Source organism: Passer montanus, unplaced genomic scaffold (assembly GCF_014805655.1).
Source record: "Passer montanus isolate IOZ18808 unplaced genomic scaffold, ASM1480565v1 scaffold278, whole genome shotgun sequence".
Taxonomy (NCBI): Eukaryota; Metazoa; Chordata; class Aves; order Passeriformes; family Passeridae; genus Passer; species Passer montanus.
Genome location: NW_024367461.1, coordinates 1 through 116,692, shown reverse-complemented (window position 1 = coordinate 116,692; position 116,692 = coordinate 1). Strand labels below are relative to the sequence as shown.

At 48.5% G+C, this 116,692-nt stretch overlaps 4 protein-coding genes and 1 long non-coding RNA gene across 8 annotated transcripts; 2 read left to right on the top strand and 3 right to left on the bottom strand.

The window, feature by feature from the left end:
- The first annotated feature begins 1,097 nt into the window (after window positions 1–1,097).
- DONSON (DNA replication fork stabilization factor DONSON) lies at window positions 1,098–7,292 on the top strand. The gene is made up of 10 exons (XM_039713088.1): window positions 1,098–1,516; window positions 1,836–1,916; window positions 2,863–3,066; window positions 3,159–3,337; window positions 4,069–4,247; window positions 4,328–4,451; window positions 5,129–5,233; window positions 5,551–5,749; window positions 6,541–6,741; window positions 6,870–7,292. Exons 1-10 carry the CDS (start codon window positions 1,247–1,249, stop codon window positions 7,005–7,007), a joined length of 1,680 nt encoding a protein of 559 aa, XP_039569022.1. The 5' UTR covers window positions 1,098–1,246; the 3' UTR covers window positions 7,008–7,292.
- Window positions 7,293–8,565: 1,273 nt separating this feature from the next.
- Window positions 8,566–46,275, bottom strand: LOC120504002 (protein SON-like). Of its 2 annotated transcripts, XR_005627898.1 has the most exons (13): window positions 46,126–46,275; window positions 45,328–45,491; window positions 30,702–39,989; window positions 29,288–29,448; window positions 27,642–27,782; window positions 25,853–26,044; window positions 21,967–22,077; window positions 21,365–21,481; window positions 15,060–15,139; window positions 14,170–14,317; window positions 11,072–11,140; window positions 10,882–10,997; window positions 8,566–10,170 (listed from the first exon to the last, which is right to left on the bottom strand). XR_005627898.1 is itself a non-coding variant. In XM_039713087.1 (12 exons), the coding sequence occupies exons 1-12, from the start codon at window positions 46,212–46,214 to the stop codon at window positions 10,012–10,014; spliced, it is 10,755 nt and encodes a 3,584-aa protein (XP_039569021.1). In that variant the 5' UTR covers window positions 46,215–46,275; the 3' UTR covers window positions 8,566–10,011. The 2 variants fall into 2 exon arrangements, 1 of the variants encoding a protein (XP_039569021.1); XM_039713087.1 differs by lacking the exon at window positions 15,060–15,139.
- Window positions 46,276–53,262: 6,987 nt separating this feature from the next.
- GART (phosphoribosylglycinamide formyltransferase, phosphoribosylglycinamide synthetase, phosphoribosylaminoimidazole synthetase) lies at window positions 53,263–85,685 on the top strand. 3 transcript variants are annotated; one of them, XM_039713091.1, is made up of 24 exons: window positions 53,263–53,319; window positions 53,590–53,660; window positions 54,413–54,513; window positions 57,270–57,418; window positions 61,650–61,745; window positions 62,345–62,519; window positions 63,127–63,238; window positions 64,400–64,468; window positions 65,194–65,319; window positions 65,861–65,948; window positions 66,325–66,410; window positions 66,984–67,152; window positions 67,675–67,906; window positions 71,041–71,135; window positions 72,045–72,154; window positions 73,276–73,474; window positions 74,722–74,970; window positions 75,261–75,413; window positions 76,657–76,860; window positions 77,105–77,236; window positions 77,773–77,903; window positions 79,658–79,799; window positions 82,476–82,591; window positions 84,375–85,685. In XM_039713091.1, exons 4-24 carry the CDS (start codon window positions 57,274–57,276, stop codon window positions 84,555–84,557), a joined length of 3,012 nt encoding a protein of 1,003 aa, XP_039569025.1. In that variant the 5' UTR covers window positions 53,263–53,319; window positions 53,590–53,660; window positions 54,413–54,513; window positions 57,270–57,273; the 3' UTR covers window positions 84,558–85,685. The 3 variants fall into 3 exon arrangements, with proteins under 3 accessions (XP_039569025.1, XP_039569026.1, XP_039569024.1); XM_039713092.1 differs by lacking the exon at window positions 54,413–54,513; XM_039713090.1 differs by lacking the exons at window positions 53,263–53,319; window positions 53,590–53,660; window positions 54,413–54,513 and adding an exon at window positions 54,659–54,804.
- On the bottom strand, window positions 58,369–61,595 carry LOC120504007. Its single transcript, XR_005627900.1, has 3 exons — window positions 61,405–61,595; window positions 59,169–59,882; window positions 58,369–59,002 (listed from the first exon to the last, which is right to left on the bottom strand). It is a non-coding gene; the product is annotated as an uncharacterized LOC120504007 (long non-coding RNA).
- Window positions 85,686–87,009: 1,324 nt separating the features above from the next.
- Window positions 87,010–112,039, bottom strand: LOC120504004 (trifunctional purine biosynthetic protein adenosine-3-like). The gene is made up of 20 exons (XM_039713089.1): window positions 111,895–112,039; window positions 110,659–110,754; window positions 109,154–109,328; window positions 107,656–107,767; window positions 107,179–107,238; window positions 106,215–106,340; window positions 105,645–105,732; window positions 104,762–104,847; window positions 104,169–104,337; window positions 100,027–100,258; window positions 99,818–99,912; window positions 99,000–99,109; window positions 95,844–96,042; window positions 94,012–94,161; window positions 92,803–93,009; window positions 91,888–92,028; window positions 89,933–90,063; window positions 88,445–88,586; window positions 87,601–87,716; window positions 87,010–87,288 (listed from the first exon to the last, which is right to left on the bottom strand). Exons 1-20 carry the CDS (start codon window positions 112,037–112,039, stop codon window positions 87,010–87,012), a joined length of 2,859 nt encoding a protein of 952 aa, XP_039569023.1.
- Between the last annotated feature and the right edge of the window lie 4,653 nt (window positions 112,040–116,692).

Genomic DNA, 116,692 nt, shown 5'->3' with positions numbered 1-116,692 from the left:
ATTGTATTTGAGGGAATCAGACAGAGAGAGGAGTTTAGAAGTAGGACAGAGAGCAGGGGGGAACAGGAAATGTAAACACAGTCAACAAAGCCCAGAACACAGAGATTCTTTTAAAAGAAGTGATACTGAAAGCAATATACTCATTGTCCCTTAATGGGGGGCAACCAATTAACATCTTTGCTTTACAAAGCCACTTAAGAATCACTGAAAGAAGTCAAATCCCACATGAGCATTTGGGACTGGGTGTTCACTCATTTCTTCTGTCCACAGGGACAGACAAGTGTCCCCTTGCTCCCTTGCCCAAAATCCAACAGCACAGAGTCCCTAGGCCAGCAGGAAAGAGATGATCCAGAGCCACACTGCATCTGTCTCCTCCCACTCACCGCTCCCAGAGGAGGTTCTGGATAAAGGATGCAGGGCAAGCCAAGGAAATCAGGAGGAACTCTGATTTGACTCCGTGTGTGCTGCCATGCAGCCTGGGAAAGGAGAGGTGCTTTTGTGCGCGGCTGAAGCGTGTGAGTCCTCCGGGAGCTCCACAGCCATTGGGAAGCCTTGGAGCCAGCTGCTGGTTTTTATCCTGATGGTGCTCAGGTTTGCTTCCATATTTCCACAATAAAGCAGATTAAGTAAGTTATTAAAAGTTTAAAAAACCAAGCACAAACAGAGAGAAAACTGCAGATGGAAGATCTTTTAATAGTATCGGTTTTCTTTTATTAAATCTCTTCTCAGTAAAATTTTTGCTCCTGACTACCTCTTTATGCCTTTTCAACCACATATATTTCTAATACTTTTCTAGTATTTGTCATGCCTTTTGAACTCCATGTAGAACAGACGAGTGCTATCGAAAGTGATTTTCTCTCCCTAATAGCATAAAACACTCGTTTATTTCTCCCGAGAGGCTGAACCCCGTGTGTTTCGTGTCCCATCGCGCACCCCCGGCCCCGGTATCAGCACAAGGGATTTAACCCTGGAGCAGCCGTGTGGCGATGCAGCCGAGCCCACCCCTTGGGGCCGCTGTCCGGGTGCATTTGGCAGGGCACGGACACAATTTCAGCGCCGTCTGTCTTTGTGCTCCGTGTTGGTGTGGCCCGTGCGGGCGGAGCGGGGCTGGCGGGAGCCGCGCTCCCCTCAGAGCCCCTGAGGGCGGCAGCAATGGCGGCGCCGCTCCCTCAGTGCCGCCCCGGGGCGGAGCGGGCGCTCTTTGGCGCCAAGACGGGAGCGCGGCTCCTCCGGGCCCCGCTCGGCCATGGCCGCCCCTGCCGAGCCCGGGCACTCGCCCGGCTTCAAGAAGCCGCCGGCGCTGCTGCGGCTGAAGCGCAAACGTCCCGGGCGGAGGAGCGACCCCGCCGCCGCCGCGGAAGCCGCCGCCGCCCCGGCCCCGCGGGGCTCCGCGGCCGCCCGGCGCCGCAACCCCTTCTCCAGCCTGGATAATGCTCCGCGGCGGGCGGCGGCCGCCCCTCAGCCTCCGGCAGCGGCCCCGGCGGGCGGGGATCCATCGGCAGCGCCCTTCTGGCAGGTGAGACCGAGCCCCAGCAGCGCGGTCCTCCGCTCTCAGCCCTCAGCCATTGCCCTGAGCTCTCAGCCCTCAGCCATCGCCGTCACCCTCAGCCCTCGCCCTCAGCCCCTTTCCGATGCAGCCCCCGGCTCCTCCAAGGCCCTGCCATGCTCGGGTGTTGCTCTGTGCTGGGTGCGGGTCTTGTGCTCGCCCCGAGCGGGGTTTGTGTGCAGCCCGGGGTGCTGAGGGTGACTCGGGAAATGGCACTGCAAAGGCGGTTTTTAAAATGATCAGCCCGGTGTTTCCTTTGTGCTGTGCCTTATGCTGCTTCTTCATTCAGTTTTTAGAGCCGGCCTCTGAGGAGAAGGCTCCCGGGAGAGCGGAGCCTGCTGAAAGTTCTGACATCCTCGCCCTCAGCCAGGTATGAACAGCACACGCTGCTGAAAACATTCCAGCTGTTCTCAGGGCACAGGGAAAGCTGAAACTGTTTCACTTGGTATTTGGTGGCCCATCTCTGCATGAAAGATTGTACTGAAATGTCAGTATTCAAGGGAATTTCTTGATGTTTCCTGTTCTGGTGACAGTCTCTTAAACCCAGCCCTCTGCCTGACCTCACTGCTGTTGTAGTTCCATGGACAGAAGTTGTTGTCTTTCAGTTTTCCTAACTATAATTTTACTGTTTCTTAGTTTTAAATGTAGTTGAGATGAGGATGTTCTTCACCAGACAGACCTCCTGCAGTCTGGTTTTCAGCTACAGAAATGGAGCACTTCATCAGGCACGTAGGAAAGCAAGAATTCCTGAAACCCAGCCCTTGAAATTGAAACAGAGTTTCCATAGATATTCTCTAATGTTGTTCTAGGTACAGAAACTGAAGTTCAAACTAAATTAGAAGGATAGAAAAAAGAGAACAAACTTGGAGGTGCCCAGGGCTTTTTTCGGCATGTGACCTTATAGTCACCAGGAGAGGATGAAATAAAATAACCATTTTGGCATGGAAATCCTTGTCTTCATAAACACCAGCCTCAGTGCTTTTTTGCTTTAATGTTTATCTTTTTATTTGTTCCTAGCTTATACTGTTGGAAGGACTGATGAGTGCAAGCACTCTCTTGTGGTTTTATAGGCAGTGGAATGGAGTGTTTCTGTTAGGATCTGGTACTGAGTGAAAGGAGCAAAATAATAATGTATAAAATAAGATAGAAATAGTAATATAATAAATAATAGAATATAATAGATAATATAATTATAAAATAATTATATAATTATAAAATAGTGCTAAAATAAATAATAATATATAAAATAATAGCTGTCAGCCTGTGAACAGGTTTAATTTTCTGCGTGTTAACGGATGCTGTTTCTGCTTGCTCAGGACCTTCACTCGCCTCCTGCTGTACCCAAAGCTCCCTCCTCGCCAAGACAGGAATTCCCCGCGGACTGGAGCATCAAAACTCGGGTTCTCTTCATGTCCTCCCAGCCCTTCAGCTGGGCGGAGCACCTGAAGGGCCAGGAGGAGGCGCAGGGGGTGGCCCAGCACTGCAGAGCGGCCGGAGCCGCGCTGCCCCCGAGCGTGCAGGTGAGCTCCGGGCGGGGGCCGCAGCCCTGCCCTGCCCCTGCCCTGCCCTGCCCGGCCTCTGCCGCGCCCCTCCAACCCTGTGCGCCCCGCAGGAGCCGCGGCTGTGCTCGGAGCTGCGCTGCGCCTTCCAGCAGAGCCTGGTCTACTGGCTGCACCCCTCGCTGCCCTGGCTGCCGCTGTTCCCCCGCCTCGGGGCCGACAGGAGGATGGCTGGCAAGGCCTGTCCCTGGGCGCAGGACGAGGCCCTGCAGCAGGTGCTCATGAGTGACTGGTAAGCGCAGCCAGGTTGCTGGCGGGCTGGGTCAGGGTGGGGCAAGGAGGTTTTAATGAATCACAGGGTCGTGGCGTGGTTTGGGTTGGGAGGGAGCTTAAGGATCATTGCATTTCAGGGGGGCACCTTCCCCTGTGCCAGGCTGCTCCAGCCCCAGTGTCCAGCCTGGCCCTGGGCACTGCCAGGGATCCAGGGGCAGCCCCAGCTGCTCTGGGAATTCCATCCCAGCCCCTGCCCACCCTGCCAGGGAACAATTCCTCATTGCTAAGATCCCATCCATCCCAGCCCTCTGGCACTGGGAGCCATTCCCTGTGTCCCTGCCCCTCCATGCCTTATCCACATTCCCTCTCCAGCACATCAGGGAGCACTGCCAGCTGTGCTCCTTCCTTTTCTCTCCAGATGTGTGACACCAGAAAACCCTGCAGCTGTTATGGCGCTGCAGATGGGTGTAATGCAGGAAAATAGAGACAGTACTGAAGGCAACCTCACCCCTGAGAAGTTACAGCTGATTATCAAGAATTAGGAACAGCCCTGCCCTTATTAGGCCACAGCTAGATCCATTTAGGGTGGGTATTGTAACAGAGTAGGTTGGCTGGTCGGGAAGGTTGATGGAGTTTGTTGGGTGTGCGGAGGAGGAGTCGGTGCTGCGAGGAGCTGCCCAAAATCACCAAGAAGGTACAAAACCTTTGCAGTAAGATGACAACGCCATGCTGTGTGTGTCTCCCCGGCAGGTCGGTGAGCTTCACCTCCCTGTACAACCTGCTGCGGGCGCGGCTGTGCCCGTTCTTCTACGTGTGCGCGGCGCAGTTCTCGGTGCTGTTCCGCGCCGCGGGGCTGGCGGGCAGCGCCGTGCCCACGGCCGCCCTGGCGCCCACCACGCGCGGCCTGCGCCAGGCCATGCGCAGCGAGGGTAAGGGCACGGGCAGGGCACGGGGCAGGGCAGGGCTGGCACGCTGCCCGCCCTTCACTGCTGCCTCTCCCCCGCGCCAGGCATAGAGTTCTCCCTGCCTCTGCTGGAGGAGAGCAGAGCCAGGAGGCAGAAGGGCTCCGAGGAGAGTTCGGAAGCAGAGAGCGCGGAGGGGCGCGGAGGGGGCAGCGGTGAGGAGGATGCGGGGTGAGTAATGATGTTGTGTGTCACTGTCACAAAGGGATGGGACCGGTGCCAATTCAATAACACCACCTCAGAAGCCATGAGATTTTAGAGGAGCAAGCATTTGGCCTTAGCTCAAACTAGTCACAAGTTTCTTCTTTAGAAGGCAATATAGAACTTTCCAGCCCAACAGACAGTTGCCACAGGGTTTATTTTGCATTTCCACCCTATCACCTTTACTTACTTCTGCTGCCCTGTGGATACTTTAATCCAGTGTGTTTCTAACTCACACACACACACAGACGTGCTTCTGTTATAACTTCTAAACTCTTAGTTACTCTGTGCAACCTCACCCTTACATTATAAACCCTTTGCCATTTTATCAATACAGTTTCTCACTCACTTAAGGCATATTCTTACTTACAACTATGGAAAATAAGTTTATGGTTTTTCTACTTAATGTCTGTTCTTTGTTCTTAATGTCTGTTATTCTCCTTAATAATGTACTTTATTTTTACATCAATCCAACTCCTTCCAAGGCTGCAGATCAAACCCTCCCAAATCTGTGGAAGTTTCTATCTTTTCATTTCCCACATTTCTGCAGTGCTGGAATTCAGGGGCATCTCCAGGCTCCTGGCCAGTCTATTTGGAAAACCTTCCTCAGAGGCACTGCCCTCCTAACACTGATCCTCTGTCTCCAGGGAACGAGCTCCCAGCGATGATGATGATGATGGAAGCTTCTCTTGGCTTGAGGAGATGGGAGTCCAAGACAAGGTGAAGAAACCAGACACTGTTTCTATCCAACTGTATCCTTCCTTTGATCTTCCAGATGTGTGACACTGGGAAACCCTGCAGCTCTTACAGTTCTGTAGAAGTTTTTGAGAACTGTTTTCCAAATACGAATCCTCACGTTCCTGCATGTTATGAGACGCTGCATTTTCTTTTTAGTCACTTTGCAAGTATTTCTAGGATTTGAAGATGCTGCTTAATACCTGAAGAGCAGATCTGGGTGGGTGCAAAGCTGGGTGGGGTTTGTTTTTGGGGATTTTGGTCAGATGGAGTGTGGGGGTGCTCATATCTCCAGCTTTTTGCCACGTGGTTTTCCCTTGACTGGGCTCCCCAGGCGCAAGGAGAAGCACGAGGTGCAGGTGGACCACAGGCCCGAGTCGCTGGTGCTGGTGAGAGGCAGCCACACCTTCAGGCTGCTCAATTTCCTGATCAGCTGCCGCAGCCTGGTGGCGGTGGCGGGGCCGCAGGCGGGGCTGCCCCCCACGCTGCTGTCCCCGGTGGCTTTCCGGGGCGGGACCATGCAGACGCTCAAGGTGAGGGACACAGCCGGCTCCGGGAGGGGGAGGAAGCTGTTCCTTACCCAGGGAATCAGATCCTGGCTCGGTGTCATTTCCCTCAGGCACCCAGCGGGATTTTTGTGGCTAAAGCCTTTTGTCTGCAGGCACAGCCTGTTCCTAAATCCCTGCGACACATCCCTGCACTGAACTGGCATCCCAGCGTTGCCTTCCCTCACCTCCCGAGGGACAGGAGGCTGTGCAGAGCTGCCCAGAGGGAAGATGGTTGTTAAGATTCTTCTCAGATCTTACAGGATCTCAGACCATCCCAGCCCCTTGCACGAGGAGCCCCTGAGCCACAGGTCACCTTCTGTTCCTGCAAGGAATGGTTTGGATTGGGAGGGACCTTCAGGATCATCCCAGCCCTGCCATGGCCAGGGACACCTTCCACTATCCCAGGTTGTCCCAAGCCTTGTCCAGCCTGGCCTTGGAAACTTCCAGGGATCCAGGGGCAGCCAGGCTTTCCTCACCCTACAGCAAAGAATTTTTTCCCAATAGCTAACCCAATTTTCTTCCTAGTAAGAACAGGATCCACGTGTTCCACCAGAGAAGCTCATCCTGGTCTTGTGCACTTTCTTTCCCAACCCCTACAGCATTCCTGCAGTCCAGGGGGTACATTTTAGGATTGTAGGGACAGTAACACCTCCTGCACTGCACAGGGAGTGGACAATACTGGGAAGCTGTTTGTTCTCAGTGGTGTCGGAGCCGGTGAGAGCTCCTCCCGGCTGCCTGCGGTGTGTGCAGCACTGACCGCGCTGCTCCGCCCTCAGGCTCGCACTGCCAGCGGCCGCGCCCGGGTGCCGGGGGGCTTTGAGGACGCCTTCAGCCTGGAGCTGCTGGGGCCGGTGCTGCCGCACGCCCTGCACGCCCTGACGCTGCTGCTGGGCCCGGCGCAGCGCGGCTCCTTCCGCGCCCTGCTCAGCCTCCACGAGCCCAGCGCCGCCTTCAACACCCGCCCGGCCCCGCCCCAGGTGAGCGCACAGCCTGCCCGGAACCTTCCCTGCTTCCCTGGCCCCGGAGCACCGCCCGCAGCCCCCGGGGCTCCCAGGGCTTGCTGGAGCTGCGGGCAGGGCCCTCACTGCGTGTGTGCCCTCCGCAGGAGGATGTGCAGCAGGACCTGCCTGCCTGCGGGCTGCATCCCAAGACTCTGGAGCAGCTGAGCCAGTGTCCGACTCTGGGAAAATCCTCCCTCCGCCTGCTGGAGATGAAGGATTACGCCTACACGTGGAAGGTCTAGGAATGCTGCTGCTCCTGGAGCAGGACACTCCCTCGCAGGACTGCAGGTGCTGGGCTTGGGGCAGGGCAGGAGGGACAGCCCACAGAGCTGCTGCACAGGAACACTTCCAAGGCCTTTGAAGGAAAGGAGGGGAAAGGCCTTGGACATCTCCTTTTTTATTGTAGAAAGTGTTTTTTAAATAAAACGTGGTTTTATTGGTCTGGTTTGCCCCTGGCAGGTCACTGTTCCCCACACACACGCACCTTCTGTTCCAAGCATGGAATTTCTGCTCCTGCTGAGGCTGGAGCAAAGGAGGCTCAGGGGCCCTTGTGGCTCTGCACAAGTCCCTGCCAGGAGGGCACAGCCGGGGGGGTCGGGCTCTGCTGCCAGGGAACAGGGACAGGAGCAGAGGGAACGGCCTCAGGCTGGGCCAGGGCAGGCTCAGCTGGGCCAGCAGCAGGAATTTGCCCATGGAAAGGGTGCTCAGGCCTCGGCAGGGGCTGCCCAGGGAGCTTGGCAGTGCCCATCCCTGCAGGTGTCCCCTGCAGGTGGCACTGAGTGCTCTGGGCTGGGGACAAGGTGGCCATGGGGCACAGCTGGCACTGCCTGGGCTGGCACAGCTGTGCCAGCCCCAGAGAATCCATGGATCACAGAGACAGAGGAAGAGGAGCAGGGTCTGACCAGGTGCTCTGAGCATTTCCCTGCAGGTAGAGGGGTCCCACGCTTTTGGGAAGTGTGTCACTTTTCCACAACTCTTGGCTGAGCCCATTCCTGCAGCAGGGAATGCCACAGCTCAATGGGAAGTGGAACCAACTCGTGTTTGTGCTCTCCAGCCATATTTATGGTGTTTCTTACACACATAATCTGATGTTTCTTACTGGAAATGAAGCTGTGGGCAGCAAAGCTCAGTTTTCCCTGCTGGTGCCCCCAGGGTCTGGGATCACTAAGCAAAGCCCTGCACATGGAACATGGAGCAGCCCCAGAGCCAGCAAAAGCTTCCTCTGCCTCCAGACTGTGTCCTGCCCCAGGGATCCAGCAGGGCTGCAGCTCTGCTGGAATTCCTGGTGATTAATCACAGCTTTACAGAACTGCTGTGACCTGAGAGCCCCAGGAGCAAAGGCCAGCTGCTCCCAGCTCTGGGATGCAGGGCTGTTCCAGGAGGATATGGGATTCCAAGGAACACACAGCCCCCCACCTTTAAGCCATGAAACCCAGACCTTTCTGAGTATTTTATAAATGGAGTTTTTAGTGGGACTGGATTTCTCTGCTGAGGGGAGAGAACTCAGGTCTTTACCTTAGGCATGGGAAACAGGGATATAGAAAAAAGTAAACAAGTTATGGGGGTTGTACATTCCCAAATTTGATCGTGTCCAGCTGTGAAGCTTGAGCTGCAGAGAGCATGGACTGGAGAGAATCCTCTGCGAGTCTGAGCTCTGCCAAGCCACTGCTCCCAGCCCCGGGGTGGAGCCAGGCACCCCCAGCCCCCCGGGTGCCTCCTCCCAGGTTTCCTGGGATTTCACACCTCCCCAGCAGTTCCCAGGACAAGCTCCACACATTTAGTCAGAGACCGAAGGCGAGATGCCAAAGGGAAAAAAGTTTAATTCAAGACAACAACGTCCATGAAATGAAGATCAACTGAAGCATTTTCGGAGCGCTTGGACAGAATTTTTCTTTTTTGGGGCTCTTCTGTCCCCAAACCAACCCCAAGTCCCTGCTGCACAGGAAATACCAACCCTTGTCCCTGCAGAGCAAGGAGACTCCACGTTCTGTGACACTGACAGATCCACACGGCTCCAGGTACCAGGAATTCCTCAGCTCCATGCACCCATGGCCAAAGGGTCCCTCACAGGAGGGCTGAGCAGCCTGGCTGGGTTTGTCCTGTCCCCAAACCCAGCTCAGGTTCACACCTCACAAAGACATGTCTGGGACAAGCACCTGAACGACCCCAGTGCAGAAATCCTGGCAGCCTGCTCCTAACTCAGATCCCTCAGGGAGGGTGCACTGCCCCTTCCAATCCCCTGTGCACACAGATCAAAGATTAATGCTTCTTAAATAAAAAATAAAATAAAAGCAGGAAAAGCTTTCTACATCCTCTCTGCTGTCCAACTGCCCAAACTCTGGATCAGGCTCCTTGAGGGCAGAGGATCCTTATGGGAACATTTCATCCCAAGGAATTATTTTGTAGAAGTTCAAAGCAAACACAACCAACCAGACCTGCTCCTGCCATCCCAATGGCTGTTGGGAATCCTCACAAAGCCACTTCTGTATCGTGTGTGTTTCTTGCAGAAGGCATTTTGGCGTGTTTGAATTCCTGTTTCCTGCCTTGGCATCCGCTGGAATTACTGTTTACTGACCAGGGGTGAAGATTATGAACTTGTGCTGCTTTATTGACCAAGTTGGGTACAACAATTGAAGCGTCATTCTACCCCCTCCCTCCCCCCAAATCCAGTTGTAGATCTGTTAAAGAGTTTAAAATTCACATGAACCACAAATCCGTACGATCAGCATCAGGCAGTGGATTCACTGGTTGGGAAGAGCAGCCCCAGGCTCCCCCCTGGGGCCAGCCTGGCCCGGGTGCTGTCCGAGCTCCGCGTCCCTCCGGCGCTCCTGGGCACAGGTGGCACCGAGGGGCAGAGCCCGGGCACGGCCCCCGGGTGTCCCCAGCACCCCCCCGAGCCCAGGGAACTCTGCAGCCACTAGAAAACTGTATCAAAGGGTCAACGCTCTGACAGGAGAGGAACTGCAGGAGCTTCTGCCAAGGGTCTGGATTTCTGATGCCTCCAGAGTCTGTCGTCTGATTTAGTCGTTTAAGAAATAATTACATCACTAATGTAAACAATATAAACATACCAAAAACTAAGTATGATTTAAATACATTTGGATGGTACAAAAGAAAAAAACCTGTGGGTGTCTGTACAGTTTTTACAAGGTGGGAATCGCCGATGTATTTACAACATGAGAGGGGCAAATACCATTTCTTGTGCAGAGTAAAATGCTCAGAACCAGTGTCCCAGTAAAGCCAAGCTTAGCGGTGTGAGGCACTCCTGAACATGGTGGTATTGACCATGCTTTCCTTTGGTACGAGTCCCATGGCCTGCAGCGCCGCCGTGGCCGCCGTGGCTTTCGCGTGCTTCTTGTTAAGGCTGGCAAAGGTGGGCCTGTACTCGTTGCCATTGACTCTCACCTGGCACGGGGGAACCAGGGGTTAGCGAGGGGGCCGTGGCTGCCCCAGGCACACTCTGGGCAGCTCCTTTTTGGGGACACAGATCCCCTGGCTGCCTGTCAGCACCGACATTCCACGGGGTCCCACCGTGCTTGGCGTTGGGAGGGACCTCACAGCCCATCCAGTGCCAGCCCTGCCGTGGCAGGGACACCTTCCACTGGCCCAGGGTGCTCCAAGCCCCAGTGGCCTTGGGCACTGCCAGGGATTCAGGGGCAGCAACAGCTGCCCTGGGTTCCCTCTGCCAGGGCCTGCCCACCCTGCCAGGGAACAATTCCTCATTGCCAAGATCCCTTCCAGCCCTGTCCTCTGGCAGTGGGAAGCCACTCCCTGCATCCTGCCCCTCCAGCCCTTGTCCCCAGTCCCTCTCAAGCTCTGCTGGAGCCCCTTTAGGGCCTGCAGGGAGCTCTGAGGTCTCCCTGGAGCCTTCTGTCCTCCAGGTGAGCACCCCCAGCTCTCCCAGCCTGGCTCCAGAGGGGCTCCAGCCCTGGGATCCCAGAATAAAGTGCTCCAGGGACTCGGTTTGGCCTTTCCAGGAACAGGACTTGCACGTTCCAGCACCGAGACGGCTCCACCATCCTCAGCCAGCCCCGTGAGGTGTTTCTATCAAACAGAAACATGGATTTCACCCCTGGCACAGGGAAAGCAGCACAGGGGCAGGCAGCCCAGACCCACCTTGAAGATGAAATGCTTGCGGTGATCAGGCCCACTGTCGTCCACCAGCACGAACTCGGGGGGCGTCCACCTCCTCTTGTTGCAGATCTCCATCAGCGCAGACACCGGGTGCTTCCCTGGCACACAGACACCCCAGGGTCAGAGCCCACCCAGCCTCTGGCAACTGCAGCATTCCAGACAAGAAGCTCACCTGAAAGATCCTTCATCACCACGTAATGGCCGGACCTCTTCTGGGCCTTCTCTCCCACAGCAACAAGCCCTGCAAGGAACACAGGCACGCTGACATCCCCCATTCCCCTGAGCCATCAGCACAGCACCAACAGGGATCACAGGGGACACCTGGAGCTCCACCCAGCTCTCAACCCTCCACCTTGTTCCATCATTCCACCTGGCACATTCTTCCCAAGGGCTCCAGAAGACTCTGGAGCACCCAGGAGGAGAAAACTCGGAGCAGTCTCACACAAGGCAGAGAACACCTGGTTTTCCATGGAAACCTGGTTTTCCATGCCCTCTTTGGAGGAACAACCAACAAGGGAGACAGTGAAGAACATTCTCCTACTGTTCTGTGCAGCCCAGAGTCACCCCTGCCTCCAGTTTGCCTCACAGTGATCCATTCCCATTCTCCAGAGATGTCCCTGTGTCCCCTCCTGCCAGGAGTGACACCCCGGATTCCCTGTGCTCTCTGAATTCACAGGGTTCCAGCAGCCCAGCTGGGGCCTCCATCCCACCTGGGAACAAAGCAGCAGAGTGTGGAACAGCCCCAAAGGGCTGCAGGGAGCACAGGCTCTCCTGGAGTCACTGGCAAACACTAAAGCTCAACATTGTTCTCCTGAAAATCTCACAAGACCAAGAAATGAACTGAAGAATTGCCAGAAATGTCTGAAATTCCAGTGACAATCCACCAGAGAAACTCAAGTTTCTCCCCAAGGATTTTGCCACTCTCAGACTTCAACCTTTCAATATTCCTTTGTTTCTTACCTCAGGTTTTCCTGCTGTGGCTTTGGTGAATAAAGACAGGGAGATACTGCAATTGCTTCCAGTGTCTTCCTGTTCCTGCAGCTTTTTTTGGGTGGCATTTGGGTTTCTTTTGCTTTACAGGAAAATCCTTTCCTCCTCAGATATTCATCCCAATATTCCTGCAACCCCTAAGCAGGGCCTTTCCAAGGGGCATGAAGCCATCAGAGACAATCCCTGAAGGAAAGGCTCAGGGTTTCCCCCTTCACAGAATTTTAAACCCAAACCTAACAAGGGATTCTCATCCTCCTCATTAAACTCTCTCCCTGCTCCTGAGTCACTGACACTCCACCTCCAGGCTCTGGGACCTCAACTGGGAATTTCAAACAAGCTGCAGCCTCCTGAGTCACTTCCTGGGACCAGGAATTGTATTTTATTTGGGGCTGGTTTATATTTATATCTATTAAAATAGATACTTTAATAATTATTAACATGAAAATTTTAATATTCAGAAAATAAAATACTTTTTTCTACGTTAAAAAATGTCTAATAAATTCCTTTCAAACCAAACCTGGGTGGTGGGTTAATAACACCCTTCCTGATAAAAAGTGTGGACTTTAAAACTCTGCACAGATGTTTAAAAAAAAGGAGTGTTTTACCCATTTAATCACCCAAAATATGGATGTCTGAAAAACCACTTGTCCCCAGTATGTAATCCCTAAATAAATAATCCCTTGTCCTAAATATGTATTATATATATAATTTATAATCATGTTTCCTGTTTGCCTGTGTGCAGGACACCCCCTGCCCCTCATCTCCCTGCCCCACAGGCCTGGGTGCCCAAGAGCAGAGGGAATTCTGCATCCAGGCATGACTTTTATGGGATCAGCTGAGGCTGCACATGAGCAGAAGTATTTGACAACCAGGAAATCCACAGCCCAGCCCAGTGTCTGAAGGAGTTTCAGGTGACTCCCACAGGCCAGGAGGAGCCCTTGGCAATCACTGCCACCAGCCACCTTTGGGGTTTCATTTCTTTCTTTACACAGAAAGGTTGTAAAGAAAAACATGTGAGGGATTTGGCCATTCCAAGCTCAATTCAGAGCAGTGACAAAAGCCAACAGTTATATATATAATTTATAATCATGTTTCCTGTTTGCCTGTGTGCAGGACACCCCCTGCCCCTCATCTCCCTGCCCCACAGGCCTGGGTGCCCAAGAGCAGAGGGAATTCTGCATCCAGGCATGACTTTTATGGGATCAGCTGAGGCTGCACATGAGCAGAAGTATTTGACAACCAGGAAATCCACAGCCCAGCCCAGTGTCTGAAGGAGTTTCAGGTGACTCCCACAGGCCAGGAGGAGCCCTTGGCAATCACTGCCACCAGCCACCTTTGGGGTTTCATTTCTTTCTTTACACAGAAAGGTTGTAAAGAAAAACATGTGAGGGGTTTGGTCATTCCAGGCTCATTCTGAGCAGTGACAAAAGCCAACACAAGTCCTGAAATCCCAGGATGGTTTGGGTGGGAAGGGACCTTAAAGCCACCCAGTGCCCATGGCAGGAACACCTTCCACTGTCCCAGGCTGCTCCAAGCCCCATCCAAGGCCTTGAAATGAAAATTCTAAGTATTTCTACCCCTTGCTTTGAGCTGGGATTGAAGGTTCCTGCTGCAGAAGAAATCTTTAGAACAGCAGGAATCTGTCCCACAGTCAGTGTGGAGTTGTTTTGTTCCATGCACAGCAGAATAATTAAATTAGAAATCCTGACTGCTGAATTTGGATTTAAAGCAGTCAGAACCTGGAGAGGTGTTTCAGATGGAGAATCTCCCTCAGCACTCAGCACACAAACCTCAGTGGCCAAGGACAGGAAACCACGGAAAACAGGGGAGGTTTCCAGGCCAAGTGGAGGCTGAAGCTGCCTCTGGAACCAGCCCTGAGGATGGGCAGAGATGCCTTCAGCAGGATCAGGCTGGAGATGAACAGCAGGGAAATGAGGGGCAAAAAAAGGACCAGAATCCCCAAGGAAGCCCCAAAGCCCTGAGTGTGAGTCACTCACAAAGCTCAGCTTTGGGGCTCTCAGCTCTGTCCTCACCCCTCTGTAAAACTGACCCCACTATTCCATTTCCATCCCTGCTCCTGCTCCAGCCACTTTCTCCAGAGCCACCACTGCAGCTTTTCCACAGGGACAAAGCTTTGGAGTGAGCCCAGGCCTGGGCAAACCTGAGGCAAAATCCCAGAATTGTTCATGTGCCAGTGAAGCCACCCAGGCAACACCTCCTGCTGCCATCCCCAGGCAGCTGAGGTGAGAAGCCACAAGACTTTTCTGAGGCAGGACTCACCTTTTCGATCTGTCTTGAAGTCCACCATGATGGGCTCGACGCTGCCTTCCTTGTTCTTTCCAAGCCCTTCTCCTTCTCTCCAGCCCATTTTCCTCATCAGCTGAGCTCCCATTCCTCCAGTGACAGGGGCTGCTCTTAAGAACTGATCCTATCCAGAAAAAGAGAAGTAAAACAAGGCCTAAAGTTAGCGCTGCGATTTTAAGTAAGAAGTGGGAACTTCCAAAAAACGTTTCTAACAACTTTTCACAGACTCAATTAAAAAAAAAATAAAATAAAAAATCCACCTGAGCTCTGTGGATTTTTAGCCCAAACCAGTGCGTGGAACCCGGAATTCACGCGGACACACGAGACACAAATCAATGTTTGGCAAAAAAGAACAACTTAGGAGAAATCTAAGGTGATCCCAAAGTGGCAGTGACCCTTGGCAGACAGATGTGTTTAACCAAGCGACAACCATCCGGCTCTAAAGACTCTGCTCTGATCCCAGAGATCTCCTCAGCTCGGGAAGTGGGAACTGATCCCGGCACAGCTGTGCCAGGGGCACCTCCTCGTCCAACAGAACACAAGCACATTTAGTCATGACATTCACAGGCTGTTTAGGCGGATTTAAATCTTAAAAAAAAAAACCTCTCCCCACCTGATTCATTACACAGCAGTTGCACATTCAAGTTCTACTCTGAAATTCCACATGGAACAAACAGGTTTTGCTTTCCCCTCTCTTTATTTTAACGGAAAAAGGCGCTTGGCCCCCCAAGTTTAGCAGCAGCAGTCGTCACATTCTTTCAAATGAGCATTAACAAAAGTTGTTAAACGGTGAAAGCTTATCAACAGAAAGTTTAAACATCTGCTTTGATGTAAAGAACTGTAAAAACTCCTTAAATGTTACGTACCTAGGCCTCGCTGGCCGCAGTGTTGTGAATAGTAGGGCTGGCACTGACCGTGGCAAGAAGGCGGCTACAAGGATTTGACCCTGAAACAAGTTTCCATACAGAGGGGTGAAAGTTCACAGGTTATTCTGTGAACCATCATCTCTCGTGCCCCCCCGCTGACCCCAGAAGCAAGGCAAGCATTTCCACCAGAGCAGGAGCTGCCTCGCCTGCCCGCGCTCGCTGGAGCCCGGCGTGCCCATGGAGCTGGGCAGGGCTGGCTCGCTGCCCGGGCACACCCACACAGCTCTGGGGCTCTGCTTCCTCTGGAGCTGTGCTTGCACGAGCGGGACTTCCCCAGAGTTCACAGAGTCACACGTGTCCTGAGCTGGAGGGGACCCATCAGCTGGCCCTGCACGGACAGCGCGGCAATCCCAGCCTGGGCGTCCCTGGGAGCTCCTGGAGCTCAGCTCAGGCTGCCACACTGCAGCACTGACGTGTCCCTGGATTCCCAGGGCTCCCAGGGGCCTGCTGTCCACCGGCGGGGAGCGAAGCCACAGGGGTTCCTTTGGCACACCGGGTGTTTTTCAGGGATTCCCAACACACGTCTGTGTCCGGCCCCCACACTGGAGGCTGGCAGAAGTGTGACAGGAAAACCTTGCTGGAGGCTGTGCCAGGAATGGTCCCAATCTCTGCCTAGGCCAGGAAATCCCTGTCTGGATCCACAGGGATCCACTGGAGGAGGAGCAGAGCTGGGGCTGGTGCAGAGCCAGCCCCTCAGACACAGCATCCACAGCCCTTCCCTCAGTTCCCGCTCCCTCCTCCCGTCTTCTCCAGGAACATCCTGGAAGAGGAGCTCCCTCCAGGCTCTGGAGCTGGGCTGGCTCCTGCTGGAGGGCAGGATTTGGCTCCCTGGCTGTTCCAGCACCACGGGGTGTGTTCAGTTCACAAAGGACACAGCGCAAGCTCCTGCTGAGGTCACTGCGGGCTCACTCGGCTTTCCCAAACACCTGGACACGTCCTGGCTCAGGGCTGCAGCAAGGACAGAGCAGAACCAAAGCATCCTGTTCCTGGCCAAAGCCCTGAGCTCCTACAGAGGAATTGCCAGAGCCTGAACAAACTCCAGAAACTGGAACTAGGAAGTTGTAGGTTCCAAAGGGCTGTTTGTTAAAGCACCCCTTCCGTGGGAGAACTCAGGATCCTGGAGGGGAACTGCAGCAGGAACTTTGTGCTCACTCTTCAACGTGACCAACAGAACCAGCACAACAATGACTTACACGTTTATTATTATTAATAATAACTATTATTAATAATAATTTAGTTCCAGAACACACAAATACTCGTGCTTCCTTCCTAGAGGAAGGAATTCTGGTACCAGTGGGAAAGGAGCCAGGAGAAGCCCCCTTGGACTCAGGTCACTGAGGAGGCAAAGGTCTGCAGCAAGGAAAAAGTTCCTGCATTTTGATTCTGGTGGGTTTTTTTTCCTTTAGGTTCCAAAGGGCTGTTTGTTAAAGCACCCCTTCCGTGGGAGAACTCAGGATCCTGGAGGGGAACTGCAGCAGGAACTTTGTGCTCACTCTTCAATGTGACCAACAGAACCAGCACAACAATGACTTACACGTTTATTATTATTAATAATAACTATTATTAATAATAATTTAGTTCCAGAACACACAAATACTTGTGCTTCCCACTAAAAGGCTAGAGGAAGGAATTCTGGTACCAGTGGGAAAGGAGCCAGGAGAAGCCCCCTTGGACTCAGGTCACTGAGGAGGCAAAGGTCTGCAGCAAGGAAAAAGTTCCTGCATTTTGATTCTGGTAGGTTTTTTTCCTTTTAATAATTAATAATAAAGTGAATGCAAACCTCTAATGCCACCTGTACATTGTATTTTTTTGTAGTTTAGTAACAGACAGCTTCCCTCAGCCCATGATTTAATGAGTGGGGGTAAAACTGGTGCTGGGTTTGGAACTCACTGAAAACCATAGAGGCAACAGAAACGTTCACAGAAGTGGGGAAGCAAGAGGCACAATTCTTCTCATTTTAAAAACCATCCCAGGGTGATTCTCCCAAAAACTCCTGAGCAGCTCTGGACCTTTGCAGATACAAATTAAAAGGGCTGGAACACAAGAAGCCCCAGGTTTCTGAGCATTTGGTTACTGCTGTCAGAACTAACTCATTATTTACAAAAGCATTCTCTTTCATTCACTGGTCTTAATTTGAGGGAGCCTGCCGGACAATTTGATACTTTTTTCCTTATATTTTGAGATCTAAATTCCATGAAATCCCACTTCCATTCTGCCAAAACACAGAGACACTCAAGAGCCACATTCTTGTGTCAGCACTTGCTTTAAAGAGAAGGTAAAACCTGACTCCTTCAGAGGGCTTAGAGCAGCTTTAATGAACTTTCTTGCTGATTATTCAGGCTGACTCCTTGGAGCAACAATTTAGGAAGCAAAGACAACAAAGCCTTGAAGGCAGGGGGGGGCAGTTCAGGGCAGGACTAAAGGCTGAACTCCAAGGAAGTTCCAAGTTCCAGGAGGAAGCATCACTTGGGAAAAACTTGTGCCAGGCAGCAGAATTTCCCATTAAATCCCAGCATCTCTGAGTGGGAAGGGACCCACAAGGACCATCCAAGTCCAGCTCCTGGCCCTGCACAGCCCAACAATCCCAGCCTGGCATCCCTGCGAGCTCCAAACACTCCTGGAGCTCTGGGCACCATCTGCTCCCTGTGGCACCTTGCAGGGATCCTGAGGAAGAGAATTTGGGCTGGATGCTGAACTGGAAGATGCTCTGGCTCTTTCAGCAGCAGTCCCAATCCTTCCCACAGACAGGAGCAGAAATCCCTTGCTGAAGAAGCCCAGCAGATGCCTCACAAGCACCTGCAGGTGCTGCTCCCAGCTTCTGCACAACAGCAGGGGAAAAGGGATGGCTGGGAGAGAGCAGCCAGTCCAACAGAACTCACCTCCTATGGAATCATGGAATCCCAGACTGGTCTGGGTCAGGAGGGCCCTTAAAGATCATCCAGTGCCACCCTGCCATGGCAGAGACACCTCCCACTGTCCCAGTGTCCAGCCTGGCCTTGGGCACTGCCAGGGATCCAGGGGCAGCCCCACCTGCTCGCGGCACCCTGTGCCAGCCCTGCCCACCCTGCCAGGGAGGAATTCCTTCCCAAGATCCAGTCCCTAGTGAGCACAGAGCTGCTCTACCCTGCAGCTGAGCCTGGCTCCCAAGGAGAGCTCCGTGTTCCCAGCAGGAACACCAGCTCTGGCTGAGGGCAGCCACAGGGCTCAGCTTCCCTTCCACCCTGAGAGCTCTGCTCTGCTGTGCCTGCAAGAATGGAAGGGAGGTTTGCACTTTCCAGAACATTCTGCACCCCAGGGATCAGCACATTGAGTGACCCAGCAGCTCCCCAGGGCCACCCCTGAGCACAGCCCTGGGTCTGGGAGCAAGTTCAGGCTCCAGAATTGAGCTGATAAATCCAGAACCAAGGGGTGAGTCTGGGAAAGGGGGAGTAAACAGACCTCAACAGAATTTGCTTGAAAAAACAAAAAATGTTTGACCACTTGCTCTGACATTTCTTCAGCAGCACAGTGTGTTTGGAAGGAAAAAGGGAATAAAAATAGAAGCAACCTTCAGAAAAAATGAGTCACATTTGTGAACTGATTACACTGATGGTGACAAACTGAAACAGAAGCCACTTTTTCAAAGAGAAAGGTAAGATTGTTCATAAATTTTTTAAACCTAACACCACATCACTCTTTTATGGACCCTGCTCAGGCCCCTGCACATAAACACCAGGAATTAGTCCAGGAATTAGAACATAATTGCTACTTAGTGCCCCCACCCCAGTGCTGCACATGAAACCCTGCAGTACCTAATTCCCAAACTGAGATTCTGAGTCTGGTTTGAGTGCACATTACCCCTCCAGAGTCACTGGGAAAGGACAAGCAAAGGTGAAATCCACCAAATGCAAAGTGAAGACAGAGCTCAGCAAACAAACTCCCCAAGTCCCTTGCTGCCCTCCTGAGTCACCCTCCTGTTCCAGCTCCCGGGTGCTGTGGTGACCTCTGTCACACCCAGTGCCTGTGCTTGCTCTAATTCCTTCTTTCCTGAGACTCAAATGGAGTGGCTGCCACAGGCTCAGCCTGTGCTGATGGTCACAGCTCCTGCCATGGCAAATTCCCAAGGGAAATGCCTTCAGCAAACAGCCTCAGCCAGAAATGTGCACTCATTCACAGACACAACATCCCCCAAGGACCTCCACAGCCCTGCTTGCAGACAAAAACCACAGAAACACAGAGCACCCTGAGTTGGAAGTGACCCGTAAGGATCAAAGTCCAACTCCTGGCCTGAGTGAAAAATACCAGATTTTTTTAATGCTAAGATACAGATTTTAGCCCAAAAAGGGAGCACAAAAGGGAGCACAAGCCTGACTTAGTAACTGATAATTGCCACACAATTTCAGGTGTCCAAGTAACACACAAGCAGTACTTTGCATTTCATGGGTGGTTTGTACTCCTGTCCCTGAGAAAGAGACCATGGATTCACAACCACGTGCCTACTCCTTCCTGTGAAACCCTCCTGCAGCCACAGCAGGACTCCACAAGAAGCTGTGTGAGGCTTTCCCAGCCCCACCATTCCTGGCATGGGCACTTCTGAGCAGCTCTGGGCCCTCCTGGCAGAGCAGGAGAGCAGCTGAGGAATGCCAGGGCAGGGAGAGGACTTTGCCCTCGCCTCCCTCACCCTCCAACTCCTCCTGCTGCCAGCAGGAGCCTCCTCTGTGCCCAGCCCCAGAGCCTGCAGTGTGAGCACAGCACATTCCCAGCTGTGGGCAGGGCAGGAGAGCTGCTGCTGCCTCACTGATGCCCAGATCCAACAAAATGTTCCAACATTTCTCTGTTCCTTGCAGCAGTCGTGTCCACAAGCACAGACCACACTCTTCTCCCGTTCTCTTCCCTTGAAGCATTTTGCTGGGCTTGTGTCTGGTTTTTTGGCTGTTATTTTGGTTTGTTTAGTTGGGCTGCTTTAAAGCAGATCCCAGAGTGAAGCTGGAGGACAGGTAAATCACACCTGGCCCTTTCCACTTCACCCTTGTGAGCAGCCCCTCCTGTCACTGCCATCACAGGAGACCCCAGGGAGGAGGTTTGGGAACAAGCTGCCCAGAGCTCCTCTCTTTCCAGGGCCTTGGGAACCCATTCCAGGTGCTGCAGACAGGGAGAACCCTCCCCTCACAGCCCTGCTGATCTCCTTCCCAAGCTCCCCTGTGGAAAAGCTCCTTCCTCACCAACACATCCCTGTGCTTCACAGTTCCTTCTGCCAGGAACAAGGATTGTCTTCATCAAAGGCAGCATTTTGCTACAATCTCAGATGTTCATAGTTGTTAAAATCAGACTTTATAATGCACATTCTGCATTAACACTGGCAAGATTCCAGAAGATTCCCATCTGGCCAGTGACTCAAATCTGTGTTCCCTGGCTCTCTGCACTGCTTGGCTACATGAAGTGGAATAAAAGTTAGTGAATCCTGGCAAAAAATGCTTCTATTTTCAGGATATTGTAATTCCAGACTTTTGTGTTCAGCTGACACCAACTTTTATGGAAAATTCCACCTAAGCCTCAAATGTGACCTCTCAGTTGGAGGGTGTCCCAACCCAAGCTGATACAGACTGAGCAGCTTAACTCCTTATTCCTTGTGCCTGGAAGGTGGATGCTGCTTCAACTCCTCAGATCTCCTTCCTGCCAGAGCACCAGCTCAGTGTTCACAGGCAAAGGTGCAGCCTGAGGAACTGAATGTACAAACACACGGATGGAGGACGCACCACACCCCAAAACCAGCCACAGCCAGAGGGAACTGTGTCTAAACTCTATCAGCGAAAGGAACTTATTAACTGCAACTCCTGCTTTAATCCTGCACATCTCTGGCTCCCAGAAAAACCTGGTGATGCAGAGAGAGGCAAAGGAGCAACCAGAAAGAACCAAGGCAAACTCAAGGGCAGTTTGGAACTTGGTTTGCTGAAGTCGATGCCAAAAGCCGCTGGATTTTGGCAATGCCAAAAGCTGCTGCCAAACAGCAGCAGGATGAACCCTGCCTGACATGTGCCAGTGCCAGGCAGGCAGTGAGGGATGTGCCACTGCCAGCACAGCAGCAGCAGCAGCGTCCTGTCAGTGGCAGGCTGCGTCTCGGCGGTCACACCTCGCCGGTGACCCCGAGGGACAGGGACTGAGCCCAGCCTGCTGCACTGGGCACAAGCTCTGCCACAGGGTAAAGGCACTTGTGGTGCTGTCAAATGTGGTCACTGCTGGGACAGCAGTGGCTGTGTCACTTCTACCTTTCGGATCCACGCCTGGGGCCCGCTGTTGGTGAGCTCATCCGAGGACAGGATCTGCGCGCCGGTGCTGCCCGTGAACTGCCCGGGGATGGAGTTGGACTGAGCCCAGGCGTCGATCTGCAACGGCAAAACCCACACTGAGACCAGCAGCAACACCCCCAGCCTTCCCTCTGCACCTCAGGAATCTTCACAGCGTGGTGTTGGTATTTGGTGCGTTCAGTGATACTCAGATGAAAGTGCTCCTAAAATCTGAGCATCCTAATGGTCACCCTGAAACCTGAGCTCCAACTCCAGTGAGTTCAGGGTCTCCTTATCCCCAGAACTGCTGAATCCACTGTTCTGGAAAGAATTACCTACGTCTGTAACTGCTTAACTACTACAAAATTTAAAGAAAATTACATTTGAAACTATTTTTCAGAGTGACCTGGGTGCAAACATGGAATACACAAAGGAGCTCATCAAAGCTCAGTGTTAGAGCTTTGAAACACTGGCCCACAACTGGGTTTCCAAAGTTAAACAGGAGAGAAAAACCAGTTGCCATGAAAGGAAACCACAGATTTCCCTCAAGCCCCCCAAAATGCTGCTGAAAGGCCTCAGCTCACCTGCTCCTGTGCCCGGTTCAGCATGCACATGGCCTCCAGGTCAAAGGAGTTCTCATTGAGCCTTTTCTGGGCCACTGCTCTGTCATTCATGGCTGTGGTTATGTCCACACACTAGGAGGAAAAAGAGCATTTGTGAAAACACAGCAGAGCACAACAGTGTCCACCTGAGCTGGAAAAAGCTGCTGGAGAATCAATGCTACCAAGGGGGGTTACACAGTGAATTGTTGGTTTGACAAAGAAAAAGGTAACGTGATGGAAATCCTGGGACTACTTAAATCCACACAAGATGGGCTTTACTGAACAAAGACAAACCTGCATTTAAACACTGGTAATTTAAAATCACCTGCATACACAAAATATCCAATGACTTATTTTCTATAAACTGTTTGTCACAAAAAAATTCTGGTGTGTAATAAACAGAGAAGCATTTTACTGTTCAATGAGATCTTAACCAACAGAATTAAATGCAACATAACTAAAAATTCATACAGAGCTGTTCACATGAGCCCTCTGCTAAAAAGTCACACTAAAGCTTGTGTGTGTAAAGTAATTCCAGCATGAATCAGATGCATTCCACAATCTTGACTTTAGTGTTCCAAATTTTCATCTTCAGCCTAAACCAGAAGGGAATGAAGATGGGGAAAGGGCTGGAGCTCAAGGAGGAGCTGAGGGAGCTGGGAAGGGGCTGGAGCCCCAGGAGGGGCTGAGGGAGCTGGGAAGGGGCTGAGGCTGGAGCAAAGGAGGCTCAGGGGTCCTTGTGGCTCTGCACAAGTCCCTGGCAGGAGGGGACAGGCAGGGGGACAGCAGCTCTGCTGCCAGGGAACAGGGACAGGAGCAGAGGGAACGGCCTCAGGCTGGGCCAGGGCAGGCTCAGCTGGGCCAGCAGCAGGAATTTGCCCATGGAAAGGGTGCTCAGGCCTTGGCAGGGGCTGCCCAGGGAGCTTGGCAGTGCCCATCCCTGCAGGTGTCCCTGGAGGTGGCACTGAGTGCTCTGGGCTGGGGACAAGGTGGCCATGGGGCACAGCTGGCACTGCCTGGGCTGGCAGGGCTGTGCCAGCCCCAGGGATTTGGGGATTCTGAACACCAGTTCAGTTTCAGAAACTGAAACTCCTTTAAAATTGACTCATCTGAACAAAACAAACACTGTTAAACCACAAACCCTGCCCCAGGAACCTGGTCAAGAATTCAGTAAATATTGAAAGGAAGAGACAGATATGAACATCTACAATGGCATCAAACACAGGAATTGCTTTTGTGCTCCATTAAATCTGATTTTAAGATGGAGGTTTTTTTGCTGGTGTTTAGGACAAAGGTGTTTCTATTGGGAAGATCATTGCTGGACTATCTGGCACTGACCAAAACAGAACTAAAATGCTACAAGTCCCAGGTGTCTATGGACTGAGTTCACTGCTTATTTCTTGTCACTCAGAATCCAAAAAAGACACAAGAAGAATTAAAATATTATGTAACAACCCCCTCACACAACAGCATGGTTGTAAAAATGCCTGTTTCAAATGCACACTGGCTGAGTTTTCAAGTTTCTCTCACATACCTAAAATAATTATTTAATGTTCTGTTTACGAAACTGGTCCAGGAGATAAATAAAAGTTCTTCTACTCACCAAAAGTTTCAATCCAGCAATACACAAAGGCATGGAAGCAGTCCATGAAAGCACAGGGGACCACTGCCATGCTAAAGAGGTGTGTTAGTGCTTTACCGGACTGGGGCCTAGCAACACTCCCTGCTGGGTTAATTCCCAAACACTTCTCCATTCTGGAGACCATCAGGGCTCTCTGTTATGTCAATACACTCGATGGCAGCTTTGGATCTTGGGAAAAAAACCATCTCTGCTTGAGGTGTAAGAAGTTGTTGTTATTCCTGAGTCAAGGAAAACAGGTGGAAATGGGGTGCTGCTCTCTCCAGAGCTCTCCTGGCTGATCCCCTTTCTCTGACTTGCCCCCACAAATCACAAATACTGAAGCAAACACAAAGCAGGTGTTTTACACACTCTGGAGGTCCCTGAATGCTTTTATTGCATCCTTAGGTCTCAGCACGAGTCACCCTGGCTGATCCCCTTTCTCTGACTTGCCCCCACAAATCACAAATACTGAAGCAAACACAAAGCAGGTGTTTTACACACTCTGGAGGTCCCTGAATGCTTTTATTGCTTTTATCCTTAGGTCTCAGCACGAGTCACATGGGCTAACCCAGCCCTGGCACTCTACACTTCCACTCCTTCCTCAAAGCTCTCTGCCTGCTACAGACATGACGAGCCCTCAGATCACTCCAGACCTTCCCCTCCATCTCCTACTGCCACACACAACCACTGTAAGGCATCAGGTTTTATTAAAACAAGCTGCAATGTATTAGCAGGGTCATTTCAGACTAAACCCATAACTAATATGTGAATTAAAACACAGCAACAAAAGCAATTGTGTGGGGTTTCATGTCAAGACTTGCACCAGAACTGTCACTTTATTGCAAAATCAGCAACAACAAATGGAGGTCAATTCTAGGGGAAACTTCTTAAGTTCTAAGCACTCCCAGCTCTCTGCTCCCCCAGCAAGGGAGCTGACCTGCCTCATGTTGCTCCAAGGGAGCCATTTCCACCACAGAGTCCTCCTGAGCATTAAAGAATTAAGCAGAGAAGCACTGTGTTACCTGTCAGGCTCCCTGGAGGAACCCACAGCAATTCTGCACCTGCACTTCCCAAACCCCAGGGGATGGATGGAACAGCCTGCTGGGAGCTAACGCCCCTGAAATCACCCTTAACACAAACCAAGTTAAGGTAAAGGCAAATAAAAATATTTATTTACAAAATATAAAAACAGACAACATAGTTACAGGCATTTATAAAGGTACACACAACAGAAAGGAAAGGAAGTGATGTTAAATATATTTACTGCAATGAAACTGGGAATGACATTCTGCACAAACATTCAGGGTTTTACTGGAGCAGGAGAGCCCAAAGTGCAGCTCCCACCTGTGCTGAGGAACTGGGTGCCCAGCCATCAAATTCTGAGGGATTCCATGAAAATGCTGGCTAAGTTATATCCTCTGTGCTTTTGGTGCTGTAGAAGAGCCAGAAGAAAATTCCTTCTGTGCCTCAGGGAGTGAACTGACCAGTATCAGAAAGGTCTTGAGAAACAAAATGCACCAAGTGCTGAGATGGCTTTGTCAGAAATTGATGGGGAGGCTTTGGGGTTTGGCTTTGGAAGATGTGAGAACAAGGTTGCAGGGGCACTGAGGCAACACACACTTAAAAATATTAACATCTCTCTTAAATATTTAATTTACTTAATTACAACAGCCCCCAAAAATGTTCTTTAGAAGAAGTTTCAAGGGGAAAAACACTTGCTTTGGTTTTCTTAGTTTATTACCCATACAATTAGATTCTCCCTTGGAAGGCCACGTGCAAAACAGCTACTGTAGAAATGTGACTGGAAAGCCAAAAAAATGAATACATCCAGAGGAAGTGACTTACAATCTTTAATGGATTACATTCCAGTGTGATGTTCTTGTTCTAAGACTGGGATAATTTTAATTAGCGCTACATACATTATTGTGCAAATCTCAAGGTATTATTAATTAACCTCTGCAGGAAACTGAATGAAGAAGTTTTTTCATCTTCCAGCTACATTTTAACTTTAAATTCTGTTGAGACCAAGAAGCCACCAGCTGGCAGAAGCAGGATGGGTGCAGGCTGCTTCCACCACTGCCCAGGTGAGCATGCCCATGTGCAGAGCTCAGCTCCTCAGCTTAGTGCAGTGTTAGACACCACCTTTTTAAGTGCCTTTTTTTTTTTCCCAGACTGCAATTTGGTACCAGACTGCCCAGGTGATGGTTTTGGTTTTCTTATATGATATGCTCTCCTTGCCTTCCTTACCTCAATGGCTGGCTTGGGGAAAACATCGTCCTTGCCGTCGTCTTTGCCGTTTTTGTCCACGGGAACCCACTCTCCATACACACTGTCTGCCTCCTTCTTCCTATGCTGAGACCCAGAGGAAACAGGGAATTCCTTGGACAGGCTGACCTGGTTTTTTGGTTGGGGTGGTGGTGCTGGTTTTATGCTGGGAGTCTGGAAGAAACAAAATGAGAAAAAGTTCAGGCTTGGAAACATGCAATAGTCGTGACATGATTTTGCTGCAAACACCTGGGATTTGGTTTATACTTACTCTGAGAGTAATAAGCCTTTATAATTAATCATTTTGGCACAGCCCTAAAAACACACAAGTGACCCACAAATTGTGCTATCACAGAAGATGAAAAACCCCTAAAAACAACTTCAGCAACCCAAAATCCCCAACCCTTCTCTCCCAGCTGACCCCATTCACACAGACAACAACCTCCACCTGCAACACAGGTATTTTATATGGAAAGCTCCAAGGTGAAAATCCTGGGCAGCAAAACATTGCCTGTGATCAAAAGCTGCCCATGAGTGGAGAGAAAACAGCTCTGTGCATTTGGGTTTCTATTCTGGCCTATTTTCAGCAGCAGCCTGAGCAGATGATGCCTATGGCCTTGTTTTGCTTGGTGTTGTTAATGTATTAAAAACCTGCAGAAATCCCTGCCAGGTTCCCTTCCAAGAGGCAAACACAGCTGGCAGCACTGGGTAATACTGGATAAACTCCTAAAATATGGATGGGAATGGTTTTAGGAGGGACAAAGAACAAAACTGAAAGGGTCAAAATCAAGAACAAGGGGCAGAGCATCCCATAACCACTGCAGAGCATTCATTTCTCCTGGGAGCCTGGAAGAATTCCAAGGTTTCCTGAGCTTCCTTGTAGCCTTTTCCAACAATCTCATATAAAATCTAAATCTATTTATACCCTACACCTTACCTAAATGTGCACTACTGCTTATTTTGTGTACAAGCTCTACCTATTTATACACAAAACCAGGAATGTTATTTCTGTTTTTGCTGAGCATATTAAAGCTTTTTTAGTGCTTTATATCCTGCAAAATCAGAACAGACTTTCAACCCCCCACCCCAAATAAAACTGAAAAAAAGCCCACCCACCACCCCAAGAAACCCCAAACCCCAACAAAATTTAAACAAATTCTAATCCATGCTTCAAAGCATCTGATTTCCAGATGCATTTGAAGAAATGCTCACAATTTTACCAATTACCAATTGGTAAAACTGAATTACCAAATTAATCTTGATGGAATTGGGAGTTTTCCTTTAAACTGATTAAAAAATACTCCCAGTTTCACCAAGATTATCAACCCATGGTAAATTTCTATGGAATTACTTGCATTATTTAAAAAGAACCAGGATTTAAAGCTTTGAAAATATAAGTAGCACTCACACTTAAATTGAAGAAAATAGGTTTGGGTTCACTCAGCTTAAAAGGATGGTTATAGAAAGGACGTTCTTCCTCCTCTTCATCAGAAACATGAGGCTTGTTCACTATCACATCATCAGTGCTCTGAGCAATCTTCTTGCATTTCTGAAAAACAAACCAGAGGGAAATGTCAGCTGTGAGTAAAAGGAACTTTCAACCCAAACTCACAAAGCACATTTCTATCAAAAAAGTTTGATAAGTTTTCTTTACTAAACCAGGAAAGGAAAATCTTTTTAGCAACAGCACCAATAGATGTACTTTGGATGTTCTGCACAAATTATCCAGCACCCCAGGATTTAAAGCTTTGAAAATATAAGTAGCACTCACACTTAAATTGAAGAAAATAGGTTTGGGTTCACTCAGCTTAAAAGGATGGTTATAGAAAGGACGTTCTTCCTCCTCTTCATCAGAAACATGAGGCTTGTTCACTATCACATCATCAGTGCTCTGAGCAATCTTCTTGCATTTCTGAAAAACAAACAAGAGGGAAATGTCAGCTCTGAGTAAACTGAACTTTCAACCCAAACTCACAAAGCACATTTCTATCAAAAAAGTGTTTTTCTTTACTAAACCAGGAAAGGAAAATCTTTTTAGCAACAGCACCAATAGATGTACTCTGGATATTCTACACAAATTATCCAACACAACCATGGCTTTGCCAGGCACTCCTTGGTTACTGACTCAGCTCTCTGGCAGAGCAGGGACCCTGCCAGAAGTGATGGCTCCAAGAGAGCTCTGATTTTCTGAGCTTTCTTTTATCCTATACATATATTTATAAAAGATTTCTTTTATTCTTCTGGAATGCTGTGGTGTTGGCCAGCTATGCAAGACACCCCCCTGATGTGCAACAGAACTAAAACACAGAGGTGTTATGGGGATACCACAAACTGGGAGGAGCCTCCAAGGGGGGAAAAGAAAAAGAGGGGAAGAAAAGGACCAAAGACAAAAAGACTTTCTCAAGGGGCCAGAATTTTATGGTTAAAATGTCTTTACTGATTTCCTACCACCTGCACTGCTCTGTGGACAGTTCTGAGTCAAAAGAACAGAAACATCACTGAACAGATCTCCAAAGTTGGAAAGGGAAGGGAGGTGCAGATTTGGGGCCAGATCAGCACAAGCTATGCTGGATCTTGGTCAGGGGATGTGAAAAACCACCCAGGATGTCAGCACAGGGCACCTGCACCAACTCAGCTCTTGCTCATTATTTCTGCTCCCCCAGCCCAGGCACAACTGCAGATTATCTCTCAGCACCTGGACATTGCTTCCTCTCAGACTGCTTCTATGAACACAAGTTCAGAACTGTCACGCTCATGATGCAATTAAAAAAAAAAAAAAAATTAAGGCACTTTTCTACTCCAGATTTTCTCCATGCTGAGGGAAGTCCAAGGCTAGGCTGGATGGGGCCTGGAGTAACCCTGGGATAGAGGAGGGTGCTCCTCCCCATGGCAGGGGGTGGGACAGGCTGAGCTTTGAAGTTCCTTCCAACTCAAGCCATACCAAAACAAAAAATCAGCAGTGAAAGCTTTGGATCTCACTGACAGGACTGCAGGGACAACCACCAATTTGTACAAAATTAGAACAGAATCAAAACCAAAAATAAGAAAAAAGCAAAATAATTTGATTTCATGCATTTCCACAGAATTTTAAAATACCAGTTTTGATGACTTAAAAGAACCTGTGGGGAGAGTAAGGGCTCAAAAGGGTGCTCGGGCCTTGGCAGGGGCTGCCCAGGGAGCTCAGGAGGTGTCCAAGGAAGGCTTGGAGGTGGCACTGAGTGCTCTGGGCTGGGGACAAGGTGGCCATGGGGCACAGCTGGCACTGCATGGGCTGGCAGGGCTTTACCAGCCCCAGGGATTTGGGGATTCTGAACACCAGGCAGCTCCAAGGTGACAGCAGCACACAGTGACAACCTCCCACAGGCCACCAACCCCAGAGTGGCCTTTTCCAGGCTGGATGCTGCTGTTCCCCCTCACCTCAGTGAGCTCCTTCAGGGTGTCCCTCGAGGACTTCTGGTTGGCTTTGTCATCCTTCTTCTGGGACAGCAGAGGCATCAGGCTCGGGGGCAGGGGCACGCCGGACTTCGCACACATGGCGGCTGCGTTGGCCTTGGCGATCTCAAGCAGCTGGGCCTTGTCTAAAAAGATTTGGTTTTTTTCACAGAGAAGTCATTATTTTTGTAGGTTCTTATTTCAAAAATAAAGAAATGTTTCTGGCAAACTAAATAAGATTTTACCTGCACTGTGCATTTTTTATGTTCTGTGAAAATACCTGCAATTGGACTGAGCTGCTCTAGACTTTAAGCCAGGCCTGTGCAGAAGGCAAGTGAAACTGCAAATGTAACCCAGCAGCCCAACTACAACATCCTCCAACCTCCCAAGTTCTGATGTCTCTTACTTCACTGATTCCTTCCTGTTTTAGCAATACTGAGTCCTTCCCTACACAGCATAAACTCCAGTTTCCTCATTATCTACCTCTGGAAAGCTCTCAAACCTCTGGAGGAAGCCTCATCTCCCCAGATGTAGCCCAAAAGCTACTTACAACCACCAAACAGAAAAACAAGCTCTGAGTAAGTAAAACATGCTCTTGCTTAAAATACAGTTAGATGCCAACTGTTAACAGAACAGCATTTTGCTTTAATAAGGAGAAAAAGGACAGCCCTAAGACAGAAATAGCAAAAGAAATTAAATTAAGCCTTCTGCCAGTTTGCAAATAACTCCCTAGCTGGAAGGCTTCCATGGCAACTCTGAGGCAGGACTGGGAAGTTCAGAACCTCAAGTCCACCACAGGTGTCCTCACACACTACAAGAGCTGATCTCCCAGGTCAATCCTTCTTTCCCCTTATTAACTCATCACCCGAGAAACAACACAGCCTCTCTTCCTCCAAGCCCCAAAAAAAAGATGCAGCTCTTAAAATTTTATTTTATTTTCTGACCTGCTGGGTCTGGAATATTTTCAGAAACAAGTCTCTCTTTCCTTTAAGTTCTTACCATGGGAAAGAGGCAAGACAGTTCTGGGAACAGCTGACAACAGAGCTTGGGACTCTCCAACTGGCACCTGAATGACCTCTGTTCTCAGGAGTCAAATTCAAAATTTTCTTACACACAAGTACTTTAAGCACTTGGCCTTTACTGTTATTCAGAATGCTCCTTGAGACTGCAACACACTACTTTTATACAAAAGCTCTAGAGCCAAGGTAAAACTGACTCTAAAGAGGCTTCCATTCAAATGCTCAGCATTGATTCCCCTCCAACATAAAACTTCCTCCTGGAAGTTACAGAATGACTTCTAAGAAATCCCCTATGAATGCTCCAGAGCTAAAACCAGACTGCGCAAATCCACCCACCACCACCTCCCTGTGGGACCAGAGAAAGCAAAGCAGTGACTTACCCAGGTCTGTGAGACGTTTGGGTGACCTGCTGGAGAACTCCGAGGACCTGGAGCGGCGCCGGTCGGGGGACCTGCTGTAGCGCCTTCTCCCCGAGGAGCGCGAGCGCCGCAGCCGGATCGGGGACCTGCTGGAGCTCCGTCTCCTGCCCCTGGACCGCGAGCGCCTCTGCCGAAGAGGGGTCCGGCTCCTGCTCCGCAATCGGAGCGATATCCTGCGGTCTCTGGAGTCGGATCTCCTCCTTCTCCTGTCGGTAGACCTCGACCTGTTCCGCTGCGACCTCTTGCGCCTGTCTCTGGACAAGGAGCGCCGCCTTCGTGACGCCGACCTCGACCTGCTTCTCCTCCTGTGTCTGGAGCGTGACAAGGAGCTGGACCGAGATCTGGATGCTCTTCTCCGTGTGGCTGACCTGGAGCGATTCCGTCTGGAGCGCGAGTCCGTGTCGTATCTCTTGGACCTGCGCTGGGAGGACCTGGAGCGCCGGCTCCTGGACCTGCGCGATGACTCTTTGTCTGCTGCTTTCTCCACAGACTTGGACTGGCTCCTCTGGCGAGCGGTGGACCTGGAGCGTCTCCGCCGGGACCTGCGTGAGGACTCCTTGTCTGCTGTTTTCTCTACAGATGTTGACTGGCTCCTCTGGCGAGCCGTGGACCTGGAGCGTCTCCGTCTGTATCTTCGCACGGACTCCTTGTCTGCTGTTTTTTCCACAGATGTGGATCGACTCTTTTGTTGAGCAGGAGACTTTGAGTGTCTGCTTAGAGATCTCTGTGGAGACTCTTTGTCAGATGCTTTATCAACAGATTTGGATCTGGATTTTTCACGCTCAGAAGACTCAGAACGTCTGCTTTCAGGGACAAAGGAAGAGTCCTGTTCCTCTGACTGCTCAAGAGGCATGGAATCCTGCTTCTCCTCATCTGCCAAAGAAGGCTCTGCATCCTCTCCCTCCTCTTCACCACTGGAAGACTCTGACTCATGCTCATCTGATGATGTGGACTCTCTTTGTTCAGCTGTCAAGGAGGGCTCTGCATCCTCTCCTTCTTCTTCAGCAGTGGTAGACCTCGATTCAGCCCCATCGGGGGATGCGGAACGTCTGTGTTCAGCTGTCAGAGGTTCCACATCCTCAGCTTCTTCACCAGCAGTAGACCTTGACTCTTGCTCATCTGATGAGGTGGAATCCCTTTGTTCAGCTGCCGAGGAGGGTTCCACATCCTCTGCATCTTCACCAGCAGTAGATCTTGACTCCTGTTCATCTGAAGACGTGGAGTGTCTACGCTCAGCTGTCAAGGAGAGCTCCTGGTCCTCTGCTTCCTCACCAACGGTTGACCTTGACTCACGTCCATCAGGAGACACAGAGCGATGTTCAGCTGCCACATCCTCTGCTTCTTCATCAGCTGAAGACCTCGACTCATGGTCATCAGAAGATGTGGAGTGTCTACGTTCAGCTGTCAAGGAGGGCTCCCCATCTTCCACATCTTCCCCAGCAGCAGACCTCGACTCACGGTCATCAGAGGATATGGAGTCTCTTCTTTCAGCTGCCAAGGAGGTCTCTGCATCCTCTGCCTCTTCTCCAGTGGTTGACCTTGACTCGTGCTCATCAGAGGACTCAGAGCACCTACGTTCTGTTGTCAAAGGCTGCTCCAGATCCTCTGCTTCTTCACCAATGCTAGATCTTGACTCGTGCTCATCAGGGGAAGTGGAACGCCTCTCCAGATCATCCATTTCTTCATCTGCAACAGACTTCTGGTCATGGCCCTCAGGGGACAGGGATTGTCTATGTTCAGAAGTCACAGAGGACTCCAGACCCTCTTCTTCCACAGGAGACCTTGGCTCGTGACCTTCCTGATAGGAGGATGTGGAGTATCTACGCTCAGATCTCAAAGAGGGCTCCAGATCCCCCGTTTCTTCACCAGGGCCCACACTGCAGTTATCAGGAGACACTGAGCGCCCTTCAGGCATTAAAGAAGGCATTGCATGATCCACCTTTTCAACAGGGGTGGAATTCAAGTCACTGCCATCAGGGGACATGGAGGCTCTATCGTTCGGTTCCAGACTATCTACTTTTTCAACGGTGGCGAATCTCAACTCCTGCTCATCAGGAGATGCTCCATGTTCATTTTCAGGTGTTGGAGAGTGGTCCCGCACATCTGTTTTCTGAAGAGAGGTGAAACTCACCTCCTGGCTCTTGAAAAAGAGATGGTCACGTTCAGCTGTCAAAGTAGAATCCACACCCTCTGTTTCCTCAGCACGCACCGATCTTGACTCGTACTCTTCATGTGACAGAGCATGTTCAGATGTCAGAGAAGGTTCCTTGGCTATTACTCTTTCAGCAGGGCTGGACTGCAGCTCCTGAACTTCAGGAGTCATGGGACATTCACCTTCAGACAATGACAACTCCTGCCCCTCTGTTTTTCCAGCAACAGCAGGCTGCAACTCCTGGCTATCAGTGGATATTGAACTTTCACTTTCAGATGCCTGAGAATGTTCCTCCAATTCTTCTTTTTCAGCAGGACTGGATCTCAAATGATGTCTTTTGGGGGATGACTCATACTCGTTTTCAGACTGCAAAGAACACTCCTGCACCTCTGCTTTTTCAGTGTAAGCACAGAGCAGCTCCTGCCCCTTGGGAGATGCAGCGTATTGGTTGTCTGGGACCAGCACTGGCTCCTGCACTGCTGTGCTTTCACTGGGGCCAGACTGCAGTACTTGGCCTTGATGGAAGATGGAACATTCACTGCCAGGTGTCAGAGAAGGTTCTTGCACCTCTTTCTCAGCAGGGCTGGCCGTCACCTCCTGGCCCTCAGGAGACTCATCATATTCACTTTCAGGCAGCAGAGAACGCTCCTGCACTTCTGGTTTTCCAGCCAAGAAAGAGGGCAATCTGTGATCTTCAGAAGATACAGCACTGTCTGGAACCACAGCCTCCTCCTGCATCTCTGCCTTCTCAGGAGAGCTGGACCTCAACTCCTGGCCCACCCAGGACACGGCATGTTCATTTTCAGACACCAGAGCAGGCCGTTGTACCTGTGTCTCTTCAGCAGAGGGTGACTGCAGGTCCTGGCTGTCAATGGACTCCAGACATCTTTCTTCCGGCATCTGATAAAGCTTCCGCAGCTCTGTTTTTTCAGCAGGGGTTGATGTCAACTCCGGGCCATCAAGCCCTATTGTATACTCATTTTCAGACACTTGAGAAGGCTCCTCAGCTCTTTCAAAAGTGGTAGATGCCAACTCATGATCATCGGAGGCAACAGAACACCTGCTTTGCTCCTGCACCTGTATTTCTTCACTGTAGGCAGATCTCAGCTTGTAGCCATCAGGGGACGCCAGGTGTTTCAGTTCGGATGAATTCAGCATTTCTGCTTTTTCTGCAGGGACGGGTTTCAGCTCATGACTGTCGGGCAACAGCAGAACCTCACCTTCCGATGTCACAGCAGTCACTGGGGGCTGTAGTTTTTCAGGTGTGCCCACTGATTCACACCCGTCAGCGGACACAGAGAAGCCACTTTCCACTGAGAGAGAAGGCTTCTGGATCTCCACTTTTTCAACTGCAGCAGATGTCAATTTATAGCCTTCAGGCAAGATGGAACACCGGAGCTCAGATGCCACTGACACTTCTGCACTCTCTGTTGGCTCAAAGGAGTTGTACTTTGCTTTGTGGCCATCGTGGCATATGGGAATCCCACTTTTAGACATCACCAAAGATCCTGCACCGTCTATTTTTCCAGTTAGGTATCTCGATTCGTGCATTTCCGAAGATCTGGAGCAGTCAACCTCAAGCACCTGTGGAAGCACTGGACCGTCTAAAGTCTTGTCAACAGATGATCTGGACTCATGAACTTCAAAAGAAGACACTGAAATGATGTCGGCAGACACCTCAACAGAACCACACACAGATGTCAGGGAAATATCTGGAGTCTTGACTTTTTCAACAGACAAAAATCTTTGTTCATTTCCGTGTGGTGACTTTAAGGACTCGCCTGCAGACAATGGATGCTCCTCTACTGGTGCAGCAAAGCCGGATCCTGATCCATGTCCATCAGGAGACACAAAGTGTCCACCGTCAGAAGGCAGAGAAGGCTCCTGCATCTGGCCTGACTCACAGCCATCAGGGATCACAGGACGGATCATTTCAGGTGGCAGGAAAGGCCTCTGAGCTTCCACTGCTCCAGGGCTATCAGCCAGCTGGGAAGACTCACGTTCAGGTACTTGCAGAACCTGTGAAAGCTCTGTGTGCTCACCAGGGATATGCCGTGATTCGTGACCATCAGACAAGTTGGAGAGCCCACCTTCAGACAGCAGAGAAGATGACTGAATTTGCATGCCTCTTTTAAGAGCTGGAGGAAGCTCTGGGCCTTCTACTTCTTTGAGAGGTGCAGTTCTGGACTCATCTTCACGGGATGCAGAGACATGAAATTCTGCTACTGAAGAAGTTTCTAGTTCTCCCCGTTTTTCAACAGATGAGGATCTTGACTTGGATGTGGAGTATGGAAGTTCAGGTAGCAATGAAGACTCCAAAGCTGCTGCTTTTTCAGTTGATCCATTTTCAGATGTCATAGACAGCTCTGAATCCTGTGTTTTTTCCACAGATGTGGATCTCAGTTCCTGGTCATCTGGGGCTTTGGAGGTATCAAATTCAGATGTGGCAGAATGCTGCAAATCTGCTGTTTTTTCAACAGATGAGGACCTTTCCTCAAGGCTCTCTGATGTTTTGGATAATCCACCTCCAAATGATGGTGGCAGGACTGGGCCATTTACTCCTTCATCATACAAAGCTACTGATGTGGGACCATTAGAGGATTTACCTTCACTTTCAGAAGATTGAGGAACATCTTTATCAAGATCTTTGGCTGACTCCTGGAGTTCAGAAGACTCCACATCCTTGCTACTAGACTGTGCTGAGGATAACTTATCTTTTTTTTCTACAGATTTGGACCTTGACTTAACACTGTCAGAGGACTTGGAACGTTTCCGTTTGGATTTTTTTGAGGACTCCTTGCGCTTTTTTTCAACAGACCTAGACCTGGACTTGTAACGTTCAGAAGATTTTGAGCGTCGACGCTTGGATTTTCGTGAGGATTCCTTCTTTTTTTCCACTGATTTGGATCGAGACTTGTAACGGTCAGAGGACTTGGAGCGCTGACGTTTAGACTTCCGCGATGATTGCTTTCGATCCCTTTTTTCTACTGACCTGGATCGAGACTTGTAGCGATCCGAGGACTTTGAGCGCTTGGACCTCCGTACAGATGCCTTCCGACCTCTTTTCTCAACAGATCTTGACCTGGATTTTGAACGATCAGAGGAACCAGACCGATGTCTAAACCTCCAGGAGTATTCTTTGCCTCCTCCCTTTTCTGAAGACCTGGATCTAGATTTTGAACGGTCAGAGGACCTGGAATGTCTGCGGCGGGATCGCCAGGAGGACAACCTCTTTTCTGCTGACCGTGACTTAGACCTGTAGCGGTCGGACGACCTGGAACGTCTCCGCCCGGACCTTCGAGAGGACAGCCGCTTCTCCACTGACCTGGACTTGGATCTGTAGCGGTCAGAAGACCTGGAACGTCTGCGCCCAGATCTTCGGGAGGACAGTCGCTTCTCTGCTGACCTGGACTTGGATCTGTAGCGGTCAGAAGACCTGGAACGTCTGCGCCCGGACCTTCGAGAGGACAGCCGCTTCTCCACTGACCGCGACTTAGACCTGTAGCGGTCGGAAGACCTGGAACGTCTGCGCCCAGATCTTCGGGAGGACAGTCGCTTCTCTGCTGACCTGGACTTGGATCTGTAGCGGTCAGATGATCTGGAGCGTCTGCGTCTGGACCTTCGGGAGGACAGTCGCTTCTCCACTGACCTGGATTTAGACCTGTAGTGGTCAGATGACCTGGAACGTCTCCGTCTGGACAGTCTCTTTTCCGCTGATCTGGATTTAGACCTGTAACGGTCAGATGACCTAGAATGTCTGCGCCTGGACCGCCGGGAAGACATTCTTCTCTCCCTCTTCTCCACAGATCGGGACCTAGATTTGGAATGCTTTTTTCTGGAAACTGAATAGTTTCTGCTCCTAGAACGTGCTCTTTTAGAGGTCAAGCGCCTGGAAGTGGAACGTGATCTTGACTTCTTCTTTCGCTTCCTAGACCTGGACTGAGACTTGGAACGGCTCCTTTTCTGTTTCTTTGAATCATGTTTTTTCTCACTGGTTCTATGACTGCTTTTTTCAATAACATTCTCAAGCCTCATGAGAGTCTCCTTCATTCGTGCCGCCACATCGGGTTGCACATCAGATGTTTCGGAGTCTCTTTTCTCTGAGTCCTCTTCAGGAGTTGCTTCTTTGACATCCTCAGCCTCTGGAGTGTCTTCCAACTGGCCTTCCTCTATAAGGTCTGGACCTGCATCAGTCTCGGGTACCGGAGCTGCTTCCAAATCTTTTGTCTCTGCCTCCAACGCTACAGCTGCTTCTGCATCTTTCAGCTCTGCATCAGTCTGAGGAGCTGTTTCTAAATCTTGTGTCTCTGCTACAGGAGCCTCTGCTGAAACTTTTTCCTCTGCTGCATGTGAAGAACTAAAAACTGTTTCTGCTACTAAAGGCTCAGATGTTTGAGTCTGCTCCGCATCTTCCTTCTCAATCACCATATCCTCCACCTGTTGACTCTGTACTCCTTCTACATATTGTACCTCGGCTGCCACTTCATGTTCCAGTGTGGTTTCCAGGCCTTTCACATCCCCTGGTTTTGGAACTGCTTCAGAAGATTTTATTTCAGAAGCACCCAAGATTTCTGGAGCCTCTTCTGAACTCTTCCATTCTGCAGCAGGTTTTGCATCTACTTGAAGATCTTGTTGCTTTTCAGCATGCAAGTATTCTGGAAGAGCTGCTGAAGCATCACCCATGGGTACCTCAAGCTGTTCACCTGTTTCAGAACCTTTCACCTCTACCGTTGCAGACTCTTTCATGCTCTGCAACCACGGCACTCCTCCAGCTTCTGATGCTTTCTCCATTTCTGAGAGCTCAATTCGTTGTGTGCTGGTCGTCCTTGCTGCAATTTCATGCTCTACAGCAGATCCCTGAGTTTGCATATCTGCCAATTCTGTCTGTACTCCTGATGCCATACTGTTTCCTTCCACTCTGGGCAAAGACTCCAATACTGCTGCTGAATGACCTACTATTTGCTCCTGAATAGATTTTGAACTGGCATCTGAAGTTTGCACAGTTTCCAGGATTGCTTCTCTGCTCCTTGCCTCTGCTTCTGGAACATGTTCCGAATCCTTTCTCTTCCTCAGCACGTCACTTTGTGAGGGTCCTGTGTGTGTCATGATCTGAGACTGCACAACAATGGAACTCTCTGTCTGGCTTGCATGGAGAGGTTCTCTTTCTGCTGTGGCTTGCCATGGCATCACCCCTGCTGATGCCTCAGCCTCTCTAACTGGTTCCATGCTTTCACATGCAACCACAGGTTGAGGAGTCCTTTCTAAGGCAGGAAGTCCTGGACTTGCAACAGTCCCACAATGCATAGCTTCTTCTGAAGCTTTCACACCTTCTACATGTAAGGACATTGAAGCTGTTGTAAAAGTTTTTGCTTCCAAAACAGCTGCTGGTCTCAGGACTCCTCCTGGACCTTGTGTGTTTTCCTTCTGCAAAGACAGGGAAGGTGCCAAACCTCTCTGTGATTCACTCACAGGTCTTGATTCTTTCAGCAATGAAGTACCTTCTGAATCCTTTGCTTGTGGACTTCTAAAACCCTCTGCCATCTGGACTTCTGAAGCTGTTCGGGGAATGAAGGTCTGTACAACCGCTGCAGGTTCTGAAGTTGCTCCTAATCCTTTTGCCTCTGCAACTATGTTCATACCTGTCAATCCTGCTGGAATTGCAGATCCCTGGGTTCTGTCCACACTCTTTGTATCTGCCAAGACTGCATGTTGTAGGAACATTCCTGATGTACCCAGAGCTGTTGCAGAACCAGTGGTACCTTCCACACTTTTGCCTTGCAGACTTTCATGAGCTGCTCTGACATCTTTTGCTACAACACCCACAGGTTCCATGGTTGTTTCTAAAGCTTTCACACTTCCCATAGCTGGTTCTGTATCCTTCATTTTTGAAACAGTTCCTGGTCCTGGAGGTGTTTTGGCACTTATTTCCATGTGGGTCACAGGGGTGGCTGCAGATATTGTCACAGGATGTTGCAAAGGTACACCTGCTTTCAGAACACTGGAAGCATCCAGAGGGCTGCCCTGTGTCATGCCCAAACCCCCAGATATAACTGAGGGTTGCAAGGAGGACTCCAGAGCTCTGCTCACACCCCCCACTTCTGAAGGTTTCTCCACACTTCCCACATTTCCCATGTGCAGAGATTTTTCAGTTGTTTCTGGAATTTTCACTTCTTGGCCAGCCACAGACACGTGAGCTACAGTCACAGCACTTGGATGTGCCCAATTTGCAGGTGTAGGGGTTGTTGTCACACCACTTGCCAAGGACACGGATTCTGAAGCTGTTTCCAGCCCCTGTGCTGCACTCTGCGACACAGACTGATGAGACGCTTCCGAGTAAGTCAGCACCTCCATGGTCTCCGGCTCCAGAGCTGCGTCTGAAGCTTTTACTTCCCCAATGCCTTGAGATTTCAGAGTGACTTCTGCACCTCCTAGTGCTTCTACTGAACCTTTCTGAATCTCGGACTTACTGACAATTCCAGATGGGATGCTGGACCAAGTATTATTTCCAGTATCAACAACACTGGCATTAATAGCTACAGGATAAATATTTTCATGGGACTGTTGAATTTGTTCTTCGCTAGTGCAAATTCTAGTTTGAGCTATACTAGTATTTTCTGGGATATTAGACTGGATGCTTTCTAAATTAAATGGAGGATTTGCTCCACACAAAGTCCCCTCCCCACTTCCAAGATTTTCTGCAGATTGCTGAGAATCAGTCACTGAATGAGAAACAAGTCCTAAAGCTTGATTATCAAGCCCCTCAGCTGGTTTGGAGCACAGTTCTGGCTGCACGTGGCCAGCCAAGTTTGGATCTGCAAACACTCCATGCTGTACATTCAGTTGGGAGCTGGGCTGCTCTGGCACCAAGTGAGGGGCCGGCTGCACGCCTGCAGGTTCTCCGGGACGTGCACTCAACTTGGATTCCTTTGGTTGCTTTTTATGCTTTTTCTCTTTCTTCCTTTTCTTCTTCTTTTTCTTCTTCTTCTTGCTTTTGTGCTTCTTGTTTTTCTTTGCTTTTTTCCTAGGAATTTCATCTTCACCAGTAGAGCTCCTTTTTGTAGACTGAGTACTATTTTTCACAGTATTTTTGTCTACATCTAGAAAAAATGACATTTACCCTGTAAACATTTGTAAGACTGCATATATAAAATTCTTTCAGAGTACTTGTGAAGTACATGGACAGAGGTACAAAACAATTAAACTTGCAAACCATGCTCAGTTACTAAACTAACATGCACAAACAGCACACACTCCCTCCCTTTCCAGCTCTCTTTCCTTCCTCCCAGAGTTACTTTAAGTAATAAAACACTTATTTCAAAAAATTACCCAACTCTTTGTTAGTCAGGACAGAGGCCCAGAGGGAACACAGCTCTTTCCAAGTAGTATCATAGTCATGGAATGGTTTGGGTTGGGAAGGACCTCAAAGCTCATCTTGTTCCACTCCCTGCCATGGCAGGGACACCTTCCCCTGTGCCAGGCTGCTCCAGCCCCAGTGTCCAACCAGGCACTGGGCACTGCCAGGGATCCAGGGGCAGCCCCAGCTGCTCTGGGCACCCTGTGCCAGGGCCTCACCACTCTCATAGGGAAGAATCTTCTCCTAATGCATGAACTAACCTTGCCCTCTGGCAGTGAAAAGCCAATCCCTTGAAGAAGGGAAGAGAATGATACTGGGAGCTACCACCCTGTCACAGCCTCACCTGTCATGGAATGGTTTGGGTTGGGAAGGACCTCAAAGCTCATCTTGTTCCACTCCCTGCCATGGCAGGGACACCTTCCCCTGTGCCAGGCTGCTCCAGCCCCAGTGTCCAACCTGGCACTGGGCACTGCCAGGGATCCAGGGGCAGCCCCAGCTGCTCTGGGCACCCTGTGCCAGGGTCTCACCACTCTCATAGGGAAGAATCTTCTCCTAATGCATGAACTAACCTTGCCCTCTGGCAGTGAAAAGCCAATCCCTTGAAGAAGGGAAGAGAGAATGATTCTGGGAGCTACCACCCTGTCACAGCGTCACCACTGTGCTGGGAAGATCATGGAACAGATCATCCTAGAAGCTCTGCTAAGGCACATGGAGGACAGGGATGTGAACTGAAACAACCAACATGGCTTCACAAAGGGAAAAACCTGTCTGACCTTCTGTGGTAGACTGGCTACACCAGTGGGCAGGGGAAGAGCTACAGATGGTATTTATGTGGACTTCTCTAAAGTATTTGACCCAGTGCCCCCACAGCATTCTTGTCTCCAAACTGGAATGAAGAATTTGACATTGGTGCATTAACAGTTGTTTGGATGGTCACATCCAGAGGACACTGGTCAAAAGCTCAGAGTCCCGATGGACATCAGTGACCAGTGGTGTCCCTCAGGAGACCATACTAAGACCAGTGCTACTTAATAGCTTCATTAATGAATCAGTGTTACTTAATATTGTCATTAATGACAGGAGGATCAAGTGCACACTCAGCAGGTTTGCAGGTGACACGAAGCTGCGGGCGCAGGCGACACCTCTAAAGGATGGGGCCACCCAGAAGGATCTGGACAAACTCAAGAAGTGTCCCATGGGAATCTGCTGAGGTTTAACAAGGCCAGGGGCTGCACTTGAGTTGGGACAATCCCTGGCATCAACTCAGGCTGGGATGAGCAGATGGAGCAGCCCTAGGAGAGCTGGACCTGCCCCAGCCCAGAGCCCCCAGCTGGGATCAGGAGAGGGATTGGGATTGTGTCCCTGTGTCCCCTCAGGTGAGAGCCCACCTGAGAGCTGCCCCAGCCCTGTCCCAGCACAGGAGGAGCTGGAGCTGCTGCAGAGAGCCCAGAGGAGGCTCCAGGATGAGCAGAGGGATGGAGCAGCTCTGCTGGCAGGAAAGGCTGGCACAGCTGGCATTGTTCACTTAGATAGACTTCAGGTGACCTAGCCGTGACCCTCCAGCATCTGGAAGAATAGTAAAGGTGGTGGAAGACTATTGACAAGAGCCTGGAGTGACAGGACAAGGGACAGTGCGTGCAAAATGAGGGAGAGTAGGGTTAGATAAGATCTCAGGAAAAAAATCTCATCTGTGAGGGAGGTGAGGCCCTGGCACAGGCTGCTCAGGGAAGCTGTCCCATCCCTGGAAGTGTTCAAGGCCAGGCTTGACAGGGTTTGGAATAACCCTGATTGTGGAAGGTGTCCCTGCTCATATCAGGGGGTTTGGAATGAGACAATCTACAAGGTCCTCCTCCAACCAAACCATTTCATGACTTGCCTGCATCCCCTGGAAATTGTCTCTCTCCAGCTTTCCTGGGGCTCCTGCAGGCCCTGCAAGGCCACCCTGAGCTCAGCCCAAAGCTTCTCCTGTGCAGGTGAGCAATGCCAGCTGTGCCAGCCTTTGCTGCCAGCAGAGCTGCTCCATCCCTCTGCTCATCCTGGAGCCTCCTCTGGGCTCTCTGCAGCAGCTCCAGCTCCTCCTGGGCTGGGACAGGGCTGGGGCAGCTCTCAGGTGGGCTCTCACCTGAGGGGGCACAGGGGCTGGATGTCCCTCCACCCACACTCTGGGGCAGCACGTTCTAACAGCAGGCTGGAGATGTGCCTTCAAACCCCCAATGCTGTACATGGAAGATTAATAAGAATTCCCATTTTAAAAACAAATTACCAAAGTGAGGATTTATGCTAGAAGACCTGAGCAGCCACTCTCCTCTGCTGTGCTTTAACCCCTGAGTGCAGTGTTGCTACTGCGTTAGAAATTCCTTGTGTATTTACTGACCAAGTTACTCACTAGGGTCTAACAAGTTTGGGAAAAGATCATCTACATCCCCAGTCCCAAACGCACTTTAAGACACTGCAGGCTGGAACAGCTACTGGGACAGGCATGACTGCAGCTGCAAAGCTGCATGCTCCTCTGAGAATGTTGCTTCCAACAGGAAAGTAACAAATACAGATGCCTGTGGGGACAAGCAAATCACTGATGGGGAAGGGAAAGAGAGAGTCTGGGGTTTCCATCACCAGGAAGGGAAAGAGGGAGTCTGGGGTTTCCATCACCACCTCTTAGCTCTGTACCTCACTTCCCTCTGGATTTAACCTTGGTTAGGTTCTTGCCCTTCTGGAGCCCTAGTGCCATGTTTTCAGGAGAAAGGCACTTCATTAAAGGCAACTTGCTGGGATTTCCATGAAAAATGAGCTGTACATTGGAGTCTGATTGCATGTTCCCCTTTCAATGATTCTATTTATACAAGCCAGGGCTGCAACACAGACCCTCCAATTAGAATCTGTGATCCCAAAGTTTACTATTTTCCAGTATCCAAAATCTTTCAAAAGCATTTGGTGATTGCAATACTGTAAAATGAACGCGACTGGGAATTCCACAACAAGTATAGCAGGTACATATTTATGGGATAAACAACTTAGAAATAGTTTTTGCACCAACATTGCTTTGAATGCATTGAGAGAACAGAAAAGGAGAGTCAAATTTATGGACAAAATGTCCAGCCCACAGCTGTTATTCAGTGGGTGAGCAACTGGCCCAAGGGTTGGGCACCAACGGTGACAGTGACAGGGGTGACATGGGGCTGACACCAGTCACCAGTGGGGCTCTGCAGAGCTCCATTCTCAGCCCAGTTCTCTTCAACATCTTCACTAACAGCCTGGACACAGGACTCAAGGGGATAATTAGTCTGCTGAGGACACTAAACAGGATGGGGCTGTTGACTCTCCTGAGGGCGGAGAAGCCCTGCAGAAAGATCTCAACAAATCAGAGATTGGCAATCCCCAACCGTGTGGAGTGTAACTGAGGAAATGCTGGACTGGGCAAGCCTGGCTGTGTGGATGGAGAGCAGCTCTGGGAAGGGCCCTGGGGGTCCTGGTCTGTGGCCAGCTGGAACTGAGTCAGCAGAGCCCTGGCAACCAGGAGGGACATGAAAATGGTGGAGAAGAGTCTGGAGGGGCCCCCGAGGTGCCTTGGCCAGCCCAGCCTGGAGCAGCCTGAGGGCAGAGCCCCCCGGGGCTGCAGCTCCTCCCGAGGGCAGCGCAGGGACAGCTCCAGCTCTGCTCTGGGACAGGGACAGCACCAGGGAGCGCCTGGGGCTGGGCCAGGCCAGGCTGCAGGGCAGGGAAAGGCTCTTCCCCAGAGGTGCTGGCACTGCCCAGGGAATGGGCACGGCCCCGAGGCTGCCAGAGCTCCAGGAGCCTTTGGCCAGCGCTGCCAGGGGTGCCCAGGCTGGGCTTGGGGGCTCTGGGCAGGGCAGGGCTGGCACTGGGGGGTCCCTGGGGGTCCCTTCAGCTCAGGATATTCCATGCTTCTATAAAATGAACTGTTCTGCAAAGATAATTAATTAGATTCAGATAATCAGATAATGCCCGTTTCCAACTCCTTTTCAGAGATGGACAGTGGGAACGTTTGCCACAGGTGAGTTTATTAACTTCCAAATTAACACCTCTCATTTCTTTATTACCACGTCACCTTCCCTCAGTCCTCCACACAAGAACAGAACAAAAAATAAACAAAAATAAAAATCACATCACCAAACAAAACCAACAAAAACCACTAACCAACCAAGAACCACCCAAACCTCCCCATGTCAGCCCCAAGTGCTGCTCCTGCAGCATAAATTAAAAACTTGAAAATTAAAAACTTGAAAGTGCTCAAGGTACACAAACCACTGAGCAAAAAGCCCCAGAGCAATCCCAAACCCCTGACAGCAGCATCTTTGAAATTCACACTTTCCTGTGCTGCCTCTGGAACTGTACTCACCCAGCACACTGCAGTCACCTGTGTTTGAACTCCCAAAAATGAGAAATGCAGTAATTACAGCTTTCATCACCTCACCAACCCTCCACAGTCAGAATTCTACAGCAAGGACCAGTCCCACAAGAGGGGACACTCAGATGTGACTTTTTAGCCTTAAAATCTAGTAATTTATTCAAGATCTGAGAGTGACACATCAAAATCCCTTTGCAAGACTGCAATGTAAGTACCTATATTTTAAAACAGCAAATCATCTTTTGACTGAACAGTTCATCACAGATCTGTTTTGTAATAAATCTTCTTTCAAAATAATCCTGAAAACCAACCCAAAGCAGAAACTGCTGCTATCAGCATCAGCTGTGGTACTAAGAACAGTTCAGAGACCCTGGAGTAAAGACATATATATAAAAAATTCACAATTTATGGACATATAAATGCATGCATAAATATGGAAAATATTCATCTGTTTTAGTGCTGGAAAGAAAAAACTCCAACTTTTCCCCATAGCAATGCTTACATATAACCAGTTCAGTTTTTAAATTATGTGTTCCTCTGGTCAGCTCTGGATGTAAAATCACAGTAAAGAAAATATTTAACCACATTTAACACACAATGCTGCCAGAGGAGCAGCTCCAGGAAGCACATTTTCACCTCTACAAATCTGATTCCATTTCAGGCACACTCACAACCCTCTTACCAAGAAGAGATTTGCCAGAGGGAGTTTTATTACCTGGGTTGCACTGCAGCTCTGTCCCGAGGGCTCCGGAGAGCACTTCCTCTATTTTCTGCACTATCTGTTCACCCTGGCAACTCCCAGCAGCTCCAGAGGCTTCGGAAGGCCCGGCCTGCTCAGCTGGGATCGTGTCACCATTGGGCTGGCCTTCCACCGTTGCACTAACCAAAAAAAAATAAAAAAAACCCGTAATCAATTTAATACAAGCAATTTTGAGCTTTTTTTTGGACACATTTTGTCGTTCACATACACTTGTTATACCCAGCTCTTCAGAGCAGTATTTCAGGCTCCTGAAAAAGGCGTGCTCTTAGGGAAAACTCTGCCTTTGGATTAATTCTCACTTTTTCAGCCCGGACACTCTGTGAGTGCTGAGGCTGAGACGCAAGGGGAAAAAAATAAACACGTTCTGGAATGTGCCACATCCCCCGTGCTCCTACGACCTTGTAGGGGTTTCCTCTACAAAATAAATACACGTTGTGCGCTCTTTTCCAGTTTTTCCTCGCTCTTACCAAGGTTTTCCTTCTTTTACGAGATAAACTCGGCAAATTTAGCCGTAAATCAGACAAGCCATACAGGCGTCTGCCCGACGGGGGGACAGCACCGAAACCGGGCAGGGAGCAGGTGGGCGCGTCCCCCGAGCGTCTTTTCTCGGTCCCCGGGCCGTGTTTCCCTCAGGGCGCCCGCACGGCCGCGACCCCACCGGCCCCGCCATGTTGCCGCCGGCACGACCCTCAGGCCGCGGCCCGTCTCTGTCCGCCCCGCGGCCTTCCCCGCCGCTCCCCACCGCCGCGTTACCCGCCGTGCTGCTGCTGCTGCTCCTCCTGGATCTCCCGGAATTTGCTGACCACAAAGGACCGAAGGATCTGCTCGATATTCGTCGCCATGACACCCCCCCTTCCTTCCTGCCCCGACGCGAGGCCTCCAGCATCCCACAGTGCACCGCGGCCCCGGGCGCGCGCTGACGTCCCCCCTGTAAGCCCCCTCGCGATTGGCCGGGTTCTCTGTAAGCCCTCTCGCCATTGGCTGAGGCGGCGTGCGGCGGCGAACGGCCGCTCTAGCGCGGCGCACGGGCCATAGAGCAGCGGCGGGTTCCGGCGGGGGGGGGAGGAAGGTCTCGTGTCCCCTCAGCCGCCGCCGCCATGTTGTGGCGCTCCCGCCGCCCCCCCGCGCTCCGCGCCTGCTGCCGCCGCCACCGGCAAAGCCGCCCCCGGCGCGTCCCCGTCCCCCAGTGAAAGCACTAAAGCAGTCCCCGGCGCCCCGCGCCCGCACCGCCGCCTGGCGCAGACCCCTTCCCCACACAGACACGCCGCCCCGCCGCCGCCGCTCGCGGCCCCTCTCGCGCCCCGTACGCCGCCTCCGAGCCCCCGCGGCCCCGCGGAGGGCAGGAAAAGGCACCGCGGCGCCACGACCGCCGGTCCCGTCCCCCCGCGCTCCCGCACACCCTTCCCTGGCGCCCCTGGAGTCCCCGCGGCTGCTGCTTACCCGGCCGAGGCCATGGCGGGCTGAGGCGCGGCGCCGGCGGGTGCGAGCGGGAGCGATTCCATCGGTGCCCATGGAGCGGGGCCGAGCCCCGCGTGTGCTCCGGGCGGGCGGCGGCTCTCAGGGGGCTCCGGCCGCAGGCGGGCGGTGCTGCGGATGCTGCTGCATCACCGCGAGGCCCTCAGCCCCGGCTCCATGCGAGAGGCGGCCGCCCGCGCTCCCTCCCTCCCCCTCCGCCCGGCAGTGACACGCACATGTGCTCCGGGGGCTGGCAAGCGGGGCCGCGAAAATTAAAGGAACAAAGGGGGGAAACCCAAGGGAAGTGGATAAGTAAAGTGCGCCTTTTGCCCGCCTGGGATAGTCGGAGCTTCTCTGGCGGTGATGGAGTGCACCGAAATGAGTTTGTCCAGAGTCCAGCCACCCTGGGGACCCCTTCAGTGCTGCCCATGATGCCTTGATCAAATCAAATTTTAATTATATGGGTTCAAACAGGCTGTAAAAACGAATAACCCCACACAGTTTCTGTAGTAGTAAGTTTGGGGAGTTAGTTGACCTGAAATAAATTTAAAATACCTCCAAACCTGATCTGGTGAGTGTGTGAAAAATGTGTATTTTATGGTTGGTTTTTCGCAAGTATTAAAATGAATAATGTACGTGTTATGTTAGAAAGTTATGCTGTATTAATTTTCTTAAGTAGTGTGTTAAATATAGATTTAGGTTATAACATAATATTTAAATAGAAACTATGCTATAAAAGATTTTTTTTTTTAAGAAAGGACTTGCACCAGATAGCAGCTACAGGACACTTAAATCTTTCAGAGAAATGGAATTTGTTGTTCCCTTATTAGGGGAAAACTAAATTCTTCCCACCTTACTCAGACAGGAAGACGGCATGAGGATTAAGAAGGTGACAGTGACCAGACAGAATCCTGTGTTTGAATCGAATTTATGCATCATGGATGAGATGCATGAATATGCAACAGGCATATTTTAAGGATTAATCCTCTGTTTATGGGTGTCCTTTTTCAGGCTTGTGTTGCCCAGAAAAAGGTACCTGGACATCCATAACTCTGTTTTTATTGTCTCATATTGTCCCAATCTCAATTGTTCAAATTTTCTTACTCTAATTATATTACTATTTTTATAACCATTTTATTACTATAAAACTTTTAAAATTTTAAAACCAAGTGATTGGCGTTTTTCACAAGTGGCATCCTTGCTCGTGGCAATTACTAAATGGTCTTTAAGGTCCCTTCAAATCCAAACTGTTAAGAATGGAACACTGAAAAACCCAAGTAAAACTTTAATTACTGCTGGGGTCTAAAAATTTTCACTGTCAATATTGTTTAGTTATCACTTACAAGACCCCTTAAAAGCAGCATCATTCTTCACTATGTCCTGCTGATCTGCCTTAATATTGACTTTGGAGAAAAAAATGAATCAGAGACTTGGATCAATTTGCTTACTTTTTGTCACACTTGATTTATTCCATTTAAAATATAAAGTAGTTACACTTAAGAAGTCCTTTTACCTGTTCACGCCATGGTCACATTAATATATGTTAGATTTACTGGTAGAACACTATGTAATTTTTGATAACAAAGTAAAGGCTGAAAATGTTTCAGTTGAACAATTTGAGATATATTTAGACTCAGCTGATGCAAATGGCCTTTTCTCAACCAGGCATGTCGAAAAACATGAAGAAAGGTGCCCCAAAAATCCAGAGAAGGACTTTGTTGTGTGCTGCATGTTTCCCTCTGACTCCTTACAAACAAAACAAATGTGATAATTACAAAAAGTCCCTTCTCGTACACATGAGGGTCCACAGCCCTATGCGAAAATAACTGTTCTCTCCATCTCTGCTTGCTGAATAAACTCTCTTTACTTAAAATATTTTATTCTGTTTCAATGTCAAATGCTTTTCAGATTAATTAAATATTTTACTTTCATCTTGTCAAGACCAGTGATTGTTGCTGGTAATGTTCAGTTAGTAACATTAGTAAAACATTACTATTACATTAGTAATAGTAGTTCTGCTACAATCATCAATACGACTCAGAGCATTTATTCAAGTGACTTTCCCTCTCAAAGCAGGAGTCTGTTCTAGGGTGTGCTTAAATATGCAAAAAAACCCATTAAACCTTATTTCCTAAGGTAGTTTACAAAGAACAGCGATGTTTTCACATTACAGCTCTCGAAGGGAGCAAAACTGTGGATTAAATCTTGTTTTATTAACAGTATTAATGAAGGATGCTGGAATTCTCCCCCCTCATCATAGTACAAAACACTGAGCACTTCCAGCATCCTAGCACAACTGTAAGGCTAAATGAGACTGAACGTTGCCCAATACTCTTTGGTTTCAGAAAGCAAAAAGTCCCAATGTGGGACAAACTAAGGATGTGGTATTTCAAGGGATGTAGAGACAAAACCTTTGCACAGCCCTCAGCCCTAGAGGTGATGGGTAAAGAAAAAGCAATCTACGCATCCCTAAGGTCTTTGGGCCGCGAGATTTCTGCGCTAAGGGAAACTCCACCACTCGGAGGCTTCCAGCCCACACACTAATTATAGATCCCTCCTCCCCGCTGCGGGGCTGTCTCGGTGTTGTAGTTCCGGAGTTTCTTTTCGCCCTCGAATGCCCTCTGGAGCACAGTAAGTCGCCGAGCCGCGCTGGAAGCGCGCAGGGATCACGGCTCGCTCGGTGCCCCCGCGCGGCCCGCGCCGGGCTGGGGCACGGGGGGCGGCCCGGGGCCCTGTGCGCCCGTGCCGTAAAATGGCGGGACACTGCTCACGGGGCAGCCCCGCTCCTCAGGGCAGATTATTCTCTCTTGGCCTTCACGGCACCGCTCTTATGCAATCCCGGTCACGGCTTGGCCCTCATGGCCGTCTCCGCAGAACTTGGTGCTCACAGCATAGCCCCCACAGCAGTACCCTCAGGGCATTTGCCATCTCCTTCATGGCAAATCCCCTCCTGGCATGGCCCTCACGGCACCCCCCTCACGGCACCCCAAAAGTGGCAGTCCCCTCATGGCTTGGTGCCCACAGCATGGCCCCCACAGCAGTGCCCTCAGGGCAGGCCCTCACGGCATCTCCTTCATGGCAAATCCCCTCACGGCATGGGCCTCTTGGAATCCCCATCACAGCTTGGCCCGGTGAGAAATGATACTCACTTTCAAAAATTTGAAAGGTTTATCAAAACTTTATCAAAATACAGCAGAAGACTGAATAGAGGAAATATTACAGGGCCGGGAGCAAAGGAATTCTTCCCGCCATGTGCTTTGAACCCTTTGGTCCCTCCCAAAGCTCTGCCCATTGACTCCTCCTCTGTCCAATGGTGGAGATTATTTCCTTACATTGATTGGAGGCCAGCTGTTGCCATAGCAACAATCCCACCCTCCCAAATGTCCCAGGCCACCCCCTGATAACAACGCAAGGGGGGTAAAACAACTATAAATCTATAAAACTTCTCCTAACATATATATATGGTATTTGCATTTTAATGGTAAGAGTTAACCATGGCATTACTCATTTATTGCAGCCCTCGTAGCAATCCCGTCACGGCCTGGCCTTCACAGCCAAAGTGGTGAAATATTTACTTCAAGTAAATATTAAACTTCGAATGTCTCTAGTTTTGGACTTTGATTCACTTAAATTCTTTCCCTGCTGTTTGCAAAGTTGGGGGCTTACCAACTCTTTAAGTATTTTCTAAAATGTATCCAGTAGATATTGGATGTAATGAGCAGAGTTAATACTTACGCCACTATTTTGGGTATGCAGCTGAAAGGATGACATAGAAAGTGCATTTTCAAGGGTTCTTCTTCCCCCTCGTCATGGTACAAAACACTGAGTATTTCCAGCATCCTACGTTGGTTGAGGTGCAAGTTTATGGCACTATGGGGGTTGTTGTAAAAGTTTATGATCGTGTTTTTCTTTAGCAGCAAAACTTGAGGGAGTGTTTTCCTAGAAAAATGCCAAATCCACCTGTGTGGAGGATCACACCTGGACACAAGGAGCCTGTCTGGCAGAGCTTCAGCTTGGGGCATGAAAGAAACAAATAATAATGACTTTTTTCCTTTTGTTTTGTTTTCTACACCACACTGAACGGCAGGAGGTGAAACAAGATGATCTTTAAGTTCCCTTCCAACCCAAACCTTTCATAATTCTATATGGCCAGATGAGAGTCAGGAATTTGTCCTAAATAAAACACATGAGTTAACAAAGATTATTTAACCCAAAGCTCCAAATAAAAATCATAATTGCCACCAGATTCTGGAGGCCTCTGAGCTACTTAAGCAGCTCTTCATGTGTTGAAGTCTGAGGAAGAAAAAGTTTTCCAAGGCTGTGGTTTTTTCCTTCAGGATGAGCCCAATTGTGCCCCAACTTAAACCTGCAGTTTCTTTGTGGGTTTCTGGCCATTTTGCAGATTTGGTTGCCGTGGCTGTTTTTGTTGTGCCTCACAGCTGCCTGCATGCTTGCCACAGTGAATTCCCTCCGGAAACTGAGCCAGACAGGGAAGAATGCAGAGAGAGGTGGATCTCTTCCCTCCACAGCACCTGGTTTCCTGGTGTGTCTCTGCCTGGGGACAGGAAATGGGAATGGAAATGGGAATGGAAATGCAAACTTGAGTGTTCTGGTCCTTGCATCTATCAGGGCACAGCTGGGTTTGCTCTCTCACCCTCCCTGGCTACCTTGCTTCCCTTCTGGCTCTGGTGATCCTTCACCCCTCAGGCAGGTGGCTCAGCTCACCGGCTGGGAGCATTTCCTTTCCATATCCACAGGACATATTTACTTTGCTGCGCTGGTTACCATCGCGGTGCCTGCTCTCCAGCGCTGTTTTCCTGATCCAAGTGTTCCCTTGGCACAGACGGGAGGAGAGGGAAGGAGAGCTTGCAGGGGGAGAGGTTGGTGGGACCAATGGGGAGCTGGCCCACAAGGGCAGCTGGGCCCCTGTGCACCCGCAGTCGCTGAACCTGCAGCTTGCGCATCCCCGGCCTGACCGCGGGCCAGCAGCTGGCACAGATCCCCTGGGAAGGCTGGCTCGGAGCTCCTCTGCTGCCTGCCGAGCTCTGGGAGCACTCAGGATGGACAGGGAGACTCAACCCGTGAGGTCATTCAGAGAGAACGAGAGCTGGGTTCAGCCCACGGGGGTTTGGGGGCCACACAGCCTGGCTGTGGGTGAGTTTGGGAGCTGAGTAAAGGATGGCAGGGTGGATGCTAGGAGGGAATTGAAGTCGAGAGGAGAAAGCAAGTTTGAAGTTGGAAGGAGAAAGTTGCAAGTTTTGGCTTTTCTCCAATCCCTTTTGGTTTTTTTTATCCCATAACAAGTCTATGAAAAAAACTCCTGAAACTCATGAACAGCTCAGATTTCTAGGGTAAGAAACACACAGCCTTCAGTGGGGTGGGAACTGCACACCTTCCCAATTTGAGCTCTTCTGTGACAATTGTTTTTCTTCTTCTGCCTAACTGCCAGAGGAAGAATGAACCTTGTCCTTTAGTCCAAAGCTAAATGATGAGAGCTCCTCTCCAGGGCTGGATTTGAACCTTGTAGCTATGATATTTTGATATCCTTTGCTAGGATTTTTTCCCTCCTGAGGAGCTGAGGGCCTCAAGAAAGAAATGTAAACAATAACTATCTGCTGCTATAGAATGCGACAGGTGCATCTGTGGTTGGTGCATGTTGGTTGTTTCTAATTCAAAGCCAATCACAGATGCAGCTGCATCGGACTCTGAGAGTCACAAGATTTTGTTATGCATTCTATTCTTGCTCTTTCAAACCTTCTGAGCAATTTTTTTCTCCCTATTCTTTTAGTATAGTTTTAATGTAGTATTTTAAAAATATATATGTCATAATATAATAAACCAGCCTTCTAAAAACATCCAGACTCATGTCTCCACACATGAAAAGTTCACACAGAACCTTCACAGTGACACAGGGCTTGGGGTCTATAGTGCTTGGGAAAGACTCTCCTCTAAGAAGGGTAGGAGTTCATTGCCTCCCAGGGTGGCCTGGGTTGGAAGGGACCTCAGAGCTCATCCTGTTCCAGCTCCTTGCTCTGTTGAGGGACACCCTCTACTAGGTCAGTTTGCTCCAAGCCCTGGCCAACCTGGCCATGAATTAAGACACTTGGCAAAGACCATGTCTTTGATCTCAAAATCTTAGATGCCTATATCAGTTTTCCTGGATCCCAGTGTTGGGAAACAAAGATACAGAGGAGCACAGAGGAAAACAACAACACTGAAGCTTAATTAAAAAAAAATACACTGTGTGAAGGAGTGAGCTTTGCTGTTTGTGCTGGAATGCAGAGGTCTGATTGTAGTTTCACCTTTCCTGCTGTAGTTTGAGGTGAGCTAGTATGGAACTGCCTTATTAAAGTACTCCCAGTTGAGATTGAATATTTAGGTACCTTGCATCACACTTGTGAATAAATTGCTTAAGGATTTTATGTTTTATTACAGAGTTCTGTTCTTAAGGCAGACAAGGAGCTGAGTATAACCCCCAGGTGTGTGCACAGGGTAAGTTTGGGAAGGTCAGTGGCTCCTGTCCCTGGGAAGGGACAGCACCTGAGCAGCCTCATGTCACTGCTCCCTGTGTTTGGAGCCTCCCCAGGAAGGTCAGTGGCTCCTGTCCCTGGGAAGGGACACAGGAAGGGACAGCACCTGAGCAGCCTCATGCCACTGCTCCCTGTGTTTGGAGCCTCCCCGTGCCCTGTGCAGGAATCAGGGTGGGGAGAGCTCTCAGCACTGTGCAGTTTCCTCCCTCACTTGGTTTTCTCTGCTCCACAGGCCCTGCTCACGAGGAAGAGTTCCCTGGTTTGTTGGTGAGCCCCAGCTGCCTTCCTGCAGTGAGGATAAAGGTCTCTGAGCTGATGCTCCTGCCTGCTGGCTTTGTCCTGGCACCCTTGAGGATAAGCTCTGGAAATCTCCTTGTCTTCAGTCTGTCCTTGCCTCCTCTCCTCCTGGACACACGGAGTGATTAACTCATTTCTTCTTCCCTGTTCTCACTTCATATAAGGATCTAACAACAGACCCTCTTCTGAAATGTCCCTTGTCTTCATTTTAAAACATCTTGTAAACAAACATCTCCTCCTTCTTTACCAAAGCAGACAATGGGTGCAGAAGGTAATGACATCCCATATCCAATGGTTTAAAATCTTTAAGGATTTCACACGTTGCTTCCAAAAAATCCTGGGGGTGTGATAATTCTCACAGAGTAAATATCTACCTTGTGAATGATTTTAGCTCTTTAGAGAACAAATTTTTGTCTGCTGCATTAGTGACAAAAATAAAAAGAACTGTTGCCTCATAGGATCTTCATTTTTAAAGTGAGGTCCTGTTGGGCAGCAGAGGGGCCTCCATGACATCCTTGAGTGTCTGTAAAATAAAACTGGCTACATCAGAGCCTCCTGAACTGGCACTGCCACCACAAAATCTTCTCAAGCCACATTCATAGATAAAAGTTGCTAGAATGCCATAGTGGGATGCACAAATAACACTGAGCTTCAAAACAAACGTGTGAAACCTAACCTTCACTCACATTTTGGTATGAAATGATTCAGTATTATTTGACAATAGCAGACATGGCTTGTTCTGTTTACTGCTCCCACAGAAAGCTTTGTCCTGTATGTGATGAATTCTTTCATCCGACAGTAGTGCCAGAATGTGTTACTTCAGGGAAGAGAAGCAGTGACACTTGGAGTTGCCATCATGGTGAGTCCCATGAGGTGGCCACAGTGTCACTGGGTCTTCAGGCTGTGCTGATCAGTGTGATCAGTCCTGCAAAGCTTTTGCCTCTGACTCCTAGAGTGCTTGTAACAAGCTTCTGTCCCCTGTTGCACCTGGAATACCTGGGGGTCCCTTCCATTGGCTGGACACAGGGTTATCAGTGGGGTGGTAATGTTTGGACAAGGACATTTTAACCAGGGCCTGCCAATCTTTTCTCTCTTTGTGCCTCTGAGCTCCCGAGTCCTGCTCTCCTCAGCCTAATACACATAGCACACAGTGAGTAGGGGCTCTCTTGGGTTTAAAATCATCCAGGTGTAAAGTTTTAATGTTTTTCAATTTAAATTTTTTAACATTTTAAAAGTTTTGATTTTTTAATTGTTTTTAGAAAATCATATTGTGTATCGTTCAACTTATTATTGATAAAATTTGCCTTAAAAAGTACAGCCTAGTGGCCACTGGCTCTGGGTACCACTGGCAATGCTCATTTGACTTCAAGGAGACAGCTGCCTGCTGTGTGATCAATGCTCTTCTACCTTACTGTTATATTTCTGTCTTTATCTAATCCACCCCTTTGTTGTATCCCTCATTCTTTTACCTTTTCTTCTTGCTTGAGTTGTAATAGAAAAGAGTTGAGCATCATGTGGTTTCCCAAATATCTATACCATAACTGATAATTTTTAGCCTAACCTGAGCTTTTTTATTTCAAGTAATCATGGAGGTTTATAATTAAAACATGTCTGTAACTTTGCAATATCTACATTTGGCTTAACACTGGATTAGAAACCTGTTGGTCTCCCCCAGCATGAAACTACCATTAAATATTAGCTCTGGTGTGTTTAGTTGATAGCAAACAACTCGGTGTTAATTTTCTGTATTTTATCCTTGTACCCACATTTATTTTGATTTTATTCTGTCGGGATGTTTTGCCTAATGCAGATATTTTGCCTCATCAGGGCAGCTTTAGTCAAGTCAAACTGTGGCAGCTGATGTGAGGGCAAGGCACATCCCTGCCTTACTGAAAATCTGCTTTGGATAATTTTTGCTTTTCCCTTAGAAATCTCCTGGATTTTGTTTTGGTTTTTTCCCCTTTCCTAAGATATATTTTGTGTATATCCCCTCTTGTCCTCCTGCACAGGGGGCTCTGAGCTCACCAGGGCACCGGCCACGTGCGGGTCAGTGACCGGCGGTGCAGAGAGTGACCCTGCCTGTGTGTTGTGTGTGCTGGGATTACATCAGGGGCACTCGTGGCTCCTTTTGTTGTCCTGAACTCTTCTCTGGGCTCTGTTCCCCCTCCCAGCAGTGGGAGAATGGGAGCTGATCCCTACAGCCAGGCTGGGAGAGCTGGGGGTGCTCACCTGGAGAGGAGAAGCTCCAGGAGAGCTCAGAGCCCCTGGCAGGGCCTGAAGGGGCTCCAGGAGAGCTGCAGAGGGACTGGGGACAAGGCCTGCAGGGACAGCACCCAGGGAATGGCTGCCAGTGCCAGAGGGCAGCAATGGATGGGATCTTGGCAATGAGGAATTGTTCCCTGGCAGGGTGGGCAGGGCTGGGATGGAATTCCCAGAGCAGCTGGGGCTGCCCCTGGATCCCTGGCAGTGCCCAGGCTGGACACTGGGGCTGGAGCAGCCTGGCACAGGGGAAGGTGTCACTGTCCATGGTAGCCAAGTTAGAATGGGATGAGCTTTAAGGTCCCTTCCAACCCAAACCAAACTATTATTTTAGCTCCAAATGAGGACATACATAATTAGTTTATAAATTATGTCCTTCCTTTGTTTCTTTCTTTACTGTTTTCTGTACTCTAGTGGATTTTGTCAGTGAACTCTTCCATCAGTCAATATGTGGAGAGTACACACAGCAGTGAATCTCAGGGAGCAGAGGTTTCCAGAGCTGCTCAGAGGACACGCTGTCCTTTTGCTGTGAGCTCCACGTGCGTAAGCTGGCTGTGCACACCAGGTGATGACGTGGTCACCCACACTCCCACTGCCACTGGCCAGCAGAATGCCCATGTGTTTATCCAAACCTCCCTGGAATGGGAGAGTGCAGTGGATACCCCCCTCTACCTTGGCTGAGTGAGCTCCTTTTTAATTCCACCTCGTGGTTGTCCTCTCCAAGGAAAGCCAGAGCTGGAAGTTACTTTCTTGTCTCCTTGCTTGGAGCCTTTCCTTTCCATGAGGTGTTCAGAGCTTTTCAGTCATTGCCTGTAAAATCTCTTGAACAGCCCCATGTGGGCCAAACACTCTGTGTTCATTCCATGGGTGCATCAGAAGGGCTTTGCAGGTTTGGATTCTCCAAGGAATTGTTGCTCAGAGGGGCTGTGGACTCCCCATCCCTGTCCCAGGCCAGGTTGGACACTGGGGCTTGGAGCAGCCTGGCACAGTGGAAGGTGTCCCTGTCCATGGTAGGCAGAGGTGGCACTGGTTGGGCTTTAAGGTCCCTTCCAACCCAAACCCTTCTGGGACTCTGTGATTCTCTAGGCTGCAAATCCCAGCCTGGTCACTCAGCAGAGTCTTTTCCTCTGTCCCAGATTTCTGTATTAGTGGGAGCAGTTTCCAATCAAACCCAGGATGGTTTTCCTGGCGGGTTCCTGCCGTGCTCTGGGTCAGCTCAGCCTTGGAGGTTTAGTGTGTATCATTGATGAAGTTTTGCATGTATCTGATGAAGTTCTCCAGCACTTCATGGTCCCTGAAGCTCTTGCTTTGCCCACCTTCCCCAGCTAATTCCAGCTGTTTTCCTGTGTCCTGCAGGGCCATGGCTGAGCGGGTGCTGGTCATCGGCAGCGGCGGCAGGGAGCACGCCCTGGCCTGGAAGCTGGCACAGTCCTCACACGTCAAACACGTGTTTGTGGCTCCAGGAAATGCAGGCACAGCTGACAATGGGAAAATCTCCAATTCAGGTAAAACAAAAAAAATACCAATTTTAAATTTGATCATTCAGCCAGGATGTTGCTGAGCTGAAATCGCAGCTGGTAGTGTGAAAGGACGATGATGATAATGAAATAATGATGATGATGATGATTGTGGTGGTTTTACTTTGAAACTGGCTGGTTAGTTTTTCTGTAGTGGTTCTGGTTTGCTAATTTAAGATTTTTTAAATTTTAAGATTTATTGGTTAATGTATATAACAACAATCCCATAAAAAAATCCTATACGCACCCCCAAAAATCTCTATTCTCAAAAATAGAAATAATTTAAAAAAAAAATAATAAAAACTTTTACCTTTAACCAAGTCATCTTTAAAACAATACCCCATAAATCAACGTAACCCATAAACAAACTCGTGATGGATGATGATAATGGATTACTATTTTTTAAGGTTTTGGGCATGTGAAATAGATTTTAGATGCAGTTAATAAGAGAAAAAAAAAATTAACAAAGCCTTGTGTAAGTTGTAGAATTAATTTTATAAGATCTCAGCTCTGAAGTCTCATTCTTTAGGTTTGGGTTTGGAGGATTCAGCCAGAGCTGTTCCTCTGGGAATCCAGCTCAGGATAGTTGCTGTGGTTGCCACCTAAACTCCCTCTTGTGCTCTCAGAAATGTGTTGAAACCCCATGATCCCCACAGGCTGTGACAAGAACACTCTGTCACTGTGAGCATAAATTCATTCCTTTGTCTTAGTGACCTTAAAAAATCAAGGTTATCTTCAGATATTTCTCTGTGTACTGCCTGCTTGGTTGGAGCTCTGACTGGCTGTAATTGAGACTTTTCACAGTTACTAATTTTGAGAAATCAAGCTTCAGATGTTGCAAATTGAGCATCCAAAATTTGGAGCTGCATTTCAAAAAAGCCTGAGGAGCTGACACCCAGGGAATCAGTCCAGAGCACAGAGATTCCTGTGTCCTTTACACAGCAGATCCTGATTTAGAGGCTTTAACCTGCCTAAAACTTCAGTTTTCCCTTCAGAACATGTGATAAGATGTGGAGTTCAAGGTAACACAGGATGTATGTGCATGGGGATCAGACACATCCATTTCTGCACTCGTGTTGCTGTGGGAGTAGCTTTGTGTGTTGTTGTCCCATGGAAACGTGAGTGCTGCCAGGTTCTTGTACAGCAGGTAATTGTTGAATGGAATTCCCTTGGAATGCTCAATTACAGGCTTTTGAAACAACTTTGTCCTGAATTTCTTTGTCCAGTCTCAGCTTCATGAGTGAGCTCCTCACTCTGTTTTTTTGCTCTGTTTGGCCTCTGAGGAGAAGATCAGAAAGACAAAAAACCCCTTTACCCTTGTGCTAAATGGGGTCAGTGCCAGGCTGCAGGGCCTGTGGAATGGGAACTCCAGCAGTTTTTTTCAAGCTGTGCTTTTGAAAACCTCCCCTGTTTTTTTCTCTCTTTCATCCCATAAAAAACATTGCACCAGTTGTGGGAAATGCTTGATCTTGAGCCAGGTCCATGAAATTTCCATGTGGAATAAATGGTTTTGTTCTGCACATGGGCTCACCTGTGCTTTGGGAGAGAAATCTTCACCACCCCAGGAAGAACCTAGAATTTATGAAGAGTTTTATGTTGGTTTTTAAGGAAAGAATTTGTCTCACCTGTTCAGGAATTCCAGTGCTGTCACTGGGGCTTTGATTTAACTCAGGGTGGAAAATGGGGAACAGACTTACAGAAGCACATGAGCCGTGTTATGTTGTGTGGGAAACAATACCTGGGATATCTGGGAATATCTGGGAAACTCCTTCCCTGGCTTCTGGTGCTTTTTTTGTATAATCAAGATTTTGCTCTGAAAGTTCATCCTCCCTTCATGGATCATGGAATTGCCTTTAATTAGGATTGCAGCTCTGGGTCTTGTGTGATTACTGAAACATAAAAAATTGAGCTGAAAATTACAAATAACCTCAAATCTTTCAAACTTTGTATTCAAGTAAGAAAATTTTTTGTGGTTGATCTGAGCTGGTAATTGTTTCCAGCAATAAAGTGGGATTTAGGTTGGGTGCCTAAATACAGGTTTATATTTAATCTAGGTGGATTATCAGGGCAGTTTTGGTGCAGAAGCACAGACAATGGCTTGCTGAATGAATAGGTGTGTCTGTGAATGGACTTCACCATCCTGACACCTCCTGCTGTCACATTTTACCTCTCAGTGTAGCTTTTGCTCTGAAATTTAAGCTCCATCCTTGAAAGCCTTGGGCCAGGGTCCCCCTGTCTGGTTCCAGAGGAATGTTCAGCTGTTGTTTTAAGCAGTCAAACACAGCTACAGAAATGTCCCCTTTCAGCCAACAACCTGAGAAAAAGGATGTTTGGGAGGAAAGTTAAAATCATGGATAAACAACACGACTTGTTCCTTCTTGTTTGTTGTTAGCACATTTCTCCATCGTGTAAATCTTGTGCCACACTCACTGTTCATATCATGAGATCAGACCTGCAGCAAGAAATCTGGGGTGAATTCCAGGCTCTCTCCTTTCCTGCTTGCAGAGGGACAAGGGGGAATGGTTCCCACTGCCAGAAAGCAGGGATGGATGGGATATTGGGAATTAGGAATTGTTCCCCGTGGGGGGCAAGCCCTGGCACAGGTGTGTTTTGCTTTTGGGTGAGCCAGAAGTCAACTGGCATCAGCTGCACAGGGAAGTCAAATGCCTTTGTTGGTGGAACAAAATAATTGGGCTGTGAGAGAGGTGCCAAGGAGGTGATTTTTATTTGTGTTCTGAGTGGGTGTTCCCCCACCCCACCTGAATAGGGCAAATCTATAACAAAATGTAGATTCTGTTGTGGAGTCAGGAGATTTTACAGGAAGGAATTGTTCCCTGGCAGGGTGGGCAGGGGCTGGGATGGAATTGCCAGAGCAGCTGGGGTTGCCCCTGGATCCCTGGCAGTGCCCAAGGCCAGGCTGGACACTGGGGCTGGAGCAGCCTGGCACAGTGGGAGGTGTCCCTGCCATGGCACTGGGTGGGATTTAAGGTCCCTCTAAGCCCAAAGAAATCTGGGGTTCAATGATTCTATGAGTTTATTCATCCAGGGTAGGTGGAACACAGTGGGACTGACCAAAATCCTGTCATCCCTTTCGTCTCTCATCACTCCCTAGAAACTGGCTGTATTGCCAGGTCCCAAGGGAAAGGACAAAAGAAAATGGCCCTAAATTACACCAGGGCAGGTCACATTGGAGACTGGAAACAATTTTTCCCTGCCAGAGTGGTCAGGCCTTGGAATAAGTTGCCCAGGGAGTGGTGGAGTCTCTGTGTCTGGAAATACCCTAAAGGTGTCTGGATGTGGCCTTGGGGACAGGGTTTGGGGTGCTGCTGGGTGGGACTGGGTGGTCCTGAGGGCTCTTCCAGCCCTGATGATCCTGGCATCCTATGCTCCCTTTGCCAGCACCGTGCCCAGGTGTGTGCAGTCTCCTCCCTGCACAAGCAGCCAATCCACACTGGGCTCATCTCTCTCCTGGCTCTCTGGATCCGTGCTCCCATCCCTGCAGACCTTGGCTTTATTTATTCATGATAAAAGCAGTGCAATTGCAGGGCCTTTTGCGTAACTTGGGTCATGGGATTGACATTATTGTCTTTGTTTGCACAGTTTGGGGCATTCCAAGTGTCATCACATTGAATGTTTGTTTTTGGAAACATAATGGTTGTAACAGCCCAACCCCACATATCCTCAGCCATAATGACAGCACAGTGTCCTTCTTAATTAAGTTCAACATCATGTAAAACAAAAGGTTCTGATTCCCCTTGCTTTCAGAAGGCTCAGTAAAAGATGAGCTGGAATTCTACCAGCAGCCATTTGTTTCCTCCCCAACACCCTCCTGGCACCAAGATCATAAAATCACAGAATTGTGGAATGGTTTGTGGTGGAAGGGACCTTAAAACCCACCCAGTGCCACCCTTGCCATGGGCAGGGACACCTTCCACTGTGCCAGGCTGCTCCAAGCCCCATCCATCCTTGCTTACCTCTGTAAAGCTCCATGGGGATGCAGTTTGTTTGGTGGGCCCCCCTAAGCTGTGTGTTCACTGGAGGCAGGCAAGGAGACTCCACAGGGCTTCTGAGGGTGCTGATTTTATTGGGGTTTATTGGGGTCCCATCCTTGGGAGCAGCATGGTTACTGAGGGGAAAAGGGGGAAGGAGAGAGGGAGAGCCTAAGGGAGAGGAGAACCAAAAGAGCATCTGGTCTCCCGGGCACAGCTTAATCCAACAGCTGTTCCAGTCAGTGACCATGCTGCTGTTGCCCAGTTCTGCAGGGACCAGGACATCAGGCTTGTGGTGGTCGGTCCTGAGGTTCCTCTTGCTGCTGGTAAGAGCCACAAGCTGGAAATCACAGCCTTCAGCATTTAGGAAAAAAAGTAAATTTAGTCCTCATAAGTGCATCACTCAGCAGTGTCTCCAGTCTGAATGGAAACAGATCCTCTGGAGCAGTTTCCCTGAAATCCAGAGTTGTGCCGAGGTGAAAAGGAATTGCTGAAGGGTAGTGTGTGAGGCAGAAAGCCAGTTTTGGTTGTCCCATGGAGTTTTCATGTTTTTAAAGAGTTATAATTTGAGTCTTGGTTAAAAAAAAAAAAAAAAAAAAAAAAAACCAAAAAAACCAACTAATTATAAACATGCTGGTAGTTTTTCCGCTTAAAATTTTTGGTATCTTCACCAAAGACTCATGTTGACCTTTTAGCTCAAAGGTGTCTTAAACCAAGAGGGGATTGTCATCCCTTCCCAAATCCAGTGCATCCTGAGGGCCTGCAGTGGTGCAGAGTTACTGCTCCTGGTTCCAGTGAGGAGAGCAGGCACTGCAGACACAGATGACTTCTTATTCCTGGCATTCTTGCTCCAAGGAATCAGTGCAGCTTGGCTGGCCTGACTCCCATAGATCATCTGGAGATTTATGACATACTTTGTGTTTAGGAATTGTGGATGACTTGACAGCAGCTGGGATCAAGTGTTTTGGCCCCACAGCAAAGGCAGCTCAGCTGGAGTCCAGTAAGAGCTTCACCAAAGCCTTTCTGGATCGTCATGACATCCCCACTGCCAGATGGAAATCCTTCACTGATCCCAAAGCAGCATGTGCCTTCATCAACAGGTACAGTTCTGGTCATTTTAGACATATTGTTATTGACAGTGTGCTGGATATCCAAACCAATCCAATGATTGCTTTGGGATAGAACATCTGCAAAGGTTTCAAAGGATCACCTACTATGACTCTCTCAAACTGCAGCAAGTCTGAGAAAAATGGTTCCTCCTGCTCTAAAATGGAATGCAAGTTCAGTGTTCAGTTCACAGGAGAATGTAGGACAAGCTGCTATTTTTTTGTCAGTCTGCCTGCTGGGGAAAGGCAGGGAGCAGCCCAGAGCCATCTGTGCTGGCTTCTTATCCCTTTTCTCCAGAAAAAAAAAAACCTGGAGAATTACTCAGCAACTGATGATCTCATCACAGTGCAAGCCAGGTGACCCTAGATGAAATTCCCAAATGGAAATCAGTAATGAACAGTCAGGAAATTCCCTGGTGGGGAAAAGAAGCAGGAACCTTTCTCAGGCAGAGCATAACGGGAGGAGCCTGGTATGGTTTGTGTGTTGTTCAGTGAGGTTGCCATGAAAACTGAGAAGCACTTTGGTTTTTCAACTCTTGAAATGTTCAAAATGTCCTTGCAAGGACTGTTGATGCTGAATGTCTGTCCTGTGCCTTGGCAGTGCCACCTTCCCTGCCTTGGTTGTCAAAGCCAGTGGCCTGGCAGCTGGCAAAGGAGTCATCGTGGCTACGACCAAGGAGGAGGCCTGCAAAGCTGTCACTGAAATCATGCAGGTGAGAAGGAATGTCTCACACCAGATCAGCTCCTCACCACCTCAGGGCATCACAGACATTCCTTGTTTCATGTGATAGGAGCATGGCTCTAAGACATCAAACCTTTTACCCTTTTATTTGGCCACCTGTGAAACTCTGTTTTATTTATGGCTTGCAGTTCCTGTAGGCTAAAATAAAACCATTCTTCATGAAAACCCACTCTTATTTCACTAATTTATATATACAATTCCTTTTTTTTTCCACTGTATGAGACTCTGCAATCCCACAGTGCAGGAGCATGAACTCCTCAGTGCTTGAGGTGGATCTTTTCAAGCACCATGAGGACCAAGCCCAGCACTTCAATGTGTAGTCAAACTCTGCTGGGATTATTTCAAGTGAAGTTCACACAGAGGAAGGATATTCCACAAATGTATTTGTGGAAGATTTGAAGTGAGGCCAAATGAAGTAATTTTATCTGCCCAGTGAGGAGCACAGAGCTGAGGCTCCCAGGTCAGTCCCTCAGCTGGTGCCAGCAGCACAGAACCCTGAAATTCCATGGAGCTCTGCTGCTCCATGGGACACATTCTGTGACACACTTGTGCTTCAGGAGTCAGAGCATGGGTGCTGCAGTCACATTTTGGGGGTCTATGGTCACTGCACACTTCATGTCTGAACAGGGCCCAATGTCTTCTACAAAAAAAACTGAATTAGAGATTTCTACAGAGCCCCAAAATCACCTTGGCAGTGTGGGCTTGTTGTTCTTAATTTCTTATTATCCAGAATATGCAGTCAGTGTTCAAACATTGCACTGAGGTGTGAGAATCTTGCTCCCTTCCCAGGTGTTGTATAAAATTGCACTTTTTTATCCAGTGGAAGTGCAGACTGGAGACTTGGCTGTCACTGCTGTTGGGGTGAATTTCAGAAGGCAGAGCATGAGGAATTGCTCATTAATCACAAATACCCTCTGCTATTTGAAAATATTCACTAATAAATCCTGCATTTATTTAAGAATAAAGAGAGGAGTAGGGATTTCACCAGTGCTGACATCCTTGGGGGGGAGAAATGGATTCATCATCTCAAACCTGTGTTGCATTTTTGGCTGTATTAAAAATACCCATTTCTTGTTGCATTTTCAGTAGTTGAAAACTGGAACAGAACTAAAGAGATTTTGTTTCACTGTAGGATAAGAGTTTTGGCACAGCTGGGGAGACTGTTGTTGTTGAAGAATATCTTGAAGGAGAAGAAATTTCTGTAAGTGCATCTCACTGTAACACTTTGGTTCTACATGTTCTAAATTGTTTGGGATTCACTAAGTGCCTTCACCTACAGAGTGGAGGATTTTATCAGTTAAATTAAAACCATTCCCTGCTTATAAATAAAATTGTATTGATGAGAGACACCTGTGTGGCTTATTTTGGATCCTTGCTGGTTTTATAATTAGCACTGCAAAATGGTTTTGAGTACTGCTGCCATTAAAATCCAGCATTACTCAGTTTGAGTGCACAACATCATCCAGTTCCACAAGATGCCAGCAGCCTTGTTATTCTAAAGATACTGAGGATAAAAACAACTGCTATGGAAATAATTGATAAATTTTTCACAAGTAAATTGTTTTATCAGCAAGGAAAAGGAAGTCTTGAAAGAGATGTAATTCCTTCCTTCTGGGGCAGGGGCTGGGAGGGGAAAGGAAAAAGTAATTTCCATCATGCAGTATTTTAATTTTTTTTTAACCTTTTGAGTGTTTCAAACTCAAACTTCAACTGCAATTTTTCTAGGCTTTATTAATTTCTAAGGGAAGGTCACACAAAATGAGTCCCTGCTTCCCGAGGAAAAGACAAATGCTTTGAACCCATCATTTATTTTATCAGGGAGGCAGAGTTTATCCTCTTAAATACCCCTTTGTCACACTGAAAATCAACTCTGTTTGCACTTTAATTGTAACCACCCCCAGGAACTTTAACTCTTGTCCTTTTCAGTGCCTGTGCTTCAGTGATGGTGTCACCATTGCTCCCATGCCCCCAGCCCAGGACCACAAGAGGCTGATGGATGGAGATGAGGGCCCCAACACGGGAGGGATGGGAGCTTACTGCCCAGCTCCTCAGGTGAGCAAGGGTTGGTGAGGAAGGGAAAGGGACTGCTGAGGGCATGCTTCACTCCAGCTGTCACTGACAGCCTGGGGGAATGTTTGATTCCAGCATGAGGAGCAGGAGGCAATGGGCTCTGCTGGATGGAAGTTGCTGCCCAAAGCATGGCCAAGTCAAATCCCCAGCTCCACAAACTTCTCTAAAGAGGAGGGTATCTCCACTGAATTACTTGGAATTACAAAGTAGGCAGTGTTATTTCTGCATCCTTGTATTTGGTTGGGATTTAAGTGTTATGAAATGCTGCTCATCAGAACCAAGGGCCTAAACACAAAGTTTTTATTTGTGCCAAACAAAGCCCATGGTGAATTTTGGCTGTGGCTTAAGGTAGTTTGGGGTTTGTTTGGTAGGGAACTTCTGTTAGCAGAAATAGAGAGGAAAACATTCTTAGCTTTCCATTGGAGTGAGCAAGAGAGCATCCAAGAATTCTGCTTGGCTCTTAAAAACACAAAACCAAGCCCTCCTTTTTTACAAACACTGGTTTCCAATCCTTTTTTATCAGATTTCTAAAGATTTGCTGCAGAAGATCAGAGAGACTGTTCTTCAGAAGGCTGTTGATGGCATGAGGAAAGAAGGAGTCCCCTATTTGGGTACGTACAAAACCTTGGGATTTTTAATCATAAGGAGAACAACCTTTTATTTTGCTTTTTCCTCTTTGTAGCCTAACTCACACTGGAGGTTAAGGGAAACAGCTTTGATTCATTAGGAGCTGGGTTTGGTACCAGTGCATTGATTTAGAGCCCATGGAAATCAACAGAGGTCATGAACAGGGGATAATTCCTCTAATGAGGAGGAGCAGAAAGGAAAATGTTCCAAAATAAGCTCTAAATTTGTGACAACTATTTCTGCCTGATTTATTTTTACCATTTCTCAAATTCACAGGTGACAGCCATTTAAATCCTGTTATCAACAGATTCAAAACAAGTGAGTTCCTGAGAGATCTTTATGTATTATTTTTTGTTCCAGGTGTGCTTTATGCTGGATTAATGCTCACCAAAGATGGGCCTAAAGTTCTGGAATTTAACTGCAGATTTGGTGACCCAGAGTGTCAGGTGAGTTATTTTCTACAATTGGCATTATGGGAGGAGTAAAATCTGTGACCTTCTACCACTATTGTTAACCAGATTTGGGGTGAATAATCAGAATTTTTGTTAATTTTAAATCACCAAGATTTAAAACATTTGGGTTGCTTGTTCAAGGCAGAAGGTCTGTTAGGAAATTGTTCCATTCCAGAGAGGATTTCAGTAGGCTGGACTCAAATCTGGGCTCTGCAAAGGTCAGCTTGAGAAGAGCTCAGCACTTCCTTGTCTTTTCTGGAATGGATTCTGAATTTTTCCTTGCTCCCCGTTGACAAGTGGAACAAAACTCTTAATTTCTATTCTTCAGAAGAAATTAGGTTCTTTGTCCTCACCCTTTCCTTTTCAAATGTAGCAATTCTTTTACCCACAGAAATCCTCTGTGAGGACGAGTGTTTTTAAGGGCTCTCAGGTTATCCACTGCATGTCTGATGTGTGAAAGTACAATATGTGGGCATATTTAATGCTGCTTTTACAGCTGCACTGGTGTGTTTCCAAGGCCAGGGAAGAAAATGACCTTGTGTGATTTGCTGCTGTGTGTTCCTGCAGGTGATTCTGCCCCTGCTGAGGAGTGACCTGTACGAGGTTATGCAGGCAGTGATCAACAGGAGGCTGGCCAGCTCCATGCCAGCCTGGAAAGAGGACAGTGCAGCTGTGACTGTGGTCATGGCTAGTCAAGGCTATCCAGGGACTTATCCCAAGGGCTTGGAAATAACAGGTAAATAGAGCAGGAGGAGCTGCAGGAGGCTCATTCCCCCCCGGCCTCTCCCTGTTGTCTCCTGCTGCATGAAGGTGAATCACTGGAACTGAGATTCATAGAATCCCTGGTTCTGGGTCAGTGAGAGCAGCTGAATTTTCACACATCTCAGTTTATTTTGGTGTATTTTCAGCTCTCCACACTGTTGTTATTTGATATTTAAGCACTGCATTGATATTTAATACCTGCTGCAGTCAGGTGGTTCTGATCAGGGTTCTTGGGTCACGTTGATGCTGATGTTTATGTCACTGAGGCATAAAACCCCAGCTGTAATCAGATGCTGTGTGCCAGCTAAACACCTCTTCCCACATCCCTGAGCACACAGGTAGACTTGTCTCTCCTCCAGAGTATTTTTTACAGATTTATTCCCATTTCCCAGCAGGCTCACCCTGACTTTGACTGTGACTTTCAGACACCAAGTGCTCGATGTCTCTTCATTGAGAGCATTCTAACCAAAGCTGATGTTTTTCACAACACCCACAGGGCTCGCTAAGGCCAAGCAGCTGGGCCTGGAGGTGTTCCACGCAGGCACAGCCCTGAAGGATGGCAGGGTGGTGACCAGTGGGGGCAGAGTGCTCACAGTCACGGCCATCAAGGAGGACCTGCCCACGGCGCTGCGGGAGGCCAACCTGGGGGTGGCTGCCATCCACTTCCAGGGGGCCATCTACAGGAGGGACATTGGCTACCGGGCCATAGCCTTCCTCAGGCAATCCAGGTAGATATTCCAAATCCCTGAAATGGCAGTAACGGGGCTGAAAAGGAGCTTAGCACATCCCTGGTTGATATTAATAACTGTTGTTGGTATTCTGTGTAACTCTTGACAAGTTTGAACCCCATCCTTGTACTCAACCTCAGCAAGACCAGCCAAGTCAGGAATATTTAAAATGCCTGATGTTCTTACTCTCCTAAATCTGAGTGCAACTACACTGACAAGCACACGGGAATGATCTGTGTTGCTGCAGTTGTTAGGCCTGCTTTAGGGAAGGTCAACTTCTGCTTCTTGGACTTTGGATCACAGATTTGATCTGGGTTTTGTTTTTGATCACAGCTTTTGCTCTGGGTTTGTCTTGTCCAGAAGTCTGATATTTAATGTCATGAAATGAAAAATCATTTAATATCATGAAATGTGGTCCCAGCCCCAGCCTGCCAGAGCTCCAGGAGTGTTTGGACAGCACTGCCAGGGATGCCTGGGGTGGGATTTTTGGGGTGTCTATGCAGGACCAGGGCTTGGACAGCATGATTCCTGTGTGTTCTTTCCAGCTCTGGAGATTCTGTGATTTTATATATTAACGAAGTTCAAGATGGCTTATTTTTTAGCTTTTAGAAATGGTTAAAACCCCCCACCTTCTTGGGATTTACATTTTACTGGCATAGCTGCCTAACACCAGGGTAGGATTCATCACTTCTTTCCATTCTCATTCCTTTAATTAGCACAGTATTTACTGTAAGACTGGAGATCATATGGGTGTGGGTTTTGGTTTTGGTTTTTTTATAGCAGGGAGTCCTGTTGCCTCTTTAATGTTCCTGAAAGCTTTTTGTAGTTTTTTAACTCATTTTTACCTAATAAGAAACTGCTCTGCTCCAATGAACTCCCAACATATCTTTTCCCAAGGACTTATTTTGTAGGCTGGGAAGTACATCAGTGACAGTTCTGTTGCTGCTGGCACTGTATCCTGATTAGCATTTTGTAAAACTATCATCAATAAACTTCCTAAAAGAACAAGGGTGTTGCTATTTAGTCTTCTTTCTCTCTCAAGTGCTCTGCATCTGTTGACAAATTGATGCAAAAAGGTGGAATTGGGATTTGTAGCAGGAAAATGAACCAGGTCAGTGAGGCAAGAGGAGGCACCTGGAGCTCCTCTCCCACACCGAGTTCCTGGGCCACAGCCAGCAGGGCTCCTGCCTGGAATCCTGCCTGGAATCCTGCCTGGAGGCTCCTGGAGCTCCTGCAGCATCTGCCTGGGGCTCTGCCCTGGAGGCTGCTCCACCTTCTGCTCCTGCAGGCCAGCACAGGGATGCTTCAGTCCAGAACCCCAGCCTGGGCTGGGCTGGGCAGGACCTTAAAGCTCCTCCTGTTCCTGCCATGGCAGGAACACCTTCCACCCTCCCAGGGTGCTCCAAGCCCCAAAGTCTCCTTGGGATTCAGTGAAGGAAGGGGGATGGCTCTGGAAGTCAGGACTCGCCTCCTCTTGGCAGCCTGGCAGGATTCAGTCCTGAGGCATTTCACCTTAGGAAAACAGCCAGAATGCTTAATGAAAAATATTCCAGAAAATTTAAAGAATTAAAGGGTCATTTAAAGGATCAAAGCAGATAGCAAAAAAAAAAAAAATTAACAAATTTGAAATACTTTTTAAAACACGGTGCAAATCTGGTGGACATTTCTCATATTCAGACTGAAAGGGGCTGACTTTGATCTCTGGTTGTTGCAGGCCAATATTTCCTTGAGTCTTACTCGCAGCCTGAACAGCTGCCTGTGGTAATTCTTGTCTTCTTGCCAGTTTTGGACAGGATATGCAGACACTTTTGGACTTTCCTAGCAACACTTCTCCTGGGCCAGTTCTTCTGGCACTTGAAGTCTTATCAATTCCAGATATTCCAGCAATGATCTTCAAAACAGAAATACCTTTGATCCTAAAAAAAACCTCCCACATCTTAAAATAAGTTTTAATAAGCAGAGTACAAAAATATTTACTCCATTTAGTGCAATTGTAGGCATTTGTGTCTGTCTCTGAATCTTTCAGTGTTTGCTGAATTCTTGGCCTGGTTCCTGAAATGGGTTTTGTGGATTAACTGAATTTTTTTGTTCAGCGGAGTCAATTTTAAATGGGTTTCAGTTGTTTTGTTGTATTTGTCCTTGTTGATCAACACCCTTAGAATTTAAACTTCAGGCTGAATCTCACACACAGGAGAGTGAAACCAGGGATGGATCTAAAATAGGGATGCACCTGGTTCATGCCATTGACAGCCTGGGAATAACAACTGCTCAACTGGCACGAGCTGTGTTTGCTGCAGTGAGAAGTCATTGAGGTCCCTGTCCCCAAATGGAAAGGTCCTTCTGTAAATATGAGCTGCTGCTGTGGGGACACACAGGTGGCACCAGCTTGTACCAGTGTGTTGATCTTACATAAACCCCACCCAGAGCTTACAGACATCTCCTTCTAGATTGCTGAGCCCCACCTTAGGAACCTGGCTCTTTTGAAGGAAATAGGTTTTATATTCTTTAATAGAAAACCCATTTAAGCAAGAAAGAAGCATGGCTGCTTCTGAGGTGGGATCATTCCAGTGACGAGGAGAGGCAGCCTTAAAGCTGCAGCTGTAAAACCCTGGAAGGATCTTGGGTTGATCCTTCCTCCTTGATTCACCTGAGACTTGTGGGTGGAAAAGTGACTTCAGCTTAGCCCTGCTCTGACCCAGCTGTGCATTTTTGTGCTGGGTTTGGGTTGGTTTGGTTTGGGTTTGGAGCTTTCCCACTGACACCTCAAGGCCTGGAGGTGGAACTCAAGAGTTCTGGGCTGGGGACAAAGTGGGCATCAGCCACAGCTGGGATTCCATGGGCTGTGTGGATTCTGTGTGGATTCAAACCCTGCAAAGCCAGGTCTCTGCTGCCTGTTTTACCTTGTTGTCAGGGGTTTGGTTGTTGGGTTTATTTTGGGATTTGACTGTGTGATCCCAATGCTCTGATACCACCTTCAAAACTGGAATTATCCTGGCAGTGCCCCTGGCAGTGCTTCCCCAGAGAGCAGGATGGGATTCTGCACAGTTCATCCACTCAGGGATGTAAAGAAGTAAATATTATTCGAAAATACATTCAGTAATCAGCTGCCATCCCATTTCTCCCCACTCTTCCAGAGGCCTGACTTACAAGAACAGTGGGGTGGACATTGAGGCAGGGAACACTTTGGTGCAGAAGATCAAACCCTTTGCTGCAGCCACATCAAGGTCAGGTAAGACAAGAACCTTCTGCTCCTGCTTTGGTCACTTCTTGGCAGTGAGGTTTACCACTTGATCTTGACAAAAAGCTCATTTTTATGTTTCCTGCCTGTTTCTAGATGACACAAGAAAACCTGTGGTGAGCAAATGCCTGTGATTTTATTCCAAATGCACAGCTTTTAATCCCCAAATGGCTCTAAACTCCATCTCCTGAATGCCAGGAGTGTTAGAGAGCACAGTTCAGCACTGTGTAAGGATAAAGGCCAGCAAAAATTTCACCATTAAGTACTGAGTTTGATTCCATGGATTATTATTTCTTGCACAGTGAACTCCATCATTTGGGGGGATGAATGTTTAGAAAGGGTATGAGATGTAGAATTCCTGAGATAGATGTGGAACTCACCTCTTTTGCTTGGTTGAATCAGCATTGATTCATCCTTGGTTTTGGGGTTCAAGCATATCTTGCTCTAGCAAATCCTTGTAATTCTTCAGACAGATTTAAAATATTCATTTATGAGATGGCCCTTTTATTTCAAATTAAATGAGAACCTTCTAATGAAGTCAGCTATACATAGAGGGAAAAATATATATATTCTCACACCAGTACAACAATCTTACCACAATTCCTCCTGTGTTTCAGAAAAATACTTAGTGCAAGGGGAAAATCTCTCAGTTACAGGAATTATTGACTGCTCAGTCCCAAAGTTGGGGATTTTTAGGCTTAGGCTAATGATAAATTAAAAAGACAAAGCCACCTAAGCAGATTAGGAGCTCCTCAGTGAAAAGGTTCTAAATGGCAGAGAAAAGTTTCCTGGTGACAAAGCAAAGCCGTGTTGCCAAACCTCAGAGAGAATTTGTGGTGGAGATGCTGGAGAAGCCCCTGGGAATAAAGCTGGGCTGTTTCTCCTGTTTCCTGCTGGCAGGCTGCAATGCAGAGCTTGGAGGGTTTGCTGGGCTCTTTGACCTGAAAGCAGCTGGTTACAGAGATCCCATCCTGGTGTCTGGAACCGACGGCGTCGGCACCAAACTCAAGGTAAGGTGGAAATCCACGCCAAAGAAGGAAAAACAGCACAGAAGGGAAAAGGTTCTGTCAGAAAATAGCAGTTGTCTTGTAACAATACCTATTGGTCTTTCTAAAAAGGGGATGGAAACTGAAATTGCCCTTCTTCAGACAAAAAAATTAAATACCTGTAAATAGCCAGAAGCTGATATGATAATATCACCTATCAGAAGTTGATATGATATTATCATCAATAAATATCAGAAGTTGATAAGATACCTAAAATAACTGAGTTTTAAATATTAAGAATATAATCAGGAATCTTGTTTCACAAAGGCAGCATCTCCACACTCAAAAAAAATTAATTGATGGGCAAAACCATTTAATCCCAGGTTTGCTGTTGTGTTTGGGCTGCAAGGAAACCCCTTTTGCAGCACAGTTTCCTTGTCAGTGCCTTTTGGATTTGCCATTGGAGACAGGAATAATTCCTGAAGAGAGTTAGGAGAGGATAATAACAAAGCTGCTCCTCAGAGAACACCTGGAGGGATTTTGGTCCATTGCTCACAGACTCTGCTCCTGATTCCAGTCCCTTGTCAGAAAATAGCAGTTGTCTTGTAACAATACCTATTGGTCTTTCTAAAAAGGGGATGGAAACTGAAATTGCCCTTCTTCAGACAAAAAAAATTAAATACCTGTAAATAGCCAGAAGCTGATATGATAATATCACCTATCAGAAGTTGATATGATATTATCATCAATAAATATCAGAAGTTGATAAGATACCTAAAATAACTGAGTTTTAAATATTAAGAATATAATCAGGAATCTTGTTTCACAAAGGCAGCATCTCCACACTCAAAAAAAATTAATTGATGGGCAAAACCATTTAATCCCAGGTTTGCTGTTGTGTTTGGGCTGCAAGGAAACCCTTTTGTAGTACACTTTCCTTGTCGATGCCTTTTGGATTTGCCATTGGAGACAGGAATAATTCCTGAAGAGAGTTAGGAGAGGATAATAACAAAGCTGCTCCTCAGAGAACACCTGGAGGGATTTTGGTCCATTGCTCACAGACTCTGCTCCTGATTCCAGTCCCTTACAGACCCTCGTGCTCCAGGGGCCCAGAGCTGATCCCAGGCTTCTCCTGTGTCTTGCAGATTGCTCAGGAGTGCCAGAAACACGACACCATCGGGCAGGACCTGGTGGCCATGTGTGTCAATGACATCCTGGCCCAGGGAGCTGAGCCCCTCTTCTTCCTGGACTATTTTGCCTGCGGCAAACTCGACGTGGAAGTGGCTCAGGGCGTCATTGCAGGAATTGCTGATGCCTGCAGGAAAGCTGGATGTGCTCTTTTGGGTAGGAACAATTCTCAGGGGGATCTGAAAAATCTTCTGCAAGGTCTTTTAGTTGGTTTCCTACTCTATGGAAGAATCTGGGAGGTGTAAAATAGCAAAGTGTTCCGTGTCTTTGCTTTCAGGGAACTTAATCTGAATCACAGTGGAAGGAGACAGCACTTTAAAAATTGAGGTTAAACCTAGATTAGGTCTAGGTACAGATTTAGGTTAGATGTTGAGAAAAGGGTCTGTCCTTTTTTCCAATTTTTTAGGGAAGTTATGAACACAAGTCCTTTCTCAGTCTGTGTCGTTTTGGGTCTGTTTATAAGCTTTGAACAAGAAGTTCTTTATGCCCTAGTTCACTTTTTTCCTACATGAACTGTTGGTCAGCTTTATGTTTGTTTTAAGGTGCTCTCTGCATTTATCAAATATAATCACCCCATTCATGCTGCAGCAAGGTCTGTGTTAGGTGAGACCTTGTGATTAAACCACCAAAATGTCAAGATTTTATTTGCAGTTCAAGACTTTCAAACTCCACAGGCCTTTCTGCAAGAGCTGAACCTTCAGCTCAACAAATTTAACTCATCATTTAATTCATGATAGTGAGGGGGTGAGGATTCATCTCTTGTCTGGTTTTGCATAATTAACTGTGGATTTAAGTGTTGGGTGGCCAAGCACTGCTCCCCATTTTGTCTCTTGGCTTCTCCAACCTCCATTTGATCCAGCCCTTATTAAATACAGCTGAAACCTCCAGGTGAAGCTGGAGCACAGGGTAGGGAGTGAAAAGTGGGAAGAGAAGAGAAAAAGGCAGGATTTTACCCAGAGCAGCTGGGGCTTCCCCTGGATCCCTGGCAGTGCCCAAGGCCAGGCTGGACACTGGGACTTGGAGCAGCATGGGACAGTGGGAGGTGTCCCTGCCAGGGTGGAATGAGATGAGCTTTAAAATCCCTTCCAAACCTAACCAGGAATGAGATGAGCTTTAAAACCCCTTCCAACCCAAACCATTCTGTGATTCCATGATTAAAGCCAGGCTTTTCAGCACCTCTTTGCTGTGTTTTTGGTCCCCAGGAGGAGAAATGGCCGAGATGCTGGGGATGTATCCCCCCGGAATACATGAGCTTTAAATGAATGAGATGAGCTTTAAAATCCCTTCCAAACCTAACCAGGAATGAGATGAGCTTTAAAACCCCTTCCAACCCAAACCATTCTGGGATTCTGTGATTAAAACCAGGCTTTTTCAGCACCTCTTTGCTGTGTTTTTGTCCCCAGGAGGAGAAATGGCCGAGATGCCAGGGATGTATCCCCCCGGCGAGTACGACCTGGCTGGCTTCGCTGTGGGGGCCGTGGAGCGAGGGCAGATGCTGCCCCAGCTGGACAGGATCACTGAGGGGGACGTGGTCATTGGGGTGGCATCTTCTGGGGTCCACAGCAACGGCTTCAGCCTCGTCAGGAAGATCGTGGAGAAGTCCTCCCTGGATTTCTCCTCCCGCGTCGGTGTCTCCGGGGATCAGACACTGGGTACTGCTTCCTCCTGAGCTTCCCAACAGCTGGCACAGTTATTTTATCTGGGCCTTTGAAACTTTTCTCAGGCAGCAAAAGAAAAAATCATTCCATCTTTAGTGTGTTTTCATCTTCTTCTTTTCCTGTAAGTCACATGTGCAGGGAAGAAACAAAGGGAGGGGGATAAATAATTAATTGTGGGCTAAAGGTAGAACTTTGTGTTTCTCTCTAGTACAATGATCATTATCCAAAATGATATTTTGATATTTCTCCCATTTCTCTCCATGTTTCCCCTCTCCCCTGGCCAGGAGAGCTCCTGTTAACCCCAACCAAACTCTACAGCAAGAGCCTGCTGCCTGTGCTGCGCTCGGGCCACGTCAAAGCCTACGCCCACATCACTGGAGGGGGCCTGCTGGAAAACATCCCCAGAGTTCTCCCAGAGTCCTTTGGTGTCGTTTTAGGTGAGAGAGAAGGAAAGCTGTGGAAAAATCCTCACGTTAATGTGGCTGGCTGTGGAAGCCTGGGGCCACACCAGCTGATTTGTGCTGTAGGAGTTGGATTTGTCTGTCTAGAAATGTTTGAGTGTTTCCTTGCACCTGAACCAGAGCCAGTCAAAACTCTTTGTGGTGGAAAGACTGCTCCCCATAGAATTCCCTGCCCTGGTGGTGTTAGGGATTGGATTTCTTAGGACACTTGCAAAAAGAAAACAAGCTTACCAGCAATCCCAAGTCAGCTGTCACCATTTGCAATTCCCTGTGAAATTATTGCTAATTAAATGATACTCATGAAGTTTTCAATTAGCATTCAGAGGGGGTTGTGAGCTCCTTCTGTTTGGCTTCATTAATCCTCAGCACTCTCCCCTCAGGTGTGCTGGAAAGGGGTTTCACTGCTGGGAAGGTGAGGTTTGGAAAGGGAAATGGCTGGCACAGGTTGTGAGAGCTCACGGGGTTGTACAATAAAATAAGGAATTACTAGTGAGTTCTGAACTCAAGAACTGCACATAGATAATTTTCAACTTGTCCACTGATAAATATTTATGTGTATATGCATCTCTGCTCTGGAGCCAGGCTGGCAGAGCTGGGGGTGCTCACCTGGAGAGGAGAAGCTCCAGGCAGAGCTCAGAGCCCCTGGCAGGGCCTGAAGGGGCTCCAGGAGAGCTGCAGAGGGGCTGGGGACAAGGCCTGCAGGGACAGCACCCAGGGAATGGCTGCCAGTGCCAGAGGGCAGCAATTGATGGGATTTTGGTAATGAGGAATTGTTCCCTGGCAGGGTGGGCAGGGCTGGCACAGGGTGCCCAGAGCAGCTGGGGCTGCCCCTGGATCCCTGCAGTGCCCAAGGCCAGGCTGGGCACTGGGGCTGGAGCAGCCTGGCACAGGGGAAGGTGTCCCTGCCATGGCAGGGGTGGGATGGGATAATATTTAAGATTCATCCCAACCAAAACCATTCTGTGATTCCACGAATCTGTAGAAATTGGGGTAGAACCATTTTAAAAGAGAACATGACAAGAAAGAAATTTCCTGTCCTTGGAATTCCTTTCCAGTGCCTTGCCCAGAAGCATTTTTGTGCTGCTGTAAATCATCCTCACCTGATTGGAACTGGAGCAGTGGGGGATTTTTGTGACAGATTTTGCCTTTTAGTGCCCCAATAATTATAGTCCATTGGTAGCAATTTCCATTTTTGATCTGTATTTTCAATTCTTTTCAGATGCTCTCACCTGGAAGATCCCTGAAATCTTTTGCTGGCTCCACAAGGAAGGGAACCTCTCTGAGGAGGAGATGGCTCGGACCTTCAACTGTGGGGTTGGAGCAGTGCTGGTGGTCCAGAAGGAGATGGCCCAGCAGGTCCTCAGGGACATCCAGGCACACGAGACAGCCTGGCTCATTGGCAAAGTGGTGTCCCTACCAAAAGGTTACTGCAGCTTGATTTTCCTTGGGGGGAAATAATCAGAAAGAAGAAGCAGAGGGGAATTCCCTTGTTTGGGAGTCTTCATGAGGTGAACATTTCTTCACTGGCACCTCCCTGACTTTTTTGTGGGAGTATTGAACTGACAGTTCATTAATCTCTTGCATGGGTGCTTCTCTCCTCTCTCTGTTTCTCCATTTACTGATACTTTGTTTTGCTGTTTTTTGGGTTTTTCCTTGCACCTGTTCAGGCTCTGACAACGTTAAAGTCCTCAATCTCCATCGGGCCCTGCAAGCAACCAGGTCCCTGTGTGTGCAGAGCCATATCCAGGGCAAGATCCAGCCAGGCAAAATGAAGGTTGCTGTCCTCATCTCTGGAACAGGTGAGTTCTGCTCTTTGCTGTAGTGCAATCCAGACTGTGGAGAAGGGAACTTGGATTTAAAATCCCTGCAGTTCTCCATGGGCACTCTAGCAGGCAGGAGAGATGTTGTGCTTGGATTGATGTCAGTCACAAACCTCTTTTAACCTCTGCTGCAAACTGAATTGCACCTGTGTTCAGTTCATCCCCAAACCTCTGCACATGTCCAGATTCAGGCTCCCACTCTGGTGCCCTGTAGGAACAGCAGCATCATTTCACAGACTGATCAGAATTTCTTCTTGTCATGTAGGCACCCCAACTATTCTATTTCCAGTATTCCCAATCACTAAGGCCACCAATCCAGGGCTATAAATTACAGTTTCCAAGTGCAGCTGCCAGGAAAGGCCTTCAGCTGTCTGAATCAGCTCCCAGCAAATCAATTAAAAAAGGATTAATGTTTCATCAGAGCTGTTTGGTTTGGTCTCCCCCACAGTGCTGCTTATTTAAAGCCTCTTCCAGCTGTTCCCTCTATTTATTCTCAGTTATTTTCTCTCCCCCAGGCACAAACCTGGAAGCCCTCATCAACAGCACGAAGAAAGACACCAGCTATGCACAGATAGTTCTGGTTATCTCCAACAAACCTGGTGTGGAGGGGCTGAGGAAAGCTGAGAGAGCTGGGATTCCTACAAGGGTGAGCATTTCCTGTTTGTAATTAGCCACCATTGGCTGGGACTCCAGCAGGAAGGTGCTAATGAGTTTTATGGGGTTGATAGGGAGCCTTGGCTTTTCTTTTTTGGTCTGTTGTGAACTTGTGCCTAGGGGTCAAGTACCTGACAGCAAAATCCTTCCTTTTCTCCTTCTCTGCCAGCAATCCTGGTGCTTTGGGGACAGTTGTTACATTAAACCAGCATAAAACTTTCAGTTACAGCTCAAACTTTATAGTTGTTTGACTGTAGGGCATTGCCACTGAAGTACCAACCTATTTTATGTGAATTCAATTTTAAAATGACCTGGTGGTTCATTTGAATGGACTACAGAGGTCACACTCGGTGGGGCCTTCCTCTGACCCCCTGGGTATTGCCTCAGGCTCTCCAGGAATCATTCCCAGTGCTCCCTGAGCTTCCATGGATTTTGTGTGCCTTGCCTTTGTGTTGCAGATCTGAAATGATTCTGTTGTCACTTAGAAACCTTTTACAGTCACTGTTCACTGCTGAATACAGACAAGGGAAATTGGAGCCCAGAGCTTTGCTCCTTTATTAGGGCTGGGATCTGTGCTGGTGCTCCAGCTCCTCCTTGGGAGGACACAAAGGGCACAAGGGAAATGTGGTGTGAGGAACAAACAGAGAATCACAGGCTGGCTTGGCTGGGAAAGGACCTGAAAGCCCATCCAATGCCAACCCCAAGGTTTTTACCAGGAAAAAAACAGTGTGGGAGAGCAGATGGCCCTGGGGGTTCAGCTGGGGAGGGAGGGGTGGGACAGGCACAGGGGCAGAGGCTGCTTCTGCCCAGGGCTGGGCTCTGTGCCCAGTGCCTGCTGTCCCTGTCACCTGAGCAGCCCTGGCTTTTCCCAAACCACCCCTGTGACTCTGGGGGCCTTTAACAGGTGCTTCTATTTGGGTGCTCTGAGTTAGGTAATGGTGGCTTCTTCCTGCTTAAATTAGGGGATATATCCTGGCTGGAAAACACAAAACTCAGGCTGGGAGAGCTCAGGGTGTTCACCTGGAGAAGGGAAAGCTCCAGAGCCCCTGGCAGGGCCTGAAGGGGCTCCAGGAGAGCTGCAGAGGGACTGGGGACAAGGCCTGCAGGGACAGCACCCAGGGAATGGCTGCCAGTGCCAGAGGGCAGCAATGGGTGGGATTTTGGTAATGAGGAATTGTTCCCTGGCAGGGTGGGCAGGGCTGGCACAGGGTGCCCAGAGCAGCTGGGGCTGCCCCTGGATCCCTGGCAGTGCCCAAGGCCAGGCTGGACACTGGGGCTGGAGCAGCCTGGCACAGTGGGAGGTGTCCCTGTCATGGCAGGGGGGGCACTGGGTGGGCTGTGAGGTCCCTTCCCACTCAAATCAGTCTGGGATTCTGGGATTCCATGATTATGGAGTAGGGGCTGGTTTAGGAGTCTGTGATCAGCCTTTTTTCCAAGCTTTTCTGGTACAGTTTTTGCAAAGATTCAGCTGCTTATGACTGCCAGAGGTCTTGGAAAAGGGTGAAATCCTTCAGGAAAGACTTCAGGATGGCTTAAAGCCCTGCATTTACAGCACCCTACAAATCCATGTAGGTGTTCCATGGGATCGAGAGCTGCGGGCTTATCAAGCCAAACTTTTTGTTCCAATGCTCTCTGTCTGTGGGGAGGAGCACAGGCTCCACTCTGTCTGTCAGCTGGGCATTAAGGAGCTGTTCTTGCTGCTGGAATTGCCTCCACATCCACGTTCCTGTGTGTTGGGCTCCCCAGGTGGTCGAGCACACGAGGTACCAGAGCCGCACGGAGTTCGACAACGCTGTGGACAAAGTCCTGGAGGAGTTCTCGGTGGAGCTGATCTGCCTGGCCGGCTTCATGCGCATCCTCTCGGGTCCTTTTGTCAAGAAATGGGAAGGTGAGCACGGCTGGGGGGGCTGTGCATGTGCACCATGGCATTTCAGAGCTTGTCACCAGGAAAAAAGAGAGAGGGCAGCAGATTAAACATGGTGATCTTCAAGGTGCTCTTCCAACCCCAGCCTTTCTGGGATTCTGTGAAATGAAACTCTTCCCATCTTGTAAGGAAAATGATGAGAGGCAGTTTACTTGTGCAGAGCTGAAGGAAGCCAAGGGCAAGCACATGTTTGGTAGTCTTTGATTTCTTAGAAAATATTTTTAAAAGGCTGTGAATACTTTGTGCCTCTGCACAGAGGAGGAGAGCTTGTCACCAGGAAAAAAGAGAGAGGGCAGCAGATTAAACATGGTGATCTTCAAGGTGCTCTTCCAACCCCAGCCTTTTTGGGATTCTGTGAAATTAAACTCTTCCCATCTTGTAAGGAAAAGCATGAGGGGGAAAGGCAGTACACTTGTGCAGAGGCTGAAGGAAGCCAAGGGCAAGCACAGGTTTGGTAGTCTGATTTCTTAGAAAATATTTTAAAAAAGGCTGTGAAGACTTCGTGCCTCTGCACAGAGGAGCTGCAGGGCAGAGGTAAGCACCCAGCCACTGAGGATTCCTCCCCTCATAGAGGAACTGCTCTGGATCCTTGTAAAACCACCAAACTGGGCAGCATTTTGCAGTTTTGGGTAACAAGCCCTGGCCAGTCCCAGGGCACATTCCAGGAGCTGCCTGAGTCCGTGGGTGGGGTGTTCCACAGGCAGATCCAGGCTGTGCTTGCTCAGAATGTTCAGTGTCTCCACTCTGCTCATCTTTTCGTTTTCCAGCTCTTTGAGAGGCTGGTGACACCTTCAGGGCCTGCTCTCCCTCCCCAGCTGTTACTTTTCTCTCTCCTGTGTTTCCCAGGCAGTCCTGAGCACACAGAGCAGCTGCTTTGGGCCTAGGGTTACCTAAAGCTGCCCAGAACATCCTGGTCAGCCTGTGTCATGCAGCTTTCACTGCTCTTTGGTGACTTTTGTGTCCCCCTGGGTGTGCCAGGAACATTTCACACCTGAACTACTTTTCAAACCTCTCTTTAAAACCAACAGAGCAAAGCAGGCACTCCTGAGAGGTCTTGCTGTGGTTTTGAAGCTGTCAGGTGAAGCCAGTCAGGTGAATTGGTTTTGTTTGTCTCCACTCAGGTGCAGAGATGGAATTGCCTGTGCTGTGGGCAGCTGGCAGGAAGAGACAGAATCTCTCTCTCCAAGGGATGTATTTGGAGTGGACAGAACAGAACCTCCTCTAGTGCAGAATCTTGTGCAAATAAAGGATTTTAGTGCCTTCTGATTCAGGGACAGGGCACTGATCGTTGTCCTGCACAGTGCAGGATTTCACCTGCATGACTGGTGTGAGAGAAAAAGAAAATACTTTTTCCAGACAGAAGAGTTAAACTCATTTTTTACATGTCCAGAACTTGATTGAGGTTGAAAACCTGAGCTGGGACCACCAGATGTGAGCTCAGACATTGAGCTTAGCTCAGGGAGCTGGGCCAGCTGCAGGACCCTGTCCTGGCCATGCTGGCCACTGACCCCCCAGAATTATCCAGGAAGAATCAATTCCTGCTGCTACTTTGGTCAAAGCTGCTCTTTTTCTTTCTCTCACAGTCACAAGGACACTGAGTGGGGGTTATGAAACTCTTGCCTATCAGCCCTGAAGTGTGAATTATGACTGTTAACAAAGGACAGGTTAAAGTGTTAATTGTGAATGTTAATGAAGCACAGGTGAAAACAGAACCAAACAAACCCAAGCAAGCAGGAACCCACATCCCATTCTGATGGGAAATGAGGCAGAAGAGCAGGGTGGGGTTTCCAGTCCACTGTCCCTGAAAACTTTTGGGGTTCAAGCCACAGGGAGATGCTGATGCTTAAAAAGAGTTTTATTTAGATATAAAGTGAATATGAGACATTGTTGGACATCAGGTGGGACATTTGCCCCCTGTAACCTGCCCAGATATCCACGGACAGGGAGTCCCCAAGGTGTCAGGAAGAGAGAAGAGTAGAATGGAGATAACAGAAAGAATTAAATAAAATAATGGTAATAGAAACCCTGAGCAAAGGAGGTTCAGGGGGCCCTGGTGGCTCTGCACAAGTCCCTGGCAGGAGGGCACAGCCGGGGGGGTCAGGCTCTGCTGCCAGGGAACAGGGACAGGAGCAGAGGGAACGGCCTCAGGCTGGGCCAGGGCAGGCTCAGCTGGGCCAGCAGCAGGAATTTGCCCATGGAAAGGGTGCTCAGGCCTTGGCAGGGGCTGCCCAGGGAGCTTGGCAGTGCCCATCCCTGCAGGTGTCCCCTGCAGGTGGCACTGAGTGCTCTGGGCTGGGGACAAGGTGCCCATGGGGCACAGCTGGCACTGCCTGGGCTGGCAGGGCTGTGCCAGACCCAGGGATATTGTGATCAAAGAAGGACAAGGTGCTGAGGGAAGGGATAGCTACATCAGCCAATTAGTCATTATTAATCCCTGGGGAAATGGTTTCAGACATTAATTTTAACTGCACTCTGCTGTTTCAGACACAGACTCCGCAGCACTTAGGGCTGGATGGCTGCTGGCATCTTCAAAACTTGTAAAAAATCCTATTCACAAATTATTTTATTCCTCTGTTGGTTATGGCCCTTTGAGCGGCCTAAAAGTGTTAAAAGTCGATAACCTCAGCTCTGCTTTCCCAGGGAAAATCCTGAACATCCACCCGTCCCTGCTGCCGTCCTTCAAGGGAGCGCACGCGCACAAGCTGGTGCTGCAGGCCGGGGTCAGGGTCACGGGCTGCACCGTGCACTTCGTGGCTGTGAGTACCCCCTGCCATCCTCCCCTTTGAGCACCTCCACCTCCCTGGCTCTCTGCCATCCTCCCCTTTGAGCCTGCACCTCCCTGGTTTTCTGAAATCCTTCACTTTGAGCACCTGCACCTTCTGCCCCCCGCAATCCCCCCCTTTGAACATCTGCACCTCCCTCGTTTTCTGAAATCCTCCCCTTTGAACATCTGCACCACCCTGGCTCTCTGAAATCATCCCCTTTGAACATCTGCCCCTCCTGCCCCTCTACAATCGTCCTCTTTGAACATCTGCACCTCCCTGGTTTTCTGAAATCCTGCACTTTGAGCACCTGCACCTTCTGCCCCCCGCAATCCCCCCCTTTGAACATCTGCACCTCCCTGCCCCTCTGCAATCCTCCCCTTTGAACATCTGCCCCTCTGCAATCCTCCCCTTTGAACATCTGCCCCTCTGCAATCCTCCCCTTTGAACATCTGCACCTCCCTGCCCCTCTGCAATCCTCCCCTTTGAACATCTGCCCCGCTGAAATCGTTCCCTTTGAACATCTCCCCCTCTGAAATCCTCCCCTTTGAACATCCTCCCCTTTGAACATCTGCACCTCCCTGCCCCTCTGAAATCCTTCACTTTGAACATCTGCACCTCTGAAATCCTCCCCTTTGAACATCTGCACTTCCCTGTCTCTCTGCAATCCTCCCCTTTGAACTTCTGCACCTCCCTGGTTTTCTACAATCCTCCCCTTTGAACATCTGCACCTCCCTGGTTCTCTGCAATCCTTCACTTTGAACATTCTCACCTCAGAGCCTGCTGGGAGCACCCTAAACCCTTGTGTTTGATCACCTGCCTTCTATGTGCAGAACTTTGTATCTAGAGAAGGTGGGGATTTTATTGTGGCCATACAGTGCTGTAGTTTGCTGGCTCTGGAGAAGGAGTGGAAATGGGTAATTTGTCCAGGAGTTTAAGCTTCCCCTAAGGGAACTTCTTCCCTAAGCATCCACCCACTGGACTGGGGGAATAGTCAATGTAAGGCCTTGGCTAAGCCAAAGGCTTTGTTAAACATGGCCCAAACTTCCTGGGTTTTATCCTAAACCTGCCTTGTTTCTTGCTTTCAAGAAAAAGAAAAAAATAGAAACAAACAAAAACCCCACTGGAAATGGCACAGGATTTGTTAAGGAGTGATCAGATGTTTGTGGGAACAGAGCAAGACTTGACAATTTATGCTGGTCAGACCTAAGTAAAGAAAGAGCAGAGATCTCTCAGTTTCAGAGCCAGGTTTTTTCAGGTCAAGGATTATTGGTTCCCTTTTGGTCACTTCTCAAGATTCAGAAGTCTCTCCTTTGCCTTCCCTCTCCCTCTGCTGCTGGAATCTCTCAGGATTTTTGCTTTGCCTTGGAAAAAGAGAGTGGAATAATTTTTTTCCAATAGAAGGGAAAACTGCATTCTTCTCTCTATGCCATGACTTGGGGTTTCTCTGTGTGGCAGCTGCTGAGGAACAAGCCCTGCCCAGCAGGGATCTGCCCCACAGCGTTCCAGGGAAGATCTACTGGATCCCTATCCCAGCTCCATGCTTGGCTCATTCCTGCTCTGGACTGAATGTCCTGCCCAGTCCAGCCCCTCCTGTCCCTGGGCTTTTCTGGAATAGAACTGTTGCTCCCTGCTGTTCTGCCTCCATCCCGCTCTCCTCTGAACCCCTCCCAAACTACAGTCAGCCCCAAATCCCACTTCCTGCCAGCTCCCCGAGGCTCCGGGCCATCCCGAGCCTTCCCTCCTGTTCCAGCTGACCCTGCCCTTGCCGTTGCAGGAGGAGGTGGATGCCGGGGCCATCATCTTCCAGGAGGCCGTGCCGGTGAAGCTGGGGGACACGGAGGCCACGCTGGCCGAGCGGGTGAAGGAGGCCGAGCACCGCGCCTTCCCCGCCGCGCTGCAGCTCGTGGCCAGCGGCGCCGTGCGCGTGGGCGAGGCGGGCAAGATCTACTGGAAGTAGAGCTGGGCTCTGCCCCTCGCACGCTTCAAGGTTCAAATCCCAGGAAAGCCACCCATGGGAATCTCGGGGCCGTTCCCAGAGGGTGCAGCAAGGGCTCCTGTAAGTGCTTCTGAATTTTAATCGCTTCCTCGGCCAACATTTTGGTTCTCTCAGTTGCTTTCCTGACAACCCCAGTGCAGCCAGGTGGATCTGAGCAGCCCTGGGTGGACTGGAGACAACACTGGAGACCCTTTCATGCAAAATCATGATCAGTCTGGCAGCTGGGAAGTGAACAAGCCTTTTTCACATGGCCTGTCTCCAGCAGAGGGATTAAGTTTCACTTTTCCAGGTGGGAAATTGTGGAAATGCTGGTGCATATCCAGCTGTTTGCCAGCCAGCAGGGCTGCTCCCTGACAGGGACCCTCCTTGTGCTGGGAAGTGTTGCTGAGGGAAGCTGCAATGGAAGAGACAGACAAAAGCAGAAACGTCCACTCTAAAAACCTCATCAAACCAGGAAAAACTGGCTTCCCCAAGTCCAATTATTGGATTTTTCTCCATTTGCTTCCTGGTTTGATGGTGGTGGATCTCATCTGGCCCAGACCCCTGACACACCCTGTCATTTCCAAACTTGAACCTGCTGTCCAAAAGATGCCGGCAGGATTCAGTGTCTGCTGCCCCTTTTTTTTTCCACAGCATTCCCATGGGAATTCCCACAAATTCCCCTCAGATTCAGCATTTTATTTTTTTACATGAGTAAAAAGAGCAGACACAAAACATGTCCTTGGCTTGTGAAACATTCCTCAGGAATTCTGAAGTGCCTTTATTCTTGAACCAGTGTTTTCACCTGCAATAACACTGAGGGACACCCAGGAATTATGAACATTTGGAAAACAATTGGGGTTTTTGTGCAGCTCAACACTTGTGGTTTTCTTTTAATATTTTCATATAGTTATGAAACCATTTTACTGTTCTTACTGCATGGACCAGGTTTCCCACACACAAAGCAGATTGGGGTGGTTTGGAGCTCCCCTTGAACACAGAGAAAACTGATTTTATTCTGGGTTCTGATGGCCTGACATACTCCCATGTTGGCATATTCTCCTTTGGGATTTGAAATAAAGCCTAATAAATTAAAAAAAAATAAATCTATCTACAAGTATTTCCTTGGAATTGATTCCCATGGCTGTAGGGGGGAGGAGGGAAGGGGCTGTACATGGTTTGGGGGCTGTGGGTCAGTAGAGAGGACACAGCTCCAGCCAGGGAAGGCAGAGGGAATAAAGACTTGGAGGGGTGAAATCACTGCCCGTGCAGGGAATCAATATCACATTATTGATCAGAGCAGCTGGATCACTGCCAGAGGCCAACAGAGAGAGCTGCCCCAAATCCAACACCCGTTTCCATCACAGCCACCTTGATCCAGATTCTGATGTTTTGCCATGTGAGCCTGCTATGAAATGGGATTTCACGGTCATACAAGGTTTGGGCTGGGAGGGACCCCAAATGCCAGCTCCATGACTTTGTTGTCCCACTCTTGCAGCAGCAGGTCCTGTTTGGGGTTACTCTGGGACGCTTCCCCTACTCTGCCACAGAAATGGATCCCTTGGAAGGATGAATTCCCCTTGGAAACACCAGATCAGTTTTACAGCTCGAGCCCTGTCCATGTAACACATTTTCTCCTTTACAGGTTTAAAAACAGAACGAAGGAATTCCAAACCTGAAAAGCCAGCCTGGCTCCCACCATGGATTTTCCAAGGGGATGTAACCAAAGCTGTGATCTCAGGAAAAAGGCTGGGAAGGGAAACTTGAGATACTGAGACATCCAAGAGAACCACATGGAGGAAAAGGGAAGAGGAGGGAAAACGAGCAGAGTCCCTCAGAGTCCTGCCCAGAGACCCTTAAGGATCTGCCCAGAGCCCCTCAGAGTCTGGTCCAGAGCCTCTCAAGGATCTGCCCAGAGCCCCTCGGGGACCCACCCACAGCCCCTTAAGGATCTGCCCAGAGCCCCTCAGGGACCACCCCAGAGCCCCTTAAGGATCTGCCCAGAGCCTATCATGGTCTGGTCCAGAGCCCCTCAGGGTCCTGGCCCAGTGGCCCTCAGGGACCCACCCAGAGACCCTCAAGGATCTGCCCAGATTCACTTGAGATACTGAGACATCCAAGAGAACCACATGGAGGAAAAGGGAAGAGGAGGGAAAACGAGCAGAGCCCCTCGGGGACCCACCCACAGCCCCTTAAGGATCTGCCCAGAGCCTCTCATGGTCTGGTCCAGAGCCCCTCAGGGTCCAGCCCAGAGCCCCTTCAGGATCTGCCCAGATTCCCTCAAGGATCTGCCCAGAGCTCCTCAGGGACCGGCCCAGAGACCCTCAAGGATCTGCCTGGAGCCCCTTCAGGATCTGCCCAGATTCCCTCAAGGATTGGCCCAGAGCCCCTCAGGGACCGGCCCAGAGCCCCTCAGAGTCTGGTCCAGGGCCTCTCAAGGATCTGCCCGGAGCCCCTCGCGTTCCGGAGGCTCCTCGGGCGAGGCCGCTCCTGCTCCCCGCTCCTCCTCCGGGCTCAGCCTCCGGCTCTCCCGCCTCCAGCACGTTCTTCCGTGGGCTCCGAGCCAGGCGGCCCCGCTGGCCACGAGCTGCAGGGCCAGGGGGAAGGCCCTGAGCTCGGCCTCCTGCAGCCGCTCGCCCAGCGCTGCCTCCGTGTCGCCCGGCCCCGCGGGCAGCGGCTCCCGGCGGATGGCGGCGCCGGCGCCCGGCTCCTCCTGCGGGCACAGAGCGAGGGAGGGCCGGGCAGCGCCGGGGAAGGGCTGGGGTGTGTGGCTGTGAGGGAAGAAAGGATTTCTTCTCCTCCCGGGAGGAGGGGAAATGGGAAAATCCCGCGCCAAAATGCAAGGGAAGAAGACAGGGCTTCAAGCAGCCCCGAATCTTCCTGCTTTTTACTGGTAACAATCCCAAGGTTCCCACCCCTTCCCTCACCTGTTACCTCTGCCTGTTTCTGCTTCCAGAGAGAAAAGGAAAAAAGCAAATTGCTAACTTCCAATTTTTTCTAATTTCCCAGTTCTGAGGCCACTCACCAGGACAAAGTGCACAGTGCAACCTGTGACTTTGAACCCACTTTCCAGGGGCTCTTGCTGGGCATTCCCGTCCTTGAGGAGTGGAAAAAGTGACGGAGAAGCATTCAAAATTTTCCCTGGGGATCAGTGTGAGAGGAGAAAAAGGAAAAAAAAAGATAATTTGAACTGAATTTCCTTAAAATGATATGTGATCATCAGTCCAAACCCTGAGCATCACTGCTCTGCTCGGAGTGAATTCCTGCTCTGCTCTGAGGGAATTCTGCTCTTCCAGCAGCATTCCCAAGGGAGCCTGTCAGTGAATGAGTAACTCCTGAGCAAGGCAGCAGGAGCTGGCACTAACTCACTGCTCACCCTTCATCAACTCACTTGGGGCACACACCGAGCTGTGTCAGCGTGTGCAGGGCACCACAGGAGGGAGAAATCCCTCCTGTGAATGGATAAATCCATCTTTCTCCCATTTTTCTCTGAGTGGGAACTGCAGGACTCCCCAGCACATCTCCCTGGCAAAGGACGGGATCAAGCTCCTTCCCTAGGGAAGGCACAGAGCCACCCCACACGCCGAGTTTGCTCCTCTCTCACTGCTGAGGCAGCACAAGGGGTTCCCTGGAAATCCTCAGCCAGAATCCCAGCACAGCCCCACTGCCAGGGGAAATGGAAGCAGAATCCCATATTCAGAATTCCCACAGTCCTACTGCCAGAGGGAAGCACAGGGTTTCCTTCATGGAATGTCAGCAGTGCCAGCAGGGCTGAGGGATTTAATCAAAGGACAAGGAACTCTGACAGTGGAATCCTGTTGAGACCAACCACCCCTGCTTTAGTTTCTCTTTTACATTTGATTTCTTACCTTTCCATTTTCGTAGAAAAGGGCTGGACAAAACTCTCATGAACCCTGACAGACAGATCAGCTCCACAGAGAATTCCTCCAGGACTCGGTCAATGGTGCTGTCGAATTCCGAGCGGCTCCCATACAATTTGTGGTCAATCACCTGGAGCAGTGAGACACAACAAAAGGTGGGATTGGGAGCAGCTGCTTGGGCAACAGAGGAACAAAACTGGATTAATTCCAGGACACTCCATGATTTGAAAGGAGGGTGCAGTGAGGTGGGGTCGGTCTTTTCTGCCATGTCCCAGGTGAAAGGGTGAGAGGAAATGGCCCTGAATTGCAGCAGGGGAGGTTCAGATTGGAGATTAGAAACAATTTTTCCCTTTTAAGAGTGGTAGGCACTGGCATGAGTTGCCCAGGGAGGTGGTGGAGTCAACTGGCCAGACTCTCTGGGTAAGGGGAAGAGGAGATCCTTTATTTCTACCCCACCTCCCATTTTCAGGTGAGTGCTGATTCCTGACTCTCCTGAGGACCTTCAAACAAGGGGCTCACAAAACTTTGTGCTCTTGCCTGTGGAAATGTGAGTGAATCTTAGTATCACTTTTTTTAAGACATGAGTCAGAAAAATATCACGTGAATTCAACTCAGGAGCTGAAGAAGCCTCTTCAGAACCCTTTCCATGCAGGGACAGCCTCTAGCAGAGTTTATTTCCATCTGTGCACAGCTGTAAAAACACCTGCTCAAACCCATTTGATGTCAGAAGGGAGAGTTCCTGCCTTTGACATCCCAAGTATTGGAATGTTCTCAGACAATGCTGGTCATCCTTGCCAGGGGTTTTTATGGAACAAGCCAGAACAAATTCCTGTCCCAAAGCGCTGCTTTGTGGCCAAAGGCAGGAGAAAACTTGTATGGGACTGGGCACAATGCGAGACACAAGTTTTCATCCTGGGGAGGAGAAAGCTCCAGGGAAAGCTGCAGAGGGACTGGGCTGTTACAGATGGATAATGAGACGATTAGCTCTTGCAATTAAGGGATGAATACTGTGTGTATATGAGGAGAAGCTTTAGTGATGTATAGTTATGTTATTGTAGTTTAGATGTCCTCTGTTCTTTTCCCTTTTCCCCCTCTGTATTGTTCCCACCAGACAGCCGGCGTTGCCTAGGACAGGTAGAAAGAAGCCACGTGCACAAACCCCTTGCATGGGACAGCTGGGAATGGAAAAGCTTGGTGCTGGGGAGGCATGACAACACCTGACCCTCCAATCAAGTGGCAAGAAATTAGTGTCCACCAAAAAACTGCAAAGAAGAGCTGACTGACAGACTTAGGGAAGGACCAGGCTTGGCTGATACAATGCCCAGGGTTGTAAAAGGCAAAGCATCAATCTTGAAGATGAGCCAGCCACGAGGTGTCCACAAGGACAGCTCCTAGTGCTGCAGTTTTTCCTTATTTAGTCCTTTAGCTGTAATTCTTGTGGAGGTTTAAAAAAGCTGTGAACATTTCGGGGCTTACCCTGGTGGGGATCCCGGCGCGGGCGGCGCGGCGCAGCTCCGGCACTCCGGGCCTGTTGGAGATGACCAGCACCAGCTGGGCACAGCTGCCCGGCTCCCGGGCCGAGCCGATGAGCGCAGGCAGGGCCGTGCCTGCAGGGGCAGAGAGCAGAGAGGGGGACACCTCAGCACCCACCGTGGGCAAGCCTCTGAACCCTTCCCCTCAGGGAAACACCCACAGCCCTGCCTTGGAGAGGCTTACCATAGAGTTCCTCCCACCTGGAAAGGACTTTCTCAGGGAGCCTTGCTTAACAATGAACCACTCCTGTTCCCTTCCCCATATGTCCCAAATTCTCGTGGTTCCTCCTTTCCCTGTTCCCTCATTGGTTGTGGTATCCCTACAGGTCTTCCCTGTAGGGCAATGCCCTTTTCCCTGCCCCTTGTGCCATCCCTGTGCCCTCAGACCATTGGCCACTGACCCTGTACTTAACCCTGTGCAACCCACATGGCTCTTTTGTCCAGCCCTGCCTTGGAGAGACTTACCATAGAGCTCTCCCAACCTGGAAAGGACTTCCCCATGGAGTCTTGTTTAACAATGAACCACTCCTGTTCCCTTCCCCATATGTCCCAAATTCTCGTGGTTCCTCCTTTCCATGTTCCCTCATTGGTTGTGGTAGCCCTAGTGGCCTGGTCTTCCCTGTAGGGCAATGCCCTTTTCCCTGCCCCTTGTGCCATCCCTGTGCCCTCAGACCATTGGCCACTGACCCTGTACTTAACCCTGTGCAACCCACATGGCTCTTTTGTCCCTGCTTTCCCTTTGATGTGCTGAAATAAACCTTGTGGCCTGGTCTTCCCTGTAGGGCAATGCCCTTTTCCCTGCCCCTTGTGCCATCCCTGTGCCCTCACACCATTGACCACTGACCCCATACTTAACCTTGTGTGTCCCACATGGCTCTTTTTGTCCCTGCTTTCCCTTTGGTGTGCTGAAATAAACCTCACTGGAACTGACCCTACAAAAGGCTCTTCTGCCTTTCTTGGCTGAGCTGGCCATGGTGGTGTGTGGATGTTATAGATACATAATATTGGCTTTTCACAAATATTAAAAGTGGATTTTACATGTGTGGTGTTAAAGTAACTTTGTTGTAAAGATATGGGTTTTATTTCTGGTGTTAATTAGGCTTAGCGAAATAGCTGATGTAAGTGTGCTTGTGTTAAAATGCCTGCTGGGATGGGACAACACCCAGTGAACACAGGATGAGGAGACCTGTACAGATCTGCTGCTATCAGCACTCACACTCTGAAGGCAGAGTGGGCCAGGGCCCAGAAACTGGAGGTGATGATAAAAAAGAACTAATACCACACCCAAGGAACACACATCCTCTAAAAAGGTGGACCCAAGAAGAAGATATGCTAAACAGTTCTTGGAACATGCAATGCAGTTTGGTAGAAAGTTTACTGTGCATAAGGGTCTATGAATATGCAAAGGGCTGATGTCATGAAAAGGTATTTAAGGGGTATCCCTGAAGATAACAGGGTGCTCTTGGCTGAGTAATAACCTTTGCTCTGTGGTCCTTGTCTCCTGTTGTCCTTTATTAAACTTTTTACATTTTCACAGGAGGGTGAATGCATTTTTCACAGCGGTTTTGACTGCTTTACCTGAATGCCTCCCCAAGCAGCTTTTCCACAGGAGATGCTTACTGGGGATAATAGGTAGCAGCATCCACCATGCTACACCTTGGCCCTGGGAGGGGCTCTCAGCTGCTGCTCAAAGATCTGCCCATCCACAAACAGCACTGAGGGTGGGGGCAGTGATAAAGCTCAGTTTTTAAGCAGTGCAACACAAATCTTTGACTTAAAATGAAACCCTGGACTTTGAGGGGTCTGGAGATTCCACTGGAAGAAAAGCCAGGTGGACACACCTGAACCAGCCTCTCCTGTGTGAGGACATTCTCTGTGCCAGGACAAGTGACAGCTCACCTGCTCCAGAGACAAGAACAGCCACCTTCACCTTTCTCTTGCCGGGCTGAGGCTGGATCTCAGCAGTGCTGGCGTCCAGCAGCTGCTGGGGGCTGCTCAGCTGCAGGGCCTCTGCAAGATTCTCCACTACAATGTGAGAACCTGCTCCAAACACACAGGGAAAGTGTTAGATTTCTCCTTTCATTCTAAACTGATTTTGTGTAGTTTATTAATAATGTTTCAAGGACAAGAAATTGCATCAGCAATGAATTTATGCTGGCACAGGTAGAGCTCCAGAGGGATTCAGTGCTTGAACAGCCCAGGTCCAGGAGCTGTGCTGGCCTCTGCTGTTACCTGCTCACAGAGTTGTTCACAAAGGCCCAGCAGGCATGGCCTTTTCAAGGATTAATCCCATCTTTTATACCTCCCATGTGGCAAAGGAACACTAAAACTGATGCTGACAGAGCTGAGGTGACATTCTGGCTGCCCAAACTGTGGAGTTTCCAGAGGGATTTTGGTTCATGTCCTGCTGGATGTCAGTCAGTGCCACACCAGGATTCAGACTGACCATCACCACCACAGTCTGTACAAAGCTGTGGCCTGTTCTCAGCCTTTACACAGGGCTGTGTCAGCTGGGAAAGGATGGACAGGAGGGGAGTTATCACCATGAGTGTGGTAAAATATCCCCTGATTTTTGGAACAATTTTTGGAACAATCCCTTCAGCGCAGGGATTTCCTGAAGCCTCAGGCAGGGGAAGAGGTTATCCAGGTGCTGCCACTCTGAAACAAGAACTCATTTCTCATTTATTTAATACTGAAACGTAGATGTGGAGGTGCCCAGCAGCCTCCAGCCTAGTGAAACAACAGGAAAGGGGTGTGAACTACACAGATTTTGCAACAGGGAGTCTCTTCAGTCCCACGAGGACATCTGCTCACCTGTGTGACAAGGGGCAACCACCTTCCCAATCAGCCAGGCCTCCTGCTGCTTCTGGATGTCCTGGAGAACGTGCTGGGCCAGCTCCTTCTGCACGACCAAGACGGCCCCGATCCCACAGGGAAGGGTCTGAGCCATCTCCTCTGCAGAGAGGTTCCCCTCCTTGTAGAGCCAGCCAAAGATTTCAGGGATCTTCCAGCTGAGAGCATCTGGGAAAGATTGAAATTGGTGTGTGGGCAGCACAAATGGTTGTTATGGTTTATTATTTACTGTCTGCAGTGACAGTGATGTGTCACAGGAGCTGGTAGAGAGCAATTCTTGCTGCCACACACCCCCAAATCCCTGGTGCTGGCACAGCCCTCCCAGCCCAGGCAGTGCCAGCTGTGCCCCATGGGCACCTTGTCCCCAGCCCAGAGCACTCAGTGCCACCTGCAGGGGACACCTGCAGGGATGGGCACTGCCAAGCTCCCTGGGCAGCCCCTGCCAAGGCCTGAGCCCCCTTTCCATGGGCAAATTCCTGCTGCTGGCCCAGCTGAGGGGACCTTAAAACCCATCTCAATCCATGCTCTACATGGCAGGGACACCTTCCACTGCCCCAGGGTGCTCCAAGCCCCAGTGTCCAACCTGGCCTTGGAAATGTCTTTCTTTCCTTTCCAACTTCATTATAGAGAAATACAACCCAACACACAGACATCTTTCTTTCCCTTTCCCCATCCCCACTGTATTTTTAGACTCACATGAACATGGTTTTCTTTAGTATTTCAAACTTATGAATTTGCCCAATTTTGGCTTCATCAGAAAAAGTTCTGCCTTACTCACAGATGTCAGATGATGTGGGGAAGCTACCAAAAAGTACATTAAATATGTGTGAAGCAAATAGTGCAAATTTATTGTTCTACCAAACCTCAGCATTTGGTCAAAATGTTTTGTTTGGAAAAGTGTCCTGAGGAACACACAATCTTCTCCAACACCTTGTGTCCTGGAGATGTGCTGCCCTTAATATCCTCTGGAATTTCCCTTTTCCCGCAAGCAGTGGGGCTCATGACTTGGAACAGGAGTGGTTTTGGCAGCCCCTTGGGAAGCAGCCACGTGGGGCCATTCCCCTCTGCAGGTACATTTCTGAGGATTCCACAGCTGCAGGTGGAAGGTTGAGGCCGTGCTGGGCCCGAGTCCTGTCACAGTTCTGTCCCAGGAGCCCCTCAGGTACTCACCCAGGATGGCGCTGAGGTGCTCGGGCAGGAGCCTGGAGATGCCCCCCAGGAGCCCCTCAGCCGTGGGGGCAAAGCCCTTCACATGCCCCGAGCGAAGGACGGGCAGCAGAGCTGGGCTGAACATCTTCCCTGGGGTCAGCAAAACATCTCCTGCAAACAACAGCCTCAGCTCAGTCCTGTTTGAAACCTCAGGGAGTTTAGAATCAAAAAATCAGAGAATGATTTGGACTGGGAGGGAGCTTAAAGCTCATCCAGTGCCACCCTGCCATGGCAGGGACACCTTCCCCTGTGCCAGGCTGCTCCAGCCCCAGTGTCCAGCCTGGCCTTGGGCACTGCCAGGGATCCAGGGGCAGCCCCAGCTGCTCTGGGCACCCTGTGCCAGCCCTGCCCACCCTGCCAGGAACAATTCCTCATTGCCAAGATCCCACCCAGCCCTGCCCTCTGGCACTGGGAGCCATTCCCTGGCTCCTGACCCCCTATGCCCTGTCCCCAGTCCCCCTGCAGCTCTCCTGGAGCCCCTTTGGGAACTGGCAGGGCCTCTGAGCTCTCCCAGAGCCTTCCATTCCCCAGGCTGAATTTGATGGGTTTGTTTCAAAGGCCGTGGGGTGTTTTTGGGGATGTTTCTCTGGACAGGCTCTCTCCCAGTCCTTGCAGAAGGCTTGGGAAGGAGGCAGAAGTGCTGCCCACTCTTGCAGAGCAGCGGGCACAGCCCGACCCCAAACTCTGGCAAACCCCTCCCGACGGGAGCATCCCCGGCCCTGCAGACGGCTGGGGAAGAAGCAGAGCGCACCCAGAGTGGTGTCCCCGCAGCTGCCCGGGGCTGGCGAGGAGCAGCGCAGCGAGGCTGTCAGGAGGATCCTCCGCACGACGCCGAAGGCGCGGCCGTGGATGCCGGGCGAGCCCAGCCCCAGGAGCGCGTCCCCCTCCTCGGCTCTCTGCAGCCCCGGCAGCCGCTGGCCCCTCTCCGCCGCGCCCACCGCGAACCCCGCCAGGGCACAGAGCCCCGGGGGACTCGGAGCTGCCGCTTCTGTCACCTCCTCACCTGCAAGGGACACAGGTCAGCACCTCCTGCTCGTGGTCGTTTTAGAGTCACAGAATCACAGACTGGGTTTAAAACTCGTCCTGCCACCCCTGCCATGGCAGGGACACCTTCCCCTGTGCCAGGCTGCTCCAGCCCCAGTGTCCAGCCTGGCCTTGGGCACTGCCAGGGATCCAGGGGCAGCCCCAGCTGCTCTGGGAATTCCATCCCAGCTCCTTCCCACCCTGCTGGGAAACAATTGCTGCCCAATATCCCACCTAACCCTGCCCTCCCTCAGCTCAAAGCCGTTATTGTAACACCAATTTAAATTTATGGCATCTCCTAAAGTCAGCAGCACATCCAGGGACACACAGCCTAAGAAGATTCAGATATATTTCAAAAATCCTTCTGTATTTGTTACTTCACCTCAAGACTCCAACAAAACAAATCTTCAGGAAAGAAGTGTTTTTGTCATTATCAATTCTGGTACTCACGTGGCACCTCCCTGAGTATGGGAGAGAGCATGGAAACATTAATATTGAACAGCGTGAGTCTCCCAGCTCTGTTCTCCTTTGTTCAGGGATAAAGAAGGAAGAGCAAGGACCCAAGTGCACAAATATTAAACCCCATCTTCCTGTGCTGACCCATTTTACAGAGCAGGAAGAACTGAAGCACAAATTCCCTGCTGTTTTTTCCACCAGACAGAAACCAACAATGCCAGGGCCACATTCTGCCTCCGCCTCCCAAGTCCATTTCTGTGGTGATAAATTCAACCTCAGACCCTTCACACCTCAGAGGAGAGGAGGGTCCATACCCAGGAAAGCACACCCTGCACTCCTGCAAGCCTCAGCTATTCCTTCTTTGATGGTTTCCACCACTTCAGCATCGAGTTTGCCACAGGCCAAATGGCTGAGGAAGAAGAGGGGCTCAGCCCCCTGGGCCAGGAGGTCATTGACACACAGGGCCACCAGGTCCTGCCCGAGGGTGTCGTGCCTTTTACAGACCTGGGCAACCTGCAAATACGGTGGGAAAGAGAAACGGGCAAAACTCAATTATTCATCAGTGAAATCAGCAGAAACCTTCTTTTCTCTGAAAGGAAGCACTGCAGGACATACATGGAAGACAGAACCTGGTGCATTACCTGGTCAAAATCAAGAGAAAACAGCTCATTTTCTTTCAGACAGAAAAAAGAAATCTCCATTTTGCTTTTTTTAAAATATCAATTTGAATTTCAGCCATAGCTAGCTAGAAATTGTCAGTTTGAGATTTTTTTTGTTTGTTTGCTTGCTTTCTGGAATATTATCATAAAAGTTTCATGTTTATCGTAGAATCATGGAGTGATTTGGGTTGGGAGAGACCTTAAATCCCACCCAGTGCCACCCCTGCCATGGCAGGGACACCTCCCACTGTGCCAGGCTGCTCCAGCCCCAGTGCCCAGCCTGGCCTTGGGCACTGCCAGGGATCCAGGGGCAGCCCCAGCTGCTCTGGGCACCCTGTGCCAGCCCTGCCCACCCTGCCAGGGAACAATTCCTCATTGCCAAGATCCCATCCATTGCTGCCCTCTGGCACTGGCAGCCATTCCCTGGGTGCTGTCCCTGCAGGCCTTGTCCCCAGTCCCTCTGCAGCTCTCCTGGAGCCCCTTCAGACCCTGCAGGAAGGTTTTTGGTAAAGTACAATTCCCTCAGGGAAGTTGCTGTTTGGTTTTAGAAGAGCTCCTTGGGGTGTCTCCATTTCACAAGTAGTGAAACCTGGCTCAGGTGCTGTGGCTCCCATGAAGTTCTGACATTTCCAGCTCCCAGGGTACCCTGGAGCCTCCTGTTCAGCTCACAGGGCTGCCATGGACAGAGGTTACACAGGGATCACAGAATTATAAATGCAGAGAGTTACTTAGGGTGCAAAAGGCCTTTAAGATCATCAGTGGGTACCTTTCAAGGAGGTTCCTTTCACTCACACAGTTCCACCTGAGCAGAAAATCCCAGGACAGAGGGATGGGTGAGGGATAACATGGATAAATACCACTGGATTCCCATTGGTGAGGGAGCAGCAGCCAAACAAAGCCTGGGCTTGGATTCCTGACTGATTTCCCTGGTTGCTGGATGGAGGAGTGCTATGGAAACAGGCACCCCATGGCCCTTGCTGCATGCCAGCACCTCCCTGCCACTGCTCCAGGAGCAAGCCTGGCAGGCAGCTGCCAACTTCCCTTGGCCAAGGGAGAACCTTGGGAACACAGCTGGGGACATCTCTGTGCTAAGCATTGGAACAAAGGCCCACAGCAGCCTGCACCAATCACTTTTTCATGCTCAGAGGTGCCTGAGGATGTGAGACTGCCAAAGACCTTCAGGAAGATTCTGCTCAGCTTCCTGCTGTTTGTTGTCCTGCTTAAAGGCACAAACCATTTGAAACAAGGGACATTGCTGTGCTTGACAGTGACAGGAGCTTCAGATCTGCACTCTCCTGATGGCTGAAAACCTTCTGGCTTAACAGACAAATAAATCCCCAGGTCAACTTATCCTGGTTCAATACATAAATATATCCCTGGTTCAATTTATCCCAATTCTCTACATAAATATATTCCTAACTCAGCTTGTCCTGTGTGTTCTTGGCTAATTAAAATTCTTTATTTCTCGGCTTCTTTAACATTTATTTCTTCCATCCTTCTTTTCCTGGGTGTCCTGACCTGTTCTCTCTCCCCACACACAATTTATTAGGTTGAGCCTGCCAATTCTCAATTCAACAGCTCCCTGTGCTCCTCCACACAGATCCTCCTCAAATGGACCAACAGACCCTCCAATTTATAGCAGAAATTCTGGGGTTCAGCGCCTCAAGTTTCCAGCCAAATTTTGGGTTGTTACCATTTCACCATGAAATACCCACATCCTCAATTAAGTATGCCCAGGCCTTGCACAAATCACAATTTCCAAAGTGCAGGAGCTCACTGTGGTGGACTCAGGAGTGTTTGTGGAGCTCAGGAGGGTGCAGCTGGTGGGACTGGAACAGCCCTGGCAGGCTGTTGGAGCCCTGGCTACTGAGAACTTCAGATTTTCTGTGCTAACAAACACTGACCCTCAAGAGAACACTGCATTTGACCTGAAACTGTGGAGAAAACTTCCAAAATTGAATGACAAAACTGAAATTATGGGTGTGTAGTTTAAATAGAATTGTGTAATATCACATGGTAAAAAAACTTAGAGTTTAAAGTTTCAGAATATAATAATATAAAGTTTAAAGTTTCAGAATATTATAATATAAAAAACAAGATTAAAGTTTTAAAGCAGAAGCTAGTTCATCGTTATCTCCTTCTTCACAGGTTTAAGTAGCATTGTGTAATTAGATAAAAAAGTCCACATTACAAGTCATGAGTATTCAGTTACTAAGTTAAAAATAAAAATAATTTAAGTGTTATTTCTTAATTAGACAGTTTATCCTTAAAAAACCTTATGGAAAGGGAGATACAACTCAATTTTTTACCTTGTTAGTAAAGTACTGTAAAGCTCACAACTTGTAAGACTGTAACATAATTAAAAACGGATAAACATCTAAGTTCAAGATACCAGAAAAATAAACATGACAAGAAACAACATAAAGACATTGAAGTCAGTAAAGAAAAAGTCAAATCCCAAATAGGGGGGATGAGGAATTGCTTTAAGATTAAGGCTGAAATCCTGTTGCAAAACTATAGAGAAAAATTCTTTTTCCCTACATGAAAGTACAGAGAGATGAAAGTGTTCAAATTGATATCAAACAAAAGCCTCCACACCAAATATAACAGGCAGTAGTTGTAATCTATAAGAAGTTTAAACAGAGAAAGAGAAAAATGATAAGACCCTATAGGCTCAAAGAGAGAAGAGGAAGACTTGTATTCCCAGAGATAAAGATGATTTTAGAAATAAATAATAATAATAAACATAAAAGAATAAAATCAACACCAGGTGCCATCAGCTGTGCTGCAGTGGAGCTGCCAGTGAATTACTTGCAGTTTGGGTCCAAGGCCCTTGGTCTGGGACACCAGGATGGGATCTTCATAGCCAGATGCCTTCAGGTCAAAGAAAGCAGCAAAGCCTCCTCCTTCTGAGCGACTTCCTGCTGGGTACAAACACAGCAGGGACTGGATTTATGGGAAATAAAACCACCCAAAAGTCTCAGCAAGAAAAGAAATGAAAATTATTATTATTTACCCCAAAATCCCTGGGGCTGGCACAGCCCTGCCAGCCCAGGCAGTGCCAGCTGTGCCCCATGGGCACCTTGTCCCCAGCCCAGAGCACTCAGTGCCACCTGCAGGGGACACCTGCAGGGATGGGCACTGCCAAGCTCCCTGGGCAGCCCCTGCCAAGGCCTGAGCACCCTTTCCATGGGCAAATTCCTGCTGCTGGCCCAGCTGAGCCTACCCTGGCCTAGCCTGAGGCCATTCCCTCTGCTCCTGTCCCTGTTCCCTGGCAGCAGAGCCCGACCCCCCCGGCTGTGCCCTCCTGCCAGGGACTTGTGCAGAGCCACAAGGGCCCCTGAGCCTCCTTTGCTCAGGGTTTCTATTACTATTATTTTATTTATTTATTTATTTCCAATATGTTCCTCTCCATTCTGCCCCTCTAAGAAGTACAGTCCCCTCCATGGCACGGCAGGCATTTGTTAATTAATCATAAGAGTGACAAGAAAGAAATTGATTTTCATCCTTTTGCTGATCCCAGCCCAATTTCCCAAGCTCAATTTCAATGCCATGAATGCATTGCCCAACCCCAGGGAGGAAAAAAAATTAATGTACTGAGGGAATTCTCAGATTTTTCCCAGTCCTACCTGCCCTGGTGCCTCTCACAGCTGATGCTTGTGGCAGACAGCTCAAAACCTCTCTTGTTCCAGCTCCCACGTGTCTGTCCTTGTACATCAGGGCCCTGCGGGGAGGGAAGGATGAGCTGGCAGCAGCAGTGACCCTTTCTTTCTGCAGGGCCAGCAGAGGTGGCGCAGATGTGAGGGCAGGGAGGAACATCTGGGCTGTGCTCACGTACAGGGGCTGGCGCAGCAGCCGCAGGCCCCGGTGCCCGATGTCCCTCCTGAAGGTGGCCCCCTGGAAGTGGATGGTGGCCACACCCCGGTTGGCTTCTCCCAGGGCTTCCATCAGGTCCTGCCTGACGGCAGTGATGGACAGGACTCTGCCACCAGTGGTCACCACCCTGCCGTCCTTCAGCGCCGTGCCCCCGTGGAACACCTGCAGCCCCAGCTCCTTGGCCTGCACAAGCCCTGCAAAGACAAATTTGGGGGTTCTCTGAGGGTTTTGAATTGCATTCTCCGATGACAAACTCGGAATTAAGGTGGGAAGAGCCCTTCAGGATCATCCAATTGCACCTCAGCCCCACCAGCATCACCCCAAACCCTGTCCCCAAGGCCACATCCAGACTCCTCTGGGACAATTCCAGTGACTCCAAACCTCCCTGGGCAGTTCATCCCAAGGCCTGACCACTCTGCCAGGGAAATTTTCTGTCCCAGTCTCCAACCTGAGCCTCCCCTGGTGCCATTTGAGGCCATTTCCTCTCCTCCTTTCCCTGCCCCTCCTGGCAGGAGCTGTGCAGAGCAGTGAGGTCCCCCCTGAGCCTCCTTTTCTCCAGGCTGAGTCCCTTCCCAGCTCCCTCAGCTGCCCCTCCCAGGATGTGTTTTCCAGACCTTTCCCCAGATCCATTACCTTCTGTGGGCAAAACACTGAAGATTGAAGTCCTTTATTCAGTCAAGGGAAAACAACAGACATTTTCAGCTTTGCTTTTTTCTGAGAAACAGCATGATCAGTGAAAGGCATCCCACTGCACTGGCCCCAGGAATCCCCTTCCGAGCCAGTGCAGCATCACGGAATTCCAGACTGGTTTGGGTGGGAAGGGACCTCAAATCCCACCCAGTGCCAGCCCTGCCATGGCAGGGACACCTTCCCCTGTGCCAGGCTGCTCCAGCCCCAGTGTCCAGCCTGGCCTTGGGCACTGCCAGGGATCCAGGGGCAGCCCCAGCTGCTCTGGCAATTCCATCCCAGCCCTGCCCATCCTGCCAGGGAACAATTCCTCATTCCCAAGATCCCATCCATTGCTGCCCTCTGGCACTGGGAGCCATTCCCTGTGTGCTGTCCCTGCATGCCCTGGAAATTGTCTCTCTCCAGCTTTCCTGGGGCTCCTGCAGGGCCTGCAAGGCCACCCTGAGCTCAGCCCAAAGCTTCTCCTGTGCAGGTGAACAATGCCAGCTGTGCCAGCCTTTGCTGCCAGCAGAGCTGCTCCATCCCTCTGCTCATCCTGGAGCCTCCTCTAGGCTCTCTCCTACGTGTGCACATCTGGTGCACCCCAAATGTAAACAAAGAAATCCCACAGGAGCAGGAATGTGGGACCCAGGAGCCCCCACAGGACACATCCCTGCCTCTGTCAGGAAAGCTGCTCTCTCTCTCTCTCTGGGAGCTGTGGGTAATTTGTGCAGGTTTTTCCTGCAGGAAATGTCAACCCACATCCCTTTCCTGCCTGGATTCTCCCCTCTCCCTGCCATTCCACCACCAGTGCTGATGTTACCTCTGCTCTCCCCCACCATTCCACCCTGCCCACTCCACACAGCTCCCTGCAACGCCTGGAACTGCTGCTCCACAAACACTCACAGGGAGTGAGTTTGTCACTCTGACACTGGGAAACAAAACCGTGCGAGGTTTGGAGGAGCTTTTTAGCTTCAAAAAGATTGAGATTTTTGGATTTTGAGGGAAGAATAAGGGAACAAGAGGAACTGCTGCCATCACCTGGGGAAGCCAGAACCAAGCACAGTTTTCTCCTTGCTACAGGCTCGAGGGATTCCTCCCCCTCGCCCTGCTGCAATCCAACCCCTTTGCATCCTGTTTTAAGGAATACTTCAGAATAAAACGTTTGTCAAGCCATTAAAATCAGAGAGTCACAGAATATCCTGAGCTGGAAGGACACACAAGGATCAGCCAGTCCCACCCCTGGCCCTGCACAGGACACCCCAACAATCCCACCCTGGAAGCATCATCCAAATATATGTGATTCAGTGTGAAAAAGAGAATAAAAAGTAATAAACCCCATGAAACTCTGAAGTGGAAGATAATAACATAATAATAACATAATAATTACATAAATAACAATAATTACAGAATTATAATGAATAAAATGAATTAAAAAATATTTAATTCCATTGGTTTGACTGTGTTGTTTGGGATTAACAAGCAGGGAATCAGAAACCCTGCCAGGGACAAGGCACCAGAGCACGACCTTGTCCCTGGGCAAGGAGAAATTGAGAATCTCTTTTCCCCAGAGAGGAAATGCCAAAAATTGCTGCCAAAACTGGGGAGTCTTGGCCAAGAGCTGAGGTGCTGTGCTGGGCTGACAGCAGCAGAGGGTGGGACTGGCAGGGCTGGGGCTGAGCAGGCAGGAAATGATTCTGCAACTGTTCCCTCTGGTTTTAAACACTGCAAACATCCTCACAGATCCTGAACGTGGAGTACTGGAACAGAGGACATGGATACTGAATACCTGCATGAATCCTAAATATCTATATCCAATAGCCAAATAGTATTGATAGCCAAATGAATACTGAATATCTGTGTGAATCCTGAATATCTATGTCCTGTATCCAAATAGATACTGAATACCTGTATGCATCCTGAATATCTATATTCAATATCCAAATAGATATTGAATACCTATATGAACCCTGAATATCTATACCAAATATCCAAATGGATATTGAATACCTGTATGAATCCTGAATATGTATGTCCTGTATCCAAATAGTATTGATATCTAAATGGATATTGAATACCTGCATGAATCCTGAATATCTATATCCAATATTTAAATGGATACTGAATACCTGCATGAATCCTGAATACCTGTATCTACTATCCAAATGGATATTGATATCCAAATGAATATTGAATACATACATGAATCCTGAATATTTATATCCATTATCCAAATGGATATTGAATATCTTGTGAATCCTGAATATCTATATCCAATAGGTACTGATATCTAAATGAATATTAATATCTGTATGAAACCCGAATATCTATATCTATTATCCAAATGGATATTGATATCTAAATGGATATTGAATACCTGTATGAATCCTGAATACCTATTTCCAGTATCCAAATGGATATTGATATCTACATGAATACTGAATATCTATATCCAATATCCAAATGGTATTGATATCTAAATAGATATTGAATATCTGTATGCATCCTGAATATCTCTGTTGAATATCTATGTGGATATTGAGTATCTATTTCTAATATCTGTATGAAGATTGAACAGCAATATCAAATATCCATATGAATATTGAGTGCCTGTATGAATCCTGAATATGTATGTCCTGTATCCAAATAGTATTGATAGCCAAATGGATATTGAATACCTGCATGAATCCTGAATATCTATATTCCAATATCTAAATGAATACTGAATACTTGTATGATCCTGAATACCTGTATCCAATATCCAAATGGATATTGATATCTAAATGAATGTTGAATACCTGTATGAAACCTGAATGTCTGTATCCAATATCTAAATAGATATTGGTATCTAAATGGATATTGAAAACCTGTGTGAATCCTGAATATCTATATCCCATATCTAAATGAATATTGAATAGCTGTATGAATCCTGAATATCTCTGTTGAATATCTATATGGATCTTGAATATCTATTTTTAATATCTGTATGAAGATTGAATAGTAATATCAAATATCCATATGAATATTGAGTATCTGTGTCTAACATATATATAGATATTGGATACCTATGCAAATACTGAACAGCTATATCAAATATCTATATTAACACTGAATATCCATATGGATATTTAATATATATATCAAATATCCTTATAAATATTGAAGACCTGTATCTAATATCTATATGAATATTGAATATCTATATCTAACATACAAATGAATATTGAATATCTATATCTAATATCCAAATGAATATTGAACATCTATATCTAATAAAAGATATATTATGATATCTATATGAATATTGAATACCTCTCTCTAATATCTAAGCTAATATTGAATACCTACATGAATTCAGAATATCCCAATGCCCACCTTGCCCGGAGCCTGGAGCCCTGTGAGGAAGCAATAAAATAATTAAGAAGCTCCCAGAGTTACCTGTTACCTCCATGCCTTTGTCAGAGTCTCCTGGGTATCCTGGGCTGGCCATGACCACACACACAGCAGTTCTGTTCTCCAGCCAGGCTGGCATGCAGCTGCACAGTTTGCCATCAATTGTGGCTTGAATCACTTCATAAAAATCATTTTTAAGCAGAGGGAGAATTACCTGTAGAAAAGGTTTCAGAGTGATGGAAGTTGATTTTTATTTTGCTGGTTTGTTGAATTTCACCTTAGGGAAAATTCAGTTGATGGAATACAATGTGTATGTGCCAAGCCAGTAGAGTTGGAAACTCTGGGTTTTAATTTAATTTGCAGCATCTTTTGGCACCAGTCACAAATTTAGAAACATAAGGTGTGAGTTTATGTGAAAGGAACATGAATTTAGGCCTCTCCCATTCTGCTTCTATCCAGAAAAAACAAAATCTGAGGAACAGATTTTTTAACTAATATTTCACAGGAGTGGATGAGCCAAAACGTTACCTCAGACATTGTCTGAGATGTTCACATCCAGCTCTTTCCCTAGAAATAAAATACAACAGTAAGAGGTAAAAGAATGGAGCACATCTAATTTTCCAGTGTGTTCCACTCACCTGACACTGGGGATCCCCAAACTGGCATTTAAAGTTTAAAATCTTCACCCCCTCCTTGGTCAGCATCAAACCTGCTTGCAGCACACCTGGACACAAAGCCAAGCAAATGAACTTAAACATTCAAATTAATTTCATTTCATTTCATTATTTAATTTAATTTAATTATTTCATTTCTTTCTTGCTTTCTCCCCTTTAAAAGAAACAGAGCATTTTGGAGCATTCTGCAAATCAGAAGGCCTTAGGAGCAAGAATCCTGCAAGCCATAATAATTCCCAAATACCCATAAAAGTGACAAGCAGCCACCTGAGGAGCAGGGCACCACATTTGAAACCCCACAAAGCAAAAGTTCTCTGGCATCATACACCCAGCTCCATTTTTACTCAACTCCCACTCCACTCTTACTCAGGCATTGTAAAAAAGGCCCCAAAAAGCAGGATTTGAAGATGTGGATGGGAGCCAAACTCTTCAGAGGTCTGGGATCTCCTCAGTGCCAGCAGCAGCCCTTGGCATTAAGTGGCACCTGTGGGCACCACCTGCCTTTTCCAAAAAAACCTCTGGATAAAGATCTGGAGAAAATGGACATTGTTGTATGTAGGAGTGAGCAGTGCTGCAGGACTGAAGTATATGTTGTGCCCTGAACTGCAAATAAATCTGTTTTATTTAAAAATATTTAATAAAATCATTGTGTTTTAAGGAAACAAGACCAAGGTTATCTCCCAGACAAAGAGCTGTGAACCAAACGAGTGAGGCTTAACACTGCATGAAAAATTAGCTGCTGCTGTGTTATTTTTTTAAACAAATACCATCTGGAACTCAGAAGCAGCCTCTGACCATGGAAGTGACCTGGAGAGGGGCTCACCTTGGTTTCCAGCTGCTCACTCACCTACATAGGCTGCTCCTTCTTGTCTCAAGCTGTCCACGATGTGCTGGAGGATTGCACCCCTGATTTGCTCTAGAAGAGCCTCTGGAACCTGACAACCAAATGAAAGCCACGGGGCATTGGTGGCACCTGCTGGCCTTGCTGGAAGGACTGGGCAGGGCTGAGGAGGTGCCCGAGGTGTTTGCTGCTGTCCCCCCAAGCCCTGCTCTGCCCTTGGGGTGCTGCTGCCCGAGGGGGTTTGGGTGCTTCTGAGGGAGGGCTGGGACTGGAACCCGGGCTGAGCACAGTCAGAGTGCTTCTGTCCTTGGAGAAACACCCACTGAAAATGTGGGGGAGCAGAGCTTTAGGATCAACAAGGACCCCCAGGTTTTGTTCCGGGCACAAAGGTCCCAGGCATGCAGGGAATCCTACAGGGATTCCTGATGCTGATGGGAGCAGAGAAACACAGAATTTAGGAATAAAAGGAGAGGTAAAAGAGAATGAAACCCCAAAGGATGGCAGCTGGGGTGAGAGCTTCCAGCAGCAGCAGCCCTGCAGGGGCAGGGCAGAGCTGGGCAGCAGCAGGGGCTGTACCTGGGGCACGGGGCAATAGGCTCCCATCCCTGCCGTGGTGGGACCCCCATCCCCGTCCAGCAGCCGCTTGTGGGGCTGAGCAGGGGGCATGGAGGCCACGGTGACACCGTCGGTGAAGCAGGAGCACTGCAGGGAGAGACAGGGACAGCAGTGACAATGGACACAGTGGGACAGCACTGCTGGGCACGGGCTGAGGCTCAGCTCTGCTGGAAAATGCAAAAATTGCAGAAGCCCAAAATGCAAAGGATATTGAATCCCACCCAGAGCCACCCCTGCCATGGCAGGGACACCTCCCACTGTGCCAGGCTGCTCCAGCCCCAGTGTCCAGCCTGGCCTTGGGCACTGCCAGGGATCCAGGGGCAGCCCCAGCTGCTCTGGGCACCCTGTGCCAGCCCTGCCCACCCTCTGAGTGAAGAATTTCTCAGAATCCTTTTAGATCCAATAAGATCCATTTATTCTGTTACAAGCCCATTGGGCTGAAGGATTCATTGTTTCTTTCTCATGTTTAAATTAGCGAGAGAAATGGTGGCTCATTACAATTCCCTTTTGATTAATCAGATTTTGAGTCCTGTGGGAACACATGCCTGTCCTCTGGCATGTGACTAACCTAAAGGAGGCACTAAATATTATCCCAAAGTTACAGATGTGACATGAATTACCATGACAAAGTCCATAAAAGCATGTTTTGGGTCACTTTAGGGGGAAAAAAAATTCCTCCTAAAATAACCACTATAAATGCAATGTCATTGTTAACGCAGAAGAAAAATCTACTGACAACATGCATTGGTTAGCATGGCACAGGGCTTAGATTGTATTTATATATATGCAATAGATATACATTTCTCAACGTGCAAATAAAACAAAACTAAAATTGGCATTTGAAAGAATAAACTTGGGTGTTTATACAGAAGCATAGCAATAATGCCAAAGAGTAAAAGCACAACATCACACCATCAATACCTACAGAAATTTCTTCCCCTTGAAGCAGTTCTTCAATAACAACCATCTCTCCAAATATTCTGTCCTGTAAAAGACAGAACAAAACAAAAGAAATCCACTGCCTAAATCCCCTCTTCATTTTCTTTTAACAAAAAACCCAGTGTTTATGAGAAGTGCCAGCTTGCTTGAATGCCAGTGAGGAAAACCAATGGAATTCCATTTGGACATAAGGAGGCAACACTGAAATATTCCATATCAGGCCTGGGAGACAAGGAAAAATTACAATTTGGAGGGACCCGAGGCAGGATCAGAAGTTCAGTCACAAAAATTCCCAGCCCTGGCTGGAGGACACAGGAGGAATCTGAGGAGACCCAGGCAAACTCTTGAGCCGAATGAAGAATTTCTCCCAAAAATACTTGTCCCCTGTAGCAGGAATTACAGACTCCCAGAGTACAGAGCACCAAGATTCGGACTGGCAGAGATTAGTTAAGGATTTTCCCACCTGCATGATCTCCTGGACAGCTCTGCAGGCCTCCTCCTTGCTGGCTGCAATGGTCACCTCCTTCCTGGCCGCTGGCCCCTGCGCCCGCACCACCCGTGCAGGGAAGTCTGTGCTTTAAGGGAAGCAGAGAGGGGCTCAGATATCCCTGCTGCATCCAGGGAAATCTCCACTTTGCTCCTGGATGCCCCCCACACTCCCACTGTACCTCCAGAATCTCCCCACTTACTCTGAAACACAAGGTAAATCCAGAAGTTAAAAAAGAACAAAGCATCATCCTGGTAATGGATGGATTTTAATCTTACCCAGTCACTTTCTGGCTTGTGAACAGCAAATAAAATGTTTTTTGAAGGGCTGATTTTCCTGTTTCCTGAAGGAACACCTCACTCTCCTTCCCACACTATGATTTCTGTTGGGTTAAACCTCAGCCCAGTTGATACCACCCAGGCTGCCACCCCTTCTCCCCATCTCTCTGTGCACACCTGGGACAGTTTTCCCTTTGGAGCCCTGTACTTGCTGACAGAGAAGGTGTTGGCCTTGGCTCCATGTGGCAGCAACACGAAATGGGTGTTCTTACAGAGGAAAACCAGTGAAAAGGTTGGTTTTGCTCCCAACTTTTAATAGAAAGGTTTTTACTAAAAAAAAACCCCACAGGTTTATCCAATATGGAGCACTTGCCAGCAAGGACAAGGAGTCTGGGAACACAACCCACAGGCAAAGAAATGGGACCATTCTCGTTTAGCTATGGATATTTGACCAGAACCTTCCAAATCATCCTCAGAGATTTTTTTTGCTGGCATCTGTCTGGGTAGAAATTGTTCTCAGCCCTTAACTAACTGAAAGATTTGTTGAAATATTTTTCTTTATTACAACTTTTTGTCTTAGAGATGGCTTATTGAGCATCCTGAAGGAGCAGATGGAAAAGAAGAACAGCTGGGAATTCAGAACAGAAAAATCAGCCTGCTGCAGTTCACAAAATCAGAAGGGTCTGGGTTGGAAGGACCTCAAATCACACCCAGTGCCAGCCCTGCCATGGCAGGGACACCTTCCCCTGTGCCAGGCTGCTCCAGCCCCAGTGCCCAGCCTGGCCTTGGGCACTGCCAGGGATCCAGGGGCAGCCCCAGCTGCTCTGGGCACCCTGTGCCAGCCCTGCCCACCCTGCCAGGGAACAATTCCTCATTGCCAAGATCCCATCCATTGCTGCCCTCTGGCACTGGCAGCCATTCCCTGGGTGCTGTCCCTGCAGGCCTTGTCCCCAGTCCCTCTGCAGCTCTCCTGGAGCCCCTTCAGGCCCTGCCAGGGGCTCTGAGCTCTGCCTGGAGCTTCTCCTCTCCAGGTGAGCCCCCCCAGCTCTCCCAGCCTGGCTCCAGCAGCTCCACACCTTCATCAGCTGTCTCTAATTACAGAGCTGATTGATCCAGCAGGAGCTGAGGGATTCCCAAACCCCAAGTGATGGCTCCAGGCTCAGGGGGTGGCAGAGGAGCCCCTGGAGGGGCTGTACCTGGTGATGAACCTGCAGGCCTCCTGGGGGGTGCTGAAGGCTCTCCAGCGAGCCGTGGGGAGCCCGTGGTGCTCCAGGAAGGCTTTGCTGGAGCTGCTGTTGGAGGCCAGCTGGGCTGCCCTGGCCCAGGGCCCGAAGCACCGAACTCCGGCTGCCCTCAGGTCATCCACCATGCCTGAGCCACAGAAACAGCACAAGCACCGAGGGGGCTCTGTGGTAAACACCCCAGAAACACCCCCAAAACCACAGCAAAACATCCCAAACCCCCCAAAAACATCCCCAAAACACCCCCTGCCCTCAGGTCATCCACCATGCCTGAGCCACAGAAACAGCACAAGCACCGAGGGGGATCTGTGGTAAACACCCCCAGGAACACCCCCAAAACCACACCAAAACATCCCCAAACCCTCCAAAAACATCCCCAAAACACCCCTGAAAACACCCCCAGAAACATCCAAAAATACCCCTGAAATATCCCAAAAAATCTTGCCGAAAACACCCTGAAAATATCCTCAAAAATACCCCAAATACACACCTAAAATGGCCCCAAAAAACCCACGAAAAACACCCCGAAAATATCCTCAAAAATACCCCAAAAACACAACAAAACACACCTAAAATATCCCCAAAACCAGCCCAAAACACCCACAAAATTATGCTAGAAACACCCCCAGAAACACCCAAAACCACCCCAGAAACATCCCCAAGAAACCTGCCAAAAAGACCCTGAGAACATCCCCAAAAATACACCAAAACACCCCCAAAACCATCCTCAAAACACCCCCAAAATCATGCTAAAAACACCCCAAAACCACTCTGAAAACATCCCCTAAAATACCCCAGAACCACACCAAAACACCCTAAAACCATCCGTGAATAATCACAAAACACCCCCAAAAAACCCCCCTAAACGGACAAAAGGAAATTCCTGTCCATCACCCCTTTGTTACACCTCCAGATAATTAATTTACCCTCCAAGTGAGGTTCTGATTGTCCACTGGCCTTTCTCAGCCTGTGGTTTTAAGGCTCTTTAGCTCTGTACTTTACTGAGCACTCCCACAGTTACCCCCCCCATTTTAAAGCAGATTTCAAGGTGCTGATTATATTATATTACATTATATTACATTATATTATATTACATTATATTATATTACATTATATTACATTATATTACATTACATTATATTATTATATTATATTTTTATATTATACTAATATACTATAGTATTATACTATTATACTATACTATAATATTATACTATACTATAATATTATACTATACTATTATATTATATTGCACTATATTGCACTATATTGTATTATGTTATATTGTGTTATATTGTACTATATTATATTGTGTTAATATTGTGTTATTTTGTGTTATATTGTATCATATTGTATTGTGTTGTATTGTATTTTATTATATTGTATTATTATAATATTATCATACAATTTATATATTTTTTCTGTCAACTTAGGTTTATTTAATTATTTTAGTAACTTACCAGCTGCTAGAAGAGCTTCTGGGCCGACTACCACAAGGCCAATGTTGTGATCTTTGCAGAACTGGGTGACAATAGTGTGATTGCTCACTAATACAGCTGGAAAGGAAAAATAATTAACTGGTGACTTTAAAGCCTAAATAAGAGACAGGAGATGAGAATGGTTTTTTCCCATCCTCCTTGAAGTGTGATTAAAATCATGATGCAGCCCACTAAGGGCAAAGTGGAATATCAATTTAACAATAGCAGAGTCCAAAAGGAGCTGGGAACAACTCCAATTTGCACTGCTGTTTTTAATACACATTTGCTAAGTGATTAAATCTCCTTTATTTGCCACGTGTAATCAAGATATATTTTTAAAAGCTGCTTATCACAACAATAACAACTTTGAAAAACAAGACTTAAGGTTGGGAAAGAAACTCAATTCCAACAGCTGAGTAAAGATTTACTCAAAGCATTGGATGATGCAGCTAAATTTCACTGGGCAGCCTAGGCAGGTATAGTGATGTTTCTGTTCAGAATTAAGAACTTTGAGCCTTCTGATTCTGGGTTAAGTTTCACTGGAATTGGTCACAGAATTCAAGCACAAAAGTGGAAGAGATGAGGTGTAGAAACACAGTCTCATATAAGCCTCACTAGCTTAAGCAGCAAGGCTAAAACAAACAGAGCAGGGTGTTTCAGGAGGCAGCCCTGAAATTCAGAAACAAAGCACAAAATAAAGCAGAAATCTGTGCCTTCAATCATTTGTGGCACCAGTAAAAGGGCAACTGGCACCTGTCTGTGGGATTCACATTCTCTGAACCTGAGAGAAGCAGAGAAAAGACTGATCAAAACCATTCTTATCTCATCGGCAGCGCCTGTGTTGTGCCAAAGTGGAATGCCTTGTGGGAGATTGTTTACCTGAAGGGAATTGGTAATTGGATTTTGGTGTGAGTGTTTTGATTGCTTTGATTCATTGGCCAGTTGGATCCAGGTGTGTGAGTTGGGACTGTGGCTGACAGTTACGAGAGTGCAGCTGAGTGAGGTGGGTGCTTGGGCAGATTCAGTTTAGATGTATTTAATACAGAATAATATAGTATAATAAAGTAATTAATTAGCCTTCTGATAAGATGGAGTCAGATGCACCATTTTCTCCCCCTGGTCGGGGTGGCTCTGCATTCACCATACCTGCCCAGTTGGTTTGTCCCAGTTGCTGCAGTGCTGATTGCTTGGACTGGGATTTTTCTCCCCCCTTTTTACCTGAATTGGAGATTTTCCCGTTGGCAGCCGTGCCTGCATTTCCTGGAGCCACAAACACGTGTTTGACGTGTGGGGACTGAGCCAGCTTCCAGGCCAGGGCGTGCTCCCTGCCGCCGCTGCCGATGACCAGCACCCGCTCAGCCATGGCCCTGCAGGACACAGCTGTGGAGATTCTCAGTCAGAGAGAGAACAGAGACAACTTCTCCCACGCTGAGCCCGGGAATCTTAGAGGGAAGAATTCCAACAATTATTATCTCTCTTTGTGTAACCATTGTTTATGGTTATGGTTCTCCACAGCGTGCTGCTGACAGTCACCAATAGTGTGAGATGTTTCTGCCTTGAGACCAACCAACACAGAATTCAAGCACAAAAGTGGAAGAGATGAGGTGTAGAAACACAGTCTCATATAAGCCTCACTAGCTTAAGCAGCAAGGCTAAAACAAACAGAGCAGGGTGTTTCAGGAGGCAGCCCTGAAATTCAGAAACAAAGCACAAAATAAAGCAGAAATCTGTGCCTTCAATCATTTGTGGCACCAGTAAAAGGGCAACTGGCACCTGTCTGTGGGATTCACATTCTCTGAACCTGAGAGAAGCAGAGAAAAGACTGATCAAAACCATTCTTATCTCATCGGCAGCGCCTGTGTTGTGCCAAAGTGGAATGCCTTGTGGGAGATTGTTTACCTGAAGGGAATTGGTAATTGGATTTTGGTGTGAGTGTTTTGATTGCTTTGATTCATTGGCCAGTTGGATCCAGGTGTGTGAGTTGGGACTGTGGCTGACAGTTACGAGAGTGCAGCTGAGTGAGGTGGGTGCTTGGGCAGATTCAGTTTAGATGTATTTAATACAGAATAATATAGTATAATAAAGTAATTAATTAGCCTTCTGATAAGATGGAGTCAGATGCACCATTTTCTCCCCCTGGTCGGGGTGGCTCTGCATTCACCATACCTGCCCAGTTGGTTTGTCCCAGTTGCTGCAGTGCTGATTGCTTGGACTGGGATTTTTCTCCCCCCTTTTTACCTGAATTGGAGATTTTCCCATTGGCAGCCGTGCCTGCATTTCCTGGAGCCACAAACACGTGTTTGACGTGTGGGGACTGAGCCAGCTTCCAGGCCAGGGCGTGCTCCCTGCCGCCGCTGCCGATGACCAGCACCCGCTCAGCCATGGCCCTGCAGGACACAGCTGTGGAGATTCTCAGTCAGAGAGAGAACAGAGACAACTTCTCCCACGCTGAGCCCGGGAATCTTAGAGGGAAGAATTCCAACAATTATTATCTCTCTTTGTGTAACCATTGTTTATGGTTATGGTTCTCCACAGCGTGCTGCTGACAGTCACCAATAGTGTGAGATGTTTCTGCCTTGAGACCAACCAAGGATCACCTTAGAGAGTCACATTACAAAACACCAGCTGCTTTAATTAAACAGAGCCTTCTGACCCACCTGAACACTGGATTATCTCTGTCCATCCCTGACCCAACAGCAGCACCACTGCCCTCAGCCCTGAGCACAGGGATTCCATCCCACTGCCACAGCTTTTGGGTGACATTCACCCAGTCTGTGGCACAAAGGGGCTCCTGGGCTGTGGGACACGGTGGCTGTGCCGGCAGTGCTGCTGGATGGATGCATCTGCCAGGTCTGCTTGAAATATGGACAACAAATGCACTGGGAATTGTTCCAGCAGAGTCAGGATTTCAGCTCTTAAGCAGCCACAGATAGGAAATAGTCATGCCCTGATCAGGTCCTTTGCACAACTGCACAGGACAGGACTAAGTGTCATAAAAATGCTCTAAAAATGTATTTTAATATAATTTATATTTTGTTATGTAATTATATATAATTTATATATTGTATATATATTATATAATTTATATTTTATTATAATGTTGAAAAAATATATAATATATTATTATATCATAATAGTAAAGTATATAATATATTTTATTATAACATGTTTATAATATATGTTTATTATATATTTTATACATAATATACATATTCAATATATGCATATATTTTTATGTATGTATATATACACGCATTTATTTATGTTTATATGTTATGTATGTATTTATTTCCAAACAAAAATAAATAAATCTGTAGCTAATAAACAAACTAAAACAAAATATATAAGACAGAACTAAGCAATGAATATCTATACAATGAAAAACTATATAATAAATAGATGTGCAAAAATAAAAATTAAATTGTTCATCTCCTTTTCATATTTAATAAACATATTTCAGTCTGAATGCTGCGATTGGTCTAGAAGCTTTTAAGAGTGCAAACATGCTCAGCAGTAAATGGCAAAGGCAGATTTCAGGACAGATTTTATCCATGGGCAATTGCTTGGAGGACACTTCAGCAGAGCAGCACATTCAGTAAAAGACAACTGTTCATCTCACTGACATTTTGAGCAGCTCCTCAGAAATATTTTGTGGCAGATTAATTTGGATTTATTTCAGAAATGTTATCATAGGTCACATCTGCAAACTTAATTTCTCCCTATGTGCTGCATGTGGACAAATGTCAGAGTGAAAAATGCACCCCAGAACGTGACCTTTAAGGGGGTGCTAATGGAGAAACGAGTCCTTAGCCAGGAGAGAGATCATAAATTAAAGGTACCACAGAAGCAAGTGCTGCTGCTTTCTCCCAAGGAATCACAGTCCCTGGGTCTAATTCATTGTGCAGCTTCCAAAGGCAAACAGGAGCTAAATGGTGACACTGAGGGAGAATATTCCAGGCAAGATGCTCATGGAGCTGTGACACACCAAGAATTGTGTTTAGAGCTCCTGAGACAGGATTACACTGCCAAAATTCAATTTAACTCTCTCTATTTCATCCTCCTTGAATTGCCCAAGTACAAAGTCAGGAAATCTCAGAGCCCAGCCCTGGGAACTGCACAGTTTTGGGGTTATTTTCTTTTAAATGTCAGGTGCTGTGCTCTAGGTGTACAAACACAGAGCACATGCTTCATTCTCTACCAGGGATGGACTCATTTCCTTGCAAAAGACTTTCTTAGCCTTTTTGTTGGGTGACAATCCAGAGTGTGAGGCTTGGCCCTTCCTTTTGTCACTGCCTGAGAAATAATCACTGGAAGTGGCTGTGAATGTGAAGATGAGTTACAACTGCTCTGTCTCGAACAAGGGCACCAATGTTCTCTGCCAGGCTCCAGAATGGTACAACAGTTAGCAATGAAAAGGAAAGTGGTTTTAAAAGCAATTCCACCCCCCACAGCCCCCCACCCTGTCAATAAAAGGGACCTATAGGCTTACAGAGAGCTAAGCAAGGGTTGAAAGGCGAGAGAGAGGGGCTTCTAAGGTCCAGTCATCCTGGCTCGGCATTTCCTGTCTCAGGTTTCTGACCAGCAGGGAAGTTTTGCAGGCTCTGGACCTGCTACAGTGGAGGGACATTAGAATGTATTTTAATTACAGCATATGGTATATTAAGGTTTTTCTATAATAGACTGTAATATGAATATAGAATATGAAACAGAAAGAAATTATTTGTAAGTTTTATTGATTCATTCAATTTTCTCTATGTTTTTCTATTCTTATCCTTCTTAATGTTATTCTACTTCTTCTTACTAATCTTATTCGTTGCTACTTCTATGTATATTTAAATTCTTATTCCTATTCCTAATCCTATTCCTAAGACAAGTCTTCTTTTTCTTCTTCTTCCACATATTTTAAATTCTTATTCCTATTCCTATTCTTCTTCTTTTTCTACATATTTTTTAATTCTTATTCCTATTCCTATTCTTCATCTTCTATGTATTCTTAAATACTTATTTCTATTCTTCTTGTATCTCTTCTTAAATAAGTCTTCTCTGACTTGTTTTCTCAGTCTTCATCTTTGTCTTCTTCCTCCTTGTAGTCTTCTTCTTCTTCATCTTCTTCATATCCTTTGTCTTTGTCTTCTTCACTGTCTCCATCTTCTTCATCTGTCATGTCATCTTCATCTTCTTTGTTTTCTTTACCCCCCAGTGAGCACACTAAGGATGTTTTTTTGCAAAGCCAAGGAAAAGCATGCTGGAAGAGAGGAAATTTGGTGAGCGAGTTGGTCCAGGAGGAAAGGCTAGAGTGAGGGACAGAGCTGCTGGAGGAAAAGAGAGCTGCAAGGACTCCTGGTGCTGGGAGAAGGGCTGTGGAGAGGAACATCTCCGTGGAATTATTTTCCCTTACCTGTCAGACCCTGCTGTTTGCCCGCACAAAAGGAATCCTCCAGAAGGATCTTCCTGCAGTTGCTGCTTCAGCTCCAAATAATTTCTGATCTCCTAAAGCCAAGGATAAGAGGTGGAAGAGGCAGCCAGGCCTGCAGCAGCCCTGTCCCCCTTGATCCTCCACCCTCATGGGAGGATCCCCAGCAGCATCCCGATGGTGCCTCCCACCCTTCAAGCCCTCTCCACACCCTCAGCACCACAGACCCTCCTCTCTCTCCATCTTCCTTGGTTAAGGTCACAAACAGCTCCTCCCACCAGCCTGTCTGACCATGGAAATAGGATTCAGCCCAGCTACAACGTGTCACAAAGCTGAGCTCGGCACTAAGATCTCATGCAAGAATAGCTTTATATCACGTGCCAGGGGATGTGAAGGATGTCAGAGAGGCAGACAATAAACTATGCTAAAAAAAACGGTTTTATCAATTGTTGTTCTTCTCTTTTTGAACTTATAAATTTGTTTCCTATGATCTGTATTTTGGAAACACTGAAGCAAAACTGAGCAACATCAGGGAAAACACCAACAGCTGACTCCAAGGCTTCAGAATGGCTGTGGAGCACACCTGATGTGGCCCAGGCCTCT

Bases quoted from the DNA above. Each gene is read 5' to 3' on its own strand.
- DONSON (XM_039713088.1), top strand. From the start codon at position 1,247: ATGGCCGCCCCTGCCGAGCCCGGGCACTCGCCCGGCTTCAAGAAGCCG. The intron at 1,917-2,862 runs GTATGAACAGCA...CTGCTTGCTCAG, and splicing joins ACATCCTCGCCCTCAGCCAG to GACCTTCACTCGCCTCCTGC. The intron at 6,742-6,869 runs GTGAGCGCACAG...TGCCCTCCGCAG, and splicing joins CCCGCCCGGCCCCGCCCCAG to GAGGATGTGCAGCAGGACCT.
- LOC120504002 (XM_039713087.1), bottom strand. From the start codon at position 46,214: ATGGCGACGAATATCGAGCAGATCCTTCGGTCCTTTGTGGTCAGCAAA. The intron at 45,492-46,125 runs GTAACGCGGCGG...TTTTTTGGTTAG, and splicing joins CAGCAGCAGCAGCACGGCGG to TGCAACGGTGGAAGGCCAGC. The intron at 11,141-14,169 runs GTGAGTCCTGCC...TGTTCCTTGCAG, and splicing joins CTTCAAGACAGATCGAAAAG to GGCTTGTTGCTGTGGGAGAG.
- GART (XM_039713092.1), top strand. From the start codon at position 57,274: ATGGCTGAGCGGGTGCTGGTCATCGGCAGCGGCGGCAGGGAGCACGCC. The intron at 63,239-64,399 runs GTGAGAAGGAAT...GTTTCACTGTAG, and splicing joins CTGTCACTGAAATCATGCAG to GATAAGAGTTTTGGCACAGC. The intron at 66,411-66,983 runs GTGAGTTATTTT...GTGTTCCTGCAG, and splicing joins TTGGTGACCCAGAGTGTCAG to GTGATTCTGCCCCTGCTGAG.
- LOC120504004 (XM_039713089.1), bottom strand. From the start codon at position 112,039: ATGGCTGAGCGGGTGCTGGTCATCGGCAGCGGCGGCAGGGAGCACGCC. The intron at 104,338-104,761 runs GTGAGTGGAACA...CCTTTTCTACAG, and splicing joins TTGGGGATCCCCAGTGTCAG to GTAATTCTCCCTCTGCTTAA. The intron at 88,587-89,932 runs GTAAGCCCCGAA...TCACTGCTCCAG, and splicing joins GCGCCGGGATCCCCACCAGG to GTGATTGACCACAAATTGTA.